The sequence below is a fragment of the Coregonus lavaretus genome, assembly GCF_964263955.1.
Source record: "Coregonus lavaretus genome assembly, chromosome: 15".
Taxonomy (NCBI): Eukaryota; Metazoa; Chordata; class Actinopteri; order Salmoniformes; family Salmonidae; genus Coregonus; species Coregonus lavaretus.
The window spans coordinates 20927718-21064804 of NC_140002.1; the positions used below are offsets into that span (position 1 = coordinate 20927718).

Sequence of the window (137087 nt, forward strand, 5' to 3'; positions counted from 1 at the left end):
TAACAATTCACAACAATACACAAATCTAAAAGTCAAAGAATGGAATTAAGAGATATATAAATATTAGGACGAGCAATGTCGTAGTGGCATTGACTAAATACAGTAGAATAGAATACAATATATACATATGAGATGAGTAAAGCAGTATGTAAACATTATTAAAGTGACTAGTGCTCCATTATTTAAAGTGGCCAGTGATTCTACGTCTATGTACAGTGGGGAAAAAAAGTATTTAGTCAGCCACCAATTGTGCAAGTTCTCCCACTTAAAAAGATGAGAGAGCCCTGTAATTTTCATCATAGGTACACGTCAACTATGACAGACAAAATGAGAAAAATAAATCCAGAAAATCACATTGTAGGATTTTTTATGAATTTATTTGCAAATTAATGGTGGAAAATAAGTATTTGGTCAATAACAAAAGTTTCTCAATACTTTGTTATATACCCTTTGCTGGCAATGACACAGGTCAAACGTTTTCTGTAAGTCTTCACAAGGTTTTCACACACTGTTGCTGGTATTTTGGCCCATTCCTCCATGCAGATCTCCTCTAGAGCAGTGATGTTTTGGGGCTGTCGCTGGGCAACACGGACTTTCAACTCCCTCCAAAGATTTTCTATGGGGTTGAGATCTGGAGACTGGCTAGGCCACTCCAGGACCTTGAAATGCTTCTTACGAAGCCACTCCTTCGTTGCCCGGGCGGTGTGTTTGGGATCTTTGTCATGCTGAAAGACCCAGCCACGTTTCATCTTCAATGCCCTTGCTGATGGAAGGAGGTTTTCACTCAAAATCTCACGATACATGGCCCCATTCATTCTTTCCTTTACACGGATCAGTCGTCCTGGTCCCTTTGCAGAAAAACAGCCCCAAAGCATGATGTTTCCACCCCCATGCTTCACAGTAGGTTTGGTGTTCTTTGGATGCAACTCAGCATTCTTTGTCCTCCAAACACGGCAAGTTGAGTTTTTACCAAAAAGTTATATTTTGGTTTCATATGACCATATGACATTCTCCCAATCCTCTTCTGGATCATCCAAATGCACTCTAGCAAACTTCAGACGGGCCTGGACATGTACTGGCTTAAGCAGGGGGACACGTCTGGCACTGCAGGATTTGAGTCCCTGGCGGCGTAGTGTGTTACTGATGGTAGGCTTTGTTACTTTGGTCCCAGCTCTCTGCAGGTCATTCACTAGGTCCCCCCGTGTGGTTCTGGGATTTTTGCTCACCGTTCTTGTGATCATTTTGACCCCACGGGGTGAGATCTTGCGTGGAGCCCCAGATCGAGGGAGATTATCAGTGGTCTTGTATGTCTTCCATTTCCTAATAATTGCTCCCACAGTTGATTTCTTCAAACCAAGCTGCTTACCTATTGCAGATGCAGTCTTCCCAGCCTGGTGCAGGTCTACAATTTTGTTTCTGGTGTCCTTTGACAGCTCTTTGGTCTTGGCCATAGTGGAGTTTGGAGTGTGACTGTTTGAGGTTGTGGACAGGTGTCTTTTATACTGATAACAAGTTCAAACAGGTGCCATTAATACAGGTAACGAGTGGAGGACAGAGGAGCCTCTTAAAGAAGAAGTTACAGGTCTGTGAGAGCCAGAAATCTTGCTTGTTTGTAGATGACCAAATACTTATTTTCCACAATAATTTGCAAATAAATTCATTCAAAATCATACAATGTGATTTTTCGGATTTTTTTTCCTCACTTTGTCTGTCATAGTTGACGTGTACCTATGATGACATTTACAGGCCTCTCTCATCTTTTTAAGTGGGAGAACTTGCACAATTGGTGGCTGACTCAGGAAGGCTCAGGAAGGCCACCAAAAATTCTGAAATTTCCATCCCCAACTATAACATTTTCCGTCTAGATAGAACTGCCAAAGGGGGTGGAGTTGCAATCTACTGTAGAGATAGCCTGCAGAGCTCTATCATACTATCCAGGTCTGTGCCCAAACAGTTTGAGCTTCTACTTCTAAAAATCCACCTTTCCAGAAATAAGTCTCTCACTGTTGCCGCTTGCTACAGACCCCCCTCAGCCCCCAGCTGTGCCCTGGACACCATATGTGAATTGATTGCCCCCCATTTATCCTCAGAGTTTGTACTGCTTGGTGACCTAAATTGGGATATGCTTAATACCCCAGCCATCCTACAATCCAAGCTAGATGCCCTCAACCTCACGCAAATTATCAACGAACCTACCAGGTACAACCCTAAATCCGTAAACATGGGTACCCTCATAGATATCATCCTGACTAACACACCCTCTAAATACACCTCAGCTGTCTTCAACCAGGATCTCAGCGATCACTGCCTTATTGCCTGCGTCCGTAACGGGTCCGCGGTCAAACGACCACCCCTCATCACTGTCAAACGCTCCCTAAAACACTTTAGCGAGCATGCCTTCCTAATTGACCTGGCCCAGGTATCCTGGATGGATATAGATCTCATTCCGTCAGTAGAGGATGCCTGGTTGTTCCTTAAAAGTAATTTCCTCTCAATCTTAAATAAACATGCCCCATTCAAAAAATACAGAACTAAGAACCGATATAGCCCCTGGTTCTCCTCAGACTTGACTGCCCTTGACCAGCACAAAAACATCCTGTGGCGTACAGCATTAGCATCAAATAGCCCCCGCGATATGCAACTTTTCAGGGAAGTTAGGAACCAATATACACAAGCAGTCAGGAAAGCAAAGGCTAACTTTTTCAAACAGAAATTTGCATCCTGTAGCACTAACTCCAAAAAGTTTTGGGACACTGTAAAGTCCATGGAGAATAAGAGCACTTCCTCCCAGCTGCCCACTGCACTGAGGCTAGGAAACACTATCACCACCGATAAATCTACAATAATCGAGAATTTCAACAAGCATTTTGCTACAGCTGGCCATGCTTTCCATCTGGCTACCACTAACCCGGCCACCAACTCTGCACCCTCTGCTGCAACTTGCCCATGCCCCCCCCGCTTCTCCTTCACACAAATTCAGACAGCTGATGTTTTGAAAGCGCTGCAAAATCTGGACCCCTACAAATCAGCTGGGCTAGACAATCTGGACCCTTTCTTTCTAAAACTAGCCGCCGAAATTGTCGCTACCCCTATTACTAGTCTGTTCAACCTCTCTTTCATAACGTCTGAGATCCCCAGAGATTGGAAAGCTGCCGCGGTCATCCCCCTCTTCAAAGGGGGTGACACTCTAGATCCAAACTGCTACAGACCTATATCCATCCTGCCCTGCCTTTCGAAAGTATTTGAAAGCCAAGTTAACAAACAGATCACCGACCATTTCGAATACCACCGTACCTTCTCCGCTATGCAATCCGGTTTCCGAGCTGGTCACGGGTGCACTTCAGCCACGCTCAAGGTCATAAACGATATTATAACCGCGATTGATAATAGACAGTACTGTGCAGCCGTCTTCATCGACCTGGCCAAGGCTTTCGACTCTGTCAACCACCGCATTCTTATTGGCAGACTAAATAGCCTTGGTTTCACAAATGACTGCCTCGCCTGGTTCACCAACTACTTCTCAGATAGAGTTCAGTGTGTCAAATCGGAGGGCCTGTTGTCTGGACCTATGGCAGTCTCTATGGGGGTGCCACAGGGTTCAATTCTTGGGCCGACACTTTTCTCTGTGTATATCAATGATGTCGCTCTTGCTGCTGGTGACTCTCAGATCCACCTCTACGCAGACGACACCATTTTGTATACATCTGGCCCTTCATTGGACACTGTGTTAACAAACCTCCAAACGAGCTTCAATGCCATACAACAATCCTTCAGTAGCCTCCAACTGCTCTTAAACACTAGTAAAACTAAATGCATGCTTTTCAATCGAACGCTGCTGGCACCCGCCCACCCGACTAGAATCACCACTCTCGACGGGTCTGACCTAGAGTATGTGGACAACTACAAATACCTAGGTGTCTGGTTAGACTGTAAACTCAACTTCCAGACTCACATAAAGAATCTCCAATCCAAAGTTAAATCTAGAATCGGCTTCCTATTTCGCAACAAAGCCTCCTTCACTCATGCTGCCAAACATGCCCTCGTAAAACTGACTATCCTACCGATCCTTGACTTCGGCGATGTCATTTACAAAATAGCCTCCAACACTCTACTCAGCAAATTGGATGTAGTCTATCACAGTGCCATCCGTTTTGTCTCCAAAGCCCCATACACTACCCACCACTGTGACCTGTACGCTCTTGTTGGCTGGTCCTCACTACATGTTCGTCGTCAAACCCACTGGCTCCAGGCCATCTATAAATAACTGCTAGGCAAATCCCCGCCTTATCTTAGCTCATTGGTCACCATAGCAGCACCCACCCGTAGTCTGCGCTCCAGCAGGTATATCTCACTGGTCATTCCCAAAGCCAACACCTCCTTTGGCCGCCATTCCTTCCAGTTCTCTGCTGCCAATGACTGGAACGAATTGCAAAAATCTCTGAAGCTGGAGACTCTTATCTCCCTCAATAACTTTAAGCATCAGTTGTCAGAGCACCTTACCGATCATTGCACCTGTACACAGCCCATCTGAAATTAGCCCACCCAACTACCTCATCCCTATATTGTTATTTATTTTGCTCTTTTGCACCCCAGTATCTCTATTTGCACATAATCTCTTGCACATCTAGCATTCCAGTGTTAATACTATTGTAATTATTCTGCACTATAGCCTATTTATTGCCTTACCTCCATAACTTGCTACATTTGCACACACTGTATATATATTTTCTGTTGTATTTTTGACTTTATGTTTTTTTACCCCATATGTAACTCTGTGTTGTTTTTATTGCACTGCTTTGCTTTATCTTGGCCAGGTCGCAGTTGTAAATGAGAACCTGTTCTCAACTGGTTTACCTGGTTAAATAAAGGTGAAAAAAAAAAAAAAAAAAAAAAAAAATGACTAAATACTTTTTTCCCCCACTGTATATAGGGCAGCAGCCTCTAATCGGTGCGTCCTGCATGCTAACGAGCTATACATGCTAAAGTCCAACCTCAAAACATAAATGGAAAAAACTAAACCTGTAACAGTTGGGGCAGGGACTGTTAGGTGTCAAAAGTTACACAGGGATGCTCATGTTGACTCAAATGCTTCCCACAGTTGTGTCAAGTTTGCTGGATGTCCTTTGGGTGGTGGACCATTCTTGATACACACGGGAAACTGTTGAGTGTGAAAAACCCAGGAGTGTTGCAGTTCTTGACACACTCAAACCGGTGCGCCTGGCACCTACTATCATACGCCGTTCAAAGGCACTTCAATCTTTTGTCTTGCCCATTCACCCTCTGAATGGCACACATACACAATCCATGTCTCAATTGTCTCTAGGTTTAAAAATCCTTCTTTAACCTGTCTCCTCCACTTCATCTACACTGATTTGAAGTGGATTTAACATGTGACATCAATAAGGGATCATAGCTTTCACCTGGTCAGTCTATGTCATGCAAAGAACAAAATCAGTGTATATCAATAATGGTCCCAGCTATTTCTAAAGCAACCTAAAATAACCATTGTGTAATTTGTGCTTCATGGAGAAAGATGAGACAATGTAACACACAAAAAAAACATTTCAGGTAAATTTGCATGTTTCAAAGAAGATTAAAAACATTCAAATACGATAATACACCTTTCACTAGTTTTCAAAGCCCCTTCAAAGTGTATGCAAATTCAGTATGTCCACTCTATATGCTTTATTTCACTGCTAGTCTTTGTTCAGGTTTCATCATGATGGGATATGAATAGTCAGTCAACCATACTGTCTCTAACCAGTACACATGGCAGAACGCTTGTATTAAGAAGTTCAGCAGAAAACCCTTAATTCCATTCTGTTTTCTATAACTTACAGAATACAGAATTAGCGTAAAAAGACACCAAGGATTCCTATCTTATTACCCTTTAAAACGGAGTGTCGATTTTCTTGAAGAAAAGCTCTGATATTTGAAGGTGAGCTAAAGGGCTCTGCTGTGTCCCTGGGGAGGCTGGATTGAGATGTGATATTATGCAGCCAATATTAAAGAGGATATATCCATTTTGACCCCTGAGACCTGCCACTGAAATTGTTTAATAGGATATTGAGGATGCGCTATTTATAGATCCAGAGATAAGCTATTTACTTAATGAACTTTAGACTAGAGAAACTCAGGATTGTCTTTATAGTGGATACTACAGTGTACACATGCATGCATGCACACGTCATCTGCTACATCAGCACGGTGCAGCTAAGACCTACATTTCCATTGATCAAAATCGCTACATTTGAATCCAGTTGTTTTCATCAGCATTCAGTGGACTATGTTGATTCCTCAAAAAGTAAGACAGTATTCATACAACCAGGCACTGTCAATACCTCAATGTTGCCATTGAATACACACACATAATCTTTGATGAAACCATATTGGGTATATTTCCTAAAACCTGAGAAGGGGGGAATGAGCTTGTAATGAGGTGAGGGCTGTGTCCAGTTTGTGGAGCTTGCATGCATATTTTCACCTCATCTAGCAGAGATGAGCCCAAGGCCTGAGGTGCTGAAGACAAATGAAGTGTCATTTAGGACCATTGGGATAAGCCCAACACAGTTGAAGAGCCCCCCCTCCCTAACCACCCCCCCTAGCCATTCCCTCTCCCTACTGGCCACCTGCACCAAAGGGCTCTCCCACACCTCATCACTCCCCCACCGGGAGGAGGAGGGAATCTGCTTCCCCCTCCCTCTCCCACTCCACAGCCACTGCTGGGCAAAGCTGGACTCAATCAACAGTGTTTTTCTCTTTAGTACAGCTCAAGGGGCATGGAGAAGGGAACGGGAGAGCAAAGAGAGCAATGGGAACCCTACCACCTCCCTTCGTTTGAGAGGCCCCTTCTTCTTTTCCAACGACAGGCCTTTAGATGGGAGACTGCGTTGTTGCAAACAGCATTATTTTGAAGCAGACTTGAAAGCCAATTCCGCTCTAGGGGTATTCGTTAATGTGTCTACACCCTCATACCCATGCAAAGGTATCAAAATCTACACAGTATTAGAAGTCAGAGTCCTGTATTCTATTTATTTCAGTATAGTTTTTTAATAATACTGTAGCTCTTATTGAATGACAAGTTATATCATTGATACTTCAAAGGTTACCAAATAGCTTTTAATCCATACAACTGCAACCAGTATTCCTTTATCACATAATTACATAGTTATAGAGTGCTGATGTTTTACATCAATTGTGTGTGTTATCAAATATACAGATCACCTCTTTATCTTACAAATATGTATCTTGTTAGACATCAATTATAGTCTCTGAAACTTAAAGTAAGGAAGCCTGTCCTAAAGAGTAAAAAAATCTAAATCTAACCTCCAAAACATCAAACGTAAGGCTTAAAGTAAATATGAACTTATAGTTCTTAAATTGATGGAGTTCTATGATAACACAAGTTAATACATGACTCAGTGCAACAGAGTTCGTTTAGCCTGTAGCTCAGTAGCGACCAATGCTTAACAGTCCAGTAGTTGGGATAGGAGTCAGCCTTCGGGCAGTCTATCACAATGTGCTTGAACTTCGTGAATGCATTTGCATCTAAGTGCGACCTCCCATGTCAATAGCATCATAACGTCTTTACACGAATCAGATTTGGTACATTTCCAAGCGACACGTTAAAGACGTGTTTTAACATGTTAATAGCCCTCGCGTCAACACCACTGGAAATAAATACTGTTGTCGACAGCTAGCACTTTCTCAAGAGCCTTTGAGTGTTGTAACTAAAGATATTACATGGAATACTACATTACAAAAGGAAATAATCAGTGTTGACAATTTGACTTTACAACCTTTGAACAAGATGATAATACTTAAATCATGCTATTGTATAATATAATATAAGTGAATTTGGTGAATAACACATTTTGTATTCTTTATAAACGACTGTATTTTAGAAATCCTGTAGCTGGCAACTATAATTTTATAATGTAATATATGAACTACTCAAGTAATTCCACTACCACCACTAAACAGGCCAACTTCAGATTTACTTTAAAAAAGCTTCCTAAATACTATGGGATGGTATATAAAAAAAAAGGATTCAGTTGCTTTAGGCTCCTGTCACGACTTCCGCCGAGGCTGCCTCTCCTCCTTGTTCGGGCAGGCTTCGGCGTTCGTCATCACTGGCTTACTAGCCACTGCCGCTCCATATATCATCATTCCATTTGTCTTGTCTTGTCAATTACACACACCTGGTTCATATCCCCTCATTAGTCTGTGTATAAGTGTTCCCTCTGCCCCCTTGTCCTTTTGGGTGATTGTTTTATGTGAGTTGAGTGTAGCTCGGTGGAGATACTCCTACATTGTATTGCGGGGGTAGATTATTCCCCTGTGCCTGTATTTTGTTGTCGCTATCCAGCGCAACTGTGTAGGACGGAATAAACTCTGTATTCAGTGATTTACCCTCCTGCGCCTGACTCCTTCTAATCACACTCATCACAGAATCACCCACCTGCTATGGAGTCAGCGGGAGAGGAGCACATGCCTGGAGTCGTGGCACGGGTCCAGGAGCATTCTACGATGCTGGCCAGCTTGGGGGAAGCGATGGATCGGGTTCTTCAGGTCGTCCAATGCCTGGAGAGGAGAGGACCCGATCTGTCGAGACCAGCTGGCCAACCGGATCCAGCCACCCACACCCCAGCACCCGGAGGGATCCAGATATCCCAACCACGGGAGTTCGACGGAACTGCGGCGCTCTGCCAAGGATTCCTCCTCCAACTGGAGCTCTACTTCTCCAGAATCAGGCCGGCCCCATCGGAGCGGGAGAATGTGTCCGTTCTCGTTTCCTGCCTCTCGGGGTAAGCCCTGGATTGGGCAAACGTGGTTTGGAACGAGGGAGGAGCCGTGTTGGAGAACTACGGCGAGTTCACTCGCCTCTTTCGGGCTGTCTTCGATCACCCGCCCGAATGTCGAGAGGCGGGCGAGCGGCTGGTCCACCTGAGGCAGGGGACGAGGACCACGCAGGACTTCGCTTTGGAGTTTCGGACTCTTGCAGTGGGATCTGGGTGGAACGAGCGGGCCCTGATCGACCATTTCTGGTGCCATCTGCAGGAGGACGTCCGATGGGAGCTAGCCTGCCGGGACACCATGTTGTCCTTCATGCAACTGGTGGACATGGCCATCCGTTTGGACAACCTGCTGCCAGCCAGAGGATGTCCTGGAGGGGTCTGCCCGTTCCCACCCCGGCCGACTCGGATCCCGAGCTGATGGAGCTGGGTGGAGCCGCCGTCCGAGAGAGCAGAGGACGACAGCGACAGTGCCACTCTGGTGGCATGAAGGGACAGTACACCACACGTTGTCGTCAACGCTTTTTTGGGTCTGGAGGCGGCAGGCAGGGCACTCTCGCATCACCCCAGGTATCGAACACCCACACTCGTTCAGAGCCCTCTGCTGCTCACTGTACCCTACCCATCTACTTTCCCGATCACATGGTAGTTCCCCAATGTAAGGCGCTAGTCGATTCAGGCGCAGCTGGGAACTTTATGGACAGGGCATTGTCACGCCGTCTAGGCATTTCATTGGTTCCCCTATCCATTCCACTCCCCATCAGAGCACTTGATAGTCGACCATTAGGGTCCGGGTTTGTTCAGGAAGTTACTGCACCAGTCACCATGATTACCCAGGAGACTTATTGTGAGCAGATCGCTTTCCCTGTGGTCCCCTGCTTTCCCTGTGGTATTAGGTATCCCTTTGTTAGCACTGCACAACCCCACCTTCTCATGGCCGCAGAGGGTTCTCACAGGGTGGTCGCGAGAGTGTCAGGGTAGGTGTCTAGGTGTTTCCGTTTGTGCAACCACGGTGGAAAGTCCAGACAGTACCTCCACCGTGCGCATTCCCCCTGAATACCTCGATTTGGCGCACGCGTTTTCAAAAACGCAGGCTACAAAGTTACCACCTCATCGGGTGGGGGATTGCGCGATAAACCTCCGGGTAGATGCTGTACCTCCCAGGAGTCATGTATACCCCCTGTCGCAGGCTGAAACGGCGGCTATGGAAACATACGTCACCGAGTCCCTGCGCCAGGGGTATATACGTCCCTCCACTTCACCCGCTTACTTGAGTTTCTTCTTTGTGAAGAAGAAAGACGGCGGTCTGCACCCGTGCATTGATTATCGACCACTGAATAAGGAGACGATCAGATTTAGTTATCCTCTCCCCCTCATTCCGTCAGTGATCGAGTCAATGCATGGGGCGCGCTTCTTCACCAAATTAGATCTCAGGAGTGCATACAACCTGGTGCGTATCCGAGAGGGGGATGAGTGGAAGACAGCATTCAGCACAACCACGGGGCATTATGAAAACCTGGTGATGCCCTACGGTTTGATGAATGCTCCCTCCGTCTTCCAGTCCTTTGTGAACGAGGTGTTTCGGGACATGCTTGGTCACGGTGTGGTGGTCTACATCGATGACATTCTGGTGTATTTCACTACGCGCGCCGAGCATGTGTCCCTGATTCGCAAAGTGCTGGCCCGACTGTTGGAAAATGACCTTCATGCCAAGGCAGAGAAGTGTATGTTTTTCCAGCAGTCCGTCTCCTTCCTCGGATACCGCATTAGCACCTCAGGTGTGGAGATGGAGGGAGATCGCATTTCAGCCGTGTGTAATTGGCCGACTCCAACCACGGTTAAGGAGGTGCAGCGCTACCTTGGCTTCGCCAACTACTATCGGAGGTTTATCCGGGGCTTTGGCAAGGTCACAGCTCCCATTACATCTCTGTTGAAGGGTGGGCCATCCTGGCTCCACTGGTCTGCTGAGGCTGACCTGGTATTCAGCAGACTGCGGAGTCTGTTCACCTCAGCCCCGGTACTGGCCCACCCCGATCCATCACTACCGTTCGTAGTGGAGGTGGATGCGTCCGAGGTAGGGATAGGCGCTGTCCTGTCTCAACAATCGGGCACGCCACCCAAGCTCCGCCCCTGTGCCTTCTTCTCTAAGAAGCTCAGCCCGGCGGAGCAGAACTACGACGTTGGTGATCGGGAGCTGTTGGCTGTTGTCCGAGCCTTGACCGTGTGGAGGCATTGGCTCGAAGGGGCGAAACACCCTTTCCTCATCTGGATGGACCACCATAACCTGGAGTACATCCGGGCAGCGAGGAGACTGAATCCTCGCCAGGCCAGGTGGGCCCTATTCTTCACCCGGTTCGATTTTACACTGTCATACATCCCGGGTACGAAGAACGTGAAGGCAGACACATTGTCACAGCTGTATGACACAGAGGAGAGGCCCAGAGACAACACCCCCATACTCCCGGCCTCCTGCATTGTGGCGCCGGCAGTATGGGCGATGGACGCGGATATAGAGCAGGCATTACACACAGATTCATCTCCACCTCAGTGTCCAGCTGGGCTGCGGTACGTGCCTGCTCTTATCCGTGATCGGCTGATCTACTGGGCACACACGTCACCCTCCTCTGGTCACCCAGGTATCGGTCGTACAGTGCGCTGCCTGACCGGAAAGTACTGGTGGCCTACCTTGGCTAAGGACGTGAGGGTGTATGTCTTCTCCTGCTCGGTGTGCGCCCAGAGTAAGGCACCTAAGCACCTCCCAGCGGGTAAGTTACAACCTTTACCAGTTCCACAACGACCATGGTCTCACCTAAGTGTTGATTTCCTGACTGATCTTCCCCTCTCCCAAGGTAACACCACCATCCTGGTCGTTGTGGACTGCTTTTCCAAGGCCTGCCGCCTCCTTCCTCTGCCCAGTCTCCCCACGGCTCTGCCAACTGCGGAGGCCCTGTTTACACACGTCTACTGGCACTATGGAGTACCAGAGGATATAGTGTCTGACCGGGGTCCCCAGTTCACATCCAAGGTCTGGAAGGCGTTCATGGAACGCCTGGGGGTCTCGGTCAGCCTGACCTCTTGGTTCCACCCCGAGTCTAATGGGCAGTTGGAACGGGTAAATCAGGATGTGGGTAGGTTCTTGTGGTCCTACTGCCAGGACCGGCCGGGGAAGTGGTCAGTGTTCTTGCCATGGGCAGAATATGCCCAGAACTCTCTCCGCCACTCCTCTACTAACCTAACGCCATTCCAATGTGTTTTAGGTTACCAACCGGTTCTGGCACTGTGGCACCAGAGGTTCCTGCGGTGGATGACTAGTTTCGGCACGCGGAGGAGACGTGGGACGCCGCCCACGTTCACCTCCAACGTGCCGTGCGTCGTCAGAAGGCTAACGCTGACCGCCACCGCAGTGAGGCCCCAGTCTTCGTACCGGGGGATCGGGTCTGGCTCTCGACCCGGAATCTGCCCCTCCACCTGCCCTGCCGGAAGCTGAGCCCGCGGTTTGTGGGGCCGTTCAAAGTCCTGAGGAGAATCAATGAGGTCACCTATAGGTTATTACGTTATTACGTTTCATGTGTCTCTCCTCAGGCCGGTGGTGGCTAGTCCGCTCCAGGAGTCTGAGGTGCAGGAGGTTCCTCCACCTCCTCTGGACATCGAGGGGGCCCCGGCGTACTCTGTCCGTTCCATTTTGGATTCGAGGCGTCGGGTGGGGGGCCTTCAGTACCTCGTGGAGTGGGAGGGGTACGGTCCGGAGGAACGGTGCTGGGTCCCGGTGAGAGATATCCTCGATCCCTCCCTGTTGTGGGATTTCCACCGTCGCCATCCGGCTCTCCCTGCTCCGCGTCCTCCTGGCCGTCCCCGAGGCCGGGGTCGGCGCGCTGCTGGAGCTGCGCGTCAAGGGGGGGGTACTGTCACGACTTCCGCCGAGGCTGCCTCCCTTCCTTGTTCGGGCAGGCTTCGGTGTTCGTCGTCACCGGCTTACTAGCCACTGCCGCTCCATATATCATCATTCCATTTGTCTTGTCTTGTCAATTACACACACCTGGTTCATATCCCCTCATTAGTATGTGTATAAGTGTTCCCTCTGCCCCCTTGTCCTTGTGGGTGATTGTTTTATGTGAGTTGAGTGTAGCTACTCGTACCTTGTATTGCCGGGGTAGATTATTCCCCTGTGCCTGTATTTTGTTGTCGCTATCCAGCGCAACTGTGTAGGACGGAATAAACTCTGTATTCAGTGATTTACCCTCCTGTGCCTGACTCCTTCTAATCACACTCATCACAGCTCCAAGTAAGCTTCAGCCAATCTATCAAGTTAAATAAGAGAAAAAAATGTAAGTAGTAATTTTGCTTTGCAGATTAGTTGTGTGAGATCCTCTCACAAACAGTTAGTGTATCTCCAACTCAAGCTACGAAGGAGCTGGCTAATCTTCCTTCATGGCTAATCTTCCTTCACGTCGGCATGGGTGCCGTCCTCGCTCCACAGACGCACCTGGGTCCCACTGAGACAGGGCAGAGGGCACATCAAGGTCAATGTAGTGTAAACACAACCCAATGTTTACATGTTGACATGCTATGTAGCTCAATTAGTAGAGCATGGCGCTTGTAACGGCAGGGTAGTGGGTTCGATCCCCAGGACCACCCATACGTAAAAATGTATGCACACATGACTATAAGTCGCTTTGGATAAAAGCGTCTGCTAAATGGCATATTATTATTATTATTATTATTATTATTATTATTATGTTACATCTAGAGATTAGGAGATATTTATTGTTGTGACTGTGGCGAGATGTGGGATTAATTTTCTCTAGAATGACAATTAATATCATGATCAGCAGCTGCAGATTTTACAGATAGCATGCAGAGTACTGGTGCATTCTCGTTCTCTTTTAGCATAATTGATCTGTTAACACACAATGCCTCAAATAAATGTCAGTACCAATGATGTGAAGAACTTTATGTGAATAATTAATAAAACCAAACCCACTGAGGTGGAGTAGAGTGTACCACAGATTACAGTAGGGATGTTGCAGCTTGTTTACCTGTGCACCCCCGCTCCTGGAAGGCAGAGATGAGCTGCTCCAAGGAGGTGAGGGTGCGACCTATGAGCTGTGCTGAGCTCAGGGCCTCCAGGCTGGTTCCACGCTCTCGGTTGTGCTGCATCACCAGGTCATTGATGCAGATGGTGGGGTTGCTGTTGCTGACGTTGAAGCCACAGCCTGGAGAAGGAGATTGTTTAAAGACGTTCATTAAGAACACACTCTTCACCAAGAGTAACATAAAGGACTTTTTATCCAAGCACTGGCATAAACATCAATAAAATCTATCCTTAACTCCAAATTATGATTTAAGGCTAGTTTAGATCATCCATTACACTGCACTGGCATTAACATAAATATAAGAGGATTCTGACCAATGAGGAGATAGAAGGTTGGTCCCATGACTGTTGATGTCACCAGCACTCCTCCAAGCTTCATCAGGTTACCGTAGTAAATGTCATTACCAGGTCAATGTCCTAGAAAGAGACCAAAACTGAGTATGAGATACACAAACATGTATGACAAATAAGTGGCACTCAGAGGTACAATACTTTGCTAGTATATACTGTACAGGTACATAAGTACAAGTATTATGATACAGTATCCACTTAAAAACAAAACTAACTTGTAAGACATAACATGATGCTACACATGGAAACAGTAGATTTCATACTACAAGCTAAAACAGAGATCGAAAAAATATAGTTTTACATGGCCTGTCTGTGAAAGTAATCTGTACAATTGTGCAAATGTAGTGTCTCCATGGGTTCAAAATGCCATGCTGTATATCTGGCAATCTGAGCAGCTCTTCTGAGTCTGACCGGCTTTGAAGGTTAGGTTCTGCCCCATCTGCAGCACATCGCCTAAAACGGCCACCATGTCTGTTTATATTTACCCATAACTCATGCCCCACGTCTACATCTCTACAATGGCTTTGACAGGCCTACAGTACCTCCAAAAATGGCATATCCAGCCAAACCTGGCCTCTCGTCTTGATTAAGATAAATATTTAGGCAAAGTTAGCGTTGGCTGTTATTTCATCACGTCCGGTAATACTTCCGGTGCCATGAGTTGGCCTGTTCTACATGTTGGCTGACTGGCCAGAGCCCATAAACAACTGGGCAGTGTGACACCAGAGTGTTTCTCATCAGACTCCCACACTGCAGTGCATATAGTTTCTCACACACACACAAACACACGCACACACCTGGAAGCAAAATAGGGCCCTTACACCATGTCAAATAAATGTTTAATGAGAAGGGGAGAAAGGAGGGTTCTAGAACAAAACCCTTTGAACAGTGAGTTAGACACACCATTCATTTGGAGAGGGAAGTGCATTGCGCTGAATAGAACAACAAGAAGAGGGACACCTGACCGGCTATGAACAGCTGTGTGAAACCTGGAGCCCTCCCAATTGTATATGTATTAGTGCAGTAAGTCAGGTATTCTAGTGATGTCAGGCTGAAGCTCAGAGACATGGATTGGGATAGGGTGGGTCTATGGCTGTAGCTTGGAGATAGCATGGTGGTACCACGCAGCAGTATGTAGTGTTTGTACCTGGTAACCGGGCAGGGTGCGTACAGCCTCCACCACGGCCAGCACAGCCAGGTGCTGCAGGAAGGGGATTCTCTGGCCCAGTCTGGAGCTCACAGCCACCTGCACATGCACACTGAACATAGCACATCCCAGAGGACTCAGCCACGTGTTCCCCCCGCGGCCTGAAACTCACGGCAAATACAACAAAAAAAAGAAAGAGGGAGAGAGAGGAGACATGATGTAACAATTTTGGTTATTCATTGGGACGAGGTATAACAATTAACCAATGTAAGTGCATTGAGATAGAGAGAGATAGAGCTGTGGTGGAAACTGACCTCTACCCTGGAGTCTGTCGAGCAGCTCCAGCCATTAACCCCATTTCCTCAGGCAGCTGGAGCATCAACCTGGGGAGGACAGGAGGGAAGGAAGAAGAATTGTCAGAAGATGAAAGCGTTGCCTTCACATAACTGATTATAGTGATCGAGTATTATTCATACAATTGCAACACTCTGTAAATGAAACCCTCCAAGATAAATGGTAGTTGAGTAGCTAGTTTAGTCCTGCATTCACTCATTGGTGTCGCTATGAGAAATCATTTTCCAAAGTATTAGGTAGTTGAGGGGGAAGGGCTGAGTCGAGTGGTCCTTCTAGCACTCTCTCTCTCTCTCTCTCACACACACGCACATGCACCCCCCCTGTCTCCGTCCCGTCCCGTCAGTGCCCAGCCCTTAGCCCCTCTGGACTGGAGTTGAACCACTGACCTTCCTATCCCCAGGTGCTCCAGTCAAACAATTCCCCCACCAAAGAAAACAAGTGTCCACTTGACCCCTGTGACACACACACATACACACACACAACACACACAATAACGAGGTGTCAATCAAGGGATCTAATGCTAATTAATCACATAGTCAAAGTAGTCTGCTTCCCTGTGTGTGACGTGTGTCTACTTCAACAACTCACCAAAAACATTGGCCTACTTCATATGTGATTACTAGTCAAACACAAATAAACAAGCAACTGCCTTTCCATTGAGAGTAAAAAGAGGACTTTGTTGATCGATCATTTTAGAATGTTTCCTCCGTTCTCTCAAGTAGCTTGGCTGCAGGTGCCTGGTAGTTAATGTTTCCTTTCTCGAAGGCCCTGGGCTACTAGTGTCGCGTCGCATGGCCACCCTGCATTAATCACACTCTGTTAAAGATCAACTACTCAGCCAGTAGAGGTGTTAACTCCGCACCTCTCCTTTCACCCCAAACCCACACCACGAATGCCAGACACACACATAGGCCCTGGACACAATCTTATCTTAAACATTTTGTCAGTAAGCTGTCTTTGCCATGTAAGGATGGTGTGTGTATATACACTGTGCAGTGTGTAGAAAATGCACATGAATGTAAGCACACCTAGCTTCAATGACTCTGGAGTCTTTCTGTACTAAACATTGTTATATAGTAAGTACACAAAGACTGACAAGACCCCATGGCCAATGTACACCCTGAGAACCACAAACAAATCCACACTGCCAAAATAGGCAGCGTTTGACAGTTGGATGCGACACACTGTCAATAACCGTGAAGCAAAATATTTGAACAAGCTGTCATCTCCAGAGAAAATGAATTGACCCAGAGGGCTTAGCCAAGAAGCCCTTCATCTACTGGCCCCTTCTCAAAGACTGTGGAGCTGGCAGGGCAGATGAGAGAGAAAGGGAATGTGGGCTTTTCTGATGCAAAGAGGCCGTGTCAGCAAATCAGATTAGAACAGTCCCGTGTTAATCCTCCCAAACTCTGTGGCCAAACAGCCTTCCATCTAAAGAGCCTTGTTTAGGGACAGTGTTTATCAAAGGGATGGTTGGGGCTACTGCCACCACTGATGACTCAATCTAGGACCTAACATATGGTATGTCTAGCTGGATGCTACTAGGGCTCACTTTAATGTAGGGACTTGTTCATTGTGCTTGGATGTACGGCAATGTAGAATTATCACAATACATTTTTTTAAACACATTTTCAAAAAGTGAATCAAAACCAAATAAATCCAATCTCTCAGATGAAAAATGGTAGTCTAGGTGGGTTGGGGAGCTACTGAGCTGCAGACAATAGATATATTTATTGGAGTCATTTCATAATGTTATTGTTAGCTGCAAATCCCTTGACCTATGCAAATATGTCAGAGAGATACATGACGGAGAGCGGTGGAAGCCAAAAAGAGAAATGAGAGAAAATAAAATGTAAAAAAATAGCCAAATTCTGATTTTGCAGATGTAGGAATTTGTCCTCTCAAACTGATAGTAATTAAATTGGACGTGGTGTATTGGCCCGACGGCCAAGAAACTGCCATCACGTGCTCAACAAGGAAAAACCAACAAAAACAAAAAACCTGGGCGGTTGCTGTGTCAAAAAACTGAAGCCTTGGAAATTTCTAGACATAGGGAAAACATGTTTTATTCTGCTGTACTTTATTTGACAAAATAAGATTAATAAAATGGTGAAGGAATAAAAATAAAAGAAGTAGCATGCAATTTATGCTAATCAATGATGAGGATGTTGAGTAACGTTTGGCCATGAACCTGTGATAAGAAAATAGTTTCATGGATGGTTTAGTTTTAAAAAAGGCATGAGATCCTGTATACAGCCATATCATAATAAATATGACACTGCTTATGAATATGAATCTTCCCTCACACAGACACACACACAAGCACACACCTCCCAACAAGGAACGGGGTGGCAGCCGGCTGCTCCCCGTGACGGTGTGTAGCTGCAGTGTGAGCTGTGTGTGTGTGTGAGCTGTGTGTGAGCCCTGTTAGCAGGAGCATGACCTCCCCGTGGCTGAGGCCAGTTAGGAGGTGGCCAGGCTCGCAGCACCGCGCAGAGGCCCTAATTGAGCGCTGCCGCAGTTTGGCAGGACCACCGGAGAACCCTGCGCGCCGCTCCGTGACGATGGCCGCCCCTTCGCCAATCAAGGCATGAGGGGAGGCGAATGGGGGGCCAGGCTAGCTCTCTGGGGTCCTTCAGCCCCAGAAATGAGCTTTTAATAAGAACATCACCGACTTAACAAGGCTAGGAAGACAGGAGCTGACCTTCTCACCAGGCTGCCAGGGTAGCGTTGTCCACCGATAAGTGTCTGATACAGCTGGGGGTGTGGGCAGCGTGTGGGTGTGCACGTGCACTTCAATTTGTGTGTGTTATAGGTGTGTGTGAGCGTGTGTGATTTTACGTTGTTTACAGCCGAGGAGGAAGGTTATGGACTGAGATGCAGTGGGAAGTGGGTGAGATGTACTACTGGTAATGTGAGAAGATGCCATGTAAATAGGAAACCATCTATGCATACTACATCTACAGTCCAAGTGTAGAAAGTTTGAAGCACCTCATGAAAACAACACTGGGATGAATACTCAAAGCACTTTTTAAGGTAGTAAGTGTGACGTAGTGTACACTAAGATTTAGCTCTAGCTGAAGTGTATTGCAATATCCATATGGAAGTCAACATTCACAATTGGCAATATCCCCCCAAATCGTGGACCACTGATTCATATGCTTTGGTAATGGGTAAAAGAAGTGCAAGTCAATTGCTTGCTCCAGCGTCCTTATTAGTCCAATGTCTCAAAAGCAGCTTTAAAAAAAACGGAATTGTAGTCAAAGTAAGGTTACTGTGGTGAGTGGTAGAATTTGTAACCAGAGTGAGAGAGTGCTAGAGAAAGAAAGAAAGAAAGAAAGAAAGAAAGAAAGAAAGAAAGAAAGAAAGAAAGAAAGAAAGAAAGAAAGAAAGAAAGAAAGAAAGAAAGAAAGAAAGAAAGAAAGAAAGAAAAGAAAGGGAGAGCCACTTCCAGTCTGTCTCTTCCAGCCCAGCAGTGAGTCCCAGACTGGTCCAGTCTCCACTATAGAGTCAGTAGACAGCCCAGCCACAGAGAGAGGAGAAAGAAAAGCTGCATTGTCCCAAAGCTGGGAACCAAAATGAGCCGTTTCTGGGTGAAGGGTGTTTTACCCCCCAAATGTCTCTTTTTCAGGGGCTTTGTCCCCTCTGAAATCAGTTCCCCCTTCTCTCCCTGGGCCAGCTTAGCATTGCAAACCAGCATCAAATTAATTTCTGCAACGCAAATATGAGATCAGCAACGGATAACACAAAACATCTCACTCCTAAACATGGTAATGCTCTTATATGCTCAATGGGAGGTTGTCAATTAAGGAGGTGGTGGGGGGTATGGGTGTTTGTGTGTGTTTGCGCGTGTACATGTATATGAGTGCGTAGAAGCAATTGCATGTGCGTGTATGTGTGTGTGTGCTTGAGTGAAGAGCCATCTCTAATAAGGGCCAGCTCAGCCAGTCCAGGGCTGTAAAGCTTGGGGGGCTAATGCATTCCTCTAGAAAGTTAATCTCATTTTGAAAGCACATCCACGGAGCGCCGTTGCCGCTGGCTCAGAGAAAAGACCAAATGCATTAGAAACATTCTCAATAACGTCCACAAAGAGGGAGGGAAAAGGCCCACAATTAGCAATTAGACAGCTACAATGGCGGGGCTTTCACCTGCAAGTGAAACAAATGGACAAGGAAACTCTCCTCTCCCTGAACAGAGTAAGAGCAGAGGAGAGAAAATGAAGTGGGAGACAAAAGACGAGGAGTTAATTCACACTGTTTTAGATGAGAAACCTCATGGTCTATACTGAAGGGAATCAACAAGTACTTCAGATAATTTGGATGGTGGTGTCTGTACTGCTGCAATAAGAAATATAAAAACTCCCCATGCAAGTGTAAGTAAGTACAGTGCCTTTGGAAAGTATTCATAACCCTTCACTTATTCTACATTTTGCTACAGCCTGAATTCCCCAAAACAAAATTTCACTCATCTACGCACAATACCTCATAATGACGACGTGAAACATGTTTTTAGACATTTTTGAAAATGTATTTAAAATGAAATAAGTGAAATAAGTATTCACACTCCTGAGTCAATACATGTTAGAATCACCATTGGCAGTGATTACAGCTGTGAGTCTTTCTCGGTAAGTCTCTAAGCGCTTTCCACACCTGGATTGTACAATATTTGCACATTATTCTTAAAAAATTCTTCAAGCTCTGTCAAGTTGGTTGTTGATCATTGCTATGCAGCCATTTTCAAGTCTTACCATAGATTTTCAAGCCGATTTAAGTCAAAACTGTAACTAGGCCACTCAGGAACATTCAACATGCTTGGTAAGCAACTCCAGTGTATATTTGGCCTTGTGTTTTAGGTTACTATCCTGCTGAAAGGTGAATTTGTCTCCCAGTGTCTGTTGAAAAGCAGACTGAACCAGGTTTTCCTCTAGGATTTTGCCTGTGCTTAGCTCTATTCCATTTATTTTTATCCTAAAAAACTCAGATGATAAGCATACCCATAACATGATACAGCCACCACCACGCTTCAAAACAGAAGAGTGGTATTCTAGTGCCTTATTGCAGACAGGATGCATGTTTTGGAATATTTGTATTCTGTACAGGCTTCCTTCTTTTCACTCTGTGAATTAGTTTAATGTTGTGGAGTAACTACAATGTTGTTGATCCATCCTCAGTTTTCTCCTATCACAGCTATGTAACTGTTATTTATTTTTTATTTTATTTTACCCCCTTTTTCTCCCCAATTCTGTTCTTGTATCATCGCTGCAACTCCCCAACAGGCTCGGGAGGCGAAGGTCGAGTCATGCAACCTCCGAAACATGACCCGCCAAACCGCGCTTCTTAACACTTGCCAGCTTAACCCGGAAGCCAGCCGCACCAATGTGTCAGAGGAAACACTGTTCACCTGATGACCGAGGTCAGCCTGCAGGCGCCCGGCCCGCCACAAGGAGTCACTAGAACGCAATGAGCCAAGCAAAGCCCGCCCAGCCAAACCCTCCCCTAACCCGGACGACGCTGGGCCAATTGTGCGCTGCCCTATGGGACTCCTGATCACGGCCGGTTGTGATACAGCCCGGGATCGCACCCGGGTCTGTAGTGACGCTTCTAGCACTGCGATGCAGTGCCTTAGACTGCTGCGCCACTTGGGAGGCCACCATGTAACTGTTTTAAAATCACCATTGGCATCATGGTGAAATCCCTGAGCGGTTTCCTTCCTTGCCGACAACTGAGTTAGGAAGGACGCCTGTATCTTTGTAGTGACTGGGTGTATTGATACACCATCCAAAGTGTAATTAATAACTTCTCCATGCTCAAAGGGATATTCAATGTATGTTTTTATTTTTCTACCCATCTACCAATAGTTGCCCTTCTTTGCGAGGCATTGGAAAACCTCCCTGGTCTTTGTGGTTGAATCTGTGTTTGAAATTCACTGCTCGACTGAGGGACCTTACAGATAATTGTATGTGTGGAGTACAGAGATGAGGTAGTCATTCAAAAATCATGTTAAACACTATTATTGCACACAGAGTGAGTCCATGCAACTTATTATGTGACTTGTGTGAATACTTTCGGAAGGTACTGTAAATAGCCTTACACGAGCCTTGGCTTGTGCGAGCCGGAGCGGCTCATAGGAGCAGGAGCTCATCTCCCGTTTCTGTAGCGTGAAGCAGCCTGATGTACAAGTACACCCTCTGGACCTTACCCCCAATCGATCTCCTTAATGCTTAGTGCCAAGCAGAGATGCACCAGGTCCCATTTTTACAGTATTTGGTATGACTCGGCTGGGGATTGCACTTCGAAGCTTCCAATCTCAGGGCGGACACTCTAACCCAGGGGTTCCCAAACTTTCTTGGCCCGCGAATCCATTTTGATACAAAAAATGTTTCACGACCCCACCATGTAAACAAAGTGATGTAAACAAAGGCCAATATCTACTTTTTTAATTGGGGCTATGACAGTCTATTACAAATCAGTCTGACAGTACTTCAATCTGAAGGAATAATGGTTTGAAGTGACTGAAATGCATCAGAAAAGCATTGGAAAGTTCAGAAGATCATCAGGCAAGAATCTTTATGATGTTCTTTTTCCCCCAGTCTGATTTAAAGCCTGGTCTTGTCCACTCAGTTCTAATGAGTCCTGCGCGGCTTGTTGCAGTGTAGAGGGAAACAGAAGACACATACGTGTTCTTGAGAGTCTTATCTTTCAGTGATAGGGTCATAATATTTTGTAGCTTAAACCATTGAAAAGATAGAGCCACATTTGTAGGAAGAAAACAGAAACTGCTCAGTTTATTACAACCGCATCTAGCAGCAACCGGAGGTTTCAGAGTTTCTCTCGCGACCAAATTTTCAAATTAGGCGACCCCACATTGGGTCGTGACACCTGGTTTGGGAAACGCTGCTCTAACCACAAGGCCAGTGTACTGCTGCAATAAGAATGCAACGTCTCCATGAGCCAACAAACATGCGACTCTGACAAAAAACTGTATTCATAATATGAAATAAATTCTTGCATGTCTTTAAGCAAGACGGATTGCACGCCTCCCTCCAATCTATCTGGGTTGCTGGCGGCCTGCTTCCCCCTGAGCCCGGGCCTGTAGCACAAAACAGCTGTGTTGCTCTAGGTTGGTCTCCTCAAATCAGCAGCATGGCCCTGATTGGGTACAGCAGCAGCCACATGTGCAGGGACTCCCTCCTCAACCTGCACCATGCACCAACACACACTCTTTCCCCTCCCTCTCTCAACCTCTCTCTCTCACTCCCTCCCTCTCTCCATACACTTTAACCTGTTGGATGAAAAACAATGCAAGTCTTAAGACCTCAGGCGAACAGTTACAGGTCCACTACTGTTAAACCTGAAAGAGCAATACCTTCAAGTAGGGAGAGGAAAGGCAAAAAGGGATTAAGATAAAGAGAGAGGCAGAAACAGGGGTAAAGAGCAAGAGAGAGAGTGAGAGAAAGAAAGAGAGAGCGAGAGACAGGTAGAGTGAAAGAGAGACTCTGAGTGCCAACACTGCAGCAGCAGTAACCCCTACTACTCCATCACCAGCTCCATCCAGCAGCAGCATCCATTTCATCGCCGCTGACCAGGCCTGGCCCATTGTCCAGCTCATAATTACAAGCCCAGAACAAAGACATTACAAAGTAGCACGTCTGGGGATGAAAGAGGGGACCAACTCTCCCAGGAGAAGAGCAGGGTCCTTTTAAATCTGGCCAGGCTTTTGTGTGGCTGACCAGACCAGAGATAGGCTCCCAGGGCTTTGTTCCCAGAGGGGTCACTTACCCAGGGCCAAGGGGTCAGAGGATAAATGGCCACCAGCCAAGTCATCTGTGGGACAAGTGGGGAGGAGTGGTAACTCACACCCCACTAGACTGACACATAGACAGGGTGTGTGTGTGTGTCCCGGATTAGTGTAAAGGCCCAGTTGCTTACCTTGTTTTTGTGGGTATGGTGGGGGAACATTGTATATTTTTTTAACAGCTAACTTCCTGCAATTCTACACATTTTGTCATGGGGCAAAGAGAAACATGTGCAGTTTAATAGTTAATCTCATGCTATTCTACACATTTTGCCATGAGGCTGAGAGAAAATGTTGCTGTTTTCCTGCAACTCTACACATTTAGCTGCGGGAGCTGCGGGGTTGTGTGGTACGCCAGTGAGGGGTGGGGGGTTATACTTCACACATCACACATAGCAGACAGAAAGGGGATTTTCAGCCCTCAGTAGACCTAGGGTTGAAGATTTGCTGTCTTGGTTCTTCTCAAACACCAGATGAAGACAGTCACAGGGAATGGCTGTTGTGTTGGCAAATAAAGAGCAACCCGTTTTTGACCACACTGACATGGATGACTGCCTCCATGTTTCAGAAATCATTACACTAACTTTCAGACAATGTCAAAATTAATTTATTTGACTGGATTTTCTTTTCCGATAATAAAACTTTAATTCAAATATAACTCATCAGGCAGAGTGATATAAGTCGTTTATTGGGGGATATTTTACTGAAAGCCATTTCCCAAAAAGAACTCTCCCATCCAATCCCCCAGATCAAAATATCTCATATTAAGAGATAATTTCTGCCGTCGATGCTCATTTCCACAACTGGATTTGCCGTGGTTAGTTTAAGCAAGTTTGCATTGATCATCCGCCGGCAAAAAGTGATGGTCAATAGGAGAGGAAAAACTAATCTGTAAATGTGATTAATTGAGCTAATCCTGTTTCCTCAAAGAGCGGTGCAAATTATCATTTAAAAAAAACACCCTTGGAGGTGTTCAATTGGAGGCGTCGTCAATTACTGAGGGCAGACGAGGGCGGGATATCCTCTTTTCCCTGACTCTGCTGGACTAGGCTAGACTGGCCCTTAAATGGCCCTAATAGAGCTTCAATCAGAAACGCCACTCTTTAGAACATAGGGAGAGACGCCACTTGATGTCTCTCTTTAGAGCTAGTGCTTTTTTGTGATGTCTTTGTTTTAGGACCTACAGTGCCTTCAGAAAGTATTCATACCCCTTGACTTATTCCACATTTTGTTGTGTTACAGCCTGAATTCAAAATGGATTAAATAGATGTTTTCCCTCACCCATCTACACACAATACCTCGTAATGACAGTGAAAACATGTTCTAATAATTTTTTTCACATTTATTGAAAATGAAATACAGAAATATCTAATTTACATAAGTATTCACACCCCTGAGTCAATACTTTGTAAATGCACCTTTGACAGCGATTACAGCTGTGAGACTTTCTGGGTAAGTCTCTAAGAGCTTTCCACACCTGGATTGTGCAACATTTGCCCATTATTTAAGTTAAAACATTCACTTTCTTCTTTGTAAGAAACTCCAGTGTAGATTTGGCCTTGTGTTTTAGGTTATTTTCCTGCTGAAAGGTGAATACATCTCCCAATGTCTGGTGGAAAGCAGACTGAACCAGGTTTTCCTCTAGGATTTTGCCTGTGCTTAGCTCCATTACGTTTATTTCTTATACTAAAAAACTCCCCAGTCCTTAACGATTACAAGCATACCCATACTCCCGAGTGGCGCAGTGGTCTGAGGCACTGCATCTCAGTGCAAAATACATCACTACAGACCCTGGTTTGATTCCAGGCTCTATCACAACTGGCCGTGATTGAAAGTCCCATAGGGCGGTGCACAATTGGCCCAGCGTCGTCTGGGTTTGGCCGAGGTAGGCCGTCATTGTAAATAAGAATTTGTTCTTAACTGACTTGCCTAGTTAAATAAAAAAATAACATGATGCAGCCACCACTATGCTTGTAAATATGGAGACGCTTTGTATTCAGGACATAAAGTTAATTGCTTTGCCACATTTTTGCAGTATTACTTTAGTGCCTTGTTGCAAACAGGATGCCGTCTTTTCACTCTGTCAATTAGGATAATATTGTGGAGTAACTACAATGTTGTTGACCCATCCCTATCACAGCCATTAAACTCTGTAACTGTTTTAAAGTCACCATTGGCCTCATGGTGAAATCCCTGAGCGGTTTCCTTCCTCTCCAGCAACTGAGTTAGGAAGGACGCCTGTATCTTTGTAGAGACTGGTACACCATCCAAAGTGTAAATAATAACTTATCCATGCTCAAAGGGATATTCAATGTCTGCTTTTTTATTTTTACCCATCTACCAAAAGGTGCCCATCTTTGCGAGGCATTGGAAAACCTCCCTGGTCTTTGTGGTTGAAATTCACTGCTCGACTAAGGGACCTTACAGATAATTGTATGTGTGGGGTGCAGAGATGAGGTTGTCATTCAAAAATCATGTTAAACACAACGTATTAAGTGACTTGTTAAGCACATCTTTACTCCTGAACTTATTTACGCTTGCCATAACAAAGAGGTTGAATACTTTTCAGCTTTTCATTTTTTATTAATTTGTAAACATTTCTAAAAAGCACAGTTCCACTTTGACATTATGGGGTATTGTGTGTAGGCCAGTGGGGGAAAAAAACTATATTTAATCCATTTTAAATTTAGGCTGTAACAACAAAATGTGGAAAAAGTCAAGGGGGTGTGAATACTTTCTGAAGGCACTGTATGTCTTGGAGAGGATGCCGGTCTTTCCTTGGAGCTTGTGTTTTCATGACATAGGTAGAACCTTTAAGCTATAAAAGCAAAGACAGTCGCACACTCCATATATATAACCTCCCAGTAATTAATTGGGTAAAAAACCACCAACGTTTCGGCATCACTGTGCCTTCTTCAGGGTAATGTCATGAATGCTTGAACCAGGTTATATAGACAAACAGTGCAATTAGTGCAACCAATGACAATAGTGAGGGGTGTGTCGTAATTGCTAGGTTGATCAGAATGAATTGAGTGAAACTGTTAAAAGACAATAGCCCACAGCATATTGAATATATTATGCCATTGTTATCATTAGCATTAGCATAACATTAGCATCAACATACATTATTGTTTCATTTAATTTCACCTATATATATTAAAATATTTCCAATTTGATTAAAATATTTTGGTTCAACCATAATGCATAATAAGCATTATCAACAGAAGATATTGGGTGTATGCTGCTAAGCTGTAGAAAGAATACATTAATTTACAATAGCTGTTCACAGAAAATATAATTGGTCATAAGAAGGGCCTGAGATCAAAGTCAATATTCAGACCACTAGGGGTCAATGTTTTTAAATAGGATATCCAGTAGCCCTCCCTCTGTAGTAGTAGGGTCTCGATGTTACCTCCTCTCCTTGGTAGAGCAACATGCTCAATGCCTGTGTATTTAAGGGAGGAGATGGGATGGTTAGCTTCAACAAAGTGAGCTGCTACTGGATAGTGTTCTTACACCTGATTGAGCTGCGGTGTTCAGCTATGCATTGTTTTAATTGTATTTTCATTTGTCCTACGTAGGCTTTCCCACATGTACAGGTGATGAGATAGATTACTCCCTTTGTCTTGAATGAGATGATACACCTAACAGGGATTTTTCTACCTTTCTCACAGAAAGTGTTGAGCCCATATTCTCCTACTCCCTGATCATGATACCTATTGAATTTCTGACAAAAAAATATGTTCATAATGTTAACTCCTCTGTGACTTGTTCATGTGTCCCGGAGGGTTTGTTTCTCTATTCTCCCACTTGTGCAAGTGTGTGTGTGTGTATGTCTCTCGCTCTCCTTCTCCACTTGAACTCTTCTCTGAAGCCTGTGCCCTGCAAGGCCCTCTCCTCTAGCCTGACCTGCAGACTCCAGCTCCTTAGCATGCCGACTCACTGGAGATGTAAACTTTAATGCCAGCCTGCCATGCCAGATGTTCACCAGAATATGAAATGAGGACTTTAGGCATCTGCTTACAATTTTAGATAATTGCAGGTAGAGCATGCAAGGTCAATTGGACCAATTAGATTTTTATGTACAAACCTGCTGCTGCAGTTATGGGGCGTCCATTTTCTCTCTCTTTCTCACTCGCTCTCCCGCTCTCGTTTTCCCCTGCACAAGGTTTGTATTTTTTACAGGAAACAGGACCTTAATTCCATACAGTGTCGGTTTGGATTTTGGATTCTCTGTCAAAACAAACAGTGATTGCCAGGGCTTTGGCCCGACAACTGGGCCGCTTTAACCAGAAGAGCCCCTTGTTCGCCATGTTTGTCTTATTCCCACTTCCAGAGGAGGAAGGTGTTTTGCTCCCATTAGCTAAACACGGTCCTGTTTATATCCCTGCAACTCAAACCAAATATGTGGTGGGTTTTCACTGCTAAATTACACTGCTGGTGGTCATCTTTCAAGTCATAATGTTTTGAAATTATCTCAAATTCAGAAAGTCAAGCATATGCCGTTGGTGGTAATGAAGGATAAAATAATTTATCTCGCTCAAACAAAACTAACTGAGAAGTATGATAAATGATAAACCACATTATAGAACACTGAGGACATTTTCAGAGGAAATATTCAGTTTGCATTTTACATCCATCACTTGTGCCTCTCACCAGACCAAACCTTTGTATAGCGAGAAAAAGAGAAGAAGTTAGAGGAGAGAAAAAGTGGGCCCTTGGGTTTTTCTCTACGGACCTGCTGCCTGGACTGGGATAGAGAGAGAAGGAAGGAGAGACCGCCGGACAAAAGTAAGTGTGGCGCTCCAGGCGCTAGGATCAGGTTCACCAGAGCAGGAAAAGCATCATTATGGCTCTCAGGACCCAGTGGAGTAGCGTTCAGGAACACCATGGGGTCTTATCCCACCTCGTTCACAAATAAACACTTCCACGCCATTAACAACCAGCCTGGCAGCCAATTGGCCTTAACAAAACAGGCTCTTTAAATGACTATTGGATGCAGAATGCGCCTCCCCAGTGCACTTCGAGGAAGATGTCTGTCTAGGTGAGGGGTTGCTACCGATCTGTCTTGATGCCACACACCACCATCAACAAATTTTTCGGACTATCAAAAAATACGGCAAACTAGTGAACCGACACCGTTATGCCACTGTTTTCACAGTCTGATTGACTGTGACCAAAATACAATACAATAATAAAGATGACTAAAATGCGACAAGAAGCAAAGATATGTGCAAGATATCAGCATCGTTGTGTCTCAAAGGCTTTTGGTCTGACGTCATGAGATGTTCTTTTGACTGTATCATTTTGTAGCGAATTTAGTAGAGATTGAAAAACATATATATACAAGATGACTGTGGGACTGTGATGGGTATCTATCATCTATGATCAGTCTGTATGAGAAGTGTTAGAAAGTAGAGTGTGAGTGTGTAGCGGTGGGGTTAGTGAGTGTGTAGCGGAGGGGTTAGTGAGTGTGTAGCGGTGGGGTTAGTGAGTGTGTAGCGGTGGGGTTAGTGAGTGTGTAGCGGTGGGGTTAGTGAGTGTGTAGCGGTGGGGTTAGTGAGTGTGTAGCGGTGGGGTTAGTGAGTGTGTAGCGATGGGGTTAGTGAGTGTGTAGCGGTGGGGTTAGTGAGTGTGTAGCGGTGGGGTTAGTGAGTGTGTAGCGGAGGGGTTAGTGAGTGTGTAGCGGAGGGGTTAGTGAGTGTGTAGCGGAGGGGTTAGTGAGTGTGTAGCGGAGGGGTTAGTGAGTGTGTAGCGGAGGGGTTAGTGAGTGTGTAGCGGAGGGGTCCGTGAGTGTGTAACCTGCCAACTGGCTTCCAGCTTGGTTGTGACCTTGTGAGAACACTATTCTCTGTCTTCGGGCCGGCCTATTATTAGCTGCTGCTGGCCAAAAGCACTAATACTCTGGACAAACATACTGCCTCCCCCCTGAGCTCAGACCTGACCTGGCCGTCAATATAGTCCCCCCACCCCAACCACCAAATACCAACCCCCCTATACCAACCCCCTATCTTCATCAGCTCCCTCAGCCAATGATCCAGGCACTTTACCCCCCCACCAATTCCCCTTTTATTAATCTCCCCTTCAATGGCCCACTATTTATCCACCCCAATAAAAGAAAATCTCAACCATTGAGTTGAAGAACTGATTAATCTATAATTAAAGCTGTGTTTGGGGAATACATATATATATAGATATATATATAATGTATTATATTATTATTAGCTTTTATATATTTATAAGGTTATTTAATTCTCTGGATTTTGCTTCCCACTGCTTTTACCAATTTACTTGTGAAATAAAATATTGATTAAGAATGTTTAAAAATGTGCAAATGGATTGTAAAGTTTACCTGGAAATTATACATATTATAGCCTTCGATTAAATAAACTTCAGTTGATGAGGAAGAGGTGCAAAAAATAGTGATCCTTTTTATTGCATACTAAAAGATATGCACACAACAATGGCATCATTCTGTAGAAAAATAAGGTAAAAAAACTAAACGTTCTAAAACACTCAATCATGTTTTGTTGTTGCTTGAGTAATACATTGGTCAGAACATTTCTTGCACGTGGTAAGTAATTTGAAATTACATTTCCTTGCCAACACTGACCACTCCACCACCATAAAAAAGCATTTACATAGGAATGTGCAGCTAATTGCCGTTTTATGCCAGTTCAATTATTGGCATGAATTATTCAGCCTATTTTCACTTCCTGTCTTTCTTTGGCTTATAACAGGGAAAAAATAAATCTGCTCTATGGACGAATAACTTATTCGTTTTGCACTTACTGTACTCTTGGCCCGTGGGTCCTTTCCTCACCCTCCCTGCGTTGAAAATAGTCCCCCTTTTGTGAATTAAATAAACACTTTATAATAAAGGAAACGCTTATTAAATCCAGTGTACTGGTGGACCTCCAAAGAAAACTGCAAGCTATACTTGAGTAGCTCCTATACTGTCATGTATCAGTCGTACAGTATTCCACTACCACCTGCACAAAAACAAGCCCCACATCTAAGAGCACAGGCCAGCAAATTCATTGAGAAAAGCATGTTGTACAGACAAAATAAAGACCTATTGAGTATGACTGAGAGTCACACATACTTGATACCTACTGTAGTTTCACTATCATCACCAGTCCATATCATAATGCCAAAATACACTCAACACTGGGTAGGCGGCCAGTTGCCTATATGGTTGGTGTCAGTGAGGGTTATATTGACATTACCAGGGCTGTGTTCATTATGGCACAGCGTAGAAAAAGCGTTTTGCACCGGAAAACGAAAACGAGAGTTCATTATTGGACAAGTACAGATAATACCTCCCTGTTTCATTCCGTTTTGGAGTTTTCTTCCAATCGGTGCTTAATAATGAACACAACCCAGGTGCTCCCTTTTGATAGGAGCAAGTGCAGTCCAGGTAAACAATGGCAATCCCTTCACAGTCATCCTATGATTTCCAATAATAGACAGAACTCCATACACTTGACAGAACTCCATACGCTTGAGGGATAGGATCAAAAAATATTTTAAAAAATCCAACAAGAGGTTTTCCTCTAGAATAATACCACTTAATCAAGACTGGCGACCATCTGGAAATTAAAACGCTGAAAAATCAGAGGGAGAGAAATCAAAACTCTAAACTGGAGACTTCGTTACCTTATAACCTTAATGACAACACTGTCAGTTCCAATCATTTCAGCGCAGGTCCAAAATCCATTTTTCAAACTTTATGACAGCTCTAATAGCTTCCACCTGTTCCTGGGATCCCGCCTGTTGACTGGCAAGTTCCCAGTGAGATGTGGGGATGTAGACAAAGACCTCTATTAGGTGCTGTCTGCCTCTGCTACAGTGAGGTCACTCAGCCATTAAATTAGTTCCAGCCCAGCAGACTGCCCCCCAACCCACAGCATGGTTGGTGGACCAACCACCATCTCTCTCTACGTCGCATTCGCTTTCTCTCTCTCTTTTTTATCACTCTATCACTCTCTCCTGATCCCCTGTAATGGTGCAGATGCTGCTCTCGCTGCACTGCTGTCTCAAAACTTCACTTTCATTTAGACACCACTACTAATCCCAGAATCACCTCGTGGCACTACGCTGACAAGGGTATCACAGTGCGTATGTCATTGTATATGTCAATGTTCATTTAACAATGCTTGTAAACTCAACATCTACCACCCACACCCGCTAAGCCCCGGATGCTAACTAGAGATATGAGTGCAGCCAACTCGTACTTCTGCGTAAATCATTGATTGACGTCAATGGAGAGTTCTGTGAAACTTCAAGTTGGACTAAGTCTTAGGTTAGAATTTGGCCCTTGCTGACCGGCTACCCCCCTCCCTCCCTGTCCCAGAGCAAAGTGCAGGTAACATTACCCCAATAGCAGGTCCATGGTGGTGGGGGTGACCTGTGTGTAGAGCAGGGTGCGCCCCAGCGTGTGGGTCTCCAGGTGCTGGCTGTAGGTCTGCAGGCTGAACTGCTTGCAGTTCTGGAACTCTGGGGGGTCCGTGACCAGGGCCAGGATCCCCTCGGGCAGCAGGGGGGGCCCAGCCTGGAGATCCACACTGGGGACCACTTTGAGGGAGGCCTTGGAGGACTTGAGCAGCCTCTCGTTGTCCACTTGTGTGTGCAGCCAATTCAGGAAGTTAGTCCTGCGCTCCTGGAGACACAGAGGAAGAGAAGGCCTGTGTGATGAGTAACTGAAGGAATCCTAGGTTTTAATTTCATTCATGAGTTACAGTGATATGGTCATATTTCGTCATATCATATGGCTCCCATCCTTCCATGAAAACATACACGACATTTCCAAAAGTATGTGGACATCTGCTCGTCGAACATCTCATTCCAAAATCATGGGCATTAATATGGAGTTGGTCCCCCCTTTGCTGCTATAACAGCCTCCACTCTTCTGGGAAGGCTTTCCACTTAATGTTGGAACATTGCTGTGGGGACTTGCTTCCATTCAGCCACAAGAGCATTAGTGAGGTCGGGAAATGATGTTGGGCGATTAGGCCTGGCTCGCAGTCGTTGTTCCAATTAATCCCAAAGGTGTTCGATGCGGTTGAGGTCAGGGCTCTGTGCAGGCCAGTGAAGTTCTTCCACACCGATCTCGACAAACCATTATTTTTTGTTGTTGTAATTTTACCCCCTTTTTCTCCACAATTTTGTGATATCCAATTGCAATCCAATTACAATCTTGTCTCATCGCTGCAACTCCCCAACAGGCTCGGGAGAGCCGAAGGTCGAGTCATGCGTACTCCGAAACATGACCCGCCAAGCTGCACTGCTTCTTAACACCTGCTCGCTTAACCCGGAAGCCAGCAGCACCAATGTGTCGGAGGAAACACTGTTCAACTGACTTAACCCGGAACGAACCCGAGGCTGTAGTGACCCCTCAACACCGTGATGCAGTGCCTTAGACCGCTGCGCCACTCGGGAGGCCCTTCAACAAATCATTTCTGTATGGACCTCACTTTGTGCACGGGAGCATTGTCATGCTGAAACAGGAAAGGGCTTTCTTCAAACTGTTGCCACAAAGTTGGAAGCACAGAATCGTCTAGAATGTAATTGTATGCTGTAGCGTTAAGATTTCATATCACTGGAACTAAGGGGCCGAGCCCGAACCATGAAAAACAGCCCCGACCATTATTCCTCCTCCACCAAACTTTACAGTTGGCACTATGCATTGGGGCAGTTAGTGTTCTCCTGGCATCCACCAAACCAATATTCATCCATCGGACTGCCAGATGGTGAAGCGTGATTCATCACTCTAGAGAGCATGTTTCCACTGCTCCAGAGTCCAATGGCGGCGAGCTTTACACCACTCAAGCCGACGCTTGGCATTGCGCATGGTAATCTTAGGCTTGTGTGCGGCTGCTCGGCCATGGAAACCCATTTCATGAAGCTCCCGACGAACAGTTCTTGGGCTGACGTTGCTTCCAGAGGCAGTTTGAAACTTGGTAGTGAGTGTTGCAACCGAGGACAGACGATTTTTACACGCTACGTGCTTCAGCACTCGGCTGTCCCGTTCTTTGAGCTTATGTGGCCTACCACTTCGCGGCTGAGACGTTGTTGCTCCTAGACGTTTCCACTTCACCACAACAGTGCTTACAGTTGACCGGGGCAGCTTTAGCAGGGCAGTAATTTGACGAAATGACGTGTTAGAAGGTGGCATCCTATGACAGTGCTAAGTTGAAAGTCACTGAGCTCTTCAGTAAGGCCATTCTACTACCAATGTTTGTGTATGGAGATTGCATGGCTGTGTGCTCGATTTTATACACCTGTCAGCACGGTGTGGCTGAAATAGCAGAATCCACTAATTTGAAGGGGTGTCCACATACTTTTGTATATAAAACTGACACCTATGATGCCATCTTTATCAATGACAATCAACATGAAATATGAATAGAGTTAAAAAGCCGAGCTGAAGCCAGTCTTAAATTAGATAATCAACGGCTGTGGATAATCAATTACATGGCTGAATTAGGCGCTGGTCCCCAGAGTGGTGAAACATTCTGTTCCAGTCACTTCTCATCCATCAAAAGGGTCACACACTTTATGACTCCCACCAGAAAACATCTCTCCCGTGTTTTAGAACCATGTGTAACACTAAACATGTTGCTCAAGATGTCAGCGGATGCCCTTCCTCCACAGAGGGATTTGACATGATCCTCATCTACTATGATACTGTATATGGACACTACCAGACAGAGAATATTTCCCTTGCATTCACTGCAGGCTAGATCATTTGTTCCCAGCCAAAAACAGCAAAGTGAATTGTGTGAATTAAAAGTAATTTTTTGCTTTAATCACACAATTTTTTTTTACAAATCTAGTAGCTTATAATTTCAAATATCCAGGTTCTTTGCCGTAATGTTACCGGATATTACAAATAAGTTAAAAAGAAATAACTATGCTTCTAGTGATGTTCCTTACTGTAAAATGTGAAATGTATAGCCAAAGAATGAACTGAGGGCCTTTTGTAGACACAAAAGGATACAAAACCGCTTCTAAAGTCAAACCACTTTAAACATGATCACTAAACAGCTCTACCTTATTGAGAATTTTTAAAAGCCCAGCAAGAAACAGTAGAATTCTAAATAAATGCAGAGTCATAATGCATAAGATTGTGCTGCTACCAAGGCCCCAATTCTAGCGTTAGTTTTAGCCATGGGCAAACAGAATGCCTTGCATCTATTGACTGGTCCTCTGTAGCTCAGCTGGTAGAGCACGGCGCTTGTAACGCCAAGGTAGTGGGTTCGATCCCCGGGACCACCCATACACAACAATTTATGCACGCATGACTGTAAGTCGCTTTGGATAAAAGCGTCTGCTAAATGGCTTATTATTATTATTGTTATACCCCATAGAACCTCACTGTCTGCAAAAAGCAAACCACACCTCTGCCTCTCATTGTCAAGTGCTTTGTTTAACCTAACACTGGAGAGACGTCGCCCACAGGGATCCCCAACAATGACTAACACCATTACACACTGGCCAGTCCATCATGGCCTCTGTCTCTGCAGCCCCAATAGAGAGAAACCTAGCTAGCGTTTTTCCAGTAGAGAAGTAACACTTATTTTGACGACGAGCCTCGAGTCGTGTGAGGGGAGAGTAAATTGGCCACTTCATTTAAAGGTAATGAGCTAGAGAAGATGAGACCATGAGCTGTCACGATTATTTTATCTACTAACACTTTTCAGCAAGTGTTCAGGAAGGGAGGGAGGGGGGCATCTTCACTTGCCTTTTGTCTTTAGTTCAGTCGTGAGGAAGAGAGAGCTACAAATACCAGGCTCAATTGAAGTGGGAATGTTGAGGGGTATGGAGGTGGCAGTGGTGTGTATGGAGGGGAGTAGCAGAAATACAAAGTTGATCATTCAGAAGAACCACCACTCATGAGTTTTGACGGGTGGCCACCCCACAGGGGCCACTATATAAAGAGGAGAGGAGAGAGGAAGGTTCTGTAAAAAGGATACGTTGTGCCCCTTTTATCTCCCCAAATTAGGTAATTTTTTTAACAACCTTTCAAGGCACCATCTGCTGCCCAAACGTATATGATTAGCACCCCCTTGGCAACGAGAGAGGACAGGGATGATGGCCTAATTAGCCCAAATCCATATTTAGCGAATACAGTGATGGTTAATCAATTAGAGTCGCTTATCTGCATGCCTCAATTATCTGCTTTATGCCAATCACAAAGGAGAGAGTGGTCCCTGGAGACTTATTGGGCCACTGTTAACAAGTCTGACATCTTTGGGCTTACAGGGATAAGGAGGAGGGGGCTCAGTGGGTTTCTCTATTGAAAGCACTGACAGTGTCTGCTGCTTCCACAAAACAAGTAGGCTATACTTATACTGACTAGAAAATATCTATCTGAAGGAGGAATAAGTGAGCGAGGAGAGAGAGAGAGAGAGAATTGATGAAGTGAGCAGCAGAGTGAAATGGGGGATAAACCCTCCCATGATGAAACCTGTCTGCGTGGGGAACTGACTAAACCCATGTTATGTGACGGGGTAGAGCAAGGGAGCCTGGGTAGTAATGATACCACCAGTACCAGCACTACAAATTCCAGAGCTTGCACTGGCAGATGCACACAGTCCATCCACTCTCTCTAGTCAAGACACGGTGCACAGAGCAAACTCTATCCACCAGCCTCACCGTCTTCCTCCTCCCCCCACAAAGCACCTTCCATTTTTCAAGAACAATCTGGAAGCAGTCCCACATGCCCTCGCTTTCATCATCCTGGTGTTTGTTGTAACAAAGTGGCAGGGGCAGTGGGGTGAAGAGGTCACAACCCAGTCCAAACACACTGAACAGTCATAATAATACTACAGTTTGGGCCTTTTCTACGTTGTCGGGCACAAGGAGGCCAACTAGGGCCAAGTGGATGGATAAATAAGTCACTTAACTTGTCAGAGTCGTTCAAGTGGGCCCATCAGAGGTGATCTGCCAGGTGGAGGGCAAACGGTATGATGCGCCTCTCCTGTCCAGGGTACGTTTTGAGGTCTTTATTTGACATAATTGGCTAATGCGTAAGTTTTGGGGCTCATAAATCAAGGGCAAAGGGATTTTGATTTGGACATACAAGTTCTTTAATACATTTTTCAGTAAGTGTACACAATGACTACTCAAGAACATTAAACAAACTGACTGAAATATTTGCTCTTTGCTAAGATGCATCACCACAACAAAAATGATAAATTATCAGAGAGAGCAAAATAGAGATTTGCTTCCACCTAGGGGATAATTATTTCACCACAGGCTGCAGGGTGCGTAGGGAAACTTCTGCTGTCATTTGTCTCCCCCTTCCAAGCAACCTGTCTTTCAGAGTAATGGGTACAACAGAGTAGAGTACCATAACACATGGGCTGCAGTCTTGAGACCCTGGCTTAAATAATGACATTTTCACAATCCTTTCCCAATTCAAGTGTGGCATTTCAGCATATCTGCCTATCTGACAGACCTACTCTAGACTCTAGAGCCCTTTTTGGTTTTATGCTACATTACCCATAACTTCTGAGGTTGAAGCCTCCAGAAACAGCCTCGCTGTGTGTGGTCCTGAGGCATTTCACTTCCTGCTCTCATAGGCCCATCAGATGCCTTAGCCTGGCTGGGCCCTCGGAGATCCCTCTGAGGTGGGGGAGTAAATCCATCTCAAACACTGATTAACTTCCAGTGCAAATTCCCCACATACCACAGCAGCACATAGCACTGTGCCAGCGGGCCTATTACAATATCAATGAAAGAGCCAGGGGCCTCATCATCATCAAACACAATAGAGGAATAAAGCCTCAGCCTGCCAGGCGCAAGTTGACTGGAAGGAGTAAGCTTCAGCCTGCCAGGCAGTGACTGGTTGTACACAACAGACTTGTATCACTTTTTAAACCGTCAATTCACTAATTTCACATAGAGAAATTGCATTGTGCACTGACCAATAAGGTGTGTGGGTGTGTGTGTGTGTGTGTGTGTGTGTGTGTGTGTGTGCTACCACTTCCGTCCATGTCAGGTATTTTCCTGGCCACACACACACAATCCGTCCATCCATCCATCCAGCCACCCACACACATGTGCTCGTAAACGCACACACACACACACACACACACACACACACACACACACACACACATACATACATACATACACAACTAAACTCAGCAAAAAAAGAAACGTCTCTTTTTCAGGACCCTGTCTTTCAAAGATAATTCGTAAAAATCCAAATAACTTCTCAGATCTTCATTGTAAAGGGTTTAAAACTGTTTTCCATGCTTGTTCAATGAACCATAAACAATGAATGAACATGCACCTGTGGAACGGTCGTTAAGACACACAGCTTACAGACGGTAGGCAATTAAGAAAACTTAGAACACTAAAGAGGCCTTTCTACTGACTCTGAAAAACACCAAAAGAAAAATGCCCAGGGTCCCTGCTCATCTGCGTGAACGTGCCTTAGGCATGCTGCAAGGAGGCATGAGGACTGCAGATGTGGCCAGGGCAATAAATTGCAATGTCCATACTGTGAGACGCCTAAGACAACACTACAGGGAGACAGGACGGACAGCTGATCGTCCTCGCAGTGGCAGACCACGTGTAACAACACCTGCACAGGATCGGTACATCCGAACATCACACCTGCGGGACAGGTACAGGATGGCAACAACAACTGCCCGAGTTACACCAGGAACGCACAATCCCTCCATCAGTGCTCAGACTGTCCGCAATAGGCTGAGAGAGGCTGGACTGAGGGCTTGTAGGTCTGTTGTAAGGCAGGTCCTCACCAGACATCACCGGCAACAACGTCGCCTATGGGCACAAACCCACCGTCACTGGACCAGACAGGACTGCCAAAAAGTGCTCTTCACTGACGAGTCGCGGTTTTGTCTCACCAGTGGTGATGGTCGGATTCGCGTTTATCGTCGAAGGAATGAGCATTACACCGAGGCCTGGACTCTGGAGCGGGAGCGGGAGCGGGAGCGATTTGGAGGTGGAGGGTCCGTCATGGTCTGGGGCGGTGTGTCACAGCATCATCGGACTGAGCTTGTTGTCATTGCTGGCAATCTCAACGCTGTGCGTTACAGGGAAGACATCCTCCTCCCTCATGTGGTACCCTTCCTGCAGGTTCATCCTGACATGACCCTCCAGCATGACAATGCCACCAGCCATACTGCTCGTTCTGTGTGTGATTTCCTGCAAGACAGGAATGTCAGTGTTCTGTCATGGCCAGCGAAGAGCCCGGATCTCAATCCCATTGAGCACGTCTGGGACCTGTTGGATCGGAGGGTGAGGGCTAGGGCCATTCCCCCCAGAAATGTCTGGGAACTTGCAGGTGCCTTGGTGGAAGAGCGGGGTAACATCTCACAGCAAGAACTGGTAAATCTGGTGCAGTCCATGAGGAGGAGATGCACTGCAGTACTTAATGCAGCTGGTGGCCACACCAGATACTGACTGTTACTTTTGATTTTGACCCATCCTTTGTTCAGGGACACATTATTCAATTTCTGTGGAACTTGTTCAGTTTATGTCTCAGTTGTTGAATGTTGTTATGTTCATACAAATATTTACACATGTTAAGTTTGCTGAAAATAAACAGTTGACAGTGAGAGAACGTTTCTTTTTTTGCTGAGTTTATAATTGTCTAGTTAAATGTTTATTGTGGCAGCCCTAGTCCAGACCAGCTCCAGACAGGTCTGACAATGTAGAAACCATTTTGATTCTTAATACATGCAAATCTATGTCCAATATATGCAACAGGTTTAGAACAGGTTTATGTGTCCAGAGGGCAAGTAAATAAGAAGTGAGAGCAGGGCTCCACAAGAACACAAACAGTAGAGCTAGAACAGACCTTTGATCAGCAGAAAGCAGTCAGCCTCATGACAGTTCTAGCTGAGAGACTGATGAGCTAACATTGGTAAAGCAGTAGAAGGGTTTTTTATTCAACTTGAGGATGGGAGTCATGTAAGACCTCTAACAGACAAGAGAGTTGATGGCTTCCAAACCCAGTTGTCTGGATTTTGTGGGGCAGGCTAGCCAGCCATTTTCACACCACAGGCCAATGGAGAAATATATATAATTTGTGGCTGATCAAATATACGGTAGGGAAGCCTGGGTCACATTCAGTTGGATTCATTCACCATATGCAACACACACTGACTGATGCAAATAGAAAATTCCATGAATAGAGCAGTCATGAATCCTTACTCTATATGTCTGTTCTACACAATAGACTTCTAAATAGATAACTGCACGTTCCAAAAACCTTGTGACCTCTGAACACGGCCCTGGTTGGGAGAGGCCTCAGCTGTAACGGAAAGGTAGCAGAGGAGGAGTCAGGTAGAGTATGTACCTCAGAGGTGGCGAGGAGGTAGACATGGCTGGGGGGAGGGGCCTGGCTCAGCTCACAGCTCAGGCCCAGGGACGTGAGGATCTCCGTCAGGACCTCGAAGCGTTGCTCATCAAAACCCTCCAACGAAGCAACATCCTCAGCGCCGTCTCCAGGTGCACCTGAAGTCATGGGACTCTAGTATGTTGAGTCAGGGTGTGGAGTTCTATGTTGTTATTTCTATGTTCTCATTCTAGGTTGTGTGTTTCTATGTTTGGCCGGGTGTGATTCCCAATCAGAGGCAGCTGTCGCTCGTTGTCTCTGATTGGGGATCATACTTAAGTAGCCTGTTGGCAATCAGTTGTTGTGGGATCTTGTTCCGTGTAGAGCAGGGTTCTTCAATTCCGGTCCTGGAGGGCCGAAACACCTCTGTTTTTCATCCTCTCCTTCTAATCAGGGGCTAATTCAGACCTGGGACACCAGGTGAGTGCAATTAACTACCAGGTAGAACTAAAAAACAGAAGTGTTTCGGCCCTCCAGGACCGGAATTGAAGAACCCTGGTGTAGAGGCTTGTATTGTGTTTAGCCTGAGGACTAAACGTTATGTTGTTCGTGTTTAATATAAAGATAAACACATGTATGCATTTCACGCTGCACCTTGGTCTGACCCGTCCTTCAACGAACGTGACAATGACTGATAAAGAGACATAGCTACACACACAGTGGTGTGCAAGACTTTACCTGACACAGCACGGCCTCCCCTCCCTCCACTCCACGCTTCACCCTGACGATGACCATGTCCTTGTCCACACCATCCCTGTCCCCCTTCAGCTCTCCCCAGAGCTCCACCTCTCCAGGGTCCTCCCAACACCACTCTGGGGCTCCCTAACAAACACACTCCCACTGGCCAGCCCACTCAGATCCAGCTCTGTGGTATCAGCCCTGGTGAAGCTCAGCTTGCTGATCTGGTTCCTCCTGCTCTTCCTGGGCACCAGGGCCAGCCCCGTGGGGAAGAGGGTGGAGGAGAGCCCCAGGACCCTCCCACCCTGCTCCAGGTATGCCAGGAAGCAGGCCTGGAGCTGGGGGGTGAGGGGCTCGTCCGAGGCCAGCACTAGCAGGGCGACGCTCTCCAACCAGCGTTCACTGAGGGCCTGCTGTGGCCTCAGGGGGTACACCATGTAGCTGTCCATGTCGATGCACTCGCACAGCAGTGAACGCACCCTCTGAAACCTCTCCTGGCAGCCACCCGTGTACACCAGCACATTGAGGGGCTTCCCGCTAACGTTGACCCGCCGGCTCTGACCACGGAAGCTCTCTGCCTCATTCTCCTCGAATTTGTCCAGAGTCTCGTCCCCGCTGTCCATGCACGTGACGTAGTCATCGGGAAGGTTGGAGATGTTGTCGACGAGGCGTACTTGACGGAGAGGATGGTGCTGTTCTCCAGCTCCAGGCACTCGTGGCAGCTGGACAGGTGGAGGTGGTGGCCATGGCCCTCCATGTGCTGGTGGTTGTTGCCCAGGGAGTCCCCGCTGTCCACCCCAGTGCTGGCTCCTCGTAGGGGCTCCGAGCCTCGTCTCTCCACTAATGCCCTATGGACCTCTGGTGGTAGGAGCAGGCTGCCCTTCCTGTGTTGTGTTAGCTGGGTGTCGCCTCTCTCTGAGAGTACCTCCCACTCACAGGGAGAAGGCTCAGAGAGAATGATCTCAGTCTGTTTTTTGAGGGAGAGGGAAGTGATGTGCTTCTCTGACTTTCCCTTCTCCAAAAGTTATTTGAGAGCAGATTCTCTGAGCAGGACTGCTGGGGAAATGGGCACAAAGGGCAATATTTTAATTGCAAAATGTGGCCCCCTCTCCGTTTTAAGCAATGTGAAACAATGTCATAATAGATTTGGAAAACTGATTTGGATAATGTTTTTGGATATAGCCTAGCGTTAACAATAATTAAGTGAAGTTCTGAGATAGCATTGGCCAACAACTGTAACTGCATTTAGGACAAAAAAAAGGCTTTAAAAAAATGACTTACAGTCCTTCCACTTCAAAAAGCCCAAGAAAGACACCCACCATCTCAGATTGTTCTGAAATGGTTTCTGTAGTTAGAAACAGATAATATTAGTATGCCTGAAACATTATTTTGTTAAAAGATATATATAAATTAAGCTAATTGATTGCACCTAAATTGTCCATTTGAAGTTATAGGATTCATATAGTTTTCTATAAATATAGTACCCAACATCCGATTTGGACCAAACATCTTCACATCTTCTCAAAAATGTTTAAGACAAAGGCCACCCAAGGACCCCCCCCAAACCCCGCACCAAGCCCACCCCAATGGCCAGTAAACAGTATAAGATCTCTATGTTTGACAAGTAGTTTGAAGTTGCGCCTTGGAGTATTGTTTAATCATACTATGTAATGTATTCTCAATTAATTTGGTGATGGTTCTCCCCGTTCAGAGAAATTAGCCATTGAAGTAGCTTGCATTTTCCCCCATAAATGAGTGTGAAAGCACCAGGTTGCGCCTACTAGATGCCGCTTTTTCTGCTATTGCCACACCCTTTTATCCATGTTGCTGGACTCCTGTGTTTATCAAATGGATCACAACATTTTCTTTGCAACTTTGGGTACAAAACCAACAGCTTTTGCTCATGATGAAAATAAATTGTGTGGTCATCCTCACAAGTCAAGCCAGTCCTCCATGAAAGCAATTCAGTTTGTCCTACTCTTAGCAACCTAATGCTTCAACCCAACTCTCCTTGACTAGTCCAATAAATGGCAGCTCATCTTAGAAGGCTATCCCTATGGTGCAATCCTCATATGAAGACTTTCCCTATCAGTCCAAACATTTTATGGAGAAATGGGCTAGTGACTGTTGTGACAACTCTAATAAAATAATACAATTACAAACCATTGCATTATTAGAAAACATATGTATACAGTGCATTCTGAAAGTATTCAGACCCCTTTACTTTTTCCACAATTTGTTACATTACAGCCTTATTCTAAAATGGATTAAATTGTTTTTTTCCCTCATGAATCTACACACAATACCCCATAACGACAAAGCAAAAACAGGAATATCTGAAAAATCACATTTACATAAGTATTCATACCCTTTACTCAGTACTTTGTTGAAGCACCTTCAGCAGCGATTACAGCATTGAGTCTTCTTGGGTATGACCCTACAAGCTTGGCACACCTTGCCATTGGGGTGGGCTTGGTGTGGGGTTTGGGTTTAGTTTAGTTTATTAATTCGACCATTCTAAAAAACAAGCACACATAAAACTTGAAAAAACCATACATGCACATGAGTAAAATCATCGAGGATAACACACAATAAAGGATTATTTCCATTGTGGTCCTTTTGAAACAAGATGTCTATGCAAGATCGAACACGGTTGAACACAGTATGACAGCGTGGGTGGCGTTTTACCATTTATTTGGATTCCTCGCATCTTAAACATTGTTAAGAGGTTTTTAAATGTTTTATTGTATGAATCCTATAAATTGAAATGGACAATTTTGGTGCAATCAATTATATTGAACAAAAATATGAACGCAACATGTAAAGTGTTGGTCCCATGTTTCATGAGCTGAAATAAAAGATCCCAGCAATTTTCTAAATCTAATATCTCACAGATTTTGTGCACAAATGTGTTTACATCCCTGTTAGTGAGCATTTCTCATTTGCCAAGATAATCCTTCCACCTGACAGGTGTGGCATATCAAGAAGCTAATTAAACAGCATGATCATTACACAGGTACACCTTGTGCTGGGGACAATAAAAGGCCACTCTAAAATGTGTAGTTTTGTCACACAACGCCACAGATGTCTCAAGTTTTGAGGGAGCGTGCAATTGGCATGCCTACTGCAGGAATGTCCACCAGAGCTGTTCCCAGATAGTTTAATGTTAATTTCTCTACCATAAGCCGCCTCCAACGCCATTTTAGATGCCTGCATACTCACCAGACATGTCACCCATTGAGCATGTTTGGGATGCTCTGGATCGACGTGTACGACAGCGTGTTCCAGCTCCAGCCAATATCCAGCAACTTTGCACAGCCATTGAAGAGGACTGGGACAACATTCCACAGGCCAAAATCAACAGCCTGATCAACTCTATACAAAGGAGATGTATCGCGGTACATGAGGCAAAGGGTGGTCACACCAGATACTGACTGGTTCTGATCCACACCCCTACCTTTTTTAGAAGGTATCTGTATTCCCAGTCATGTGAAATCCAAAGATTAGGGCCTAATTTATTTATTTCAATTGACTGATTTCCTTATATGAACTGTAACTCAGTAAAATCTTTGAAATTGTTGCATGTTGTGTTATATCTTTGTTCAGTGTAGCTTAATTTCTCAGAGTTCACATTATATTTCAACAAAATAATGTTGCAGAAATGCTTATCTTATCTGTTTCTAACTACAGAAACAATTTCAGAACAATCTGAGATGGTAGGTGTAGAAATCCTCTTTCTTGTGCTTTTTAAAGTGAAACGACCCATATTCAAGACTTCCTTTTAAAAGTATGACTTCCAAGAGGCCAGAGGCTTTCTCTTTCTTGGTGAATTTTTAAGGTAGAACAGCCCCATTGAACACAGAGTGGGGTTTCACTGTCCGGTGCAGTCCCACCCAGACATGAGGAACAATCGAGTGGAGGGAAACACTCGGAAGGAGAGACAAAGTGGCTCATCTCAGGTTCCAAACCTCTGTCCACTCAGCAAAAGAGAGGCCCGCTCCCAAACTCTCAAAGGCACAGGCATGCGTCCTCTCAGTCACGCACACATACACCTTCAATACAGTTAATGGCTGTATTGTGGACTTCAGTGTCTAGGGGTGATATAGCCTAACTGTGCCACACATTTGGGACCTATTCACTGCAATATAGAACCAGTGTATTTATGTTTTTTCTTACTCACTGTGCACAGAGGAAAGTTAAACATGTAGTTTTGAGTTACATTTGGTTGAGTTTTCAACTAATGTAAATTCAACGTGGAATCAACAAAAAATGTCACCATGTCATTGGATTTAGGTTAAAAGTTGGCTGACAAAATAACAAAATGCTCTGAGGTTGACGACTTTTTGCAAATCCAATCAGTTTTCCACGTTGATTCAACGTCATCACATAGATTTTGTGGGTTGAAATTAAATGGAAACCGCATTGATTCAACCAGTTTCTGCCTAGTGGGCAATCATAGAGTACTCTTCTTTACTAAACAGATATGTTTGTTCGCATATATGTTTGACAGTTTATATACTGTATATAAAACCTGCCAGTTTCTTCTCTTCTTGATAAATATACTTGTGATCCATACTTTTTTCTTTTTTGTAGTATGATGACGAGCCTGGCTGCCCACTCTTTGTCCTGACGTAGCCTCTATGATGAAAGAAATGTTCTCTACCCGTGGGCCACAACTCAGAGAAGACCCCCACAACAGTGTCCACTTGCTGATGTCATCACATGCCTAGGAACAATAATACAGACAACATAGACACTGATCAAGAGTATGGACACTGATGGTATGGCTAGATATTAAAGCATATTTTAGAAAGCTAGTAAGACTATGACATCTATGAAACTATGTAAATGACTGACATATAATGTAAGTTAATGTGCATCAAAAGGATTTATTTTGACTTGTTACCTCATTTATCGTCAAGCATGCATAAACTGATAACTAATGGAGTAGGCCTATTTCACATGATCGTCCACTGAATGGAACAATAAGTTGGCAATCTGGGCTTTGCCCATTCATTGCTACTGTAGCTGAGTAGCTAATATTTTTTACATGTCAAGGCCCCGGACGCTAGCTAAGCTATCTAACGGAACTAGCTAACTATCAAACAAACTTTTCACCTGTGATTCAGTTATGTAAATAGCTTTCTCGCCCAACTTGAGAAAAACGTCCTCCTCAGGCAGAGGTGGACTGAGCTGCTTATTGACACTTGTCTGCCAGGTTGGTTGTCCTTTCTGAAGAGGCTTCCCCTGTGGATTCAAGGCACAGAATATGAAGCTACTGACACTGGTTTTGTTCTCCCCGCACAGTCTGTGCAGGGTGCTCCGGATAACCACTGTGTAGCACTTTTGAAAGCGCACCCAGAGGTAGATGTAGCACAACGATATTAGCATTTTCTTTACATTTGGAAAGCAGTTTCTGAGCCCGTTATGGCCTTTTCTGCACAGAGCTCACGTTCGACCTAACCGTCACTTCCTTGTTGTTGACAGACTGGCTACACCAGCTAAAAATCATCATTAAGCATGCTCGGTCAGTGCAGACTGCAGCGCAAACATTCATCACGTGAGGGCGACAAAAGAGGGTGTATTTAGCAGACGCTCTTATCCAGAACGATTTACAGTAGTGAGTGCATACATTACCCTCTGGATGTAAAAAATTAGAAGGGATGAAAAGAGTACAAAAAGAAGCTCCTTATGGAAAATCAAGAGACACTTTTTGCTGACTATTATAAAAATGGGAAATAAGCAACTTAATCTTCCACACAGACCATCTCCTGGCATGGTGCAGTGCTATATTAACACACTACCCTTCTTGGGGTGTTAGCGATGGATGGAAACTCAGGATACTAGACAACGAGGACTCTGAGTCAGCCAATGTCAACCTGTACAAGTCTGGAACAGTAATGGTACAGGGCAACCCCAAACAGTTTCAGCTGTACTTTCACATAATCAAAGAGATAGCTCAGCAGGATAAGCTCTCTCTTGAGAAAGATACCCCCACCCCAAGCGTGTCAGACCAGACCTCTTAATTATACAACCCCACAGACGAGCAACCCCAAGCGGAAAGTCAACCTCCCAGCACAGAGTACTACTCCCTCATTGAAATGAAGGATAAATTCACCCAGCTGGAGGTAAGGCAGGTGGAGCTGGAAAAGCAGGTGACCACACTCCAGTCGGCACAAAAAGTTGTCCAGCTCAACAACACCCCCTCAACCAGAGCTGGAGGTGGAGAGAGACATATCTGCACTCTGGACTGTGGTGAGACAACATCAACAGGAGAAAGAGCAGGAGCAGGAGAAGAACAGAGCACTAGAGGAGAGGATCAGAGTGCTGGAGGAGAGGTTGAGGGGGATAGTGTGTGACAGAGAACAACCCATTAGAGAGCTGGCCACCCCCGCAGAGAAGCCAGCAGAACAGCCCACCTCAGACACTGACCAGTCTCGACACCACAGCAGAACAGTCCACCCCAGACCCTGACCATAGTCTCGACATCACAGCAGGACAGACAAATGAAGAGCCCCAAACCCAGGGGATCCGACCCCCTCTGAGCACCCCCCCCGTCAGCCACCGTGATATCGCTCCTGACAACCCCCCCACACCCACTGAGGACATACACAAGCCACAGATTGTACTCCTTATGGACTCAAACGGGAAACATGTATAAGAAAATAAACCCAAACACACAGTGTCTAAACTCTGGTGTCCAAACACCCAGAGTTCCATAGACCTTCTGTCTGAGGACCAACTAGGGTCACCCAGATACATAATAATACACACAGGCACAAACAACCTGAGAGCACAGCAGGAAAGGGTGGCCACAGCACTCAAGGGAGTGATTGAAAAAGCTTGTGGTTATCGCCACCCAGCTACTACGAAAATACTTCCACCCTACTACCATACAGTGGGTAAATGCAAGTATTTCCCGTGACTGTGCCTCAAAACCAATTGTTTACCTGGCCCGCCACTCCACCCTGGACTTGAACAGCCTTTACGACCAGGTCCATCTGTTCAAGGCAGCAGTGCCCACCTTTTCCCGGACCCTAAAGGACATCGCCCTCAACTGCAGCCCCAACACCTCACACAGGAGCTACACATAGAGGGCTCACGTCGAGAGGACCTACATCCAGACCACAGCTCCACCAGCCACACCCCCACCCCCACCCTAACCAAGATCAGACCTATGCCCCTCCTGCCCACCCCATGCCCCCCACTCCTGCAAAGAGGGCCTCAACATGAAAGTCACACATACGCCCAGGCCGTGAGCAGGCAAACAGGCTCAACCCCCACTCTTACACTAGCCCAAGCCAATGGCATGTACCAGATGCTCAGCAGGCTCTGCTCACACTTACTGGTCTGAGGCCAAACCACATGACTAACCACATTGGACACTTTATGGAACACAAAGCCTTCACTATCTCATCCTGGAATATCCAAGGCCTGAGGTCATCTGCCTTTGGCCTAAAGAGCAGGAACCTAGACTTGACCAAAGAAATCAGAAATACAGACATTGTCATCCTACAAGAAACATGGTATAGAGGAGATGGACCCACTGGTTGCCCTCTAGGTTACAGAGAGCTGGTAGTCCCATCCACCAAACTACCAGGTGTGAAACAGGGAAGGGACTCTGGGGGTATGCTAATTTCGTATATAGAGCAGACCTACAGTGGGGGAAAAAATGTATTTAGTCAGCCACCAATTGTGCAAGTTCTCCCACTTAAGAAGATGAGAGAGTCCTGTAATTTTCATCATAGGTACACGTCAACTATGACAGACAAAATGAGGGAAAAAAATCCAGAAAATCACATTGTAGGATTTTTTATGAATTTATTTGCAAATTATGGTGGAAAATAAGTATTTGGTCAATAACAAAAGTTTCTCAATACTTTGTTATATACCCTTTGTTGGCAATGACACAGGTCAAACGTTTTCTGTAAGTCTTCACAAGGTTTTCACACACTGTTGCTGGTATTTTGGCCCATTCCTCCATGCAGATCTCCTCTAGAGCAGTGATGTTTTGGGGCTGTCGCTGGGCAACATGGACTTTCAACTCCCTCCAAAGATTTTCTATGGGGTTGAGATCTGGAGACTGGCTAGGCCACTCCAGGACCTTGAAATGCTTCTTACGATGCCACTCCTTCGTTGCCCGGGCAGTGTGTTTGGGATCATTGTCATGCTGAAAGACCCAGCCACGTTTCATCTTCAATGCCCTTGCTGATGGAAGGAGGTTTTCACTCAAAATCTCACGATACATGGCCCCTTTCATTCTTTCCTTTACACGGATCAGTCGTCCTGGTCCCTTTGCAGAAAAACAGCCCCAAAGCATGATGTTTCCACCCCCATGCTTCACAGTAGGTATGGTGTTCTTTGGATGCAACTCAGCATTCTTTGTCCTCCAAACACGACGAGTTGAGTTTTTACCAAAAAGTTCTATTTTGGTTTCATCTGACCATATGACATTCTCCCAATCCTCTTCTGGATCATCCAAATGCACTCTAGCAAACTTCAGACGGGCCTGGACATGTACTGGCTTAAGCAGGGGGACACGTCTGGCACTGCAGGATTTGAGTCCCTGGCGGCGTAGTGTGTTACTGATGGTAGGCTTTGTTACTTTGGTCCCAGCTCTCTGCAGGTCATTCACTAGGTCCCCCCGTGTGGTTCTGGGATTTTTGCTCACCGTTCTTGTGATCATTTTGACCCCACGGGGTGAGATCTTGCGTGGAGCCCCAGATCGAGGGAGATTATCAGTGGTCTTGTATGTCTTCCATTTCCTAATAATTGCTCCCAGAGTTGATTTCTTCAAACCAAGCTGCTTACCTATTGCAGATTCAGTCTTCCCAGCCTGGTGCAGGTCTACAATTTTGTTTCTGGTGTCCTTTGACAGCTCTTTGGTCTTGGCCATAGTGGAGTTTGGAGTGTGACTGTTTGAGGTTGTGGACAGGTGTCTTTTATACTGATAACAAGTTCAAACAGGTGCCATTAATACAGGTAACGAGTGGAGGACAGAGGAGCCTCTTAAAGAAGAAGTTACAGGTCTGTGAGAGCCAGAAATCTTGCTTGTTTGTAGGTGACCAAATACTTATTTTCCACCATAATTTGCAAATAAATTCATAAAAAATCCTACAATGTGATTTTCTGGAATTTTTTTTCTAAATTTGTCTGTCATTGTTGAGGTGTACCTATGATGAAAATTACAGGCCTCTCTCATATTTTTAAGTGGGAGAACTTGCACAATTGGTGGCTGACTAAATACTTTTTCCCCCCACTGTACCTGACAACTGTGACTGACCCAAACTTAAGGAAAGCTTTCACTATGTACAGACTCAGTGAGCATAGCCTTGCTATTGAGAAAGGCCGCCATAGGCAGACCTGACTCTCAAGAGAAGACAGGCTATGAGCACACTGCCCACAAAATGAGGTGGAAACTGAGCTGCACTTCCTATCCTCCTACTAAATGTATGACCATATTAGAGACACATATTTCCCTCAGATTACACAGATCCACAAAGAATTAGAAAACAAACCCAATTTTGATAAACTCCCATATCTATTGGGTGAAATACCACAGTGTGCCATCAAACCAGCAAGATTTGTGACCTGTTGCCACAAGAAAAGGGCAACCAGTGAAGAACAAACACCATTGTAAATACAACCCATATTTATGTTTATTTATTTTCCCTTTTGTACTTTAACTATTTGCACATAGTATTGGAACCTTTGTGAGTGTAACGTTTACAGTTCATTGTTATTGTTTATTTCACTTTTGTTTATTATCTACTTCACTTGCTTTGGCAATGTTAACATATGTTTCCCATGCCAATAAAGCCCTTAAATTGAATTGAATTGAATTGAGAGAGAGAGAGAGAGAGAGAGAGAGAGAGAGAGAGAGAGAGAGAGAGAGATTATTTGCAACACTATCAGGGAAAGAAGAACTCAAATATCTATTAGGAGAAAATACACAATGTGAGAGGCTGTTTGCATATAACTGTCCCTCAACTCACCAAATGTTATACAATTATTATACAATTGCTTTCCTTAAATTAGAATTAAACTCATTCTAATCCATTCAATCTAAATGTGCCCAGTACAAATGCATATTACCTGTACACTTACCAAGAACTATAGGATAGGCCTATAAAATAGATGCAGAGACAGCCAGGGCCTAAAAGGTAAACAACATAATGAAAAAGAGAACAACAGAAAATGATTGCTTGTGTATCTGAATAACTAACTTTTCATGATCAACATTTGAAAAGCTTCAATTTCCATATCCTTAAGGGACCAGTGGAGGAAGGGGACCTGCAACTTGACAGCTGAAGACAGATCTCAAAGACTCCCCCACCCAACTCCACTTTTGTTTATTCAAGTGAACGGTCAAGATGAGAAAGCCTTGATAAACAGCATACCTGACCGTATGCCTCTCAGTCTAGGAGTTTGCAGGTAGTGGGTCAGTCGAGGACAGAAGATGCTCCCTCTTGGTCAGGATATGCAGCTGCCGTCGCTCACCATGAAAGCCCAACCAATGAGTTGCATGAGACGATACAGGGAGTCTGAAGAGCCACTTCGAAGGTATGAAGGTTATCTTTAGACTACTTAACCTACTTGGAATATGGAAGTAAAAACCACTTCAATAAATTATTTTCAACATTTGCAGTTATCCGATAATATGGAGACCATGGATTCCCTGTCACAGAGAAACTGGACTTCTAGAAAAAGTAAGGACATTCCCTTCTCTGCAACTGCTTTAGGCCTACAATTAAATTATGAAGTAATTCAATTTCATCCAACCTATCATCACAAGAAACCTGTAGCCTAGTAAACAAGATTATCTAATACTTAACTGACACAGGTCCTTGGAAATGCTATATCTTTTTTATTGTATAGGTTTACTAATTTGAGTTAAAAATGAACCTGCCTACTTGTCCTCTTTAGTTTGGCCAAGATAATGTGTCATCAAGAACCAGACAGATGACCAAAGGTGCCCATGGATTCCAGCACCCTGTCAGGTATGTAGACTGTTAGCAGTTGAGAGAAGATCGCAAGTTGGTATTGTAACCACATTGAGACAAATTTTGGGAAAAGAGCTGTGTCCTGAATCAATTTGATGATTTGATGTAACTATCACCTTTATAAAGACAATTTTTGTATATTCTACTTTCTTTAAATAGTAAAACACAGATGTATTTAAAAATTCTAAATACATTCATCTGATCCATAGGCTCTTCATGCCGAAGTCCAGGACTGAGGAATATCTGTCTCATTTGGGGAAGAAGGTCTTGGACAGTTTCCCTGTCCAAGCCACTCTCCACTTCTACAACGATGACTCCAGCTCTGAGGAGGAGGATGATGAAGATATGGAGGAAGAGCTGGAGGTTAATTCACACAGTTTGGATCACAGGTCCCATCCACTCAGAGAGAATTCAGAGGTAGCTAGTCTTTGCTGTTTTGGAAACAAGCAGGGGTGATTGGACAAGGGAGACGGACAGTGCAGCAGGTCACAGGAGACATGATACTTCCGCGGTGAGGGTGTAGTAGAGGATCCATGGTGTTCACCTGAGACAGCCACAGGAAGCCGGGAAGGGCCAGGTCACTGGCTGCATGAGGCCTCACTGAGGTGATTCTGTTTACACCAGCTCAGTGTCAACACACCTTTAACCTGGATATGGCAATTTTCCTTGACAACGTCTTATGTTCTCAGGACCTTGTCATGCAAACTCAAGTTGGCCTTGTGCTGGTCCCTCCTTTTGTGTTTGTAGTGAAACATTTTCTATGCTTTCTATCTTTTGTATTTATAATAATTTGTAATGTGTGTATGAAAAAGTGTGTGTTATAAATTGCTGGACATTTGAGTTACTGTGTAGATGGTTTGTTGGTTGAAATGTAAAGAATGTATGTGGATAGAATTTTATATTACTGTTGTTATGGATGCAAAGTAAACTTAAAAGGCTTTTTTCTTTATTAATTTTAATTATTTTAGCATTTGAGTTAAGCAATAAACATTTATTTCAAAATCGTATAATTTTCCTGCACTTCTTGTGGGCATGGATGAATACTTTTGTTCAGGATTGATTCACATGTCAGGGTCTTTAATATACCCTCAGACAGGACAGAAGTAATTTCCAATGGGACATGAATGATAAAGCCTCTCTATGTCCTATTAATGTCATAACCATAGACACATAAGAAATGACAACCACCCAGATTAGCTCATTTGTTATCAAAGTTGAGTCTTGATTTTATAGTCCATAAGCCGGGGGGGGGGTTGGTCGGGCTCACTTGAACCAACAATGTCTCATAGTGATTTTTTTTAAGGTCTATGTCCCTAGAGATGGAAAATGTGTGATAGAAAGCTACCATTGCTGCACTGCTGTGTGTTATCACTCTCTCTTGCATCCCTCCATTCCATTCATTTTCCCCATAGAGATTATACCCTATGACAATGTCAGTATACAACACAACTGATTGGCTCAAACACATTAAGAAGGAAATAAATTCCACAAATTAACTTTTAAGAAGGCACACCTGTTAATTGAAATGCATTCAAGGTGACTACCTCATGAAGCTGGTTGAGAGAATGCCAAGAGTGTGCAAAGCTGTCATCAAGGCAAAGGGTGGCTATTTGAAGAATCTGAAATATAAAATATATTTTGATTTGTTTAACACTTTTTTGGTTACTACATGATTCCATATGTGTTATTTCATAGTTTTGATGTCTTCACTATTATTCTACAATGTAGAAAATAGTAAAAATAAAGAAAAACCCTTGAATCAGTAGGTGTTCTAAAACTTTTGACCGGTAGTGTATGTGTAATGGTTTTCTGCTCTCATCATCAGGTAAAAACGTGTAGGCATTCCTATGGAATTTTACATTGTAATGTATGCGGCGAGTTTCTAGTTCTCTGTTTTATGAAAACAGTTAATAGGATAACATTGAATATCATTTTAATCAGCTTACATCCATGACTATTCACATGTATATGTCCATATTATGTTTGAAGATGAAATATTGCAATTATTGATCATATCTTCAGAAATCAGCAATTTAGATAGCTTTTTGGGCATATTCTTACTACAATCCTGTGAATAATGTAACATCTTTATATATATGGCACACCTGGCTCACGTTGTTGTGTATTCTAAATCACTATTAACATTGAAGATATTTTTGGGCATACTACAATTATATTTCATACAGTTATGTTCATGCGAAATTGTCCAATAAGACCCCATTGAGTTGTTTGGCAGCCATATTAGAAAAAATGCTTCTGTGGGGTTAATGAGTGAATTCTGTGATGGCCCGGTTATCTACAAATCTTTTTAAAACCCTGTTCTATCTGTGTCTGTGCAATTTGGTGCCTATATCACAAAAGTTACAATCCAAAAACATAGCTGCCCCATTACAAGGAATTCTATGGGTAAGTTTCCAACATTCTAATGTCAACGGCACAATATGGGAGATTTTAATAATAGTTGTAGCTGGTGCTTTCAAAGTTAGTGATATTATATATAATTTGAAAGGTAATTTCATGACCTTTCAGAACCACTTGTCAAACAAAGTTTAAAATGTATCAGGGTTTTTCTGTTTTAAAGACATTTATACAGGTAATTCTGATATGTACCCTAGAGGTCAACGGTTAAAGTTCTATTGATCTGAACTTTCCGAAAATTTAACTGATGGATAACTGCAAATCTAATCTTTCCAATTATATATAATTAAAGGGTATAAGCGAGCAATAACTTGGTGTATACTGACATTGTTTGTCCTAGGGTCAAATCCCTATGGGAAAATGAATGGAATGGAGGGATGAAAGAGGGTGATAACACAGAAGGCTCCCATTGCTGCACTGCTATCACATATTATCCAACTCTAGGGACATAGCCCTTTAAAAAATCACTATGAGACATCGTCGGCCCAAGTGAGTCCGACGGCCCAAATTTGGGGGTCTGGCTCATGGATTATTAGAGGTATTTGCTATTCAGCAAATTCCATTTGGGAGTAAACTAGTAAGTAAACTATTCCTAAATATGCAAAGACCACAGTGAGTATCAATAATTTAATATGGGCTGACCCATATTCTTTTATTATTTTTTAGGCAGCAGGTATTGCTCCAAAAGGACATTACCGTGCAACACAAAGGCAAATAGAATCAGATGGCATGAACCTGTCAACATTTAGGTCTTGGTATCCTAGAAGGCCCCGCTAACCACTAGGACAAGCCAGTACAGGCTCATGGTACAAAGGGAAGAGACAGACCCAATCAACCATGACAAGCAAAATAGAGGATGAGGAACAGGCATATGTCAAACACTGCAAATCCACTGACTCTTTCAGTACATACACTGAGTGTACAAAACATTAGGAACACCTGCTCTTTCCATGACATAGACTGACTAGGTGAAAGCTATGATCCCTTATTGATGTAATCTGTTAAATCCACTTCAATCAGTGTAGATGAAGGGGAGGAAACAGGTTAAAGAAGGATTTTTAAGCCTTGAGACAATTGTGACATGGATTGTGTATGTTTGCCATTCAGAGGGTGAATGGGCAAGACAGAATATTTAAGTGCCTTTGAACGGGGTATAGTAGTAGGTGCCAGGCGCACCGGTTTGAGTGCTGCTGGGTTTTTCATGCTCAACAGTTTCCTGTGTGTATCAAAAATGGTCCACCTCCCAAAGGACATCCAGCCAACTTGACACAATTGTGGGAAGAATTGGAGTCAACATGGGCCAGCACCCCTGTGGAATGCTTTCGAAACCTTGTAGAGTCCATACCCCAACGAATTGAGGCTGTTCTGGAGGCAAAAGGAGTGCAACTCAATATTAGGAAGATGTTTCTAATGTTTTGTACACTCAGTGTATAAAATAACATCTCTCACATGAATAACATAGTGAATTTCAATGGCAGAGAAAGAGTATAAACACCCCAAACCTCATTAATTTACAGTGACCAAGGTCTTATATGGGATCTTCTAAACATTATGGTCCACCACTGAATATTTCCCAGGAACTTAGAGAACAGAAAACAGTTGGAAAACCATTGGATTGGTCACTCCTTTATCACTCCTAATGACACTTGGTCCAGTGATCAAAGCCTGGGCTAAAGGTGAGACTGGGGGCAAGTTTGGCCCTCAAACGACTGGCCAGCATGGTCTTTCGCCCGACCCCAACCCCCCCCAACACACACACAAGGGGGAATGGTAGTGGTCTCTCTCCATCATCAGGTCCAGCTTCATTTCCAAGCAGGGGAGAAGGACCTGGTGGCCCTCCAGAGGTTAAACGCTGGCCAGCCATCTGATCCCAACCTTTTGTTTGTTTATGATGGTTTATCTGGGCGGCCTGGCTGAGGTGGCCGGCTGACCTGTCTGGTGGGCTGGCTGGGACAAGCTAGGGGCGAGGGGAGAGGGGAGGGGGTTGTCAGGCCCCAGTGGGTGGCTTGGTCACTGAGGTGGGCAGCAGACTGATTGAGGAGTCTCAGCGAAATCCTGAAGATGAGGAGATAGTGAGGTGACCATTTCACTTGCAGTCTGATGAGTTCAGGAGGTCATAAACCTACTGAACCCCAACTGAACGGAGCACATCATAGAAGCACAAGCATAATGCTCGATTTGGATCATCCAAAGGCTAAAGTATTATAAAATGGAGAAGTCGATGATCTCATATTTATGACTTATCAATATTAATGCAGTCATTGGATTAATATAAGACCAATTCATCTCATTCCACACAACACCCCTAATTCTATCAATTCCATCTGCATTTTTATTAGTTAGTCGAGTGGTCCGTGATGACGGATTATCAAAAGAGGTTGAAGAGCAGATAATAATAATAATATGCCATTTAGCAGACGCTTTTATCCAAAGCGACTTACAGTCATGCGTGCATACATTTTTTTTGTGTATGGGTGGTCCCGGGGATCGAACCCACTACCTTGGCGTTACAAGCGCCGTGCTCTACCAGCTGAGCTACAGAGGACCACAGATGATGTGCAAGCTGCTGTGGTCAGGTCACCTGGCTGCCCAGGGTTCATCTGCAAGTCAAATATTTGTCCTGTCACATGGAGGTGATGGAAAAGGTGCATCTAAAACCTCAGCAAACTCCAACGGTGAGGAGTGATGCCAGTTATGGCGACAAAAATGCCCTCTGCTTGTCCCGAGCCTTCAAATAAGACCACAGGCTCAACACAGTGGATGGTGGACCATTATATCATACAGGTATGTTGCAAGATCAATACCATTGATCAACAGCGTTGATTTATAATAAACAATGTTCAAATGCAAAATAAACTAAATAACATATGCAGCAAACAGAGGTAAATTGGTTGTCTACCCTCAGCTCAGCAGCATATAGAAAAATGATGCATATAGTCTATATTTGTGCTGCACTTCCAGTTACCTTTGACAGGTGTTGAGTGTAAAGTGGACTATAGACAGAAAGATAGCAAGATGTGACAAGACAGCTGACATTTCTCTGATAATTGAAATGGATATCCACAGCCTGGAGTCCTATACAAATATAATAATTAAAATCAGTTCACATGGTTTTAAGAAATGAACTTGGTGAGAAGATAATGAACATATTAACATGAAAATGTGTGTGAAGTTTGTGATAAATGTTACAAAACTGCATCCAATAACTTTCTACGGAATGCTCTTCTTGAGGAGCTTCTGAGATTTATTTTCAGACGACTTGTGAATCCAGGCCAAAATCATTCATATACCAAAACAAAAGGAAAAGTGCAATAAAAAAATGAAATAATTTGGAAGACATTTACAATAGGGAAAAAACAGTAGCGCTTAACAAATACTTAATAAGTATCATGAGAAAACACTTTTCCATCAAGGAATTATCTCTGCAGTGCATATAAAACATAGCATCAATCAGCTATTTGTTAATTTTCTTAGTCAGCATCCTCACTGAGGTAATGCCATTCTTCCTAGTCCTGTATTCACTTTGCGACAAATCTGGTTGTCATTGAGGTGATAAATAGAAAATTCTGTTCACTTCACTGATGGAGACATCCTTTAATCTGGGTATGGCCCTCTTCTGGCAGTCATCTATCCGCTGACCTCTGGCATAGACATCTGTTCGACAATAAGGTAGGCTATAGGTTACAGTGAAGGTTACTAGATTAAGAGAGACAGATATTAGAAAACCTAATAGAAAACAAATCCATGGTACAAAATCCTGTAGCGCTAAAAACTTCTAGGTAGTAAATACTGTCGTGTGTTAGCCTAATTGTTTTATGATATACAATTATGGAGTTGAGTTTCCTTTCTTGGCCATGACTTACTACAAAACATTTTTATTTTCATCTCAAATGGGACTTCTTGGTTTAAAACAGGGACAAAGATAGGAATTCACAACAGTAGAGTGATTGTAGAACCTTCCAGACATCTGGAGGAACCAGATGAACCTGATGCTTACCTGTTATGTTGTCCACTGAGCTGAGTGGAGCAGTGTTAATCATGTTCACCCCAAACAACATGACTACACAGACTACTACTGCAGCCAGCAGATAGATTGGCACAGCAACAGCCCAATACCTACAGAGACAGCAGATGGTACAAAAAAAACAAAAACGAATCAAATAAAATTGTATTGGTCACATACACATATTTAGCAGATGTTTTGCAGGTGTAGCCAAATGCTTGTGTTCCTAGCTCCAACAGTGCAGTAGTATCTAACAACTCACAACAATACACACAAATCTAAAAGTAAAAGAATGTAATTAAAAAATATATAAAATATTAGGACGAGCAATATCGGAGTGGCATAGACTAAAATACAGTAGAACAGAATACAGTTTATACATATGAAATGAGTAAAGCAGTATGTAAACATTATTAAAGTGACTAGTGTTCCATTAAAGTGGCCAGTGATTCCATGTCTATTTATATAGGGCAGCAGCCTCTAAGGTGCAGGGTTGAGTAACCGGGTGGTAGCCGGCTAGTGATGGCTCACGACCATCTTGGGTAATATACAAAATACAGGTCTCAAGGAAAAAGATTAGCCGAACGTCAATAAATTCAGTATGGTAGCTCTACCTGATATAATGATGTATTATTTTTCTATATGGATTATTAGGTAAATCATGAACATGTTCAGTGGACTCATTTCGATTAACTTACTTTTGAGGCCAGTAAGTAAGCCCTATTGAATGAAGCCATTCATCTGGTACATAGGCCCACACCAAATACAAAACTGCAGAACGAGCAGAAATGGGTAAAAAACATAAAGTACATAAAAAATTCAGATTGACACTACATTTGAGAGCACATTTGGCATTTTCACATAGCCTACAGAGAATAATATGGTATTGAATCCCCAACTTCAACAGTCATTGCCTTAAACAGACTAAACACAAAGAACATATAACTGGGACTTACAGAAGCCAAATTGTGAGCCAAGGAACAGAACAAAGCCGTAGATGGCCCTTTCTGGCAGGGGGGAGGGAGAATTTTCCACCATGACAATCTGAATCCACACAGAAAAGAGAGATGAGATAGAGGTAAATATGACACAGCTGAATTGATTGGTTATAACAGGCTAATGTATGATTAGAGATATTCACCACAACAACAGCACGCTTCGTTCGAAGATACAGTAACTGTACGCTTTTTCGTAGGGCTAGGAAGGGAAATTCAGAACCATCTTCTAAATCTTGTAACCGTCTTTATTATTTAGCTACGCTTCTTCTTCATCTGTGGGGTTTATGGCAGACAACATCCAAAACTTTAGCTACGCTACATTCCGGAAGTGGATGTCTGTAACTTTGTCATGTGACTTCAAACGTAAGCGAGGGGGGAATGTTTGCACTAGCTATATCGTAAAAATTCATTTAAACAAAAATTAGCTTTTAATTTAAGGGTAGGGTTAGGCATACGGTTATCAGTGTGGTTAAGGTTTAAAACACAATTTTAAGAAGATAAATTGTCCAAATAGGCGGGGACTGCTTATTTATGTATTTGGCTGGGAAACTAACAACTGATTAGAAATGCAAGCAACGCCTCCCCCTATGGTAAACTGATCATGTTGCGAGCCTTAAAATAGATTTGAAAATAATTTCAGGAAGTGAACAAGAAAGGCAAGTTGTGTGCACTGGCCCTTATTTTTTTTGTAGCTAGTGTACTTAATGGTCGTGATGTCGAGATAAAGTAGCTGAATGTTGTCTCGCGGCAAAGCCAGGAAAGAACGGTGCGTAGTTGCCAATCCCAGCCAAACTAGCTTGCTAACAAAATTAAATGAGCTAGCTAACGTTTGCTTCAGGTGAGGTTCGATGCTCTGGGGAATCAGCCAGATGTTTTTCCCCCCCACCGTAGTTAGACGGATGTAACTTTCCTATATATCATCTAGCTAACGTTATAGCTAGTTAGCTACTATTGATAAGAAGCACAGTAACGTTACCAGAAAGCGAATTAACCAATTTTGTTGTAACGTTAGCACTTAACTAGACACGTTATTTGGACGCGGAACTATCACTTTTAGCTAACATTAGTTAGCGAGCTTAGCTCGTTTTAGCAGTCAATTCACCTGTGGTACGTTATTTTGGTACACGTTCGTTGAGTAATAGCTAGCTAGCTAACTTGGCTAGCTAGCTTGTCGAAATAATTAGCTAGCTAACGTTAACTCATGTAATGTTAGTTAGCTACTGTGTATTGTCACGACTCAATCATGACATGACATGATTGTTGTTGTTTCAGACTTACCAAAATGTCAGATTCAGACTCTGGTCCAGAGTTTGTGGACTACGATATCAGACACGGGGCGAAACTTGTGAGTAAAAAGGATGATTGACGTGTCATTAAATATTGACGTAAGACCGAAGAGAATACATATAAAATACATTTGAAAATGAACTACTAGTGCTATCATGTAGCAATACGTCATTAGACATTACATTATTAACAAAAATGTTCTTCCTCAGATCTATGAAAAAGACAGTCCCTTTGTAGCCCTGCAACCTCCAGGTAAGAAGTAGCTAGAACACTAGTTGTTTACACATATCTAGTACTGACACAAACACTAGCTAGTTGCTTGCACATAGTACTGACACTCACTGTGGTGGTTGGGAATGGGTATTGGGGCTGGACAGGTGTGACCCAGACCCTCCACTGTTTGAGACTACAAACATCCATTCAGATTGGGGGTGGCGATCGAGGGGTGATTGAGGATCAAATGGGGGGGACTAATATGTTCATCTGTATAACCCAAATTCTGTGTTTATGTCGCAGATTATATATATGAGCGATGGAATAAAATCCCTGTCTGTTTGAAGAAGAAAGCTGCCCAGCTGATGCATGTATCTGCCTTTTGGTACCACATTCTGCTTTGTCGAGAGAATCACAACACCACACGCTGGGCTGTGCAAGTGGGCTTCCTAGACTCAAAGTAAGGAGATAATTTTTTGAGTCATTTAACGCTCTTCCTTGCCACACGTTCTTTATTCCTTAGTACAGTGTGTTAAGACTCAAGTTCTCATTTCACCTTCTCTAGTTACGGCAATGACCTGAGTCTGAAGAGACTGCACAGGATAGAAATATTGGAAGCTATCCTCAGAGCGATGGAAAAAGGATGTGTAAGTTCCTTGTTACAATGAAAATGGCACCATACTGGAATTGCAATGTTGAATCTGAGAAGACTCATGTTGGCATTTGTTTTCTCTTCCAGTTATTTGAAGATCAGACGAGGCATATGATCTGGATAAGCAATAAGTTTAACTTGGTAAGAGGAATGCCTGCCTTTGCTTCATTTAAAAAAAAAAAGCAAATATGATGCATCATCACTGCTTCCTCTTGCTCATATCTTACTCAATTTTTAGAGCAACATGGTTTAGTGCCCCTCTATTTTCTAATAAGGAAGTATCCACGCAGCACAGTAATTATTCATAAGAATACAAGAATGTTCTCTTCATGCCTGGGAAATGGGGCAAAATGCTCCTTAGTGTTTGTGAGGAAGCCAAAGGGTGGTGTGCCCATCTTCATTGGTTAAGAACTTCTCAGGAATAAATGTACACCCTGCTGACCCGGTACATACCCAGGAGAAAAGGAAACAGGAATGTCCTGTTTAGCGATTCTTAAATTTGAATCGCTGATTACGTTGGAGTCATTCCTCAACCTGATTTGTCACATGGAATATCTAGCATTCTGATGCACATGATTTTCCCATTATGACCCATTGCCGATTGGTGTGTTGGGCTGGGCGATATGGCCAAAATATAATATCACAATATTTTTCAGATTTATGGCATTATTTGGCAGTATTTTACATTTCTTAATAGTAAAAGTTCTAAATATGTTTTGTACATAGCGCAGGACCCTAACATAGCATCAAATTAATTCAAATGCTTTTAATGGGCTTTCTTCATTCTGATTTTTGTTTTATACTCAACCAAACTAGGACAAAACTGACAAAATAATCTAATTTGTAGTGCTAAATATATGAAAAGTTCTATCAAAATACCTTTTTATAGAGGTTATTGTAAAAATATACCTTAGAATACGATATATCGCCCAGCCCTAATTGTCATAAGACAATGGTAAAGATTATTAGTGTTTTGTTGACTGGTAACTCTCTGTGTTCAGCATGTGCTGGAGGTCCTGGACGACGCGATATGCTGGCTGGAGCGGACAGGAGAGCCCCGCATCAAGCAGCAGGTTCAGGAGCTGGGCCCCAGAGGGAACTGCTTTGCTGCTCTTCAACTCATCTTCGCTGAGTGTAAGAACCACTCAGAGTCAGGCAGTGTCCTCTATTGCTGTTCATATGGTGATCTGATGATGGACTGTGACTGTTTGAGCCTCAGACCGACATGTTTTTACAGCCTTCTCTCACAAAATATTAACCCACTGATGCCCAGTCAGGGCTTAGTGGTAGGTAGGTTAGAAAGGTAAAACGTGATAGGTAGGTTAGAGGCTGAAAGGTTACTGGGAAATAAAATGTCACATGGTTTATCCTACTCAGGAAACTTTATTTCTATTTTTTATTTTTTAGGGGGTACTCAGGAAACTTGGTTAGCAGTGAATGGTCCCAATATGAACATCATTAACCTCTTCTCTCATCAGATGCTCACTATACACAGGCCATGGGAGTCAGTAGGAAAAAAATTATGCGAGAGCTTGCGCAGGGTCCCTGCCAATGGTCTATTGAGGTAAGAAGAAGCCTGTATTTGATCATATTTTGTCATCCTTGAAGGACCCAATGCCCTTGCCTAATTTTAGCTTAAGATATTAAGATGGTCACAATTGTAGTAATCTGTTTTAGAAGATATACAGTGAGGGGGAAAAAAGTATTTGATCCCCTGCTGATTTTGTACGTTTGCCCACTGACAAAGACATGATCAGTCTATAATTTTAATGGTAGGTTTATTTGAACAGTGAGAGACAGAATAACAACAAAAAAATCCAGAAAAACGCATGTCAAAAATGTTATGAATTGATTTGCATTTTAATGAGGGAAATAAGTATTTAGTACTTGGTGGCAAAACCCTTGTTGGCAATCACAGAGGTCAGATGTTTCTTGTAGTTGGCCACCAGGTTTGCACACATCTCATTTTACATTTACATTTTAGTCATTTAGCAGACGCTCTTATCCAGAGCGACTTACAGTTAGTGAATACATATTTTTGTATACTGGCCCCCCGTGGGAATCGAACCCACAACCCTGGCGTTGCAAACGCCATGCTCTATCAACTGAGCTACATCCCTGCCGGCCATTCCCTCCCCTACCCTGGACGACGCTGGGCCAATTGTGCGCCGCCCATGAGTCTCCCGGTCGCGGCCGGCTGCGACAGAGCCTGGATTCGAACCAGGATCTCTAGTGGCACAGTTAGCACTGCGATGCAGTGCCTTAGACCACTGCGCCACTCAGGAGTACAGTACTCAGGAGGGATTTTGTCCCACTCCTCTTTGCAGATCCTCTCCAAGTCATTAAGGTTTCGAGCCTGACGTTTGGCAACTCGAACCTTCAGCACCCTCCACAGATTTTCTATCGGATTAAGGTCTGGAGACTGGCTAGGCCACTCCAGGACCTTAATGTGCTTCTTCTTGAGCCACTCCTTTGTTGCCTTGGCCGTGTGTTTTGAGTCATTGTCATGCTGGAATACCCATCCACGACCCATTTTCAATGCCCTGGCTGAGGGAAGGAGGTTCTCACCCAAGATTTGACGGTACATGGCCCCGTCCATCGTCCCTTTGATGCGGTGAAGTTGTCCTGTCCCCTTAGCAGAAAAACACCCCCAAAGCATAATGTTTCCACCTCCATGTTTGACTGTGGGGATGGTGTTCTTGGGGTCATAGGCAGCATTCCTCCTCCTCCAAACACGGCAAGTTGAGTTGATGCCAAAGAGCTCGGTTTTGGTCTCATCTGACCACAACACTTTCACCCAGTTCTCTGAATCATTCAGATGTTCATTGGCAAACATCAGACGGTCCTGTATATATGCTTTCTTGAGCAGGGGGACCTTGCGGGCGTTGCAGGATTTCAGTCCTTCACGGCGTAGTGTGTTACCAATTGTTTTCTTGGTGACTATGGTCCCAGCTGCCTTGAGATCATTGACAAGATCCTCCCGTGTAGTTCTAGGCTGATTCCTCACCGTTCTCATGATCATTGCAACTCCACGAGGTGAGATCTTGCATGGAGCCCCAGGCCAAGGGAGATTGACAGTTCTTTTGTGTTTCTTCCATTTGCAAATAATCACACCAACTGTTGTCACCTTCTCACCAAGCTGCTTGGCGATGGTCTTGTAGCCCATTCCAGCCTTGTGTAGGTCTACAATCTTGTCCCTGACATCCTTGGAGAGCTCTTTGGTCTTGGCCATGGTGGAGAGTTTGGAATCTGATTGATTGCTTCTGTGGACAGGTGTCTTTTATACAGGTAGCCAGCTGAGATTAGGAGCACTCCCTTTAAGAGTGTGCTCCTAATCTCAGCTCGTTACCTGTATAAAAGACACCTGGGAGCCAGACATCTTTCTGATTGAGAGGGGGTCATGTGTTTTTCTGGATTTTGTTGTTGTTATTCTGTCTCTCACTGTTCAAAGAAACCTACCATTAAAATGATCGACTGATCATTTCTTTGTCAGTGGGCAAACGTACAAAATCAGCAGGGGATGAAATACTTTTTTCCCTCACTGTACTGTCTTTTTGTAATGGACTAAGCTGATCTTTATGTTTTACACCAGTGGATTTGCCCGCGAGGGGATCCAATCCGGTCTGCGGGTGACTTGAGAGAGATAGATATATATTTTTTTAGTGTTTTGGGGGGAAACAAACTTAATATACTTTAAAATGACTAAAATCGAAACTGTGTAGAAGTGATAATGGACCTACGGTGCCTATAGAAAGTCTACACCCGCTTTAACTTTTTTTACATTTTGCTGGTGTAAAATTAAATCTAAAAAGGTACTAAATTGGATGTTTTTTCCTACAGATCTACACAACCTACTCCACATTTTCAAAGTGAAAGAAAGTTATAAAATGTTTTCCTAATTATCTCACTGAAAATTAAAACTAGATCCCAGGGTTAGGTTTTCAGAATATTGAGGTGGGTTTTCCTCTAGCTTTTTACCTGGGCTTTGCTTCTTTTATATTTATTTTGATCCTGCAACTTCCCAGTCCCAGCCAATGACAAGTCTATCCATAACATGATGCTGCCGCCACAATACTTGAAAATAGAGAGGGTTTCACTCGGTTGTTGGATTGGATTTGATCCAACCCTGTAGTTTTTAATTTAGGCCAAAAAGTTCATTTATTTGCTGTTGTCTTGCAGTATTACTTAACAGCCTTGTTGCGAACAGAATGGTTGATTGAGTGGATTAAAAAAAAAACACTGCTTTTCACTTTGTCATTGAGGCCAGTAATATGGAGTGAATGCAATGTTTTGTATTTTCAAGTATTGTGGTGGCAGCATCATGTTATGGGCGTGCTTGTCACCGGCAGGGACTGTGGTGATTGTTAGGATGAAAATAAATATGAAAAGAGCAAATACCAGGTAAAAAGTTAAGGGGGTGGAGACTTTTCCAATTATGTTATTTAATATTATTATATTGTTAGTATTTTTTGTTGTTGAAAATGTTCAATAACTTTCTTTCACTTTGAAAAAATGGAGTATATTTGGATCTATTGGGAAAAAAATCTAATTAAGCCCTTTTATAGATTTAATTTTTAAGGCAGCAAAAGTAGAGAAATGTGTGGGGTGTAGACTTTCTATAGGCACTCACTCATACAGTTTCTTGACTGTCCAGCTCGCTAATAATTAGCTAAATGAAAGCTAGCCTCGTCGATGTTAGTTCCCCTATATAGGGAACTTTGAGCAGTTCTGGACCGGTTCAGACTGATATTTTGGTGTACAAAGCGCTCTGTGAATGTCGTAGGGTCCAGTGCCTTATAGTGCCAGAAAGCTCCATCTGTCTGCTCTTCACTACCACTCTGTCGGCGGAGCTGACTTGAAGTTTCAGGTTTCCCAGCCAACAATTGCATAGGGAGTGACGTGTCACATTTTCTGGCTTATTCTGACAAAGAATCGATTTGCTCTCCCTCTGAGTGGCAGAGCCCATCCTGGGAGACTGTATATGGAAGGGGACTGTCTAGCAACTCCCAACAGTTGTGGTTTCATCTCGCTGTGATATTCTCTGCTGGATTTGCAGCTCTCAACATGAGAAAATACTCAATTTCATTGAATTGAAACACAACCACTTTCTCTTGGTCACATGGGGACGAAATTACTTTGTGCGTAAAGCTGAAGTTGTAACTAGTCTGCAGCAATTAGAATGGTGTCTCTGCGTCGCTCAGAGGAGGCTTGGCAGAAAATGCTCTCGTCAGTTACAGTGGGGAAAAAAATGTATTTAGTCAGCCACCAATTGTGCAAGTTCTCCCACTTAAAAAGATGAGAGAGGCCTGTAATTTTCATCATAGGTACACGTCAACTATGACAGACAAAATGAGAATTTTTTCCAGAAAATCACATTGTAGGATTTTTAATGAATTTATTTGCAAATGATGGTGGAAAATAAGTATTTGGTCAATAACAAAAGTTTCTCAATACTTTGTTATATACCCTTTGTTGGCAATGACACAGGTCAAACGTTTTCTGTAAGTCTTCACAAGGTTTTCACACACTGTTGCTGGTATTTTGGCCCATTCCTCCATGCAGATCTCCTCTAGAGCAGTTATGTTTTGGGGCTATCGCTGGGCAACACGGATTTTCAACTCCCTCCAAAGATTTTCTATGGGGTTGAGATCTGGAGACTGGCTAGGCCACTCCAGGACCTTGAAATGCTTCTTACGAAGCCACTCCTTCGTTGCCCGGGCGGTGTGTTTGGGATCATTGTCATGCTGAAAGACCCAGCCACGTTTCATCTTCAATGCCCTTGCTGATGGAAGGAGGTTTTCACTCAAAATCTCACGATACATGGCCCCATTCATACTTTCCTTTACACGGATCAGTCGTCCTGGTCCCTTTGCAGAAAAACAGCCCCAAAGCATGATGTTTCCACCCCCATGCTTCACAGTAGGTATGGTGTTCTTTGGATGCAACTCAGCATTCTTTGTCCTCCAAACACGACGAGTTGAGTTTTTACCAAAAAGTTCTATTTTGGTTTCATCTGACCATATGACATTCTCCCAATCCTCTTCTGGATCATCCAAATGCACTCTAGCAAACTTCAGACGGGCCTGGACATGTACTGGCTTAAGCAGGGGGACACGTCTGGCACTGCAGGATTTGAGTCCCTGGCGGCGTAGTGTGTTACTGATGGTAGGCTTTGTTACTTTGGTCCCAGCTCTCTGCAGGTCATTCACTAGGTCTCCCCGTGTGGTTCTGGGATTTTTGCTCACCGTTCTTGTGATCATTTTGACCCCACGGGGTGAGATCTTGCGTGGAGCCCCAGATCGAGGGAGATTATCAGTGGTCTTGTATGTCTTCCATTTCCTAATAATTTGCTCCCACAGTTGATTTCTTCAAACCAAGCTGCTTACCTATTGCAGATTCAGTCTTCCCAGCCTGGTGCAGGTCTACAATTTTGTTTCTGGTGTCCTTTGACAGCTCTTTGGTCTTGGCCATAGTGGAGTTTGGAGTGTGACTGTTTGAGGTTGTGGACAGGTGTCTTTCATACTGATAACAAGTTCAAACAGGTGCCATTAATACAGGTAACGAGTGGAGGACAGAGGAGCCTCTTAAAGAAGAAGTTACAGGTCTGTGAGAGCCAAATCTTGCTTGTTTGTAGGTGACCAAATACTTATTTTCCACCATAATTTGCAAATAAATTCATAAAAAATCCTACAATGTGATTTTCTGGATTTTTCTCAATTTGTCTGTCATAGTTGACGTGTACCTATGATGAAAATTACAGGCCTCTCTCATCTTTTAAGTGGGAGAACTTGCACAATTGGTGGCTGACTAAATACTTTTTCCCCCCACTGTATATGAAATGGGGGGCCGAAATTGTAGTCACTAAATATGATAATTAAGGCGATATAGTAAGTCCTTTATCATTTGATTGTTGCTATATTTAGAAGGCATTTGTCATTCCACTTTTGTTGAATAGATTTTATATATATATTTTCATAATATTTGTACTTGAGGTTGTGTCCTCAAGTGTGTACACCTCAGCAATTTATAACTATTTTCACCAGAAAGGTGAGGTCCAGTCCTTTCTAGAACTATGCAGCATTACTAATTATGGTTTATGGCCATCTCCATTTAGGGGGAAATCAAAATGTTGCATGATCAGTCAGGGGGCATCAAATTCCAAAATTGATGGCCGAGCAAATTTACCAGATTTTCAGTACGGCCCTCCCTCCGGACCACGTTGAAGACCGACTGCGGCCCCCGCGGCAAAATGAGTTTGACAACCCTGATTTACACAAACCTTCCTCTGGATTTACATTACATTAATTATGTAAGTTGTGGTGACATGTTTTTTCTATTTAGATATTTTTTAAAGAGGCTTTTTTTTCTTTTCTTATTTCCTCAGAAAAGTGAAGAGATGAAGGCTAAAGGAAATGATCAGGTTCAGAAAAATAAGTATGATGCAGCAGTCAAGTGTTACTCAAAAGCCATCAAATACCAGTAAGTGATATTTTTTGTTTTAAAGGCCCAGTGCAGTGAAAAATGTGATTGTCCTGTGTTTAAAAAATATATATATATTTCCACACTGAGGTTGGAATAATATTGTGAAAATGATGATTCCCCCTTTAGTGTAATAGCTGTTTGAAAAGACTGCCTGAAATTTCATCCTGTTTTGCTGGGTTGAAGTTTTGGTCAGCCTGGTGACATCAACAGGTGGTAAATTAGTTAATACACCAATAAAGTTACAAATCTTTCTGCCAATAATGGCTAGTTTTCCGTTTTCCCCTCTCAACTCAGACCACTCCCAGACAGTCCTAGCAAAATTCTTGCTTGAGAAATTGCTCTTTGCTAAGAAGCTATTTTTGTTTTTGACCATTTTAATTAAAAACAATCACAATAAGGTACTTAACTGTTACCCAGAAATTATTTGATATTGAGAAAAAAATTGCACCTTTTTAACATGGTGCCTTTAGAAATTATTCACACCCCTTGACTTTTTCCACATTTTGTTACAAAGTGGGATTAAAATTGATTTAATTGTAATTTTTTGTAAAATCAAACACTATCTTGCTTAGATAAGTATTCAACCCCCTGAGTCAATACATGTTAGAATCACCTTTAGCAGCAACTACAGCTGTCTCTCTATGCGCTTTGCACACCTGAATTGGACAATGTTTGCCCATTATTCTTAAAATAAATCTTCAAGTGCCCTCAAGTTGGTTGTTGATCATTGCTAGACAGTCATTTTCATGTTTTGACATATCTTTTTAAGTAGATTTTAAGTCAAAACTGTGACTGTGCCACTCAGGAACATTAAATGTAGTCTTGGTAAGCAACTCCAGTGAGGGGAAAAAAGTATTTGATCCCCTGCTGATTTCGTACGTTTGCCCACTGACAAAGAAATGATCAGTCTATAATTTTAATGGTAGCTTTATTTGAACAGTGAGGGACAGAATAACAACAACAAAATCCAGAAAAACGCATGTCAAAAATTTTATTAATTGATTTGCATTTTAATGAGGGAAATAAGTATTTGACCCCCTCTCAATCAGAAAGATTTCTGGCTCCCTGGTGTCTTTTATACAGGTAACGAGCTGAGATTAGGAGCACACTCTTAAAGGGAGTGCTCCTAATCTCAGCTGGCTACCTGTATAAAAGACACCTGTCCACAGAAGCAATCAATCAATCAGATTCCAAACTCTCCACCATGGCCAAGACCAAAGAGCTCTCCAAGGATGTCAGGGACAAGATTGTAGCCCTAAACAAGGCTGTAATGGGCAACAAGACCATCGCCAAGCAGCTTGGTGAGAAGGTGACAACAGTTGGTGCTATTATTTGCGAATGGAAGAAACACAAAAGAACTGTCAATCTCCCTCGGCATGGGGCTCCATGCAATGAGTTGCAATGATCATGAGAACGGTGAGGAATCAGCCCAGAACTACACGGGAGGATCTTGTCAATGATCTCAAGGCAGCTGGGACCATAGTCACCAAGAAAACAATTGGTAACACACTACGCCGTGAAGGACTGAAATCCTGCAGGTCCCCCTGCTCAAGAAAGCACATATACAGGCCCGTCTGAAGTTTGCCAATGAACATCGGAATGATTCAGAGGAGAACTGGTTGAAAGTGTTGTGGTCAGATGAGACCAAAATCGAGCTCTTTAGCATCAACTCGCCGTGTTTGGAGGAGGAGGAATGCTGCCTATGACCCCAAGAACACCATCCCCACCGTCAAACATGGAGGTGGAAACATTATGCTTTGGGGTTGTTTTTCTGCTAAGGGGACAGGACAACTTCACCGCATCAAAGAGACGATGGACGGGGCCATGTTCCGTCAAATCTTGGGTGAGAACCTCCTTCCCTCAGCCAGGGTATTGAAAATGGGTCTTCCAGCATGACAATGACCCAAAACACACGGCCAAGGCAACAAAGGAGTGGCTCAAGAAGAAGCACATTAAGGTCCTGGAGTGGCCTAGCCAGTCTCCAGACCTTAATCCCATAGAAAATCTGTGGAGGGAGCTGAAGGTTCGAGTTGCCAAACGTCAGCCTCGAAACCTTAATGACTTGGAGAAGATCTGCAAAGAGGAGTGGAACAAAATCCCTCCTGAGATGTGTGCAAACCTGGTGGCCAACTACAAGAAACGTCTGAACTCTGTGATTGCCAACAAGGGTTTTGCCACCAAGTACTAAATCATGTTATGCAGAGGGGTCAAATACTTATTTCCCTCATTAAAATGCAAATCAATTTATAACATTTTTGACATGCGGTTTTCTGACTTTTTTTGTTATTCTGTCTCTCACTGTTCAAATAAACCTACCATTAATATTATAGACTGATCATGTCTTTATCAGTGGGCAAAAGTACAAAATCAGCAGGGGATCAAATACTTTTTTCCCTCACTGTATATTTGGCCTTGAGTTTTAGGTTATTGTCCAGCTGAAAGGTGAATTTGTCTCAGTGTCTGTTGGAAAGCAGACTGAACCAGGTTTTCATCTAGGATTTTGCCGTTTATTTTTATCCCCCCAAAAAATTCCCTAGTCCTTGCCGATGACAAGCATACCCATGACCTGATGCAGCCACCACCATGCTTGAAAATATGAATAGTGGTACTCGGTGTTGTGTTGGATTTGCCCCAAACATAACACTTTGTATTCATGAGAAAAAGTTCAAATGTTTTGCAGTATTACTTTAGTGCCTTGATGCATGTTTTGGAATATTTTTCTTCTGTACAGGCTTCCTTCTTTTCACCCTGTCATTCATGTTAGTATTGTGGATTAACAATAATGTTGATCAAATCAAATCAAATTTTATTGGTCACATGCGCCGAATACAACAGGTGCAGACATTACAGTGAAATGCTTACTTACAGCCCTTAACCAACAGTGCATTTATTTTTAACAAAAATAAAACAACAACAAAAAAAGTGTTGAGCAAAAAAAGAGCAGAAGTAAAATAAAATAACAGTAGGGAGGCTATATATACAGGGGGGTACCGTTGCAGAGTCAATGTGCGGGGGCACCGGCTAGTTGAGGTAGTTGAGGTAATATGTACATGTGGGTAGAGTTAAAGTGACTATGCATAAATAATTACAGAGTAGCAGCAGCGTAAAAAGCTAAGATCCATCCTCAGTTCTCTTATCACAGCCATTTAAACTCTGTAAACCAATATGACAGAGATTGAAGAATTTTGAAAATAATAATGGGCAGATGTTGCACAACCCAGGTGTGAAAAGCTCTTCGACTTACCCAGAAAGACTCAAAGCTGTAATCGCTGCCAAATATGCTTCTACAAAGTATTGACTCAGGGGTGTGACTACTTATGTAAGTGAGATTTCTGTATTTCATTTTCAAATAAAATGTCACTGTCATTATGGGGTATTGTGTGTAAATGGGTGGGGGGGGGGTCAATTTAATCCATTTTGAATTCCGGCTGTAACACAATGTGGAATAAGTCAAGGGGTATGAATACTTTCTGAAGGCACTAAGTGTGTGATTGTATCCAATGTTGTCTTTGATCTGTGCATTACCTTTTCCCAATTAATTATTGTCCCTGGTTTCATGATACCCAATTGGTGCATTTCCACTAAGGATTTACCCCAGTGTTTAACAAAAAAGCATCAGACTTTTGTGCTTCCAAGGCCCGGCTCCTGGGACTCACTGTACCATGGCCTCAGTTCACCTGCTCTGTCTTGGGGCCAAGGCAAGGCCGCAGGGGCTTTTCGGGTGTCGTTAACATAACAATGGCTAACTGTGAACATGGATTTAGACCTTTGACGGTTAACACCTCACAAAGCAACTGTTTTGACTATGCACAGATTGTTGGTTCTGCTCTTCAAGTCTTCACTGTCAGCCCTATATTGCAACACAATTTCTCTAGTATAACATCAGGGTGAATACACTGGTGTTACAGTCCATTGGCCAGTGAAAGGCTTGTTATGGCTCACATCAACACAATCATCCCAGACACACTGGACCCACTCCACTTCGCAAAAACCGCCCCAACAGACCCACAGATGACGCAATCTCTATTTCACTCCACACTGCCCTCACCCAGCTGGACAAAAGGAATACCTATGTAAGAATGCTGTTCAATGACTACAACTCAGCATTCGACACCATAGTCCGTTCTGAGCTCATCGCCAAGTTCAGGACCCTGGAAATGAACACCTCCCTCTGCAACTGGATCCTGGACTTCCTGACGAGCTGCCCCAGGCGGTGAGGATAGGCAACAACACATCCGCCACATTGACCATCAACACGGGGGGCACCTCGGGGGTGTGCTTAGGACAACAACCTCTCCGTCAGTGTCAGCAAGACAAAGGTACTGATCGTGGACTACAGGAAACTGAGGGGAGAGCACGCCCCCATCCACATCAATGGGGCTGTAGTGGAGCTGGTCGAACGCTTCAAGTTCCTCGGTGTCCACATCACTAAGGAATTAACATGGTCCACACAGTCATGAAGGGGGCATGACAATGCCTCTTCCCCCTCAGAAGGCTGAAAAGATTTGGTATGGGCCCTCGGATCCTCAATGTTCTACAGCTGCACTATTGAGAGTATCTTGACTGGCTGCGTTTGCTTGGTACGGCAACTGCAAGGCACTACAGAGGGTTGGTGAGTACATCACTGTGGCCTAGCTCCCTGCCATCCAGGACCTCTATACCAGGCGGTGTCAGAGGAAGGACAAAGTTTGACTCCAGCCACCCAAGCCATAGACTGTTCTCTCGGCTACCACACGGCAAGTCTGGAACCAACAGGACCCTGAACAGCTTCTACCCCCAAGCCATAAGACTGCTAAACAAGACTGCTAAATAGCTAATCAAATAGCTACCCGGACTTCTTGAATTGACCCTTTCTTGAACTAACTCGTTTGCACTGACTCTATGCGCACACACTCTGGAATCTACCCACATACTGACACCCCAACACACATACACCGAGTATACTAAACATTTAAAACACCTGATCTTTCCATGATACACGGACCAGGTGAATCCAGGTGAAAGCAATGACCCTTATTGATGTCACTTGTTAAATCCATTACAAGACGGGTTGTAGAAGGATTTTTAAGCCTTGAGACAATTGATACAGGGACTGTGTATGTGTGCCATTGAGGGTGAATGGGCAAGACAAAATATTTATGTGCCTTTGAACGGGGTGTGGTAGTAGGTGCCAGGTGCACCAGTTTGTGGCAAGAACTGCAACGCTGCTTGGTTTTTCATGCTCAACAGGTTCCCGTGTGTATGAAGAATGGTCCACCACCCAAAGGACATCCAGCCAACTTGACACAACTGTGGGAAGCATTGGGAGTCAACATGGGCCAGCATCCCTGTGGACCGCTTTTGACACCTTGTAGAGTCCATGCCCTGACAAATTGAGGCTGTTCGGGGGGGAGAGGAGGAGGAGGAGGAGGAGGAGGGAGGGGGGGGGGGGGGGGGGGGGGTTGGGTTAACTTGGTGTGTATGTACACACTGGGTATAACAAACATTAGGAACACTGTCCTAATATGGAGTTGCACCCCCTCTCTTCCCCTTGTGTCCTCAGAACAGCCTCAATTCAGAAACCCTGATACAGCAGATATTTTTTTAAAGGACCAAAGAGTTTGGTCTGCTTCGTTTGTTCATTTTTGGCATGTAAATAAATATTGTGGTACTGGTATCGTTCCGGGCCCTAATTATCAAACCTGTTGCCTAGTCACTTTATCCCTACCTATATGTACATAGCTACTTGAATTACCCCTGTACAGCAACTTGGTACTGGTAACCCCTGTATATAGCCATGTTATTTTACTCGTTATTGTTATTCACAGTGTATTTATAAATCGGCACTATTTCTATATGTATTTGTTTTATCTTTTAACTTTTGGAAAAGTACCTGTAATTTAGCCTTTCACTGTTAGTTTACACCTGTTGTTTACGAAGCATGTGACCCAATAAAATTTGATTTGGATTTGACAGTCAAATCAGTAGTATACATGTTATTGTCCCTGGTACCTTTTGACTTCAACATGTGTCCTGTGACTAACACCCTCCCAGCTGAGAATGTCAATTAATGGAGCCATAAATGTCTCTGAAGTGTAAGTCACTTTTGGACAACCTATCATCACTATCTTTCCCATTTGGTTTGTCAAAATAGGCCAGAATTGCGTAGTTTGTCAACTTCTAAATAATCATATTTTTGTATGTCGTTGAATGAATTCTTGTTTGATAACATAATCCTATCTATTTTTCAGCCCTGAAAACTACATTATCTATGGGAACAGAGCACTTTGCTATATTCGTAGTGAAAAATATCTGTAAGTCCTTCACAAACTATAAACAAACCTGTTTTGTATAGGACACTGTTACACAGACCCGTTATGTTTAATGATCAATGGCATAATTTCTTTGTTGCAGAAAAGCTGTTGGTGATGGAAAACGAGCCACTTTGATACAACCAGAGTGGGCAAAGGTAAGCTATGCTCCCACAGCCATGTCTGAATTTCCAATGAGATTTCCCTCAGTAGCTTCTCAAGCAAGGGTTATCAGAAAAATCTGAGGATCAAACCCTCTGATGGTGGGGAAATTAATACATTTTGACTGAGAAGCTAGCTAGTTCTATTGCTCAGAAATGAAAACTTTATTATCAGTGTGGAAACGTTTCATGAGGCATGAAATGTCTTAAGGAAACTTAAGTCTACAAAAATGATATGTGGAGTGGTTGCAATGGTATGTTAATGTCCACCAAAGTACCAACATTCCTAAAATGATGATGTCTATGTGTCGGTGAATGATGGTATCTTCCCCTGTGTGGCAGGGTCACTACCGGTACTGTGAGGCGTTGTTCCTCCTTGGGGAACACAAGCGGGCGGTGGCAGCCAACGAGTGGGCCCAGACTCTGTGCAAGGCTGACCCAGAGGGCATGAAGGACCTGCTGCAGCAACATACCAAGTTCAACATAGAGATGGAGAGCAAACGTCGCAGGGAAGAGGAGAGCAAAGGTAACAGGGAAACTCTCCTGCAGTCTTTATGCTTACACATAGAGGACCCAGGTGACCAACCTGAGTGCAGTTCTGTGGTACATTTGGAGACCCTATCTAGAACTTCATATTAAAACCAGTCGATCTTTTAGGAAACCAGATGAATTACAGGGACAAATTCTGGGGGGATTGTACTACTCGGCTCGCGGTTACCGAGACTAATTTGGGCCCTTGTAAAACTCCCTCCATGACAAATCAGAGGGATTGTAAAACTGTCATTAGCAGATGAATGTAACCCCCAACAAGAGCCTTCATGCTAAGAATGCAGCACCTCTTGTCATGAGACAGAGGCAACTCTGCCATATGTTGAGTGGCCATAAATTGTGATCATAACCAATAGTAAAAAGTGGGAGTGGCTAATCCTAACCCTGCCTCTATCAAGAAGACATGAAAAAGTTCAGTTCCTTTGGGGAGCTATGGAGAAGAAATGTATTGTTTAGGTTGTGGTCAAACGGAAGTAGTCTACCTTGTTAGTTACAATGGCATGCCATTGGTTTACGGTATGTATTTCCTTTCATTGCTCTTGTAATCTGAGTCGTGGGTAGGTTGTGCTTGCTTTACCAGCTCTGTTCCTTCTTCAAAAGCAGGTTTTCCTCTTAATTGTTCTCAATTTAGAGTTGTTTGTTGGTAGGTCTCGTCTAGTTTTGCTAAATCATTCAATCCAAGTCTGTATGTAATGTGTGGTTTCTTTTCATGTATGCAAACTGTATTCATTTCTAGTTGGCAGACCGAATAAAACTGCAGCTAAGAAAGTTTCAAGTAAAAGGTATGTACGGTACCTTACTCAATGATGTTTACAAACCAACCACAATTATACATTTGTGGATCATTTAGAATTTGTGTAACCATTGTGTTTTACTGTAATCTACAGAACGGACAGTACCACCAGAGCAGACACTACAGAGTCACGACAACAGACTGATAAACCTGCCAGTAAGGTTGAGCCTTGCACTAATAGCACCGCTCCTGAGAACAAGGTCAGTTACTCAGACCTGGCCCTCAACTTTCACTACCCTAGTCTATGAATTACATTTAGGGGGTCCTCTTTTGTCCACAAAACAGTCCTCGCAAAGCGCAAAGATTCACTATGCAGAAATTGCTCCACCATTTCCTAGTTGATAAAATCCTAATAGTACACCTAATTTCAGTTTTTATATGACAAATCAAGCAAGTATTATGGAGGACTAAAAGTGCCACAATTAAATAAATAAATACACCATTAAATAATTACTTAAATGTGTCATTAATTAATTAAAATTAGAATTAAATACATAAATGTGTTATTAAATGTGTCATTAATTAATTCAAATACCGATTCATTTTATGTAAAATACATATATAATAATTTCACTATTTACATTTACATTTCATGGTCCTGCGTTGGAGTGCTTCCTGAATTACTTAAAACTGTCAAACTGACCCATCAAAAGTTGGTAGGCGGAACCTAACGCCTGATTGGTTACCCTCTGCATCAAGCCAAGACAAATCAATTCCGGATAATGTCAGCAGGTCCTGCTTCTACATCCTCTGCTAAGTTTAAAATGTCTCTAACCAACTCCCTGGAAAGTTCACGGAGATCCTCCATTGTCTCTATCCAGGTTGGCCTACTCTACTTCAGACCAAAGCAATGGATCAGACTAGATTCGCGTTAGCCCCGCCCACTGACTTTGATGGGTCAGTTTGACAGTTTTAAGTAATTCATGAATCACTGCAATGCAGGATCATGAAATGTAAATGTAAATAGTGAAATAATTATATATGTATTTTACATAAAATGAATCGGTATTTGAATTAATTAATGATACATTTAATTACACATTTATGTATTTAATTCTAATTTGAATTAATTAATGACACATTTAAGTAATTATTTAATGGTGTATTTATTTATTTAATTGTGGCACTTTTAGTCCTCCATAAGTATAGTGTAGAGAATCATTGTACCATCTAAACCTCTGTGAAATATATTTTCCATAACCACAAATATTGTATTTTCAGCTGTTTGAAGCTGGTGTACAAAACCAAAAGTAAAAGACACAAAGATTTAACTAAAGAATGGTATTTATAGAAATAACGCACATAGAACAGATCTACCACTTCTTAGACTTGCTTTCAATTAGAATGACAGATCTATAACTCACATTTCTGTGAATTTTTGGGTCGCTCAAAAAGTTACATATTGCAGCGTTTAATCCAAAAGGCAGTTCAAGTACTGCAGCTGGTGATTGCTTTGTCGTGCACTGATCAGTGAGCTGTTTGATCAGCTATAGAATTGACCCCATCTCATGGACATTGTAATGTTTCTAAATAAATCATGTTGTGAGTAATACTGTTGGGGCTGTTTTGCAGTCCAAATATGTAATCCATAATGTTTTAGGAAATTTATATTTCTGATTATCTTTTCATGTCACCAAACCCAGTGCTCAGGAGTCAAGGTGGAAAGTCTGACACAGCCAGGTAAGTTTTTTGCTGCTATTTCTGCTTTGCTCAAACTAATATAAAGGTCTTCTGTTAAGGTTGAAATAAATAGGATCAAATTGTTTAGCTATTGAATTAAATTCAATGCAGCTTTTTAGGTACCTCTAGAAATGCTGTTGAAAAAAGTATTATGTCAGCACCTACCACATCCTGAATATTGCCCCACCTGTGTTGAACAATGACTAATACTGTTGCAACGCTGAGAACAAGTTAAGCCAGTTGTTGTCTTGCAGCCCATCATAACCTTGTGGTTGTTTTGACTTCCCTGAGCTGTTTCTTTAAGAGCACATATCACCACTTTCTCCAGAGTTGCTGGTTTTGTGAATGTTTTCTTTGCTGAAACTTATCGTTGCTAACCCTTTTCTCCCTAGTGAAAGCTGAAGGGGGAGCACATTCAGTGGATAATGCAGAGGGGCCTAAAGAGACGAAAAGGTGAGTTTTATGATCGATTTGCTTACCAGGTTTGTAATACAATAGCCTTACTTCACTGCCAGACCAACAGACCAGAGCTTCTGTTGAGTGGGGAAGAAAGTTAGTGCAGTATATTGATCCCAAATGGACCTCTTCAGTGTAACGCAATGTTAATTAAAGTTGGTGCATATGAACAATATGACATCAAATTATGTTTTGGACAAACAATATAGGCTATTTATCTGAAGCAACGGATCTGTTTTATTTCGCAACTGCTTTATTGAACCCAACCAAGAATCTGAATCGTTGTGTTAAATTGTCTATAGGAAAAGCACATAATGCACGTTCTTGAGAGGAATTGTTAGTTGACATTGGAAGTTCAGTGTGGTATGTGCATTCTTGCTTACTTGGTTAGTGCTTGAGGGTGCTAGTCAAATAATGTTAAATAACTGCCTACAGTTCTGAGCACACTTTCATACTTGGGTGATTTCCTGTTTTTGGTCTGTCTCAAATCAAATCAAATTGTATTTGTCACATACACGTGTTTAGCAGATGTTATAGCGGGTGTAGCGAAATGCTTGTGCTTCTAGCTCTGACAGTGCAGTAATATCTAACAAGTAATATCTAACAATTTCACAACATATAGCCAATACACACAAAACTAGTAAGGAATGGGATTTAAGAATATATACATATATGGACAAGCAATGACAGAGCGGCATGGACTAAGATACAGTAGAATAGAATGCAGTATATACATATGAGACGAGTAGTGCAAGATATGTAAAAATTATTAAAGTGACTAGTGTTCCATTTCTTAAAGTGGCCAGTGATTTCAATAGGCAGCAGCAGCCTCTAATGTGCTAGTGATGGCTATTTAACAGTCTGATGGCCTTGAGATGGAAGCAGTTTTTCAGTCTCTCGGTCCCAGCTTTAATGCACATGTACTGGAGATGTTGTTTCCTACCTTCACCACATGGGGGCGGCCCGTCAGGAAGTCCAGGACCCAATTGCACAGGGTGGGGTTCAGACCCAGGGCCCTGAGCTTAATGATGAGCTTGGAGGGTACTATGGTGTTGAATGCTGAGCTATAGTCAATGAACAGCATTCTTACATAGGTATTCCTCAAGTAGCCAGCATTCAGTTTGAAACAGTTGGATATATTCAGTCACATTTGTGTACTCTGCAATTAACTACAGTAGGCTACTCGAAAAAGTATGAAAAATACTATAATCAGTTTTTTATTTTCAGTCAAATGGCTGATAAAAAGAGCAGCAAATCAGAGCCCATCGCTTCAGAGAAACCGAAAGGGAAGAGCAGAAACCAGCATTCAAAGGTACAGATTTGTTCTTGTGACAACGATGTCATGATGTTACAGCTCAGAGGGGTATACTACAAAGCAGAATCTGAGGTAACAGACCTAAATATTCTGAAAGAACTTATTTTTTTAGGAAGATTACCTTGGAATGGTCATGGTCTAACTGACTCGACAACCAAAAACACAAGTTTATAGCTTTCAGAAAATCAAGTTATTTCTGGTTTATCAAAGTTAGCTGACTAACTCATTGATCCTGCTTTGTAGTATACCCCTCTGAAATAGAATTTCACATTTGATATCACAACACCAAACAAATGTTGGATGCATTTCCTGACTCTAATTTCCTGCCATAACTTTAACTTTCCCCCTCACTAATGGTATGCCCTTCATTATCAAAATATACTGTGGCCTCCCCTCCTCCCGCTAACCCACTATCTCCCTGGCTCTGAAACAGATTTTATATTCATCCCATTTAATTGGGTCCTTTTTACCACAAAGAACATGTCAACTAGGCTGATGCATGATTTCCTGAAGTAGTTTTCACCTATAAATGTGTGTTTAGAAACAACTTTGCAGGTTATTAGTGACTCATGGATACCCCTTCCCACTCAGATAATTTTATTTATTTTTTTTATTTTTTAATTTCATTTTTTGTTAATTTTAAAAAAAAAAAATTTTGGGGGGATGGATCAGCTTAATATTGCAGATTGTATCTTCTATCAATGTAATTGTCTGCATCACTTCCAATCCCCCATGTTTTTTTTTTATATATATACTCCCCTTTATTACTTTTCAACCCCGCCATCCTTTCCCTACTTGGAGTAAATTAGTGAACAACAATGCCCAGGCCTCTACTTCCGATCTATACTTACTATCTACACCTTATGGACAGAGTTAATTTTACAATAATTCTATTATATATATATATTTTTTTGCTCCTGAACTACTTCTACTCTCAACCTCTCCGATCATTTTCATGATGTCCATCCGGTTTGCTTCTATATGCCATATCTTTCTAACTGTGCTCTTTCCCAAAAGCTCCCAACATACAACCTATATACTTATTATGGACACAGTATGCTTACATTATTTACTCAGATGATCACAGTATGCTTACATTATTATCACTCAGATGATATTAGGCAGATCCGGAGACCCCAGTATGCGGGACTTGCTGGTGTCAGCTGTGCAGGATGCCCACACGGCCCTGGCCGACCAGCGATGCCGCAACGCAGAGCAGGCCTTCTCCCAGGCCCTCGTCATCCTGGAGACCAGCACACCAAAGGTACGGCACAAAGCCTGTCCCTCCCACCATCAGTGAAACCATTTAGAGAAGTGTGGTAAAGGAAGTGGGGCAACTTCAGCTCAATCTGTACTCCTTGGCACAACCGCATTCAGAAGATATGTGCAATAGGAAAGGTGCAGCTTAACAGGAAACTGGGCTTTGTTTAGAGAAACTGTTTAGGAGGGTTATTTTCTCACCCAAAAATAAATAAATATACACTGCTCAAAAAAATTAAGGGAACACTAAAATAACACATCCTAGATCTGAATGAATGAAATAATCTTATTAAATACTTTTTTCTTTACATAGTTGAATGTGCTGACAACAAAATCACACAAAAATTATCAATGAAAATCAAATTTATCAACCCATGGAGGTCTGGATTTGGAGTCACCCTCAAAATTAAAGTGGAAAACCACACTACAGGCTGATCCAACTTTGATGTAATGTCCTTAAAACAAGTCAAAATGAGGCTCAGTAGTGTGTGTGGCCTCCACGTGCCTGTATGACCACCCTACAACGCCTGGGCATGCTCCTGATGAGGTGGCGGATGGTCTCCTGAGGGATCTCCTCCCAGACCTGGACTAAAGCATCCGCCAACTCCTGGACAGTCTGTGGTGCAACGTGGCGTTGGTGGATGGAGCGAGACATGATGTGCTCAATTGGATTCAGGTCTGGGGAACGGGCGGGCCAGTCCATAGCATCAATGCCTTCCTCTTGCAGGAACTGCTGACACACTCCAGCCACATGAGGTCTAGCATTGTCTTGCATTAGGAGGAACCCAGGGCCAACTGCACCAGCATATGTTCTCACAAGGGGTCTGAGGATCTCATCTCGGTACCTAATGGCAGTCAGACTACCTCTGGCGAGCACATGGAGGGCTGTGCGGCTCCCCAAAGAAATGCCACCCACACCATGACTGACCCACCGCCAAACCGGTCATGCTGGAGGATGTTGCAGGCAGCAGAACGTTCTCCACGGCGTCTCCAGACTCTGTCACGTCTGTCACATGTGCTCAGTGTGAACATGCTTTCATCTGTGAAGAGCACAGGGCGCCAGTGGCGAATTTGCCAATCCTGGTGTTCTCTGGCAAATGCCAAACGTCCTGCACGGTGTTGGGCTGTAAGCACAACCCCCACCTGTGGACGTCGGGCCCTCATACCACCCTCATGGAGTCTGTTTCTGACCGTTTGAGCAGACACATGCACATTTGTGGCCTGCTGGAGGTCATTTTGCAGGGCTCTGGCAGTGCTCCTCCTGCTCCTCCTTGCACAAAGGCGGAGGTAGCGGTCCTGCTGCTGGGTTGTTGCCCTCCTACGGCCTCCTCCACGTCTCCTGATGTACTGGCCTGTCTCCTGGTAGCGCCTCCATGCTCTGGACACTACGCTGACAGACACAGCAAACCTTCTTGCCACAGCTCGCATTGATGTGCCATCCTGGATGAGCTGCACTACCTGAGCCACTTGTGTGGGTTGTAGACTCCGTCTCATGCTACCACTAGAGTGAAAGCACCGCCAGCATTCAAAAGTGACCAAAACATCAGCCAGGAAGCATAGGAACTGAGAAGTGGTCTGTGGTCACCACCTGCAAAACCAGTCCTTTATTGGGGGTGTCTTGCTAATTGCCTATAATTTCCACCTGTTGTCTATTCCATTTGCACAACAGCATGTGAAATGTATTGTCAATCAGTGTTTCTTCCTAAGTGGACAGTTTGATTTCACAGAAGTGTGATTGACTTGGAGTTACATTGTGTTGTTTAAGTGTTCCCTTTATTTTTTTGAGCAGTGTATATATCGATGTCAGTTTACTGTGCTAATGTTTGTAGAGTAGGTCAAGTTATTGCAACTTGGCTAGTTAAAGCTGTGTTTTGGAACGTGATGTATACAAACCCCTGTAGTCACATGTTTTAGTTAGTCTGGCCAGCTACCAGGCTAGCTTGACTGAATGTCTTTTTAATTTTTTGCTAAGTCAGTTGAGTGAACGACGAGCCTTGCAAATTGTTTGGTTTGGTGTGGATTGGTGAGCAACTGCAGGAGCTAGCTAGCCAACACAATTTAGCTAGCTTGCAAGTATGTTTGCTAATATTTGCTAGCTTGCTAACAAGGTTACCTTGCCTGTTTTCAAATACAGTATCAGTTGCATTAGCAAGCTAACTAGCCATTGTCTAATTTAGCTAGCAGCTAATTCACTTTTTTCTCCTCCCCAGGAACTTGGCCTCTGTGCTCTTGACCAAGTTGTGCTGATTTATGGCCATGCCTCAGCTCTGTTAGAGATTGGTCAACCTGAGGTAAGAAACTTTGTGTGATCGCTAGCTACCAAGGAAGGCTACTATGCTTTTCAAGTGGTCCTTTGTAGCTCAGTTGGTAGAGCATGGCGCTTGTAACTCCAGGGTAGTGGGTTCAATTCCCGGGACCACCCATATTTAAAATGTATGCACGCATGACTGCAAGTCGCAAAGCGTCTGCTTAATGGCATATTATAAGTGTTTTGATATGGTCTCAACCACAATCAGGCTTTGTACTGTTTTTTCTTCTTCTTCTATTTAGGAACTTGCTGAAGCTCAAAGGGACTTTGACAAGATCAAAACCTTTGAAGAGAGGAAGTTTCAGTGTCTGGTTTTTTACGGCATTGGAAAGGTGTATCAGAAGGAGAACCGGTAGTTACAGATGGGATCATGTTTATAGAGCACTCTGAAATTATAGGTGCACGTCACAGGGTATACTTACAAATGTTTTTTTCCTCCCCCCCTGTAGATTTCCAATTGCTCTGGAACAGTTTTCTAATTCTATGCAAATGGTTAAGAAGAAGATAACACCTGGTAAACTGACTTGGCCCACCACAACAGCTATTGTTGAGGAGACTAAGCTGGACTATTTCAAGGTACGTTCTCATTTATGATCTTACTTGGGTTTTGGTTCAAATCAACTGTTGAATTGAGGCAGGAAATGTCATTGCTTGCTGTGGTTTTGATTTTGTTCTGTTTTTTATTTTAATTTGAACCCCAAACCAGGAGCTGCTAGAGGAATCCATAGAGATGTGCAAATTTCCACCTAAACCAGATGCCATTTGTCGGCATCAGAATTGCCATGGCCATTCCAAAATGGAAATCTACTTCACAGATCCAGATTTTAAGGTAAATGACAAATGTGATCAACCTAAGTTGCCTCCATGAAAGTCAGACCTAACATGTTCACTAAACACTCATACCTCCGTCTTTACTCATAGGGTTTCATTCGGGTGGTTTGCTGCCAAAGCTGCAAAGTGGAGTACCATATCAGCTGTTGGAAGAAGTTGAAAGTAACAGCATTCTCTGATAAGAATGAAAAGGTAACATCTATTTGCAACCTTCAAGTTCAAGTGCACACCAATTTTCTTTTACGTCACTCTTGCCGCTAGTATACTCATGTCTGTTTTTACCCACAGGATTTCCTGCAGGAAATTTGCTTTACTCCAGAATGTGGGGGTAGAATCTGTCATATTAAAATATATGGTTCAACAGGGCTTGTCAAATGTGAGGTAAGGAATTTCTCTAATGTTGGCATGTTATTATTAAAGCTACAATATGTAACTTTTTGGGCAATTCACATAGAACTGTGTGTTATAGATCTCATTTTCACTGAAAGCAAGTCTAAGAAGCGGTAGATATGTTCTATGTGCGCTATTTCTATGCTTCCCGCTAAGTTTAATTTTACTTTCGGTTTTGTACAACAGCTGAAAATACAATATTTTTGGTTATGGAAAATATATTTAACAGCGGTTTAGATGGTACAATGGTTCTCTACACTATACTTGCTTGTTTTGTCACAAACTGAAATTAAGCAAACAATTAGAATTTTTGCAACCAGGAAATGGCGGATCGATTTCTGCATAGTGCATCTTTAAATGTAATCGCCATTTTATATCACATTAATGAGTCTATTATTCTGTGTCTTTAGTTTGTGTCTTTAGCATCTATTGAAAAACATAGAGGTACAGCAAAATTGAGAGTAAATCAGAAATGTTCAAGGTGAGTTGAACCAACATTTTTGTGCTGAAGTTTCTCTACATGTCCATACCCAATGCAATTTATCAAACTGCAGACTGAGCACATCAAAGATTTGTATGTCAAGCAAATCTTTAACCAAGGCAGTACTATTACTACCATCACAATTGTTTCTGTATCTTAATGTTTTTAATTTCATTTTGTTTGCCAGTCTCAAGAAGTTGAAATCCAAAGAGGATCGTAAGGTCAGACGGAAGCAATGTAGGCAAGATGCTTCTCTGACTACGCAAGACAAGAATGATCAGATGCCTTTGGAGAACCGGGAGACCATTGTCGTAGAACAGAAGGGTACAGACATCTTACATTTATTATAGTCCACCAGATGTACATTCTCCTTTCCAAAGGAACCAGTTTCACTGACTTCACCCTTAAAGAATCTGAAGGTGTGACTACTAAATGCATGATGCAATCCACATCACTGTTACATTCCAAACTCTGTTCTGACCACATACCAGCTTCTCTGTCACAGTATCCTCAATTCCTAACTGTTTAACACCCTTCTCCAGCTTCATCCCCCACCTGGCTGTCTTACGGGGACCGTGTTCTGCTTCAGATCAGCGATAGCAAGGATCTGTTCAGGGACAAGAGCCACAACATCTCTGTGTTGATGAAGAACCTTAAGCCATGGATGGACATGGACCGGATCAAGGGAAGCGAACTGGGCATGTCGTATGCTGGGAGGCAGCCGGAGACGCTGGGGGATGTGGTGGAGCTCCTCCTGGAAAGGAAGAACCGGGTGTGGGCCCGCATCTTTATCCACAGCCTGAGCGGCTGCCTGGACACCAGCCCCAAGCTGCACGACTGGGCCCACCAACTGGACAGCTCAGGTCAGCACACATTACATTTTCTCCTGGTAATCAGGACTTCAACTTGTGTATTGAAGAGCAATGCTAACCTCCCAGCTGCATACTTGTGTACCCTCACAACTAGATTACTGGTTCTATTCAAGTACTCTGCAGCAACACAAATCGGCATGACTTTATGCTTTGTGCCATCTTGGCTAATTTCCCTTTTCCTCCCCTGATGTACTTCACAGGTCTGAATGCAGCTGGACTGTTCATTGACCGTTATGCAGACCACCTGGAGCAGCTGGACCTAGCTCCTTTGCTACATTTTGCCCCCCTGCAGGACATGCTCATAGAGAAGTTTGGGACCATGCCTGAGTTTTTTAGCCGTCTTGGCCTGACTGTAACGGAGTACCTAAAGCAGGCCCCTCCCCAGGAGATGAGGCTGTTTATCTGGACTTTGGAGGAGCACAGAGACCAGTACGCCTCCTGCCATGCTGCGTTGGATGACTATTTTGAAATAATGGGTAAGCGGTTAGACCCCCACGCACCCTCCTTAACAGGGGAAAAGTCCCCTTGAGGCTAAAATTGGAATATGTTGTGCTGCTGTTGTGCTTTGGTTCCTGTTTCCAGTTGTCTTAACTTTACTGTTCTTTCAGATGGGCCTTGTTTAGTGATTAAAAAGACAGAGAATGAAAATACAATTGTAAGTATTGATTGTTGGATGCCACACTGAAGCAAACTTTTTGTCTGTTGGTGTTGCATTTGAACCAAGGCATATTGATTTTAACTTTGACCAATCATCAAACTTCACTCATTTTATTTCAGAAATACCCTATTAAGACTAAGAACAGAAATCGCAAAAAGAAGCAGAAGGAGCCAAAGGCGGTGAGCATTATGACTTAAACCTAAAGAAAGAGAGGCAATTGTGTGTCTTCTGGACATCAATCTAATTATTTTATTTTTCTCAGTCGGTTATTGTCCTGTCGGGAATGAGAGGTGGTACCTCAAGAGAGGATGAGGACGAGGATTTTTTAGAGGAGGACTCTTTGTAAGTTGTCTAATCAGTAGAACACAATCATCGTTAAATCTGTCCATTGACAACCCCCAGCTTGTTCTCACCAGGTCATAATTTATTTCGGCAGAATGTTTCTTGACCCCAGTGACCCATTCAGCGTTCCCAGTCATCTTCGTGATCAGGTGACAGAGTTTGAGGGACAGTACAACAATGGCAGCCGCAGTAGCCACTACAAGAGAATATTGGACAACAACCCTGACCTGACTAAGGAGAGTTTGTATGAGTAAGTTTGTACAAGTGTTTCTCCTTTGGGAATTGGACAACAGGGTCTTAGTCTGCTAAAAATGTGTGTGTGTTATAACTTTTATCATGACTCATGAGGACTCAAAGTCCAAGCAATTGACCTGAAGTATTGTGTTTTCATTGTATATTCAGATGTCATGCTGATCCATATTTGTCCTGTGTGTATGGCCTCTGGCTCCTCTAACCTGCATGTCTGCATCTTTCCTCCCAGCTACTTTGCCCAGATCCTGGAGGAGTACGGTCCCCTGAAGGCCCAGGACCCCCTGCTGGTGGGCGAGCTGGACAACTTCCCTCCCGACGCCCAGCAAAAGATCCAGGAGGCCGGTGGCCTGAAGCCTTTCCTCCTCGAATCGCTGCGCTTCGTCATGACTGACAACCTCCTGGGCCTTATGAAACACGCCGTGTCACTGCAGGATGCCAACACTCACAGAATGGACAATCTGGACTTCATAGGGGATATCCCCAACAGACTCTCCCTAAACCCTTCTGCTATGGCGTTTCTCCCAAACTCCCAAGATTCTGGAACTAGGGATTATGATGAGCCTATTGCTATTATCCCTGTGTGGCCTAACCTGGCCATTGGAACTCCATTGGACAAGTCATATGATAACCATGATCCAAATAACCTTGAGGATCTTGACCTTTATATTAGAGATGTAGAGGAAAAGGGAGTCGAGGCACCTGGAAAGACTGCAGCAGAAGTACAGGTGGGGAATTGTCCTCATTCAATTTGAAAGTTTCTATGATCACAAGACCAAGTGGCTGCGTTTACACATGTAGCCCAATTCTGATCTTTTGTTCACTAATTGGTCAGAAGATCTGATGTGAAAAGATCTGTGACAGGTTAAAGACCAATTGGTGGAAAAAATATCAGAATTGGGCTGCCAATGTAATGTCTCATGTTTGTTCTTTCTGTAGGTATCAACTTGTGTCGCCTTGAGTGAAGTGGCTGTTAACACAGAGCCTTTTGAAGGGAATAATGTGAGTTTTTTAAAATACCTACATTTAAGTCATTTAGCAGATGCTTTTATCCAGAGTGACCTACAGGAGCAATTAGGGTTAAGTGCCTTGCTCAAAAGCACATGGACAGATTTATCACCTAGTCTGCTCAGGGATTCAAACCAGAGACATTGGGTTACTCGCCCAACACTCTAATAAGCATATCGAAGCCTAAAGGCGTTAAAGTGCTTCAGTTCGGCTAGCGCCTAGCCGAATTCGGTTAGACCACACCGAACGAGTGTGCTCACATACTCCCTTAAAAGACCTTCATTTGAAAAAACAAGAAACAAAATCGGCAATAGTACTGTTTGTCCATTTTGACACACGCCGTAGCCAGTATACACTTCCTCAAAATCTCATTCATTTTGACGTTTTTGCCGAAGAGATCTTAGTCGCGCAATTTTACAGCTAACTAAGATGTTTGGTGCAGTATTTTTCGATGAAAAAATACATGAAAACAAGTGGTCTCATTGAATCCCTACTGTTGACCAATCACCAACGAAGGGGCGTAGACTTCGGCTCCAAACTTAATCTTGCCTCCAGAAAAAATAGTGTGCCCGAACAGCCGAGAGAACCCTCACTAAAGTCCAAAACAAACGTCACAAAATGTCATTATGTAAGCACAAACTCTACCAAACTGTTTCGGCTGGGAAGCATGTGGACGCCTTAAGGCTAATAAAAGCCTACCTAATAAGCCTCTGATTCAGAGGGGTTGGGTTAAGTGCGGAAGACACATTTCGGTTCAATGCGTTGTTGTGCAACTGACTAGGTATCCCCTTTCCCTTCCCTAATAAGCCTATACCTTTGCACCTAGTATAGTATTGTGCTTGATCAAATTGACCTTTTTAAATTATGCATGTTTCCACGTTCCAGGGAGACCTGTCCAAGAAAGAGAAGAGTAATGCAGAGTTTGAGCAGCAGATCCAGCAAATAAAGCAGGACTACGACTCTGTGAAGCAAAGACGCCTAAAGGAGATCTCTGCCCTAGAAGGAGAGCTAGAGGAAATCAACCATTTAATACAGGTAGGGAGGAGTACTCTCATATATGGAGCGATTTCAGTGCCAGCAGAAATTGTATTTTAATTCTATCCTTTTTTTATTTGTATTAGGATATTGAATTTGAATTTCATATTTTTGAATGTTTAATGCACAAATTGAGTAATTGAATTAATAAATTGAACTTGTATTTCATGATTTGAAACTGAATTGAATGAATATTGCATTCAGTTTTTCAAAATTCAATTTAAATGTAATTGAATATTCAAGTTAAATATGTATATATTAATATGGTAGATATTGCATTCATTGTCTTGTGTATCAAGTTTACAAACTATAATTTCAAAGTTTCATATTCAACTTCTCAGATGCATTCAGATTTAGTTTAAGTTCTGTTCTCTAAATTCAGAACCAGAGACAACATCCTGGTACTTTGCCAGCCAGCAAAGGTAGAGAAGAACAGAGACTCAAATGCTCTCTGTGGTAAACAGACTTTTCTGAAGCCATTGTGGCATGTTTAATTTATTTTCTTCCTATGAATTTAGCTCTAGTGTTTGAACCGCTATGGCTGTAAGCTATCCTGAAAGCTAAGAGACTGGAGCATGGATGTGCTTTCTGTTCCCATCTATGATGATCACAGGCTGCGTTAGAAGGGAGTTCTAATTTAAGATAATAAATTAAATGTTCCTCTTCCACAGAATGCATATGTGTGTTTTGAGGCAGAAGTCCTCAGTTTGAGTCTCCATATGTGCTGAATCAATTGTGGTACTCGTTAAGCAAGCAGCGTGTCGTCCTTTACATGAACTTCCTGAACATACCTCTATAGGCTTTAGCTAAGTGGGCTAACAGTCTTGTACATGCAGGAGACCTGGTTTGAACCCAGTTAATCACAATAGCAAGATTAAATAGGGAGTGGTATGGTGTTTATTTTCAAACAACCATACAGAAACAAAAGACAGATGCACACAAATTTCAACAAACATCAATGTTTGCTCAGACCCACATGTTCCCACCGCAGCCATACATATCACGTATGTCTCATAACCACACTCTCCTTCATCGCCTGGAACTTTACAGTGCTTGTAGCACTCTATGCCATATGGTGTCAAATTGCACTGTTCTATTTTTCTCTGTAGCCCACACCTTTTAAATATTTAAATAATAAATTTGATTCATCTACTGTCGTAGTGATGGAGTATCATTTGTTTTCCATTTTTGATATAAATGTTTTTTCAAAGTAATTGACGAGAAAAGTATGGTCCATTGGGTATTTCACCGCACCCTCATATGCCATTTCTTGAAATATGCAGATAGACGGATTGAAAGTAAACTTGCATTGTATTTAAACTATATTCTTATGGGGGCAAAAACATATATTTTTTTACACTCCCTTATAACGCAGCCTGTGATCATCAGAGGGGATCAGACAGCATGTCCATGCTCCAGAGAGTCTTAGCTTTCAGGAATGATGTCACAATAGATCATAGCCAAAACGGTTCAAATGCTAGAGCCAAATTCATTGGAAGAAAATACATTTAACATGCCACATTGGCTTCAGAAACCACCAGAAGTTTCTATTTACCACAGTGAGCATTTGATGCTATCTGTTCTCCTCTACCTTTCCTGGCTGGCAAAGAACCAAGATGTTGTCTCTTGGTTTTGAATCTGAATTTAGAGAACTGAATTTGAAAACGAAATCTGAATGCATCTGAGAAGTTGAATATACACTACATGACCAAGTATGTGGACACCTGCTTGTCCAACATCTCATTCCTTTGCTGCTATAACAGCCTCCTCTCTTTTGGGAAGGCTGTCCACTAGATGTTGAAAAGATAAAATGGCCACCCGGACTATTTACATTGATTCCCCCCCCCCCCCCCGCTGCTACTCGCTGTTTATTATCTATGCATAGTCACTTTACCCCTACCTACATGTACAAATTTACCTCGACCAACTGGTACCCCCTGTATATAGCCTCATTATTGTTTTATTTTTTACTTTAGTTTATTTAGTAAATATCTCTATTTCTTGAACTGCATTGTTGGTTAAGGGCTTGTAAGTAAGCATTTCACGGTAAGGTCTACACCTGTTGTATTCGGCGCATGTGACAAATACATTTACATTTTAGTCATTTAGCAGACGCTCTTATCCAGAGCGACTTACAGTTAGTGAGTGTATACAAACAAAAGTTTCATACTGGTCCCCCGTGGGAATCGAACCCACAACCCTGGCGTTGCAAACGCCATGCTCTACCAACTGAGCTACATCCCTCCCGGCCATTCCATCCCCTACCCTGGATGACGCTGGGCCAATTGTGCGCCGCCCCATGGGTCTCCCGGTCGCGGCCGGCTACGACAGAGCCTGGATTCGAACCAGGATCTCTAGTAGCACAGCTAACACTGCGATGCAGTGCCTTAGACCATAATTGTATTTGCTTCCATTCAGCCACGAGCATTAGTGAGGTCGAGCACTGATGTTGGGCGATTAGGCCTGGCTCGCAGTCGGTGTTCTAATTCATCCCAAAGGTGTTCGGTGGGGTTGAGGTCAGGGCTCTGTGCAGCCAGTCAAGATCTTCCACACCGATCTCGACAAACTATTTCTGTATGGACCTCGCTTTGTGTACGGGGGCATTGTCATGCTGAAACAGGAAAGGGCCTTCCCCAAACTGTTGCCACAAAGTTGGAAGCACAGAATCATCTAGAATGTAATTGTATGCTGTAGCGTTAAGATTTCCCTTCACTGGAACTAAGGGGCCTAGCCCAAAAACAGTCCCAGACCATTATTCCTCCTCCACCATACTTTACAGTTGGCACTATGCATTGGGGCAGGTAGCATTCTCCTGGCATCCGCCTGCACCCAGATTCGTCCTTCGGACTGCCAGATGGTGAAGCATGATTCATCACTCCAGAGAACACGTTTCTACTGCTCCATAGTCCAATGGCGGCGAGATTTACACCACTCCAGCCGACGCTTGATATTGCGCATAGTGATCTTAGGCTTGTGCGCAGCTGCTCTGCCATGGAAACCCATTTCATGACGCTCCCGACGAACATTTATTGTGCTGATGTTCCAGAGACTGTTTGGAACTCTGTAGTGAGTGTTGCAACTAGGGCTGTGGCGGTCACGAAATTTCGTCATCCGTTGATTGTCAAGCAAATAACTGTAGGTCTCATAGTAATTGACCATTAATTAACAAACACATTTAGCATATCCTGGCTTCCACACACAGCCTACAAGCCACTGATGCAGACCTTTTGGAACATCTACATTTGATCAAGTCTAATAAATAATGTAATATAGCCTACACCTTCACAATAAATCCATTATTTACAGTGAGGGAAAAAAGTATTTGATCCCCTGCTGATTTTGTACGTTTGCCCACTGACAAAGACATGATCAGTCTATAATTTTAATGGTAGGTTTATTTGAACAGTGAGAGACCGAATAACAACAACAAAAATCCAGAAAAACGCATGTCAAAAATGTTATAAATTGATTTGCATTTTAATTAGGGAAATAAGTATTTGACCCCCTCTGCAAAACATGACTTAGTACTTGGTGGCAAAACCCTTGTTGGCAATCACAGAGGTCAGATGTTTCCTGTAGTTGGCCACCAGGTTTGCACACATCTCAGGAGGGATTTGTTCCACTCCTCTTTGCAGATCTTTCCAAGTCATTAAGGTTTCGAGGCTGACGTTTGGCAACTCGAACCTTCAGCTCCCTCCACAGATTTTCTATGGGATTAAGGTCTGGAGACTGGCTAGGCCACTCCAGGACCTTAATGTGCTTCTTCTTGAGCCACTCCTTTGTTGCCTTGGCCGTGTGTTTTGGGTCATTGTCATGCTGGAATACCCATCCACGACCCATTTTCAATGCCCTGGCTGAGGGAAGGAGGTTCTCACCCAAGATTTGATGGTACATGGCCCCATCCATCGTCCCTTTGATGCGGTGAAGTTGTCCAGCATTCCTCCTCCTCCAAACACAGCGAGTTGAGTTGATGCCAAAGTGCTCGATTTTGGTCTCATCTGACCACAGCACTTTCACCCAGTTCTCCTCTGAATCATTCAGATGTTCATTGGCAAACTTCAGACGGCCCTGTATATGTGCTTTCTTGAGCAGGGGGACTTTGCGGGCGCTGCAGGATTTCAGTCCTTCACTGTGTAGTGTGTTACCAATTGTTTTCTTGGTGACTATGGTCCCAGCTGCCTTGAGATCATTGACAAGATCCTCCTGTGTAGTTCTGGGCTGATTCCTCACCGTTCTCATGATCATTGCAACTCCACGAGGTGAGATCTTGCATGGAGCCCCAGGCCGAGGGAGATTGACAGTTCTTTTGTTTTTCTTCCATTTGCGAATAATCGCACCAACTGTTGTCACCTTCTCACCAAGCTGCTTGGCGATGGTCTTGTAGCCCATTCCAGCCTTGTGTAGGTCTACAATCTTGTCCCTGACATCCTTGGAGAACTCTGATTGATTGCTTCTGTGGACAGGTGTCTTTTTATACAGGTAACAAGCTGAGATTAGGAGCACTCCCTTTAAGAGTGTGCTCCTAATCTCAGTTTGTTACCTGTATAAAAGACACATGGGAGCCAGACTGATCATTTCTTTGTCAGTGGGCAAACGTACAAAATAAGCAGGGGATCAAATACTTTTTTCCCTCACTGTATTTTAGACCGGTCTAAATAATCGTGACAAATGTATATTTCAGAAGAACAGAATAGCATACTCTTGAGTTGTCCTGATATGGCTATGCTAAATGGCTGTGGGCTACACAAGTTCATTTAGCAGACAAGATTTGCTTAGAATTCCGTGGCAATATTTTATAGTATGAAGAATACAATTGAACAAAGCTCCAAACAATTTGAGGGGAATGCGCACTTGCGGCTGTTCTATGTTGAGCGTTTAACAAAGAAATAGGTATTCCTATATGCTTAATTTAGAGTTGTTAATGTAACTTTAGTTGTACAAACGTTGGGCAATATGTTTCGATTTTTTATACATTGTAAGGCTGCATGATGTGACTAATGATTTGAAAAAAGTTGCTTGAAAGGCATGAGCTCTGCTTAGTTTTTTGTGCAGGCTGTACACACTACATCAGTGAGTCATTCACAATTTGACAAGCACTTGATAATGCCTAGAATTTCACGGCGGCATCCCCTTTGTGTGGCCTTAACGCACCCTAAAAAAATCTATGCCGTTTGCGGCCAGTGGCTGTTGTACCCTTCTCTCTAAGTGCTACGCGCTACATCATGTGATCGGGTCATTCTCACAAGCTACAAGTGACGACAGACACACCTGGGACGCAACTGCGCACGTCCTTATCCAATTCCGAGGGGCATATTGAAGATATTTGAAGAACTGTCCACATTTACTTTTCATCAGCCAACAAAATGAGTAGGCCAAACAAACAGCAAAAGCACTAGCCTATGTCAATCTACTATGCCCCATAGTACAAAGGTCGACCTATTCTGTGCGAGAAATAAATATTCCAAACATAGTCTGGGACAGTTGTGGGATGCGACAGATCCCAAATTAATACAACCACTAGCATCAAAAAAAATGTTTTACGCAATGTGGCTGACGCAACAGATCAGAACATTTTAGCTTAAAATGTTGATAAACTATTAGGCTATTTCTTCACATTATAAGCGCAGCAATGCTCACATGGCAGTAGGCTATAAGCGCGAATATTCCATTAGCGGAAAACACCATTTATCAAAAGTGACCGCGAATGCAATTATGCATGTAATGCTTTTATTATAAAGGTGCATTTTTATGGTGAAGATTTTATTTATTTATTTCACCTTTATTTAACCAGGTAAGCCAGTTGAGAACAAGTTCTCATTTACAACTGCGACCTGGCCAAGATAAAGCAAAGCAGTGCGATTTAAAAACAACAGAGTTACATATGGGGTAAAACAAAACAAAGTCAAAAATACAACAGAAAATATATATATACAGTGTGTGCAAATGTAGCAAGTTATGGAGGTAAGGCAATAAATAGGCTATAGTGCAAAATAATTACAATTAGTATTAACACTGGAATGATAGATGTGCAAGAGATGATGTGCAAATAGAGATACTGGGGTGCAAATGAGCAAAATAAATAACAATATGGGGATGAGGTAGTTGGGTGGGCTAATTTCAGATGGGCTGTGTACAGGTGCAGTGATCGGTAAGGTGCTCTGACAACTGATGCTTAAAGTTAGTGAGGGAGATGAGTCTCCAGCTTCAGAGATTTTTGCAGTTCGTTCCAGTCACTGGCAGCAGAGAACTGGAAGGAATGGCAGCCAAAGGAGGTGTTGGCTTTGGGGATGACCAGTGAGATATACCTGGCGGAGCGCAAACTACGGGTGGGTGTTGCTATGGTGACCAATGAGCGAAGATAAGGCGGGGATTTGCCTAGCAGTGATTTATAGATGGCCTGGAGCCAGTGGGTTTGGCGACGAGAATGTAGTGAGGACCAGCCAACAAGAGCGTACAGGTCACAGTGGTGGGTAGTATATGGGGCTTTGGTGACAGACTACATCCAATTTGCTGAGTAGAGTGTTGGAGGCTATTTTGTAAATGACATCGCCGAAGTCAAGGATCGGTAGGATAGTCAGTTTTACGAGGGCATGTTTGGAAGCATGAGTGAAGGAGGCTTTGTTGCGAAATAGGAAGCCGATTCTAGATTTAACTTTGGATTGGAGATTCTTAATGTGAGTCTGGAAGGAGAGTTTAGTCTAACCAGACACCTAGGTATTTGTAGTTGTCCACATACTCCAGGTCAGACCTGTCGAGAGTGGTGATTCTAGTCGGGTGGGCGGGTGCCAGCAGCGTTTGATTGAAGAGCATGCATTTAGTTTTACGAGTGTTTTAAGAGCAGTTGGAGGCTACTGAAGGAGTGTTGAATGGCATTGAAGCTCGTTTGGAGGTTTGTTAACACAGTGTCCAATGAAGGGCCAGATGTATACAAAATGGTGTCGTCTGCGTAGAGGTGGATCTGAGAGTCACCAGCAGCAAGAGCGACATCATTGATATACACGGAGAAAGGAGTCGGCCCAAGAATTGAACCCTGTGGCACCCCCATAGACTGTCATAGGTCCAGACAACAGGCCCTCCGATTTGACACATTGAACTATATCTGAGAAGTAGTTGGTGAAACAGGCGAGGCAGTCATTTGAGAAACCAAGGCTATTTAGTCTGCCAATAAGAATGCGGTGTCAGTGAGTTTGTATCAACTAAAGTGGCCAAATAACTTCATAAAATTAAGCACATTAATCCGCTTTACAAAGAGGTGTAGAGCCTAACTGGCATACATAAGCAGCACGTGAGTTTCAAGTTTGAGGAAGATAATCTTCCTCTTAGATACTCCAAGATAGCGTAGCAGTGCGGTCGTGTTCTCTTGTGTGTCCATGTAAATAGCCAGTTTTTTGTATTTTACGTATATATTTCCCTATCACACTTTTCATCCTTCTACTAAATATACTTTCCTGCAACCCGCCTCACTCAATGCAGAATGGATTCTATTATTTACTCACCTTTATCTAGAATCTCCAGTTGAAACTAGCCAGCCAGCTAACTAGCTACTTGCTATTAGCCGCCGTTTAGCGGTTTTCACCCAGAACATCGGATTTTCTGCCGGAATAACTGAATCACTGGACCATAACACCGGATCTAGCTAGCCGCAACCGAATGGATGTCGAATGGATGTTGCTGTAGGCTAATCACCACTGCCCCCGTAACACCAGTTAGCCTTGAGCCTTGAGCTAGCCCCGGCTATCTACCTCTCTGTCTACCGGACGGGAGTAGCCAGCTAACCAGCTAACTAGCTACTTGCTATTAGCCACCGTTAGCGGCTTTTCTCCATTGTCCGTGGCCTGCACTACCTACCAGCCAGCTCTAGCCTGGACTATTATCGGCCAGTCTGCACTGTCTGCACAGCGAGTTATCGACCCAGAACCTATCCGATTTTCATCCGGAATCACTGAATCACTGGATAATCGCAACTAGCTAGCTGCAACCAAATGAACGTTGTTGTTGGCTAATCAGCCTTGAGTCAGGCACATCTCCCGGCTATCTACCGCTCTGTCAACCGGACGGGACCTCCTAGAGTCGACACGGAGCCCTGCCGATCCATCACGACTGGTCTGCCGACGTAATCGTCTGTGGTTTCAACAGGCTTCCCGTTGCGACGACCACGAAGATCCATCTGCTAGCCCCGGCCCGCTAGCACACACAAACTACAACCGTGCTTCCTGCTCGCTGTGCTGAAGCACCAATTTGAACTGCTCTCGGACTCATATATTGCTGTTCACTGGACCTTATGATCACCCAGCTGCACAGCTGATGCCTGCTGGACTGTTCCTTTACACGGTACCCTGTCCTGTTTATTCTGTTTAGCCTCAGCCCAAACTTTATCGCCATTACCAGTTGTTGTCTTAGCTCTCTCTAATAACACCTGTGATTGCGTTATGCCTCTCTCCCATGTCAATATGCCTAGCCTATTGCTGTATGGGTTAGTTCTTATTGTACTATTTCACTGTAGAACCCCAAGTCCCTCTCAAACTGCCTCAAATAGTTCCTTTGTTCCACCCCCCATACACGCCGAGACCGGCTCAAATCGGTGCCTCCAGTGATGCTATCTCTTTCATTGTTACCCAACGCTTAGGTTTACCTCCACTGTACTCATATCCTTCCATATCCTTGTCTGTACATAATGCCCTGAATCTTTTCTACAACACCCGGAAATCTGCCCCCTTTATTCTCTGTACCCAACGCACTAGAAGACCAGTTCTTAAAGCCTTTAGCCGTATCCTTTTTCTAGTCCTCCTCTGTTCCTCTGGTGATGTAGAGGCTAACCCAGGCCCTGCAGCCTCCAGTATCACTCCTACTCCCCAGGAGCTATCATTTGTTGACTTCTGTAACCGTAAAAGCCTTGGTTTTCTGCACGTTAATATCAGAAGCCTCCTTCCTAGGTTTGAGTTATTCACTGAGTTAGCACACTCCGCCAACCCTGATGTTCTAGCAGTGTCTGAATCCTGGCTTAGGAAGGCCACCAAAAATTCTGAAATTTCCATCCCCAACTACAACATTTTCTGCCTAGAGAGAACTGCCAAAGGGGGTGGAGTTGCAATCTACTGTAGAGATAGCCTGCAGAGCTCTATCATACTATCCAGGTCTGTGCCCAAACAGTTTGAGCTCCTACTTCTAAAAATCCACCTTTCCAGAAATAAGTCTCTCACTGTTGCCGCTTGCTACAGACCCCCCTCAGCCCCCAGCTGTGCCCTGGACACCATATGTGAATTGATTGCCCCCCATTTATCCTCAGAGTTCGTACTGCTTGGTGACCTAAATTGGGATATGCTTAACACCCCGGCCATCCTACAATCCAAACTAGATGCCCTCAATCTCACACAAATGATCAAGGAACCTACCAGGTACAACCCTAAATCCGTAAACATGGGTACCCTCATAGATATCATCCTGACTAACTTACCCTCTAAATACACCTCCGCTGTCTTCAACCAGGATCTCAGCGATCACTGCCTTATTGCCTGCGTCCATAACGGGTCCGCGGTCAAACGACCACCCCTCATCACTGTCAAACGCTCCCTAAAACACTTTTTAGCGAGCAGGCCTTCCTAATTGACCTGGCCCAGGTATCCTGGATGGATATAGATCTCATTCCGTCAGTAGAGGATGCCTGGTTGTTCTTTAAAAGTAATTTCCTCTCAATCTTAAATAAACATGCCCCATTCAAAAAATACAGAACTAAGAACAGATATAGCCCCTGGTTCTCCTCAGACTTGACTGCCCTTGACCAGCACAAAAACATCCTGTGGCGTACTACATTAGCATCAAATAGCCCCCGCGATATGCAACTTTTCAGGGAAGTTAGGAACCAATATACACAAGCAGTTAGGAAAGCAAAGGCTAACTTTTTCAAACAGAAATGTGCATCCTGTAGCACTAACTCCAAATAGTTTTGGGACACTGTAAAGTCCATGGAGAATAAGAGCACTTCCTCCCAGCTGCCCACTGCACTGAGGCTAGGAAACACTATCACCACCAATAAATCTACAATAATCGAGAATTTCAACAAGCATTTTGCTACGGCTGGCCATGCTTTCCACCTGGCTACCACTACCCCGGCCACCAGCTCTGCACCCTCCGCTGCAACTTGTCCATGCCCCCCCCCGCTTCTCCTTCACACAAATTCAGACAGCTGATGTTCTGAAAGAGCTGCAAAATCTGGACCCCTACAAATCATCTGGGCTAGACAATCTGGACCCTTTCTTTCTAAAACTAGCCGCCGAAATTGTCGCAACCCCTAGTACTAGCCTGTTTCAACCTCTCTTTCGTAACGTCTGAGATCCCCAGAGATTGGAAAGCTGCCGCGGTCATCCCCCTCTTCAAAGGGGGTGACACTCTAGATCCAAACTGTTACAGACCTATATCCATCCTGCCCTGCCTTTCGAACGTTTTTGAAAGCCAAGTTAACAAACAGATCACCGACCATTTCGAATCCCACCGTACCTTCTCCGCTATGCAATCCGGTTTCCGAGCTGGTCATGGGTGCACCTCAGCCACGCTCAAGGTCCTAAACGATATTATAACCGCGATCGATAATAGACAGTACTGTGCAGCCGTCTTCATCGACCTGGCCAAGGCTTTCGACTCTGTCAACCACCGCATTCTTATTGGCAGACTAAATAGCCTTGGTTTCTCAAATGACTGCCTCGCCTGTTTCACCAACTACTTCTCAGATAGAGTTCAATGTGTCAAATCGGAGGGCCTGTTGTCTGGACCTATGGGGGTGCCACAGGGTTCAATTCTTGTTTGTTTTTTCATGCTATCCAGGAGGCTATACTCCTGTTGTAAAGATAACCAATGTGCTTAATATTAGGAAAGTTGAGAAATAAATATAGTAGGCCTAGCCTATTGAAAGCTGACCCTCCTCTTGTAGTAGAGCCCATCACTCTGTTTTCTCACACAATTGTATAGGCTCTTGAAATGTTGCACAACATGAGCTCATGGGCTCTCATGTGTTTTGATTTAGATTACATTTGCATTGATGTCAGTGATTTATAGGAACAATAGAGTGCTGAGTACCAGGAAGTTAGCAAGTTTGGTAGGCTACTAATGACCATCAGCAGCATCAGAGCTTGGAGAAGCCTAATTACCATGACTAAACGGTCATGTGGAATTTGACTGCCTTCATGACTCATGAACCCCCGGTGTGGCGGTAATATGGTCATGCAACAGCCTTAGTAGCAACCGAGGACAGACGATTTTTACATGCTTCAGCACTCAACGGTCCTGTTCTGTGAGCTTGTGTGGCCTACCACTTTGCGGCTGAGCCGTTGTTGTTCCTAGACCTTTCCACTTCACAATAACAGCACTTACAGTTGACCAGGGCAGAAATTTGACGAACTGACTTGTTGGAAAGGTGGCATCCTATGACGATGCCACGTTGAAAGTCACTGAGCTCTTCAGTAAGGCCATTCTACTGCCAATGTTTGTCTATGGAGATTGCATGGCTGTGTGCTCAAATGTTATACGCCTGTCAGCAACGGGTGTGTCTGAAATGATGACTCCACTAATTTGAAGGGGTGTCCACATACTTTTGTATACATAGTGTATATGAAACTTTGATCGTTTGGAAACTTGATACAAAATGAATGCAATATCTACCATATTGAAACTGAATAAATAAATAAATATTTAACTTGAATATTCAATGAAATTTGAAAACTGAATGCAATATTCTTTAAAGTCAGTTTCAAATCATGAAATACAAATTCAATTTATGAATTCAATGATTCAATTTTGTATTTCAAATAAAACAATATTACATTTAAATTCAATATCCTAATAGAAATTCAAAATTGTGGAATTCAAGTACATTTTCTGCTGGCACTGAAATCTCTCCATACCCATACTGGTGTCTGGAAGGTTCCAGGGCTAAGTTTCCCTAAGTACAGATCTAGGATCAGCTTCCCCAATCCTAACCTTAACCATTAGTGGGGAAATGCAAAACTGACCCAAGATCAGTGTCTATGGGCAACACTTCACCCTACTTCTGTCTGGAAGAGGGCTGTTGAAACAATGTGCTGTTTTAGTGTGGGCAGATGAGCTCCTCCATGATGCTTTGCCTGGCGACTGATGGTGTGTTTTGTGTTCCAGGTCACCCATATAGAGCTGGGCCTGTTCCAGCAGAAGCTGGAGGAGGAGGTGAAGAAGGACCAACAGGAGAAGAAAGAGAACCAGGAGACCGTGAAGGCCTTAAAGACTGAGATAAAGGAGCTGGCGGAGTCACAGGAGAGGTATGGCCGAGGCAGTCTACCCCTGCCCTGTGGATATCCAAATGGGCAACATGGGTGAACCATGGGTGAACATCAAAGGGACCTGTAACATGATCAAACTTTGATTTTCGTTTTTTGTTAATTTTGTTTTCCATCCACAGCATTTCTAAGAGCATCCGTGAGAGGAACAAGGACTATGAGACACACCTGAATAATGTCCTGGAACTGAGGTAAGTTATTACATGTTTCTAAACACACGGCAGTGGTTTGACATGCGTCCTAATGAGTGGCATTTAGGTTAACATGTCTCCAACTCTTCTGAGTGTTGTGCTGCTGGTGTGCTAAATGTGCAGTGATTCTTTCCCACAGTAACCAATCAGCTGCTGAGAAGATGAGCCTGGAGGATGAGATCAAGAGGTACAGAGACCTATGTGCTAAGGCAACCAGGAGGTCTCAGGGAGCAGAGGTATGTCTGTGTGTGGGTTGAATGTGGAGATACCTGCATGTTCCTCAATTCTTATGCAGAGGTGTCCATTTGCGTGGGAAGTAAGATTAAGTTTCTCATACCATTAGAGCTGGAACCTTCTTTCCTAACCGATTTACTTAATTTTCCCTAGCTGTCTATATTAGAGAACCGGCGTGGCATTGACCTGCGCTGCCTCTACAGGTCTCTGTCTGAAGCCAGGGCCATCCTTGCCAAGCTCAAGGAAGTGGCACTCAGGTAGGTGTTGGTTACATTAACCACAGGCTAGACTGAGGCCCTGTACACACAGTTGTATGTTGTCTCCAGAACCAGTTTAACAGTTCCTTAGCGCTACACTGACTTCAGTAGAGACGAAGGGCCTGTTGTTGGTTCAAGGTCCGTTTCACAGCCTCCCCCCCTGCCCCCCCAACAGATTCCCTTCCCAAATTCTGCAGTCAGCCACATATGCCTGGGGAGCATGTGTTCAAGAAGCGGAAGAGAAAGTCTGTGCAACTGAGGTAAATAATTTAAATAAAAAAAACTAACACACAGATTCAACTATTACAATACACCTTGGAATATAAATTGGAAAGGATTATGTGAGTGCTGGTCCAGGTGTGTGTGACAGCTTTGTTGTCCTCCACAGGTGCAGTACCAGGATCATATGGAGCAGGTGAAGAGGGGGACCAGGCTGTGTACTCTGCCCCCAGTGGCTGTCCCCAGCCCCCCGCGGCCCCCACCTGTACCAGTAAGATGCAGCACAACTGGGCCTACTTTAAGTTTAGCAAAGGTTTACATTTGCTGATGTCTTTATTTTGTTGTCCATTCTGACAAAAACAGCATGTTAGTTATCTCTATTATGTCTTGGGGTTTAGTAAAAGTCTGAATTGTAAGAGCTATTTTGACTATAAATGCCTAGCGACTTGCTTTGAAACAGTCTTTGGCTATTCTCAGCCTATACCTTGAAGCAGTTTGTCAGATGAGTGAGGCCTGTGTGTGGTGTGACCCCCTCTGTTTCTCCCAGATCCACTCAGTCCCAGAGGTAGACCCAACCCCGTCTCTGGTCCCCCTCCCCCTCTGTCTCCCATACCCCGGCCTCCCCCCTGTCGCCTACCCAGTCCTCTCCTCTGTCCCCGCCATCGGCCTGGGCGTTCCCCTAGTGGCGCCAGGCTTGAGATACAGCGCAGGCTTCACACTGCAGACAGGACAGGTGCTGGGGCTCCGCTTCCCCATCAGAGGGCCCCTGGGGCCAGAGCAGGTAGCTAGGAACAGCGCAAACATTCAGTGGCTATACTGAACAAAAATATAAATGCAACATGCAAATATTTTACTGAGTTACAGTTCATATGAGGAAATTAGTCAATTTAAATAAATAAATTAGGCCCTAATCTATGGATTTCACATGACTAGGAATACAGATATGCATCTGTTGGTCAAAGAAACCTTACAAAAAATGGGCCTCACAATGGGCCTCAGGATCTCGTCACAGTATTAATGTGCATTCAAATTGCCATCGATAAAATGCAATTGTGTTCATTGTCCGTAGCTTATGCCTGCCCATACCATAACCCCACCGCCACCATGGGGCACTCTGTTCACAATGTTGACATCAGCAAACCGCTTGCCCACACAACGCCATACATGTGGTCTGAGTTTGTGAGGCCGGTTAGACGTACTGCCAAATTCTCTAAAACAACAGAGGCCGCTTATAGTAGAGAAATTAACATTACATTATCTGGCAACAGCTCTGGTGGACATTCCTGCAGTCAGCATGCCAATTGCACGCTCCCTCAAAACTTGAGACATCTGTGGCGTTGTGTTGTGACAAAACTGCACATTTTAGTGGCCTTTTGTCTCCAGCACAAGGTGCACCTGTGTAATGATCATACTGTTTAATCAGCTTCTTGATATGCCACACCTGTCAGGTGGAAGGATTATCTTGTCAAAGGAGAAAGGCTCACTGACAGGGATGTAAACAAATTTGTGGGCAAACATTTTCTGGGATCTTTTATTTCAGCTCATGAAACATGGGACCAACACTTTACATGTTGCGTTTATATTTTTGTTCAGTGTATATGTACACACAGTTTCTATATGTACACAAAGCTCCATCTCCGCAAGCTATACATCTGCCCCTGGTCAGTTTGTCAATGTGGTTCAGAACATTTCTGTCGTAATCTCGTCTTCTGTCAAGATGTCTTACTAACCGGTTCCCCCTCGCTCTCAGATGCTATTCCAACCACAGGCTCACCAGCAGCTCCCTCGCCACCCGCTGCACATGAGAGGCCCCCTCTATGGCCACCCAGGGGTGCCCAGTGCCCCTCCGGCCCCAGCCATGGCTCAGAGTGTTGCACCGTCCCCCGGCATGGCTGGAGCTCTAGCTAGTGCTACTGCTAACGATCCTACCGGCCATTTCACGAGGCCTCTCCTTCAGAACCAGGCTCCCAGGCCACAGGCCCCACAACCCAACAATGTGTGCGAGAGAATCATGGACCGCCTCAGCGTCATGTTCCCTCACTATAGCAGGTAACGTGCGCACACAAATAGCAAAGACCGTATGATGGGTGTATGAGAGCTGTAGTATTCAATACTGGTTTGTCGTTTCAGGCTCGTGCTGTACAAGTTCATTGGGGAGATACACACAGCCAACGGAGGCTGCCTGACCGCCCTGTCCTATGATGAGGTTATCAACAGAGTGGCCCAGCTCATCCTGGACCACCAGGACACCACCAGGGTAAGAGCCCCAAAGTAACTTGCACTAAGGACTAGGACCATACTACACCTTTCGGCATACGTCTTCGTACTTGCTCTAGTTCTGTGTCCCCTCTGTCAGGGATAATATTTATTTTTGAGAAGATGTAGAACTACAAGGGATCTCAATTCAAGTATTTTGCAATGGAGAGGCTTCCATTGAAAATGTATCACGTCCTCGGATTCACATTCACTTCTAGTTTAGAGAATACCCACAACAGTTGGCTTCCGTATGAGTAACGTGTGTATGTGCGTATCCAGGAGCAGCTGAGCAGTGTGGGTAAAGGTGACCCCGGGGCCCAGCTGTGTGGGACCCCTTCTTGCTCCGACTCCCCCGCCTCAGTCCGCTCCACTGGAACCCCTCCCACCGCCCACGTCTGGAAGAGAGTGGGCGCCCACGGACACTCCCAGGCCAAGGCGGTGAGTTCAGCTTTCTCTTCACACTGATTCATGCACAGTAATCACAGCAGGACTCAACTCTTCTGGTCAGACATGCTGGATGTACAGACACAGAAGAGGTCAAATTCAGGTCGAATGGCCGCCGTTTTGCGAGCTCCAACCCAACTTTGTTATTTTGTGATTCTTTTGGCGTTTATTTTTACTTTCTTTTCACAATATATCTGCTATCATTTCTTATAACCGATAATAACTTTTGAACATCAGATTGGCAGTTACTTACCTCAATTCCGACATCAACTTCAATTAATCTGCCCTGGGCTCTTTCTGTAATTCCGACCCAATTTTCGGGGGAACCAAGAGGAAACGCTGGCGTTGGAGGCAAGCGAGGGGGAGTCCTGGCGAGATTAAGGCAAAGGGAAAACCAGCCACCTCTTCCCTCCATTCTATTGGACAATGTACAGTCACATGATAATAAGATGGATGACCGCGAGGTGCGGATTTGCTACCAACGGGACCCTCGTAACTGCAATATTCTCTGCTTTTCTGAAACATGGCTTTTGGACAAGATACCCCCAATGGCTATACAACTCAATGGATTCTCCATTCACCGACAGGACAGTGGAGTCAGGGAAATGGAGAGGGGGAGGAGTTTGCCTCTTCATCAACAACAAATGGTGTGCTGACTTGAGCGCAGTGGAAGTCTCGACCCATTGTTGACCCGTCTTGGAATACCTGATGGTCAAATGGCACCACTTCTACCTCCCCGAGGGAGTTTTCAGCTGTTATTGTGACTGTTGTATACATTCCACCTCAAGACAAGAAAAATAACAAGCTGGCACTTAATAAACTATACGAGGCTATAAAGAAGCAGGAAAACTCGCACCCCAAAAAAAATAATTAATAATAAAACACATTTGTATTTCTTGTATTTAAAAAATTGCGCCACTAGGGGCTGATAAAGTCCTAGACCACTATTACTCTACCCACAAGCAAGCATACAAGGCCCTCCCTCGTCCCCCATTCGGCAAATCTGATTATGACTCCGTACTCCTGCTTGCTGTTTACAAGCAGAAGCTCAAACAGGAAGGACCCGTGAATCGCTGCATTGAGAAATAGTCACTAGAATTAGACATTATGCTACAGGACTGCTTTGTTAGCGCTGATTGGAATATGTTCCGAGACTCCGCCGATAACATTGACGAGCAAACCACCTCTGTCACCGGCTTCATTAGGAAATGCACCGGCAACGTTGTCCCAAGTGAAGGTTCGCTGCGTCCCCAATCAAAAGCCCTGGGTTAACCGAGGTTGGCGCTAAAGGACAGGGCTACCGCACACAAGGCTATCGCAGACAACCCCGAGGCTACGGCTGAAGACCGGAACAAGTACAAGAAATCCGACTACGCCCTCCGCAGAGTCATCAAACGAGCAAAAGGACAATATAGGAATAAGGTGGAATCCTATTACATTTACATTTTAGTCATTTAGCAGACGCTCTTATCCAGAGCGACTTAGTTAGTGAGTTAGTTTTTCTTTTTTTATACTGGCCCCCCGTGGGCCAAATGAACAGGCTCCGACACCTGCCGCATGTGGCATGGCTACAGTCCATTACGGATTACAAAGGACGACTGAACAGTGATCTGCCCAAAGATTCCTCTCTACCAGACGAACTTTGACAAGAAGACCGTGCGTGACGGCCCCCACTGACCCAGAGGAATGGGTGTTCTTGCTCTGAGGCCAAAGTGAGTAAGGTCTTTAATCAGGTCAACACTCGCGGGGCTGGACGGTATTCCAGAACTCCCTGTTCACCCACGACTGCATGGCCACGCACGACTCAAACACAGTCATGGAGTTTGCTGACGACACAATGGTGGTAGGCCAGATCACTGACGATGATGAGACTGCATACAGGGAGGAGGTCAGTGACCTGGCAGTGTGGTGCCGGGACAACAACCGCTTCCTCAACGTCAGACCAAGGAGCTGATCATGGAGGGGAAATGCTGCTCTTCTCTATGCATAATTTGGTCTGAGGAGACATTATAATTATTTATTTATTCATTTATTTTAGGGGTTAGATCGGCTTTAATATTGCAGATTGTAACTTCCATCAATGTAATTGTCTGCATCACTTCCAATCCCCCATATGTTTTTTCCTCGCATATATATATATATATATATATATATATATATATATATATATATATATATATATATATATATATATATATATATATATACAGTGGGGAAAAAAAGTATTTAGTCAGCCACCAATTGTGCAAGTTCTCCCACTTAAAAAGATGAGAGGCCTGTCATTTTCATCATAGGTACACGTCAACTATGACAGACAAAATGAGGAAAAAAAATCCAGAAAATCACATTGTAGGATTTTTAATGAATTTATTTGCAAATTATGGTGGAAAATAAGTATTTGGTCAATAACAAAAGTTTCTCAATACTTTGTTATATACCCTTTGTTGGCAATGACACAGGTCAAACGTTTTCTGTAAGTCTTCACAAGGTTTTCACACACTGTTGCTGGTATTTTGGCCCATTCCTCCATGCAGATCTCCTCTAGAGCAGAGATGTTTTGGGGCTGTCGCTGGGCAACACGGACTTTCAACTCCCTCCAAAGATTTTCTATGGGGTTGAGATCTGGAGACTGGCTAGGCCACTCCAGGACCTTGAAATGCTTCTTACGAAGCCACTCCTTCGTTGCCCGGGCGGTGTGTTTGGGATCATTGTCATGCTGAAAGACCCAGCCACGTTTCATCTTCAATGCCCTTGCCATTGAGTTACTGACGTGATCTTCCTGTCTGGGTTGGCGCCCCCCCCTTGGTTTGTGCTGTGGTGGAGACCTCTGTGGGCTATACTCGGCCTTGTCTCAGGATTGTAAGTTGGTGGTTGGGGATATCCCTCTAGTGGTGCGGGGGCTGTGCTTTGGCGGAGTGGGTGGGGTTATATCCTTCCTGTTTGGCCCTGTCCGGGGGTTTCTTCGGATGGGGCCACAGTGTCTCCGGACCGCTCCTGTCTCAGCCTCCAGTATTTATGCTGCAGTAGTTTATGTGTCGGGGGGCTGGGGTTAGTTGGTTATACCTGGAGTACTTCTCCTGTCTTATCCAGTGTCCTGTGTGAATTTAAGTATGCTCTCTCTAATTCTCTCGTTCTCTCTTTCTCTCTGAGAACCTGAGCCCTAGGACCATACGTCAGGACTACCGGGCATGATGACACCTTGCTGTCCCCAGTCCGCCTGGCCTTGCTGCTATTCCAGTTTCAACTGTTCTGCCTGCGGCTACGAAACCCCTACCTGTCCCAGACCTGCTGTTTTCAACTCTTAATGATCGGCTATGAAAAGCCAACTGAGAGACCTGAGCCCTAGGACCATACGTCGGGACTACCGGCCGTGGTGACTCCTTGCTGTCCCCAGTCCGCCTGGCCTTGCTGCTATTCCAGTTTCAACTGTTCTGCCTGCGGTTATGGAACCCCTACCTGTCCCAGACCTGCTGTTTTCAACTCTTAATGATCGGCTATGAAAAGCCAACTGAGATTTATTCCTGATTATTATTTGACCATGCTTGTCACTTATGAACATTTTTGAACATCTTGGCATGGTTCTGTTATAATCTCCACCCGGCACAGCCAGAAGAGGACTGGCCACCCCTCATAGCCTGGTTCCTCTCTAGGTTTCTTCCTAGGTTTTCGCCTTTCTAGGGAGTTTTTCCTAGCCACCGTGCTTCTACACCTGCATTACTAGCTGTTTGGGGTTTTAGGCTGGGTTTCTGTACAGCACTTCGAGATATTAGCTGATGTAAGAAGGGCTATATAAAATAAAATTGATTGATTGATTGATTGATGGAAGGAGGTTTTCACTCAAAATCTCACGATACATGGCCCCATTCATTCTTTCCTTTACACGGATCAGTCGTCCTGGTCCCTTTGCAGAAAAACAGCCCCAAAGCATGATGTTTCCACCCCCATGCTTCACAGTAGGTATGGTGTTCTTTGGATGCAACTCAGCATTTTTTGTCCTCCAAACACGACGAGTTGAGTTTTTACCAAAAAGTTCTATTTTGGTTTCATCTGACCATATGACATTCTCCCAATCCTCTTCTGGATCATCCAAATGCACTCTAGCAAACTTCAGACGGGCCTGGACATGTACTGGCTTAAGCAGGGGGACACGTCTGGCACTGCAGGATTTGAGTCCCCTGCGGCATAGTGTGTTACTGATGGTAGGCTTTGTTACTTTGGTCCCAGCTCTCTGCAGGTCATTCACTAGGTCCCCCCGTGTGGTTCTGGGATTTTTGCTCACCGTTCTTGTGATCATTTTGACCCCACGGGGTGAGATCTTGCGTGGAGCCCCAGATCGAGGGAGATTATCAGTGGTCTTGTATGTCTTCCATTTCCTAATAATTGCTCCCACAGTTGATTTCTTCAAACCAAGCTGCTTACCTATTGCAGATTCAGTCTTCCCAGCCTGGTGCAGGTCTACAATTTTGTTTCTGGTGTCCTTTGACAGCTCTTTGGTCTTGGCCATAGTGGAGTTTGGAGTGTGACTGTTTGAGGTTGTGGACAGGTGTCTTTTATATTGATAACAAGTTCAAACAGGTGCCATTAATACAGGTAACGAGTGGAGGACAGAGGAGCCTCTTAAAGAAGAAGTTACAGGTCTGTGAGAGCCAAATCTTGCTTGTTTGTAGGTGACCAAATACTTATTTTCCACCATAATTTGCAAATAAATTCATTAAAAATCCTACAATGTGATTTTCTGGAAAAAAAATTCTCAATTTGTCTGTCATAGTTGACGTGTACCTATGATGAAAATTACAGGCCTCTCTCATCTTTTTAAGTGGGAGAACTTGCACAATTGGTGGCTGACTAAATACTTTTTTTCCCCACTCTATATATATATATAATTTTTTTTTTTTTTTTTTTTCCTTTATTACTTTCCAACCCCACCACCCCACCCCTAATTGGAGTAAACTAGTGAACAACAACACTTAGGCCTCCTAATTCCAGCTTATACATACTATATACATTTTATGGACACAGTCAATTTTACAATAATTATATTTTGTTTGTTTTTACTCCTGAACTTCCTCTACCCTCAACCTCTCCGATCATTTTCATGATGTCCATCCGGTTTGCTTCTATATGCCATATATTTCTAACTGTGCTCTTTCACAAAAGCTCTCAACCTGCAACCTATATACTTATTATGGACACAGTATGCTTTACATTAGTTATCTTGTTATTAGTTATTAGTCCCATCCTTCAGCTCCATTCAACACCTCCCATCTATCTTTCTTTTAACACCATCCATATTGGATTTCTATTTGCCATATATTTTAACTGTACTGTGTTGTTTCACAAAAGTTCTGAACACTTCTATTCTCATTGTTTCTACAGATTGTGAATTGAAAATAAACATTTTTGCTAATAGTATTATTATACACTGCTAAAAATAAATAAAGGGAACACTTAAACAACACATCCTAGATCTGAATGAATGAAATAATCTTATTAAATACTTTTTTCTTTACATAGTTGAATGTGCTGACAACAAAATCACACAAATTATCAATGGAAATCAAATGTATCAACCCATGGAGGTCTGGATTTGGAGTCACCCTCAAAATTTAAAGTGGAAAACCACACTACAGGCTGATCCAACTTTGATGTAATGTCCTTAAAACAAGTCAAAATGAGGCTCAGTAGTGTGTGTGGCCTCCACGTGCCTGTATGACCTCCCTACAACGCCTGGGCATGCTCCTGATGAGGTGGCGGATGGTCTCCTGAGGGATCTCCTCCCAGACCTGGACTAAACTCCTGGACAGTCTGTGGTGCAACGTGGCGTTGGTGGATGGAGCGAGACATGATGTCCCAGATGTGATAAATTGGATTCAGGTCTGGGGAACGGGCAGGCCAGTCCATAGCATCAATGCCTTCCTCTTGCAGGAACTGCTGACACACTCCAGCCACATGAGGTCTAGCATTGTCTTGCATTAGAAGGAACCCAGGGCACCATGACTGACCCACCGCCAAACCGGTCATGCTGGAGGATGTTGCAGGCAGCAGAACGTTCTCCACGGCATCTCCAGACTCTTGTCACATCTGTCACATGTGCTCAGTGTGAACCTGCTTTCATCTGTGAAGAGCACAGGGCGCCAGTGGCGAATTTGCCAATCTTGGTGTTCTCTGGCAAATGCCAAACGTCCTGCACGGTGTTGGGCTGTAAGCACAACCCCCACCTGTGGACGTCGGGCCCTCATACCACCCTCATGGAGTCTGTTTCTGACCGTTTGAGCAGACACATGCACATTTGTGGCCTGCTGGATGTCATTTTGCAGGGCTCTGGCAGTGCTCCTCCTTGCACAAAGGCGGAGGTAGCAGTCCTGCTGCTGGGTTGTTGCCCTCCTACGGCCTCCTCCACGTCTCCTGATGTACTGGCCTGTCTCCTGGTAGCGCCTCCATGCTCTGGACACTACGCTGACAGACACAGCAAACCTTCTTGCCACAGCTCGCATTGATGTGCCATCCTGGATGAGCTGCACTACCTGAGCCACTTGTGTGGGTTGTAGACTCCGTCTCATGCTACCACTAGAGTGAAAGCACCACCAGCATTCAAAAGTGACCAAAACATCAGCCAGGAAGCATAGGAACTGAGAAGTGGTCTGTGGTCACCACCTGCAGAACCACTTCTTTATTGGGGGTGTCTTGCTAATTGCCTATAATTTCCACCTGTTGTCTATTCCATTTGCACAACAGCATGTGACATTTATTGTCAATCAGTGTTGCTTCCTAAGTGGACAGTTTGATTTCACAGAAGTGTGATTGACTTGGAGTTACATTGTGTTGTTTAAGTGTTCCCTTTATTTTTTTGAGCAGTGTATTATTGATCGATTGACTGACTTTTCAGATCACCCATTAGTGCTATCTGCAGGGTTAGCTCCAGGTAAATATTGCAATCCTTCAGCCATTCCTGGACCTTTCAAGCTACAAATTAACAGTACCAAAACAAAATATCTAATGATTCTCTTCGCAGCAAAATCTGCAGAGCTGGGAAGATTGTATCCCCCATATAAATAACATTCTATTGGTAGCAAGAATTTGGTATAATAATTTAAATTGAAAAATTATAAGTTTTGAATCTGGCGTCGTTTTGCGTATCAGTTCATAAACACTGAGGAGACTTCTTTGTGATCTTATTGCACCTGAGAAAGCCCACAGAGCGTGTTAGTCACCACTAGTGCTGTTACGGTGACCATATCATCGCCACACTGGCGGTCACGAGTCATGACTGCAGTTAAATTCCACATGACCGTTTAGTCACGGTAGCTAGGCTTCTCCAAATCCGCGCTCTGATGCTGCTGATGGTCTTTAGTAGCCTACCATACTTGCTAACTGCCTGGTACTCAGCACTCTATTGTCCCTCTAATCACTCTGACCTCAATGCAAATGTAATCGAAAATCAAATCAAACACTTAATGAGAGCCCATGAGCTAATGTTACGCAACATTTCTATAGGCTATGCAATAGCGTGAGAATAGTTTTGATGGTCTCTATTAAAAAGAGGATCCCATCAGCTTTCTATAGGCTAGGCCTATTATATTTATTTCTCTACTTTCCTAATATTAAGCACATTGTTTCACTTTACAACAGGAGTATAGCCTACCTGGCTGGTATGAAAATGAACCACAGGAAAAACGTCCTCCATTCGCTATTTAAGTGTATAGATGACATGTCTTTTTTTTCCTCTGCCCGTCCCTGTTCTGAGACAGGTGCATGATAATGGTCCATTCTAAATCAAAACTAATTTCACACATTATTTAGTATATTTAAAGACCAGATTAGTCTGATGGTTGACAGTATCACTTGTGAATGATGCCCAGCGTTTGCAGTAAGGCAAGAAACAGCGCATGCCTCTTTTTCTCAACTTTTTCAAATCATAGAAGCACACCTCATGTAGCCTAGCCCGTAGGCACATATGTTTGTATCACAACTAAAGTGGCCAAATATCTTTATTAAAATTAAGCACATTAATCCGCTTTACAACTAGTGTAGAGCCTAACTGGCATACATAGGCGGTGCATGAGTTTCAAGTTTCACCATAAAAATTCACCTTTTATAATAAAGCATTCCATGCATAATCACATTTGAGAAGTGTTTTTCTGCTTATTGATTGCATTTTGGAACATTCGCGTGTAGCCTACTGCCGTGTGCACATTCCTGCGCTTATAAGTGAAGAAATGGCCTAATTCAACATTTTAAGCTAAATGTTCTTATCTGTTGCATCAGCCTCATTGCTTTTTAAAAGGTTTTTTGATGTGAGTGGTTGTATTAATTTAGGATCTATCACGTCCCACAACCGTCCCAGAGTATATTTGGAATATTTATTTCTCGCACAGAAGGACAAGTTGACCAATAGAATATGTCAACTTTTGTACTATGGGGGATGGTAGATTGACAGAGGCTAGTGCTTTTGCTGTTCGTTAGGCCTACTCATCTTGTTGGCTGACGAAAAGTAAATGTGTACAGTTCTAACATCTTCAATATGCACCTCTGAATTCAATAAGGTTGCGTCCCCGATGTGCCTGTCTTCACCTGTAGCCTATTTCGGAGCTGAGATGCCTGTGTGAAGGACCCGATCACGTGACTTGCTTTGGCTAATAAGAATTGAGATATGTGAGTGAGAGGTGCTTCAGAGCATGGTGATTGGCAGCCGGGAGAAGGGAATTATAATTATTATATTCAGCCCAAGGGCAAAATGGGTACTTTGGCCGCAAGGAATGGATTTTTTTTTTTAGGGGGCATTACGACCACACAAGGGGATGATGTTGGGAAATCCAAGGCCTGGTGAGAATATTATGTGCTTGTCAAATTGTGAATTAGAGACTGATGAAGTGTGTGCAGCCTGCGCAAGAAACAAAGCCGAGCTCATGACTTTTAATTCAACTTTTTTCAAATGATCATTAGTCGCGTCGTGCAGCATTAGAATGTATTACAATTCAAAACATATAGCCCAAAGTTTGTATCACAACTGAAGTTGCATAAATAACTCTAAATTAAGCATATAGGAGGACCTGTTTCTTTGTTAACCGCTAAACACATAATAGCCGCATGTGCACACTCCCTTGGAAATCATTTGGAGAAAATATCCTTTCTATTTTATTCAGGTATGTTTAGTTGTATTCTTCATACTGTCAAATAATGCCACGGGATTCTAAGCAAATCTTGTCTGCAAAATGAACTAGTGTAGCCCACAGCCATACGTCATAGCCAGATCAGGGCCTAACATAAGGATAACTCAGAGTATGCTATTCTGTTCTTCTGAAATAGACATTTAGACCGGTCTAAAATAATGCATTTATTAGCCTTTTTAAAATGTGATGTTCCAAAGGTCTGCATCAGTGGCTTGTAGGCCAGGAGATGCTAAACGTGTTTGTTAATTTGGTCAATTACCGTGAGACCGGCAGTTATTTACTTGACAATCACCGGCTGACAATTTATGACCGCCACGGCCCTAGTCGCCACTAGCATACCCTTGAGGGTGTATTTACGGATGTAGGCTAAAAGCCTATGCAGGGACTTTGGATCTATTCCCAGAATTGGACCACAGAGACTAAGCATCGACGGGCTGCAGTGGAGCGGGTCGAGAGCTTAATGTTCCTCGGTGTCCAAATCACTAAGGACTTAAAATGGTCCAAACGCTCAGTCTTGAAGGCGCGACAGCGCCTCTTACCCCTCAGCAGGCTGAAATGTTTCGGCATGGGCCCTTAAATCCTCAAGAAGTTCTACAACTGCACCATTGACAGCATCTTTACTTGCTGCATCACTACTTGGTATGGCAACAGCACCGCCCTCGATCGCATGGCGCGACAGAGGGTGGTGCGGACAGCCCAGTACATCACTGGGGCCAAGCCCCCTACCATCCAGGACCTCCATCAGGCATTGTGAAAGGAAGGCCCAGAAAATCGTTAAGACTCCAGCCACCCAAGACGGACTGTTCTCTCTGCTTTCGGGTACCGGTGCATCAAGTCTGACACCAATAGGCTCCTGAACAGCTTCTACGCATATACAATCATATACGCTGCTGCTACTTTATCATATCATGATGCCTAGTCACCTTACCCCTATACATATCTACCTCTACCACTCCAGTATCCCAGCACATTGTAAATATGGTGTTGGAACTGACCCTGTATATGTCTTGCTTGCTTCTCGTGTTCTTCTTTTTATTTCTCGTGTGTTTTTGTACAACCTTATGTTATTTTTAATACTACATTGTTAGGTTTAGAGCTTGCAATAAAGGCATTTCTCACTCTACTTGTGCACGTGACATTTAAAGACTTACCTTTTTATTGATTCTGGTCTGTGTCTTGTACAGCTGAACATGGAGGATCCCTGTATCATCTGCCATGAAGACATGTCCCAGGAGGACCTGTGTGTGCTGGAGTGCAGACACAGCTTCCACAGAGAGGTAAGGCCACCTTCATCACACCGATAAGTAGTCTGCAACTGAGTTTGCCCAGCGCTTTTATGTGGCCCTGTGGTTATTTAGGGCTAGCAGAACACAGGAATTTGACATTTCTGTTTTGATCAGTCTCTATTTATACCACAGCTTTCTTTTCATCTCCCCTTCTCTCTGTCGCTTTCTCTAGTGTATTAAGTCATGGCTGAAGGAGCAGAGCACCTGTCCCACCTGCAGAGAGCACGCTCTCCTGCCCGAGGACTTCCCTCTGCTGCCTGGCAGAATCCGCAGGGGCCACACGCCCGCCTTCTCCTAAACACTCCCAGCTACCTACCCTGAACCCCTAAACCTTCTAATACCTGAACTCCAAACACATTGATTCCCAATATATGCTCAACTGCTCAATTCCATACGAAACGCTTCTGTCAAATGTTGCATGTGAAGTTTTTTGACAAGTGTGATTTAACCATTTATTCATCTCCCTACTATGACTGAACAAAAATATAAACGCAACATGCAACAATTTCAAAGATTTTACTGAGTTACAGTTAATAAGGAAATCAGTCAATTGAAATAAATTCATTAGGCCCTAATCTATGGATTTCACATGACTGGGAATACAGATATGCATCTGTTGGTCACAGATACCTTAAAAAAAATAAAGTAGGGGCGTGTATCAGAAAACCAGTCCGTATCTGGTGTGACCACCATTTGCCTCAGGCAGCGTGACACATCTCCTTCGCATAGAGTTGATCAGGCTGTGGAATGTTGTCCCACTCCTCTTCAATGCCTATGCGAAGTTGCACGATATTGGCGAGAACTGGAACACGCTGTCGTACATGTTGATCCAGAGCATCCCAAACATGCTCAATGGGTGACATGTCTGAGTATGCAGGCCATGGAAGAACTGGGACATTTTCAGCAAACCGCCCAAACGACACCATACACGCTATCGACGCCGTACATGGTTAAGTGCCTTGCTCAAGGGCACGTTGACAGATTTTTCCCCTAGTCTGCTCGGGATTCAAAGTTACTGGCCCAACGCTCTTAACCGCTAGGCTACCTGCCGCTTCTTGATATGCCACACCTGTCGGATGGTGGATGGATTATCTTGGCAAAGGAAAATGCTCACTAACAGGGATGTAAACAAATTTGTGCACAAAATTTGAGTTCAATAAGCTGTATGTGCGTATGGAAAAGTTTGGTGATCTTATTTCAGCTCATGAAACATGGGACCAACACATTACAAGTTGCGTTTTATATTTTTGTTCAGTGTATATTATATTGATTTATATCATACAAGAAATGTTTTGTTTAGCTTATCGCATGTGCCACACAATGCTTATTTACACAAGTGTTTGCTTCAATTGTTAATTCTAATGACAAAATAATGAGTTAAATCATAGTATTGTCATGAGACACATGCTTGATTTAAAGAGGAATGGTTTAGTTAGGCCTGATTTTACTTTGATAAGTTTAGTTATGGTCCAGCTAATTCAGAAAGGCTCTTGTGCCTGGTGTAATAAAGAATGGCAGTTACTTTCTGTGAAGCTTGGCTCTTTGAAGTTGCAACTGTCAGAGGATAGAAAAACAACTTTGCAACTGCAATTTTGTAAAATGTACACATTTTTGTATGATTGAATGTTTTAAAATCATAACTCTTCACACAAGTCTGACAGTTTTTAATTGAGTCAAGTTTTATGCTATTAGTAGTTGGAAGTAGTCAGTCATGGCCTGAAGGGGATTAACTCCTTGATCTTACTATGAGGTTAAGCCAATACACATCATTTACAATGACAACATAACTGGAATGTTAATGCATTTAATAACTTGCTTTTTACAAATTTGTCCTTGTCAGTTTTAGATTATTTAAAAAAAATATTATTTATTTGGGCAACATTTTGAAAGTGCCAACATTTGTTCTACTGCTAGGAAAATGGGAATATTACTGCTTATGATTGGCACAGGGTTTCTTAAATTTTGAAATGCAACCATGCGGCTTCAATGTCATGATTTGTTACACCCTTTAAGTTTGCCTTTTTTGACTTTCACTATTAAAAGTTACCCCATAATCTTGCACATCCTCTACTTTTTTGTTGTCTTGTTTTCTGAACTGTAGACATCCATATGACATTATGCACTTTCAGAGCAGGGAGGTCCAGCCAACAGATGTGGCTGTCTGCCAGGACTTCTTGGCCATCTGGACTTTGAGTCCTTGGTCACTTCAGGTTGGTCTTGCCCAGGCGTATGAAAGGCACTAGCCTCTGGCCATCCTCCAAATTGCAGTGGGTTTTCAGAAGAGCTCTGGGCTCTCGCACTCTGCACAGCTTCAGAGGGAAGTTCTGTGATCAGATGGTCGTCATGGAGGACAATCACCACGTTCACTTCTAACTCTACGGAGGAACAAAGAATTACACCTGTCAGTCATCGGTAAACCACTCATAAAAATTGACACTGTTGCACTATTTGACTTGTATTTATTACAGGTTCCCTCACCAACTTTAAAGTTGGTAGTCTCGAGGGTAGGGCAGGTAAAGAGTCTGGAGAAGATGTCTCCCTCTGCTATCTGGATATCTCTGGCATCGCGCTCAGCTAAGCCTGGAGAGGATGGAGAAAACCACGCTATTAATCTCTTTAGAGTGGGTAGGGACTAGTGGTCTATTTGGAAAACAGTGCCCTTTCTGAACCGTTCAACTAGGGCCCTGTCCAGACATCTGGATTGGTGAAAGCAAAAATAATGGGAATCTTACTTTCATTAATTCAATAACGTACAGTCCAGATGAATGATTCCCTCAGACGGAAGGATGTATTCTACCAGGGCCTGGCTGTCTAAATAGATAGGCTCAATAGCGTCAGACTCCGCAGGTCTCCACGCGGCCCAGCTGCATCGCAATGCTCTTGATGGCCATATCAGAGCTCTCCACCACCAGCTCTCCAGTCAGGGGCTGAGTGATTACACAGTTGGTGGCCCCGGATCAGGGGCTTCATTTATAACCGTTGTGTAAATTTCACACAATTTCTGTGTGCTCCATTTCTGAAAAGTGCGCACGTACAAAAATGTTGATTTTATCAACTTGGCTCACGCCATACATACGCATGTTTTCCTGTCGTAAAACTGTGCCTGGAAAACACCTCCATTCACCTTTTTATGGTGACAATAATGCCCTTTCATTTGCTGTATAATTTTGAACTATTTGCATTAGACCACGGCATGTAAAATATGAATTGTTGTTGAATATTTAGTTTATCAATCAACCGATCTCAGAGCATTTCATATTCTGTATGTAAATCCGAGACACCATTTATTATATGTTTCGTATGGTATGTATTACTTTGGATATCCATCCATTTCATGTTACGAATTGCAAAACGTGTGCTAACATTAGCTAAGCTAGGGGTTAGAGGAAGGGTTAGCTAACATGCTAAGTAACTCAGGGAAAAAAAGCATCATCCCTTTTTCAGGACCCTGTCTTTCAAAGATAATTTGTAAAAATCCAAATAACTTCACAGATCTTCATTGTAAAGGGTTTAAACACAAAAATAAATTGCAATGTCCGTACTGTGAGACGCCTAAGACAGTGCTACAGGGAGACAGGACGGACAGCAGTGGCAGACCACGTGTAACAACACCTGCACAGGATCGGTACATCCGAACATCACACCTGCGGGACAGGTACAGGATGGCAACAACAACTGCCCGAGTTACACCAGGAACGCACAATCCCTCCATCAGTGCTCAGACTGTCCGCAATAGGCTGAGAGAGGCTGGACTGAGGGCTTGTAGGCCTGTTGTAAGGCAGGTCCTCACCAGACATCACCGGCAACAACGTCGCCTATGGGCACAAACCCACCGTCACTGGACCAGACAGGACTGCCAAAAAGTGCTCTTCACTGACGAGTCGCGGTTTTGTCTCACCAGGGGTGATGGTCGGATTAGCGTTTATCGTCGAAAGAATGAGCGTTACACCGAGGCCTGTACTCTGGAGGTGGAGGGTCCGTCATGGTCTGGGGCGGTGTGTCACAGCATCATCAGACTGAGCTTGTTGTCATTGCAGGCAATCTCAACGCTGTGCGTTATAGGGAAGACATCCTCCTCATGTGGTACCCTTCCTGCAGGCTCATCCTGACATGACCCTCCAGCATGACAATGCCACCAGCCATACTGCTCGTTCTGTGCGTGATTTCCTGCAAGACAGGAATGTTAGTTCCTAATGTTTTGTACACTCAGTGTGTATTGAAGAAAATAAGGAGAAACTACAGACCTGTTTGTTATTATAGCTACATGAAACTTAAAATCATGCAATGTCATCAGATCATGTATTATGATGATTGATCTCACCAGACAGTGCACCATGAATTCACAGGTCTTGCTCAGGTCTTTGACCAACAAAGCGCTTCATGTCACAAGAGGGTGTACTGAGAACATAAACACCATACAATTAGTAACAATTGTAACAAGGCTTTTGTGGATACAAATCAGACTTTGTAAATTACATGATATTGTCAGGAGAAACAGGCACATTGATTGTTGAAAGCCTGCCTTAAAATAAAGCTGGATAATTTTTCCAGTGATGGAAATGAGACTGACAAGTCACCCCCCATGAGATTCCTCTCATCAGTACTCACTGTATTCTAATATTAGACGCAGTACAGAGCTTCCCCTCTGTCCTTTAAATTCCTTGCTTATTCTGGAAAGCAATAAAATACCTCATCTACTAGCTAGTGTCATTTCAAAAGACCCAACTTTAGGTTAAGGGTAAACGCTCTTCTTGGACAAAAACAAAGCCTGTGAACACATCAAATCAAATTGTATTGGTCACATACACATGTTCAGCAGATGTTATCGCGGGTGTAGCGAAATGCTTGTGCTTCTAGCTCCGACAGTGCAGTAATATCTAACAATTTCACAACATATACCCAATACACACAAATCTAAGTAAGGAATCAATTAAGAATATATACATATGGACGAGCGATGTCAGAGCGGCATGGACTAAGATACAGTAGAATAGTATAGAATAATACAGTATATACATATGAGATGAGTAATGCAAGATATGTAAACATTAAAGTGGCTAGTGTTCCATTTCTTAAAGTGGCCAGTGATTTCTAGTCTATGTCTATAGGCAGCAGCCTCTAATGTGCTAGTGATGGCTGTTTAACAGTCTGATGGCCTTGAGATAGAAGCTGTTTTTCAGTATCTCGGTCCCAGCTTTGATGCACCTGTACTGACCTCGCCTTCTGGATGATAGCGGGGTGAAAAAAAAAAAAATTAATAATATTTTTTTTAAATAAATAAAAACAATGTCCCATTATTTTTACTCCAGCAAAATGAAAATGACAGTCCTTTCAGCATCTCTGCTAAAAATATTACACTGCTCAAAAATATAAAGGGAACACTAAAATAACACATCCTTGATCTGAATGAATGAAATAATCTTATTAAATACTTTTTTCTTTACATAGTTGAATGTGCTGACAACAAAATCACACAAACATTATCAATGGAAATCAAATTTATCAACCCATGGAGGTCTGGATTTGGAGTCACCCTCAAAATTAAAGTGGAAAACCACACTACAGGCTGATCCAACTTTGATGTAATGTCCTTAAAACAAGTCAAAATGAGGCTCAGTAGTGTGTGTGGCCTCCACGTGCCTGTATGACCTCCCTACAACGCCTGGGCATGCTCCTGATGAGGTGGCGGATGGTCTCCAGAGGGATCTCCTCCCAGACCTGGACTAAAGCATCCGCCAACTCCTGGACAGTCTGTGGTGCAACGTGGCGTTAGTGGATGGAGCGAGACATGATGTCCCAGATGTGCTCAATTGGATTCAGGTCTGGGGAACGGGCGGGCCAGTCCATAGCATCAATGCCTTCCTCTTGCAGGAACTGCTGACACACTACAGCCACATGAGGTCTAGCATTGTCTTGCATTAGGAGGAACCCAGGGCCAACCGCACCAGCATGTGGTCTCACAAGGGGTCTAAGGATCTCATATCGGTACCTAATGGCAGTCAGGCTACCTCTGGCGAGCACATGGAGGGCTGTGCGGCCCCCCAAAGAAATGCCACCCCACACCATGACTGACCCACCGCCAAACCGGTCATGCTGGAGGATGTTGCAGGCAGCAGAACGTTCTCCACGGCGTCTCCAGACTCTGTCACATCTGTCACATGTGCTCAGTGTGAACCTGCTTTCATCTGTGAAGAGCACAGGGCGCCAGTGGCGAATTTGCCAATCTTGGTGTTCTCTGGAAAATGCCAAACGTCCTGCACGGTGTTGGGCTGTAAGCACAACCCCCACCTGTGGACGTCTGGCCCTCATACCACCCTCATGGAGTCTGTTTCTGACCGTTTGAGCAGACGCATGCACATTTGTGGCCTGCTGGAGGTCATTTTGCAGGGCTCTGGCAGTGCGCCTCCTGCTCCTCCTTGCACAAAGGCGGAGGTAGCAGTCCTGCTGCTGGGTTGTTGCCCTCCTACGGCCTCCTCCACGTCTCCTGATGTACTGGCCTGTCTCCTGGTAGCGCCTCCATGCTCTGGACACTACGCTGACAGACACAGCAAACCTTCTTGCCACAGCTCGCATTGATGTGCCATCCTGGATGAGCTGCACTACCTGAGCCACTTGTGTGGGTTGTAGACTCCGTCTCATGCTACCGCTAGAGTGAAAGCACCGCCAGCATTCAAAAGTGACCAAAACATCAGCCAGGAAGCATAGGAACTGAGAAGTGGTCTGTGGTCACCACCTGCAAAACCAGTCCTTTATTCGGGGTGTCTTGCTAATTGCCTATAATTTCCACCTGTTGTCTATTCCATTTGCACAACAGCATGTGAAATGTATTGTCAATCAGTGTTGCTTCCTAAGTGGACAGTTTGATTTCACAGAAGTGTGATTGACTTGGAGTTACATGGTGTTGTTTAAGTGTTCACTTAATTTTTTTGAGCAGTGTATTTCATTGCTGAGGCCTATACATCTGCAGTGATGAAAACATGTTTTTTTAAGAAAACACTGTCTTCACTTTAGTTTATTTTTGCTGTTTCCTTGTTTATTTCCTTTGCTGTGCCTCTCTGTCTATAATTACACTTCATTAGCTACAGTAAGCTGCAGATACAGAGAGGTTTACAATCACAGTTAGTTTTTTGCCAGATGGCATGACAATAAAAGGGGGCTTTTAAGTCCACAGGTCATAAGCGTGAGGCACGGACTCATTCCTTCAATTAGTCTGCTCTTCACCTCTGTGTGAACCAGAACTATTCACTCTACTAAAACAAACAATTGGAAAACAAGACAGTCTTACGTTGCGCCAAATAAACTGTCCCTTAGTGGTAGAGCGTGTTCACCCCCTGGACATTGTGTACTGAAGTTTGTACTTGTTCTCATAAGTCTCCTAATCTATTATTCAATTTGCTAGCACAATGAGTAAGATGGCTAAGAAAGCGACCGAGACGACAATGGCTAAGCCGGGTTCTCTAAAAGATACTCACAATTTATGTGTAGTTTGTCTCGGCTTGAAACATGCTCAGGCGGCCCTCGCTCGAACCAGTCTGTGTATGCATTGCCACCTACTGCGTGCAAACTCCCTGGAATGACCTGTAGCATTCTTGAGGAAACTTGGAGTTACCGACTTTCCTTTCCCGGATGCCGGTACCACGGATGAGACCGAGGTGCATGAAGCGGAGAGAGACTTGGGGCTGTGGTCGGAAAGCGAGCTTCCCCGGGGGCCGGACCCAGCACCAGGTCAGACCAATTTGGGCCTTTATGTTAGAGTGGCCAGACGGAAGCCACTCCTTAGTAAAAGGCACATGACAGCCCGCTTGGAGTTTGCCAAAAGGCACCTAAAGGACTCTCAGACCATGAGAAACAAGATTATCTGGTCTGATGAAACCAAGAATTAACTCTTTGGCCTGAATGCCAAGCGTCACGTCTGGAAGAAACCTGGCACCATCTCTACGGTGAAGCATGGTGGTGGCAGCATCATGCTGTGGGGATGTATTTCAGCGGCAGGGACTGGGAGACTAGTCAGGATCGAGGGAAAGATGAACGGAGCAAAGTAGAGAGAGATGATTGATGAAAACCTGCTCCAGAGCGCTCAGGACCTCAGACTGGGGCGAAGGTTCACCTTCCAACAGGACAATGACCCTAAGCACACAGCCAAGACAACGCAGGAGTGGCTTCGGAACAAGTCTCTGAATGTCCTTGAGTGGCCCAGCCAGAGCCCGGACTTGAACCCGATCAAACATCTCTGGAGAGACCTGAAAATATCTGTGCAGCGACGCTCCCCATCCAACCTGACAGAGCTTGAGAGGATCTGCAGAGAATAATGGGAGAACCTCCCCAAAAACAGGTGTGCCAAGCTTGTAGTGTCATACCCAAGAAGAGTCAAGGCTGTAATCGCTTCCAAAGGTGCTTCAGCAAAGTACTGAGTAAAGGGTCTGAAAACGTACAGTGGGGAAAAAAAGTATTTAGTCAGCCACCAATTGTGCAAGTTCTCCCACTTAAAAAGATGAGAGAGGCCTGTAATTTTCATCATAGGTACACGTCAACTATGACAGACAAAATGAGAAAAAGAAATCCAGAAAATCACATTGTATGATTTTTTATGAATTTATTTGCAAATTATGGTGGAAAATAAGTATTTGGTCAATAACAAAAGTTTATCAATACTTTGTTATATACCCTTTGTTGGCAATGACACAGGTCAAACGTTTTCTGTAAGTCTTCACAAGGTTTTCACACACTGTTGCTGGTATTTTGGCCCATTCCTCCATGCAGATCTCCTCTAGAGCAGTGATGTTTTGGGGCTGTCGCTGGGCAACACAGACTTTCAACTCCCTCCAAAGATTTTCTATGGGGTTGAGATCTGGAGACTGGTTAGGCCACTCCAGGACCTTGAAATGCTTCTTACGAAGCCACTCCTTCGTTGCCCGGGCGGTGTGTTTGGGATCATTGTCATGCTGAAAGACCCAGCCACGTTTCATCTTCAATGCCCTTGCTGATGGAAGGAGGTTTTCACTCAAAATCTCACGATACATGGCCCCATTCATTCTTTCCTTTACACGGATCAGTCGTCATGGTCCCTTTGCAGAAAAACAGCCCCAAAGCATGATGTTTTCACCCCCATGCTTCACAGTAAGTATGGTGTTCTTTGGATGCAACTCAGCATTCTTTGTCCTCCAAACACGACGAGTTGAGTTTTTACCAAAAAGTTATATTTTCGTTTCATCTAACCATATGACATTCTCCCAATCCTCTTCTGGATCATCCAAATGCACTCTAGCAAACTTCAGATGGGCCTGGACATGTACTGGCTTAAGCAGGGGGACACGTCTGGCACAGCAGGATTTGAGTCCCTGGCGGCGTAGTGTGTTACTGATGGTAGGCTTTGTTACTTTGGTCCCAGCTCTCTGCAGGTCATTCACTAGGTCCCCCCGTGTGGTTCTGGGATTTTTGCTCACCGTTCTTGTGATCATTTTGACCCCACAGGGTGAGATCTTGCGTGGAGCCCCAGATCGAGGGAGATTATCAGTGGTCTTGTATGTCTTCCATTTCCTAATAATTGCTCCCACAGTTGATTTCTTCAAACCAAGCTGCTTACCTATTGCAGATTCAGCCTTCCCAGCCTGGTGCAGGTCTACAATTTTGTTTCTGGTGTCCTTTGACAGCTCTTTGGTCTTGGCCATAGTGGAGTTTGGAGTGTGACTGTTTGAGGTTGTGGACAGGTGTCTTTTATACTGATAACAAGTTCAAACAGGTGCCATTAATACAGGTAACGAGTGGAGGACAGAGGAGCCTCTTAAAGAAGAAGTTACAGGTCTGTGAGAGCCAGAAATCTTGCTTGTTTGTAGGTGACCAAATACTTATTTTCCACCATAATTAGCAAATAAATTCATTAAAAATTCTACAATGTGATTTTCTGGAATTTTATTTCTCAATTTGTCTGTCATAGTTGACGTGTACCTATGATGAAAATTACAGGCCTCTCTCATCTTTTTAAGTGGGAGAACTTGCACAATTGGTGGCTGACTAAATACTTTTTTCCCCACTGTATGTAAATGTGATATTTCAGGGGGGTTTTCTTCTTATACATTTGCAACAATTTCTAAAAACCTGTTTTTGCTTTGTCATTATGGGGTATTGTGTGTAGATTGATGAGGAAAAAAACAATTTAATCTATTTTTGAATAAGGCTGTAACGTAACAAAAATGTGGAAAAAGTCAAGGGGTCTGAATACTTTCCGAATGCACTATAGCAGCAAGGGTTACCTAGCGGTGTACTTGCTCACTCCACCAGGGGTCTGGCAGCCTCGTTTAAAGGGCTGACTATAGGAGATATTTGTGCTGCGGCGAGTTGGGCATCCCCACACACTTGGTTTTATCGCTTGGATGTCACTGTTCCCAGTGTAGCCCACAGTGTGCTTAATGCTAGGACAGGGGAAAGTCACTAGGCAGCGTCCCGTGTGCACAATATCCAGACTGCTGCATCTGCTGATGTTAGGTCTGGGTGGTCAGTCTTGAGCTGTTTAATTTAATATTCATTGGGGTCAGCTTGGGAAGTGATTACATTTTCCCCATAGTAAGTTGACTGACAGGAACCGTAACATTGACTATAACTACTGTTCCCTGAAGGAGGTAATAAAAGTACAACACCTGTTTGGCCCCGCACCACTTGTTCCTGATGCAGTTTTTAAACTAATTTCCTGCAATTCTATGCATTTGCCATGGCTTATGCTATGTTATTTTGCTCAAACATAATAACAAAATATATTCTGCTAAATCGTTTTTGGAATTTTCAATTCTACCTGTCTAGCTTTTATTTAGGTGATTGTTAGTTCTCAAAGATTATATATAATCTTTGAGAACTAACAATCACCAGAATATAATGGATATATATATATATATATATATATATATATATATATATATCCATTATCTTTTCTATATACTTTATATCTGGGTATAGTCGTTTAAGTTTACACTGAATGCATTTTTCTCCATCCCCCAAATTAAATGTTTTTAAACGTGTAGGATTTCAATGGCAGAAAAATCCTGGAAAACGTGTACACACATAATACATTCTGGACATTGAAATATCTGCTTTGGGAGGTATAGTATGGTTCTCTGACTGGTCTGGCCCTTGTCTGACATGGAGGAGAATCTGGGTCAGTCTCTTAGCATGACTGTTGTAAGTAACAGCAAACTTTCCAGGACATAGACATGTCTTATATGGGCAGAAAGCTTACATTCTTGTTAATCTAACTGCACTGTCCAATTTACAGTAGCTATTACAGTGAAAAAATACCATGCTATTGTTTGAGGAGAGTGCACAACAACAAAAAAAACGTATCACGGCAACTGGTTTGATACATTCACCTCTGAAGGTAAATAATGTACTTACATTCAGTAAGCTCTGATTTGTTATCCTAAGGGTCCCAGAGATAAAATGTAGCATAGTTTTGTTTGATAAAATCCCATTTTATATTCAAATGTAGGAACTGGGTTCTACAGTTTGAACCCCTGCTGTCTCTGGCTTCACACCCACCCCGCCATCTAGATGTGTGAAAGTTAGTGTATAGGCTAATGATCCATCATGTATGACATTCCTGGGAGTGTGTAAATTTACATTTTGTATTACCATATCATTTTTGAATGTTCTCTATAGTTATGTACTTGAAAATGTATCAATTGACCAATTCGGCACATTTGGGCAGACAATAGTCCAGTATTGCAACGCTTCACTGGATCAATCTGAAACTTTGCACACACACTGCTGCCAAGATCGTAATCACGAAATTGGGGAGAAAAAGGGGGTAAAAAATAAGTGTGCCCCATGGTGGCGATGGGGTTATGGTTTTTGCAGGCATCAGTAATCTTTGAAATTGTTGCATTTATATTTTTGTTCAGTGTATGAATAGTGTGTAAATAGTATTTTTGTTGTCTCTTGGTGTCTTTCCAATATATAACAATTATTATTATTATTTTATTTATTTATATGCTGAACAAAAATATAAACGCAACAATTTCAACGATTTTACTGAATTACAGTTAATAAGGAAATCAGTCAATTCAAATAAATGAAATAGGCCCTAATCTATGGATTTCACATGACTTGGAATACAGATATGCATCTGTTGGTCACAGATACCTTAAATAAAAGGTAGCGGTGTGGATCAGAAAACCAGTCAGTATCTGGTGTGACCACCATTTGCCTCAGGCAGCGCAACACCTACTTCACATAGAGTTGATCAGGTTGTTGATTGTGGTCTGAGCAATGTTGTCCCACTCCTCTTCAACGGCTGTATGAAGTTGCTGGATATTGGCGGGATCTGGAACACGCTGTAGTTCTGTCCTTGAGCTGTTCTTGTCTATTAATGTTCTGTATTATGTCGTGTTTCATGTTTTGTGTGGACCCCAGGAAGAGTAGCTGCTGCTTTTGCAACAGCTAATGGGGATCCTAATAAAATACCAAATACACATAGATCCAGAGCATCCCAAACATGCTCAATGGGTGGCATGTCTGGTGAGTATGCAGGCCATGGACATACTGGGACATTTTCAGCTTTCCAGGAATTGTGTACAGGTACTTGCGACATGGGGCCGTGCATTATCATGCTAAAATGTGAGGTGATGGAGGAGGATGAATGGCACGACAATGGGCCTCAGGATCTCGTCACAATATCTCTGTGCATTCAAATTGCCATCGATAAAATGCAATTGTGTTCGTTGTCCGTAGCTTATGCCTGCCCATACCATAACCCCACCGCCAACATTGGGTACTCTGTTCCCAACGTTGATATCAGCAAACCGCTCACCCATACGACACCATGCATGTGGTCTGTGCTTGTGAGGCTGGTTGGATGTACTGCCAAATTCTCTAAAACAACGTTGGAGGCAGCTTATGGTAGAGAAATTAACATTCAATTCTCTGGCAACAGAGCTGGTGGACATTCGTGCAGTCAGCATGCCAATTGCACGCTCCCTCAAAACTTGAGACATCTGTGACATTGTGTTGTGTGACAAAACGGCACATTTTAGGTGCTCCTATGTAATGATGATGCCGTTTAATGAGCTTCTTGATATGCCACACCTGTCAGGTGGATGGATTATCTTGGCAAAGGAGAAATACACACTAACAGTGACGTAAACAAATTTGTGCACAACATTTTAGAGAAATAAGCTTTTTGTGCGTATGGAACATTTCTGGGATCTTAAATTTCAGCTCATGAAACATGGGACCAACACTTTAGTTGTTGCGTTTATATTTTTATTCAGTGTATATATTTTTATTTATTTAATGTCCTCGTCTATAACGGTTCTGTACTTTCATGTATTTGTACGTTTTATGTGGACCCCAAGAAGAGTAGCTACTGCATGTGTAGTCGCTAATGGGGATCCTAATAAACTAAACCTTACCACCTGATCTGACCCAGGGGCTGCAGTACAGGACACAAAGTCAAGCCTACATATACTGGACAGACCCATGACTTCAAATGGTATTCTAGAACCCAGTCGGCACCTGACCTCCTTTGGGCACTACCACCCCAGCCCTACCAGTCTCCGGCCCAGCCCTACCATCCCCCATCTCAGCCCTACCAGGCTCCAGCCCAGGCCACAGCTCATCCCTACCTGCCTGCGGCCCAGCCATATCAGGCTCCAGGCCCTAGCTCAGACCTATCAGCCCCAGCAGGATCCAGCCATACCATATTCTAGCCCAGGCCCCAGCCCAGCCATTCCAGACTCCAGCCCAGGCCCCAGCCCTATCAGACCCTGGTCCAGCTATACCATGTTCCAGCCCAGGCCACAGCTCAGCCTTACCATCCCCCAGCTCAGCTAGCAGTACAACCTTACTTAGCGCCAAGCCCAGTGGCTCCAGCTCAGCAACAAGCTCAGCCTTACCAGGCCCAACCAGCTCAGCCTTACCAGTCCCAAGTCCAGCAACCAGCTCAGCCTTACCAGTCCCAAGTCCAGCAACCAGCTCAGCCTTACCAGTCCCAAGTCCAGCAATCAGCTCAGCCTTACCAGTCCCAAGTCCAGCAATCAGCTCAGCCTTACCAGTCCCAAGTCCAGCAATCAGCTCAGCCTTACCAGTCCCAAGTCCAGCAATCAGCTCAGCCTTACCAGTCTCCCTATGCCTACCGTGAGCAGCCAGCCAGCTACCCCCATCCCCAGCAAAGATGTGATGGATACCAGACACCTAGTCACAAACCCGAAGTGCCACCTGTCCAGAGTGTTCCCCATCCAGTGGCCAGTGCCAAGCGTCCCCCACTCCTTCAGTGGTCAGTGCACCAGGCCCCCAAGGCGCCATCCTTCCACTGGTCAGTGAACCACTGCATTCCCTGTCTCCCCCCCAGAGTCCACCGGCTGTCCCGGCCCCCCCGTACCCCGACGGTCAACTCCGCCCCCCCGCGGCATTCTATGGAGCGGCCATTGGCTCCTCTATACGCTAAGGCACATCAGCATCTGCAGCCCACCTTCATCACAGGATATTCAAATGTGCATGCACATTTGAGGGGCGGCTGTAGAAAACATTTACATTACATTTTACATTTTAGTCATTTAGCAGACGCTCTTATCCAGAGCGACTTACAGTTAGTGAGTGCATACATTTTTATTTTTTATACTGGAATCGAACCCACAACCCTGGCGTTGCAAATGCCATGCTCTACCAACTGAGCTACATCCCTGCCGGCCATTCCCTCCCCTACCCTGGACGACGCTGGGCCAATTGTGCGCCGCCCCATGGGTCTCCCGGTCGCGGCCGGCTACGACAGAGCCTGGATTCGAACCAGGATCTCTAGTGGCACAGCTAGCACTGCGATGCAGTGCCTTAGACCACTGCGCCACTCAGGAGGACAACACCTCCCGCTCCCCTCCTACCTGGAGGAGAGCCCTCCCCTCATTGGTCGCCACGCACCTCCATCAAAGCTCGTTAAGAACAATCACGGTCCACCTGAAAGAGGCAGAGCTACCCCATTAAATGCCCCACCTGCAGCCATTAGTCCTCTTTCAACCAAAAAGCACAGACCACTAGAGATGCATTATTGATTGAGTATTGCATGAATGTGGTGTGTGCCGGCCAAGGTATTTAAGTCGTATTGTTATGTAGATTTATATTGTTTGATTGTTGTGCATTTTCGTGCACTTCCCATATTTGTTAATTGTGTAACATTGTAGTGTTTGGAGTATTTCATTTGGGTATGTTTGCCCTTTATTTACTATGTGCCTCTGTTTTACATTAACCTTGTTTCTGTTCATCCTAGTGTAATCATCTACATCACCATCCATCATTTCATCATTTGAAGCCTACAAAAGACCAAAGAAACCTGTTTTAATAAAAGGTTAAAAGGCTACCCAGTCCTTGTGTTCTTGCAGACATACCCATTGTCATGCCTCCCACCCATCCTACCCAGTTTCTTTAAACTGTTTTAGGGGCTCTAGCTTGAATGGGTCATGAGTGACTGTTGGTGAGTTACTTTATGCAAATAGATTGTTAAGTTGATAAGGTTTTAAAGAATGTGTAGTTAGGATAGCCTGAACATGTGAAAGTTGTTTGTTGTCTCTAGCTTGAATGGTTCAACAGTTATAATTATTGTTGGTGGGTATTGTATGTTAATTTATTAGTTGCACATTTAAGTAGTTATAATTTATAGTGCAGAGCTAGTGCGAACCAGAGCTAGCTAGCTATGCCCATAACCAGAGCTGGACCAGAGCAAGTGCAGACCAGAGCAGTGGTTGTGTTGCAGTTTCTTTGGGCACTACAGTATGGACATAATTTATGTGTTTGTGGTCAGTGTCTAAACTACAGTTGCTGAGTGTGTAAATGGAAGGAACTGCAATGAGAAGTCATCGGGTAAAATATGAAGACAGCTTTGCTCAATGCTATCAGAGCAGCAGGATCAACACACAGCCCGCCCTTCTCTTTACAGACAAGCAAACTAGCCAAACTAGCACGGGGCACGATCCTGAGGATGAAGCTAGCGAGCATTAGAAATCTATCATTCCAGGTCTTCCAGACCGGAGAAGCATTAGAAATCTTAGCGTTAGCTGTTATGTCCGAAACAGATTTTGAAAATCATGGACATTTGGCACTCAGGAGTTTTCTCCTTCTGAGACATGTTGCTAGGCAACAGTTGCCTTGGCAGGCCTGCTCCCTCCATGGCCTAGGAACATACAGAGAAGGAACTGTCAGATGCATCATAATACCACAGAACTAGCCACACTAGGAGCCAAATTTGAAATTGAATACATGGAGCAGGGTGAAAAATATATTTTTTAATGTATTTTCAGAAGGGCTATGATCACATTCATGTACATTTACATTTTAGTCATTTAGCAGACGCTCTTATCCAGAGCGACTTAGTTAGTGAGTGCATACATTATATATTTTTTTCATACTGGCCCCCCGTGGGAATCAAACCCATAGCCCTGGCGTTGCAAACGCCATGCTCTACCAACATCCCTGCCGGCCATTCCCTCCCCTACCCTGGACGACACTGGGCTAATTGTGCGCCGCCCCATGGGTCTCCCGGTCGCGGCCGGTTACGACAGAGCCTGGATTCAGACCAGGATCTCTAGTGGCACAGCTAGCACTGCGATGCAGTGCCTTAGACCACTGCGCCACTCGGGATGACAAGATGTGAGATTTGATACACTATAGAAGCACTGGTCCTCTTAAATTTGAATTCCAGATTGCATATAACAATAATATCTAAGGGCATATCTGATATTAAATATATACATCCGATGGTATTAGGGATCTATTTCATAGTTCTTTCACAGTACATTTTCCCATTTCAATCTTATAGCAACCCTATGCTTGGCATGACTTATGGGCAGACCATCAGATATGCCCTTAGATATTATTGTTATATGCAATCTGGAATTCAAATTTAAGAGGACCAGTGCTTCTATAGTGTATCAAATCTCACATCTGTGGCGTTTGTGAGCAATGTTAGGCTACATTGTATCCTCTTCAGAGCGCACTGGTGAGCAACAACATAATTTAAATTCAAGACAACCACCAGTTCAAGTATAGCACTAGACCTATATCCACATTTGAATGATCTGAATGATGGGGTTTGCAACTAGGTTTGTTCCTGGGCTTGTAGCTAGTCTGAGGCCAGAAAATAATTAGCCTATTAGCAAATAGGCTACTAACTGCCCAATTCATAGCCCTACAAAGTTTTAGTGGGCTAATTAATTCAATGACAATATCATAATTACAGTAGTAAAATCACCAATGTCTACGTTAATAGGCCTAATACTCTATTAAAATGTTAATTGTACCGTATTTCTCCAAACCAGTGTCTTGTTTGCAACAATTTTTTAAAATTATAATTACAGTTTTGAAACTGCAGTAAAAGTGCAGTCGACTGTGGTATTTTGGATGCAGTAATTGCAGAAGTTGAACTGCAGTTACACTACAGAATTACTGCAATTTAAAAAACAGTTATTTTGGATGCAGTATTTGCAGTGTACTGCTATTACACTGCACTCTGACTGCAATATTTTTTCGTAAGGGTCTGCTCGGCCCATAACAGTCACGCCAAGGATAGGGTTGCTATAAGATTGAAATGGGAAAATAATGTACCCGTGAAAAAATGATGAAATAGCTCCCCAATACAGCCCTTGCGAAAATACATTTAAATAGTGTTTTAATGCAATTTTCCCACCCTGCTCCATGTATTCCATTTCAAATGTGGCTACTACCAGTGGGGCTCTACTTCCGGGCTATTATGACGCATCTGCCAGTTCCTTCCCTTTATATTCCTAGTCCATGGCTAAAGCCAGTGTGAGAAACGTGCTATGAAACTAAATAAATACTGCACTCTAACCCACAAAACGTAACGAATCTGCTAGCTTCTGACATTACTTACTGCATCTATAATGAAAGCAGTTGATGGGTTACTAAAACAGCTCTATCTATTCCTAATCATTTATTTATTTGAAAAGCAGAGAAGTAGAAGATTTCATACCCTCTTAAGTTTTTGTCACACTTGTTCGGGGAGTGGTCAAAACGGCAGTTGTTGGGAAAAAATGTGTTAATGCCGTTACTAAAACAGCTGTATCGTTAGATCCTTTGCAGATATTTTTGATCAGAGTTGAATAGCAGAGAAGTAGACGAAGATGTCTTACCCTCTAACTTTTTGTCTAACTTGTTGGGAAAGTGGTTAAAATGTAAGTTTATAAAAAGTTACAGAACATTTTGTTGATGCGGTTACTAACAGCTGTAACTTATTATCTGAATAATATATTTTTGTTCCGAGTTCAGATTTTAGTAGCTCTAACGTTTTATAATATATAATATAATAATTTGAGAAGCTCTAACGTTTTGTCTTAGTTGTTGGCAAAGTGGTCAAAGTTGCTGATTTGTGTCAAAGTTGCATTGTTGCATTTATAGTGAATGGAATTGTTGTCACAATGGGGCCTTTTAGAATGTTGAGAAAATCCCACAAAAGTGGATGGAGGACAAAAACAAGGAAAAACGGTTTAATAGTTTTAAAAGTATAAAGATATCAAAAAGTTGTATGCAACCAACCTAATCCAGATCAGTCTATGCGTTTTAAAGTTTAAATGGCGTTTCTAAATGGTGTAAGAGGAGTAGTGTTCCAAATAATAATAAGTCAGAAACTAGATGGTAATTGTACATGAAGTACAATTGGTGGGACTTGCTTTAACTCTTTAAAAGTATTTTTGTGGTAGTGATGGAAGTTTAAAGCGTTTTATTTGACTATTTAAAGCAAAGCATTCGCATATAGTCAAAGTTAAATGTCAAATATTTGGTCTGATTACTTTGATAGATTACTATATCAACCATATTAATTTGGATTGTGGGGCAGTTACATCACAACTAACTAAAAGAAGAAAGACATAGGACAAAGCAATCTTCTGTCAGAAGATGGGAATAAAAAGCAAAATCATGTGGACAACAATCTTAGGAAAGCAAAGCAACTCTGACTCAATCATGCTGTGGGTTTCAGATAAATAGATGCATGATTTTCATTTGTAAAAACGTTCAGTGTGAATGACATTTGATTTCAGTTTAATTATGATGTAATGATTAGAACGTTGAAGGATATTATTTGGGGCGAGAAATATGATGGTGCTTCTAGTGATGACAGCTCTTTAAACATATTTTTGTGGTAGTTGAAGAACTATGTAGAATAGGTTTGTATGTAGACCTACTGATAGCTAGCTGTACTTCTATCTAATAAATAAACTATTTAGCCTTTAAAAGTAAATTTGCTAGCTTGTTTTAAAGAATGTATGGTTTTGATATACTTTATAGTAGTGGTAGTGTCTGCAGTAGTAATGGTGATGACTGGTTATAGTTGAAAATGTAGGTAGATGAAAAGTTAGGATAGCCTGAACATATGAAAGTTGGTTTGGTGTATCTAGCTTGAACGTTTCAAGAGTTACTGTTGGTGGGATATTTTATGGAAATGTATGAAAATGTAAATAGTTGTAAAAGTTTTAAAGAATTTGAAGTTAGCATAGCCTGAACATGTGAAAGTCAGTGGTAGTGTCTGCAGTAGTAATGGGGATGACTGGTTATAGTTTAAAAGATTGATTGGTCGGTTGGTTGGTTGTTAGGACAGGATAGCCTGAACATGTGAAAGTTGGTTTGGTGTCTAGCTTGAATGGTTCAAGAGTTACAATTATTGTTGGTGAGTAGTATATGCTAATTTATGCTAATTTAAAGTAGTTATAATTTGTGCAGACCAGAGCTAGCTACGCTCAGGACCAGAGCTGGAACCGGAGCTAGTGCAGACCAGGGCAGTAGGGGAGAACCGGGACGAAAGTAACACTTTTTGTTTTTTTCCTAATTACTCAGAGATCGATAGTGCTAGAGACACCATATTTGTTAACAAACAACTTATATATTTCCTCTACCATTAGCAACTGTAATTTAATTTCTAGGGTAAATTAGTTTAAATTAAATAGACCAAGAACAGAACTACCACAACCTTACTTTTGTACCTGCCGGCGGGACAGAAGTAACAGCTGGCGAGAAGTGCACAATCTGTCTTATGTCCATGTTTCTGGTTTGTAATGCTCATTACCTTCAACAAATGTACTATCAGCCATAATTTAATTTGTGTCAATTTGAATAATTAATGCTATAGATTCATAATTTATGAAAATGATCCATGCGTCAACATCACAATGTTTCGCAACCACAATATTTTGCCTTACAATATTAATCAGACTAAAATGGATAACATAATAGCTATATTAACCATCATCATTTTCTCATCTCACTTTAATGGAAATGTAGATGTTGTTCACCATATTCAATGACTATTCACACCAATCAGGTGCACTCCAGCTGTCTTTGTCATGCGCGCTCCTCTTGTCTTGATAGAATAAACCTCTTTATTCTCTTCACAAACGGCAAACTCATCATGCTTATCACATTTCCATGGCTTGACATAAGGTAATTGACCACCGGAATCATAAAGATATATTTTTAACCACTAAGATGTCGTTATAAACTTATGTGAGAAGTTGATCCATCAAGTCAATTGATTGTCCCACCCGTCTCTCATGTAACTTCTCCCAGGTTAACACCCAAGACTAGCTAGCATGATACTCGAAACCTATGCTGTCACTTAGTCACTAGATGGGTTAAAACATTTAATATGTTTGGAACCTTAAATAACTAAAACACAACTCTACAACTGAAAAACACTTCCGGGCCTGTTTTTTTTTTTTACTATCATACTGTACCTCAAAAATACCTTTTATTGATAACTCTGAGAAACATGGAAGATGGTCAACTCAGTCTGACGCTCAAACTAGCTTGCAAACAATATAAGCACAGAGCTCTCATTTAATTGGCCAGTAAGCCATCAATCATAAATGTAACAATATAACGTTTGGTCATGGCTAGAAGGCATCCAGCTTTTGTCAAATTAAAAGTCAGATTTGACTTATCGTAGCAGGTTAGGGTAATTAGGTTACGGTTAGAAAAAGGGGTAGGGTTCAAATGCAAAAAAAAAAAAATTATGCTTTTGACGTTAACTTGACAAAATCTGAATCCCTTCTCCTTCAAGGTTTATTGGCAGACTACAGTCGTAAGGTGTATTGCCGCCACCTACTGTACCCGGTAGTAAAAAAAATACCCCCAAAACAAAATATGTTTTGGATGAACAAATTCATACTAATTACCAAAAACACTAACCAAATTCACGCGACTACCCTGAATTTCAAACAAAAAGCTGTACTATTCAGATCCCTACACAGGCTCATGAACCCGGGAGGGGCTAACCTCGTCATTCAGTACTCCCTGTAACATTTTGGCTGTAAAGTCTCCTGGAGATCCACAAATCTATTTGCGGCCTTCACAATGATGTATAGCTTCAGATTTTTTAATATTAATTTGACTAGTGCAATGTATCACTTGCACTATAAACGC

The 137087-nt window shown here is 43.5% G+C and overlaps 2 protein-coding genes and 2 pseudogenes across 4 annotated transcripts; 1 reads left to right on the forward strand and 3 right to left on the reverse strand.

The window, feature by feature from the left end:
• Window positions 1-13227: 13227 nt before the first annotated feature.
• LOC311143071 (biotin--protein ligase-like) lies at window positions 13228-45983 on the reverse strand (annotated as a pseudogene). Its single transcript has 10 exons — window positions 45711-45983; window positions 45195-45318; window positions 40593-41648; window positions 39876-40033; window positions 31912-32195; window positions 15700-15768; window positions 15386-15546; window positions 14203-14304; window positions 13840-14008; window positions 13228-13288 (listed from the first exon to the last, which is right to left on the reverse strand). The product of its transcript is annotated as a biotin--protein ligase-like (transcript).
• Window positions 45984-54630: 8647 nt separating this feature from the next.
• On the reverse strand, window positions 54631-59334 carry pigp (phosphatidylinositol glycan anchor biosynthesis, class P). The gene is made up of 5 exons (XM_084178010.1): window positions 59158-59334; window positions 58973-59060; window positions 58715-58787; window positions 58011-58129; window positions 54631-57709 (listed from the first exon to the last, which is right to left on the reverse strand). Exons 2-5 carry the CDS (start codon window positions 59052-59054, stop codon window positions 57555-57557), a joined length of 429 nt encoding a protein of 142 aa, XP_084034136.1. The 5' UTR covers window positions 59055-59060; window positions 59158-59334; the 3' UTR covers window positions 54631-57554.
• A 293-nt stretch (window positions 59335-59627) lies between these two features.
• Window positions 59628-117739, forward strand: LOC311142365 (E3 ubiquitin-protein ligase TTC3-like). Its single transcript, XM_084178007.1, has 47 exons — window positions 59628-59780; window positions 60287-60359; window positions 60511-60553; window positions 60818-60974; window positions 61080-61161; window positions 61254-61307; window positions 62168-62300; window positions 62645-62730; window positions 68551-68645; window positions 74879-74941; window positions 75042-75096; window positions 75442-75625; window positions 76385-76430; window positions 76536-76641; window positions 78085-78121; window positions 78514-78574; window positions 79805-79889; window positions 81004-81156; window positions 83363-83443; window positions 83703-83812; window positions 83910-84036; window positions 84167-84289; window positions 84382-84483; window positions 84580-84672; window positions 85092-85162; window positions 85350-85486; window positions 85705-86025; window positions 86235-86510; window positions 86643-86689; window positions 86812-86871; window positions 86955-87034; window positions 87129-87284; window positions 87516-88011; window positions 88223-88285; window positions 89177-89326; window positions 101471-101610; window positions 101751-101819; window positions 101959-102055; window positions 102207-102310; window positions 102486-102570; window positions 102699-102800; window positions 103077-103310; window positions 104280-104578; window positions 104660-104786; window positions 105065-105223; window positions 115584-115676; window positions 115858-117739. The coding sequence occupies exons 1-47, from the start codon at window positions 59749-59751 to the stop codon at window positions 115981-115983; spliced, it is 5673 nt and encodes a 1890-aa protein (XP_084034133.1). The 5' UTR covers window positions 59628-59748; the 3' UTR covers window positions 115984-117739.
• A 66-nt stretch (window positions 117740-117805) lies between these two features.
• Window positions 117806-118639, reverse strand: LOC311143072 (vacuolar protein sorting-associated protein 26C-like; annotated as a pseudogene). Its single transcript has 3 exons — window positions 118531-118639; window positions 118164-118265; window positions 117806-118060 (listed from the first exon to the last, which is right to left on the reverse strand). The product of its transcript is annotated as a vacuolar protein sorting-associated protein 26C-like (transcript).
• Between the last annotated feature and the right edge of the window lie 18448 nt (window positions 118640-137087).

Coding starts and splice junctions, on each gene's coding strand:
- pigp (XM_084178010.1), bottom strand. CDS start 59,054: ATGGTGGAAAATTCTCCCTCCCCCCTGCCAGAAAGGGCCATCTACGGC. Junction 58,788..58,972: donor TGGCTCACAATTTGGCTTCT/GTAAGTCCCAGT, acceptor CTCGTTCTGCAG/TTTTGTATTTGGTGTGGGCC. Junction 58,130..58,714: donor CTTACTTACTGGCCTCAAAA/GTAAGTTAATCG, acceptor CTGTCTCTGTAG/GTATTGGGCTGTTGCTGTGC.
- LOC311142365 (XM_084178007.1), top strand. CDS start 59,749: ATGTTGTCTCGCGGCAAAGCCAGGAAAGAACG. Junction 60,975..61,079: donor GTGGGCTTCCTAGACTCAAA/GTAAGGAGATAA, acceptor CACCTTCTCTAG/TTACGGCAATGACCTGAGTC. Junction 86,872..86,954: donor AGCAGAAGGAGCCAAAGGCG/GTGAGCATTATG, acceptor TATTTTTCTCAG/TCGGTTATTGTCCTGTCGGG.